This window comes from Strix uralensis, chromosome 4 (assembly GCF_047716275.1).
Source record: "Strix uralensis isolate ZFMK-TIS-50842 chromosome 4, bStrUra1, whole genome shotgun sequence".
Taxonomy (NCBI): Eukaryota; Metazoa; Chordata; class Aves; order Strigiformes; family Strigidae; genus Strix; species Strix uralensis.
This window is the reverse complement of record NC_133975.1, coordinates 11,110,451-11,239,267: the sequence shown is the minus strand read 5'-3', so window position 1 is coordinate 11,239,267 and position 128,817 is coordinate 11,110,451. Positions and strand designations below refer to the sequence as shown.

Below are 128,817 nucleotides of genomic sequence, written 5' to 3'. Positions count from 1 at the left end.
TATTAAACAGGTTGGAGGTGGAAATGAGAGGGAAATAAATACACAAGGCATTAAATATAACAAAAATAACCAAGTCTTTCTTAAAATAAACACTATGACCTACATGCTGGTAGAGGAGCTCAGATCACATCATTCTACCAAGACAAATGAGGGACAGCCACTACAGCAGACATATTGCTGTAACAATTTCCACCCTCCCCTCCAAGGGACTCTGATGCCTGATGAATCAGGCAATAGCCAGAGTTATCTAAGTGCACCAAGCAGAGATCATTTACAGTTTGTAAGCTGAGGTGCCACCTGACTCCAGCCCCATCTCCCTGTAGTGACCCAGTTCCTGCAGGTACAGCTCTCTGGGCTCATGAGCTGATGGAAGCAGGATCCTTGGCAGGGCTCTCCTCCGGCTCGCTGTGTGTCAGGCTCCCTCTGCAGTGCTCCCTGTAGCCAGGGTAACTGGGCTTTTGCACAGAAGGTGACAGGGAGCAAGAGACAGAAGCCAGCTTAGCTTCCAGGATGTGGCTGCCTCAACAGCTGATCTCAGCTGAGCATTTAGAAGGGCTTCAGAAGGGCTTCAAGCCCTGACAGGGAGCAGAAGGCAGCTCTGGCGCTCCCAGCTCAAGAACACGAAGCACACCTGTGTGTATGCTGCCTAGATCCCAGTGCACAGGGTCTGCAGCTCTGCTTAAGCAAGCATCTCGCCCCGCTGACCCTAAAGGGAGCTGGCAGGGGCCCTAACTCACCGTATTTTCAATTCTTCCATTATTCAGTATGTGAGTGAGTTTAGGTGAATTGCTGCAGTTACACTCCACAAACAAATGTAGGTCCCCAGGCAGGATCCAGCGTGCCACAGTGCCCAGAAAGCAGAGCATTGCACTGGGAGCCAGGCTGCTGAGAGCAAATCTGCAGGCCCTAACCCAGGATCAGCTGTCAAAACCCGAGTGCAGTGTTCAGCTCAGGACTAAACCCAGATGGAGGTAACACACAGTTCACATGCCTGGTTCACAATGTATATCCATCATCCACAGACCTTCCCAGCACTGCTTCAGAGAGGTATTTTGGTTTCAGGTTGGTTTGTTTGTTTAAAAAGGTGCCATTTCACATACAAAAATCTACCAGTAAGTAGTACACTGGCAGTTCTAAAATAATTTTTAAATATATTTTTTCTTTCCATAGCATTTAATGAGAACAGAAGAAATAAATTAAAAAGTCATGAAATAAAAATAAATAGACTGTTGCTTTCAATACAAACAGACTTATTCTTGTAACAGAGAACAGGGAGCTATGAAAGACAAAGACTGCATTTTCTGTATACATTATGTTATGTAACAAACAGCTTCTAAATGCCAGAATCAACATTTCCAAATACAACACACAGTTAACATGTATTTCAGGCCATTCACATAGCACCTATTGGGAAGCACATTGTTAATCTACAGGAAAAAAAGACTGCATGGATTTCTTTTACTAGTATCCACAGTCATAAAATGGAAGCGCTCATAAAATCTGGCCAGTTGAGCCAAAATAAATTTATAAACTTTCATCCACAGTAAGTATTTCAAGTTGAGCCATATTTGGTACAGCAACGATTGTAACCCAAATGCTTTTATCAATAGCCCTTAATGCACTTTCATATCTAAATCTTCATGTATATTATCCCACCACTTAACAAAAGAGCACTCTCCTAAATCAAAAACAGTACACAGATATTAATGCTTAACATGTGAACATAAAAACAATGGATACATTAATATAACATGTAGATATTTTCTTCTTTCACTGATGTGTTAACTTACCAGAAAGCTGCACACATCCATTTTAATAAAACTAATCATTTTCAGTCTCAAAGGTTGCCTGTCAATAACTGGTCTACTGTAACTTAAACCTGGTGATTTCTGTAGGGCAAAGTGAGTGTTGAATCACTTTGAAATAAGCCTCCTACTAAAATAAAATGCTATTTTAATGTTCTGCAGTTATAATTTTTTTTCAGGCAACTTACTTTAAAGAGGGAAGGGAGCTACACTATTTTGAGAAGAAACACACTGAGAGCTGGAATCCTGCATATGAAACCAAATAATTTGCAATGCTTGGCATTAGATCCAGGAGTCTAACCTCAAAATTAAAATCTCAGTTTCTAATTCCCAAAAACATCTGAAACAGAACCGTTAACTAAATGGTCCTTCAATGGGGAAGGAGTTCATTCTCCAACCTCATTTCAGATCCAAGTTCTGGGACTCCCATTTACAGTTCCAGATATGCCCAGTCCCAGCGCAGAGTCCTCATTCATACCAGTTCCTGGGCCACTGATGATCTGGTATTTGTTCCATTTTGAAGTTCAAGAAAACAAAAGGGGAGTTAGATATGTGCAAAAAGTGACATCTCCGAAAGAAGAGACTTCCATGGCAAGAGTTTAGGAATCCAGGATTACTGCTCATTTCAGTTCAACAGCAGACTGCTGACAGTGGGAAATGCAGTAAGTTTCTCCCGATTTTTGTTAGGAATTTTTCAGGTTACACCTTTTTCCTAATCTGTACCAAACTGATACATATTCTTACACAAAAAACACATTCCAACAGTCTGAACACCTTCCACACAAGTAAATGCAGCCTGGAACACTCGAGTTACCCTTCTCCAAGCCCTTCGTCAAGCAGCTAATAACCATGATCTATACAGGCTGCATATGTCTTAGACAATGTTTGCTTTAGCCTCAGTTCGCTGGTGTCACCTAACCTTTAGCACTGGTTGATTGTTTCAGGTCTTGTTCAAACAGACCTTCATTCCCCTGCAGATGAATGAGCTTTGCAGAACTTCAAAACAAAGTTTTCATCCATGAGTAGTTATTAATTCAGGAAAAGAACACGATTTTGCAGAGATGTTCTTAGGAATTGTTTTCCTTCTCATTTTATTGCCATCTGTGTAAACAGCTATGCTAGAATTTTTGAAAGAAAAAAACCAGCCAATGTAACCAAATAGGACAGTCAGAAGTCCAAATCAAGGTACTGCTGCAGTACCTATCTAGGATTACAAAAGAAAAAGGAGTGAGCATATTTAGCCACAAGCACTCAGTGACTAAACATGAATCCTCTTCAGCTCCTTCAAACCAAAGAACAGAGCAACTCATCCTATTCAGCTTTGACCACTCACAGCTTTCCAGTGACACAGCGGAGACTCAGAGCAGGGGTAGGTAGTTTGGCATTTTCATGTTGACAATCTTGCTGCTGGGCCACCAGGTTTTCTGTTATCTAGTTGCTTCAGGCTCTTCCTGCACTGCTCAGGGCAAGCACCATGCTGATAGACAGAGAGACAGGCCCGTCACAGGCCAAACTGAAGATGTAGCCAGCTGCAGGCTGTAATTTACACCTTGACAGTTCCCCAACCAGATGGACTGCAATGAGAGGCTCTAAACACGTTAAATGTTGTCAGTGTAAGGGAGGGCTTGGCCAGAGGTATACACACAGAAAACAGTATCTAGTGGCAGCCCGCATGGGACTTCAGTCACTGCAGGAAATGCATTCTCACAGCTATCACTGATGGTCACTAGTATCATGCATTCACCATAAAAAGAGCAAAAATTCATCTAAGACCAGTACCTGGGCTTTCAGTAGACCTGATCCATCTCTAGCAAATCTCCCAGTTATTGTAAATAAGACTAGTATGGCTGAAGGAAGGATTAGGTGCACCTTCATGTCCAGTTAGGGTGCTCTCTGTTTCGTGGCAGGGCCCAGCTCCCACCATCCCTCACCCCATGTACATACTAAGCTTTCATACACTTTCCCCAGAGGAGAAATACCAGACATGGAGGATAATTCTCCTTGAACCTTGAACCATTTGCATGACTTGATGCAAGGACAATGAGACAGACCTGTCACACGTGGAGCATGACAGTCTGCCTCTTTGGCACAGTTATCAGCATTTAACCATCCTACCGTTTCCACTCCATTCCTGCTGGAGACGGTGCCAGCACCTCTTCTGTTTCACCAAGGACACAACAGCAACCTCGGTCTGTTCCAGGAAACTCCACTTCCTTGCTACAATCACACTTTGTACAAGAAGCAACAATCCAGCCAGCAGTCTCCAGCACTGGCCCAAACTACATTTCACAGACTGATACACGCTTCTGCCACCCTGTTACTGCCCTTCTTCTGTCAGTACAATAGCTGGCAAAGGACAACTGTTGCTTTCCAGCTCTCTGCTGACACCTACCTACCTCTTCATCAAATTCCCAATATGAATTTTTCCTGTGCTTCCCAGTTTGTGTCCAGTACTGCTGCTGACTGTTGGTAGTAAAAGGACAAAGCATTACAGCACTGTGGGAAAATAATGGAAGATTGGCGAGGAGGATTGTAAACACGCTCAAGTGACTTGCAGCTGGGGTGTCAAAAACCACATATATCATACTAATCGTTGTTTAGCCTTGTGTGTTGGACAAATAGAACATCTGTGTTTAGATAACATAGGCCTGTGATAGACTTAGAGGCACCCTATCAAACATGCTTGAGATTCCTGCCCTGCTGTAGGAAAGATCAAAGCACAGTGGTAAACTACGCCTGCGTGAATCCTTGATAAACAGGAGAAAACAGCAGGTTCATTGATCCTCTAGCATGGACCAAGCTCTGTGGTGCCTGCCACCGCACTTGTGTGTCTCTGCCCGGGTGCTGCTTCAGGGATCCCCTGGTTGGTGAGGTAACAAGAATAAATTTACTCTTTGCATTTCATCCATGCTTTTGTGGTTCCTGCATCCCACCTGTGCTGGCTCACACAAGCAGCCAAAGGCAGGCCACGGGGTACATCTTCCAACTGTAGCAGAGACACGGATGTGTGATGAATCTGAGCAATTCATTACATAATAAAACTTTGGTATCCAAAGGCCAGATTCCTTTCCAAGCATGCAATCTGTTCTATTTTCTGTATATGAACTACCCATAAATTGCCAGCTCAGCCCACAGATGACTAAAATTTAACTTATACAATAGCAGATGCTAGGGCTTTTTTTTTATTTTTTTTTAGGGATTTCACAACAGTATAATGTAATGTAGAGACAAGTTACTGTCATGCTAAATCGGCTTTCTGATCCCCCCCCCACTGCACATTCCTCAAATAAGTTGACACTTATTATTTCAGTAAAATGGTGATGTTACATACGCCTCTGTGTACACAGTGGGATAATAAATTTGAATTATTTCTAGATGCTCTGATGCAGACAAATGTTTGAAAGCAAGTAAGTTTTAAAGTTAACTTTCACTCACCCTAAAGTTTTTACTGAACTCAAAGTTTACTTGGCAGCTGCACTTTCCTAAACCTGCCCACTGTCTTATAAAGCTATTTATTGTATCAGAATCCAGGATGTGGATTACATGTATTTTCCTGTCACTTAATGTTCCAGTCTTCCAAAGAAAAGTGCATAGGAGAGTTGTTTTTAATCTGTAACCAACTGATCGTCACTGTCCTAAATCTCAGAGTGAAGCTACCCTGAAGGCTCTTACCTTCTGAATAGAACAGAATAGACTATTTTAGTTGGAAGGGACAGACAATGATCATCTAGTCCAACTGCCCGACCACTTCAGAGCTGACCAAAAGTTAAAGCATGTTGTTAAGGGCATTGTCCGAATGCCTCTTAAACACTGACAGGCTTGGGGCAGCGACCACCTCTCCAGGAAGCCCAGGCCAGTGTTTGACCACCCTCTCGGTAAAGAAATGCTTCCTAATGTCCTGTCTAAACCTCCCCTGGTGCAGCTTTGATCCACTCCCACATGTCCTGTCACTGGATACCAGGGAGAAGAGCTTAGCATCTCACTTTCTACTTCTCCTCCTCGGGAAGCTGTGGAGAGCAATGAGGTCACCCCTCAGCCTCCTCCTCTCCAAACTAGGCAAACCCAGAGTCCTTAGCCACTCCTCACAGAACACACCTTCCAGTCCTTTCACCAGCTTTGTGGCCCTGCTCTGGATGCATTCGAGTACCTGAACATCCTTCTTAAGTTGTGGGGCCCAGAACTGCACGCATCACTCCAGGTGAGGCCGCGCCAGCACTGAACACAGCAGGACAATGGCCTCTTTTGCCCGGCTGGTTATGCTGTGTTTGACGCACCCCGGGATGCGGTTTGCCCTCTTGGCTGCCAGGGCACACTGCTGACTCGCGTTGAGCCTGCTGCTGACCAGCCCCCCTGATCCCTTTCTGCAGGGCTGCTCTGCAGTCGCTCCTCTCCCAGTTTATACTTGTGCCCAGCATTACTCCATCCTAGGTGCAGAATCCAGCATTTCGACTTGTTAAATTTCATCCCATTAATCTGCCCAGTGCTCCCTCTACATCCCTCCCAACTAGATCCCTCTGCAAGGCCTCGTGTCCCTCAAGAGAGTCAACAGCACCTCCCAGTTTGGTATCATCAGCAAACTTGCTAATGGTGCATTCAACTCCTACATCCAGATCACTGATAAATATATCGACCAGAACTGGCCCTAGAATTGAAGCCCGAGGAGCACTGCTGGTGACTGGCTGCCAGCCAGATGGAGCCCCATTCACTACAACACTTTGAGCCCTGCCCTTCAGCCAGTTCTTAGACCAACGCACTATGAACCTGCTCATCCCAGAGCTGGACAACTTGTCCAGAAGGATGCTGTGAGGGACAGTATCAAAAGTCTTACTAAAATCCAGAAAAACTACATTGACCGCCTTCCTTTCATCCACGAGGCAGGTGACCTTATTGTAGAAGGATATCAAATTATGTGAACCCCTGTTGACTGTGCCTGATGACTGCATTGTCCTTTAAATGCCTTTCAGTCATACTCAGTATGATCTTCTCCGTAATTTTTCCAGCAACTGAGGTTGGACTAACAGCTCTGTAGTTCCCTGGGTCTTCCATTACGCCCTTTCTGTAATTGGAATAACTTCAGCTGGCTTGCAGCCAGCCGGGACATCCCCAGACTCCCCAGACCTTTGGCAGATGATCGAGAGGGGTCCTGCCGTGGCATCCACCAGCTCCTTCAGTGCTCTGGGCTGAATCCCGTCAGACCCATAGACTGGTGAACATCCAGCTGATACAGCTGGTCAGGGAAAGCATAAAACTGAACTCATTAGAACCCATCCAAATTTTTAAAAAATGGCACTTTAACTTAATTCTACTCACCTACACTGAAAAGACACGTTTGCAGAGCTACTCCTTACAAATTTCCCTTTAATAATTTCTAATTCTTCTATCCTTACTCTGTTTTGTTTGTTCTTATTGCTGTATGATGTTAAATTAACATTTCCTTTCAACCTAGATTGCAAAATAATGTTTGTATGACTGGCCAAACGAGAGTTGAGGATCTTCCCATATAAAAGGTGACATAAAAATACAACACAGCACTATCGTCTGAAAAAAAGCATAATTTTAAAAGAAATGAGCAGTTGATAACCCATAAAATTCTGTGACCTCTTCCCATGATCACATTCAATTGAAAATAATATGTGTGTTATCCCAGACAAACTAGAGAAGGTATTTACTGAAGGGTGCATGGTTCAACACCTCAAAAAAAATTTAATCACTCATAATTCAAATTTACATCTTGTTCTCCAAGCTACATTAATTAAAACTATTTTGTTTACAGCAGAGAGAAAAACAAGGATTTTTTCCAAGCAATTTGCTAAAAACAACTCTTGGGGCAGATTTTTGCACACATTTAGATGCCCAAAGACACCTACTGGCATTTTCCACAATTAGGTGCCGGAGTGCTATTAAAACCCAGACAGCTATTTGCATTGTTAGGCAATTAAATGCCTCCAAACTCCAGCCCTCTATCCTGCAGGACATGTTAGCTTGGAGAAATTCCACCACCCAAATACTTGCATATAAAGATGTTCCATAACAGCTTATGAACAATGCCATAAAACCCACTGAAATAATAGCTACATTTGGCAGTAACCTACTGAGTAGGACTATCAGAAAGAAAGAGGCACGTACACAACACACTAACAGTTATGCCCAAACACTGCATTTCCTGACAGTGTTTTCTCATCACTGATAGCACTTCTGCCATGTTAAAGTACTTCAAGAACATCTTACAGAAATATCAGCCACATCACATTGTTTTGTTCTTCTGATAATTAATTCCTCATACTCCTGGCCAGGGCAGGAGGAGATCTGACTCTGATAGAATGCTAAATTAAAAATGATCAGAGAATTCATTTGTACCAGCAGATGTTACGAATCACATTTATCTCCAAAAGTGTGGGAGATCTTTTGGGTTTTTTGCAAAGAGCTCTGAATCTGGAATCATCACAAACTGTATTTTAGATCACTTACGCACAAGTTTTATGCAAGGTGTGTGAATAAACCCCTAACTACTCATACATTAACAGTGGTGCTAGAGTTAAGCCACAGAAGCTACATAATGAGCACAAGTCATCTTACAGGATTATGGTTTGACTTCCATTTTCCCAAGTTCGCCACTGGAAATTGAAGGTACATTATTTATTTAGGAAGAAGCCTTTCCATTTCTGTCAGCTCCTGTTGTCCAGACGAGAAAACTTTAGTTTCTTCAACAGAAATATCAAGCCTACAACTTGACAGGCAAGCCTGCAAGGTACTGCAAAAACAACAACTAACCAGTTTTTATCAGATGCAACAGCAAGGTTTGGTCTCCTGCTTCAGCCTCCTAAACATAATTCAGTGCATAAGAATATGAAGAGAATTTCAAAAATAAGTGAAAGTCATCTGTTCTATTTGCCTTATTCAAGCTAAGTACAAAAAGAGAAACAGAAATCTAGAAAGGTACTTACTTCATTTGTGGAAAGCCTTATGGGATAATTATATTATAACATTAACAAAGGCTATAAGCATAAATTTATATCCAGCCATCTCGCTAATCCTAGCTGAAGTTGCTACGACATACACAAATATGTGCATGTAGAGATTCACAGCCCCCTTCAACCTGAAAAACGTATTTTTAAAATTGTGACGACTCCTGTAAGGCCAGCAGCAATCTGATGTCCTTTATTATCATGTTAAAGCTTTACCCATGCTGCAAGTCCAGGATTCAATGCAAGAAATTTTGAGCAACGTACAGAAAGGCAGGCTTTGTAGAGAAACTCTGTAATGTATTTTCCCGGTAAATAGATTTTTATGATAGAAATATTGCAGCTTCATGAAAACACAGCATTTCAGTGCATCAGGCAACCAATGCTCATTTTAAATATTAAATATAAATAGGCACATAGCAAGAGATTTAACCCTGCAAGCCCTCCAAGTGGAGGATCCTTAGTTGAATAGCAGTTCAATTAGATAAATGTGGTCACAGGGAGCTACAGGTACAGGCTTTTCCAGTTGTACTGAGTATGTGTTTAGAAAGAGTTTGCCACTGCCCGTTTGCCAAATAAAAAAAACCTTTTAAATTGGGAAGCTCATAAGAAATATTTCTTTTCCCTTTAGAAATATGCTGGGCTGATAAACAGAAAAGTACATCTTAGCACAGGACAGATGACAGTGGCAACTGTCAACTCTCAAATAATTTTTTCTTATTTGAGAGATTTACATTACTATTGAGGCTACATTCAGACAAATTTATAGGCTAAATTCTGCCTCAAAAACAAACACCTATCTCTTCTTCTAATGACTTAGTGAAACCCTCACTAGAAGAAAACGTTCACTCACCAATATGAATTATAATGTATATCTGAAAAACAGAATAGGGCTGTGATATCGTATTTTAAGAGGACACAGTCAAAAAACCATAATACCCAAGATATCACTCCTGATAACTTCTGGAAGCCAAAGCTGATATGTTATTGCAGGCCAAAAGTTTGGTTTTTTTCTTAAGTACACTGCTTTGTTAGTGTAGTTTCACTGCCGTAACATTTTATTTAAATAACATTTTGTATCAGGACAAATACATAGGACACAAGAATTACATAGACAATGCAACACAAGAAACTAAGTCAAGTTTTGAATCACAATCTCACTGTACAAAAGCAAGATGTCAAATACTTGTGGATAAACCTATATTACATAACATCCTGTTGTGCCTCAATTCTGTAGCATCTCTGAAGACATCATTCTCTTACAGAGAACTGGTTTTATGTTATCTAGAGACAGCAGATAATTATTCAATAGAAGTTTTATCTTCAAAGTGGATGATCTGATTTTGATGCTGGTTTACATTTGGCATAGTTTTGGAGATATAAATAAAGGACTCAATTTTCAAAAGTTAATGTTTCTTTTGAGTACCCTGATTTTAAGATATTCTGAGAAATGTGAGACTTGATTTTCAAAGTGGTACGTATGTTCAGCTCCAGGAAAACTGCTAAGAATTACAGGTACTCAGCAACTATGAAATCAAAGCTTATGGTGTCTAGAACAGGGGTTTTAAGAACAGAAGCACCTAAAATGTCCCTTCACATTACTTTGGTTTACAGGCATAATTAAATAACTTGTTTGTGTGTGCTCTTGTCTGTATTCATACACTTATGCAACCCTGACACTGCAGCTTTTAAATCTGAGCAATTTTAGCCAAAGCTACAGAACTCTTGGTGAGGTATAAAACTGAATTACCCACATGTAAAGTTAAGCATATCCATAAATAAGCATATAAATTGAACAAAACTGTGCCTGCAAAAAATCAGGCACTGAATTTTCTTGCTTTTGTAAGAGTCCATTAACATATTAATAGAGGTTTTACGTATTTTGTACACTCAGATATATACATATATTTTATCAGTAATGTGTGCTTGGATACAAACATACATAAGCACACATGCAAACATATGTGTACACATACCACACACAGACCTCACGTTCCCTTATCTGCACACATACAAGTTCTTTATTTTGAGAGAAAATGCCACCATTTAATAAACACTGGAATTAGTTCCAGGTTCTTCCAGGACTTTAGAATTATAGAAAAAGGTAACTTACGTCTGTCATTGCATATGAAAAAAAAAATGTGGACTTTGCAACCAAATTAAAATAAAAAGAAAGACCACACACCCCCCTCGTGCTACCAGTTTTCCAATTAGGAATCAAGACATTGGAATGAATCTGGTATAAATGCAATAAGCAACGACAGCTTTTTGTATGAGTATCTTTTACAATAAATGTGAATCTTTTGAAAGATAAATTAGTACCAATTTATGGTGAGCAAAAAGTTCTTTCCTAGACAGGTCACTGCTGAGCCCCTTTCTTCTTCTGCTCTAGCTCCTGCAAGCGTTCCTCCCGGCACTGAGCATGCTGCGTTCCCACTTTGTGGGCTGTCTCGGTGGCTGCAATGTCAATCTGTGCATACCGGGATGATCCACTCCCTGAAATACCAAATGAAATCCTGTAAAAGACTATAGCCCTCATATATTCCTGGGTAAAACTGACCAAGGATTAAGCTACTGAGACAGTTCTTCCACAGATTTCCTAGATGATCTTGGTCTTGTCTTAACCAAGCTCTATAATGGGAGTAAGATAATAATGACAACTAAAAAATAACCCTCAAACGCTTTGTTATCTACATACTTTAGCTATCTGTTTTTCTTCAAATGAGCAAATGAACCACTTGTACTTCTGCCCCAGGTTTGAATCTCCACTACTACTCCTCCCAGTAGAAGACAAAATTGAACTCAGCTCTCCCACTTCTGGGAGGCTTCATCAGTAGGCTACTAGTAAGTAAATTAATAACATCTGTTATTTGAAAAGAAAACACCATTGGTAGGGCAGTTGGAAGGGATTCTTCTTGGTCTGAATCAGGCACTATGTGAACATTTACCTGATCAACCACTTCAGCCTCAGACAGAATGACAATTTAGTCCAATAATTGGCAGCAAGGGAGATAAAAGCTGCTCGGTCTGTTCAGGAGCAGAACAGTTCTTTATGGGTGGAGACATACATCTCCAGAGGCTGGGAAAACTTTAGTATGAAAAAATAAAATATTTATGGTCATTGAAGGCACCTTCAAAGTTATACAAGTTGAGCTTGGGAGGGTAATTGACATTTAGGAAAGTTTAACGTCAGTTTATGGAATTCAGCTTTTCATTCTTAATGACTTGGTTCACTGCCTTCAAAATGAAGATAAAACATCACTTCTACATCTCAACAGGGTGTTATATAGAGAACTACATTAAAGTATGGGAGAAGCTTAGAATTACTTAACTACAGCGATATAAACATTTTTTAAAAATGGGAAAAGTGCTACCATTTCAAAATTCATAAACTTGCTGAAATTGAAAGTATAAAAATTAAAATCTCAATAGCTGAAAACTATACATGGAAAATCCATTAATACCAAATGTGAAGTAAATGCCAGATCCTGATTAGGAGCTTTCTGTAAGGAGGAATGCATCTCTGAATGACAATACATGGTAGCTATAATGCATATTTATGTCCTAGTTAAGCATTAGAAGTAAAGTATCCAGATCCAAACAAAAGAATAAAATATTTTTAAAAAATCAAATACTTGGGCTGGCTTCCTCTCTGTAGCACTTTCACATATCCTCATGGAGAGCAGATAAAAGAACACTGTGTTCTATCCTTAGGCATTTGCTGCATGGCTCCAGAGTCAGTATCTTCAGGAGCAAGCCCTGTACACCTACACCCACAGCCCTGTTCCTGAAGCCAAGCAGGAAAAATTAAGCAAGTGTAGTCCTAATATGTGCAATGAAAATCTTGAGAACACGAAGCAAATTACTGTCTGTCAAACACCACAGACACAGAAATGTTCACTTTAGAAGGAGTACATATACAATGCACCTGTCAGAGGGATGCAACATTTTATAGAACTTCAATACTTAAAAATCTTTTCCAAAAGAGTTGACAATTACAAGAACTGCCTCACAAACGTACCAGGGTTCAATTCCTCTGTTAGCAAGAGCCTATGTGTAGATGAGAAACTAAGATTCTCAATACAGTCTGCATTAATGCTTCCTTTGCTGTTTAAATAGTAGACTTCCTTACCTCTTATGCTTGTGCTAGGTTCTTGAAGTTCCAGTTCCATGTAATGAAGTTGTTTTTTGGAAGTAGGGCTGACAGGAATATTAACATAGGTGGCTGTCTCACCATGGGGTCGATCTGATGCAGGGATATCAGCTGAATAACCTACTGCCCCTTCTAAAATAAGTAACATGTTATTATAGACACTGTTTGCAATGACCAATGATACATTTCATAAAAACGTAATGTTCTATCAAATGTTCTGAAAGCAAACATTCAGCAGCAATAACTCAGCTTGCCAAACAGTACATTCCTCAGTTGTAGATGGGACATGGAGAAGACTAAGGATTCTACAGAAAAGATCCTGAGAGACTGATCAAGTCAGGATCTATGCACACGCCACAGACCACAGGCAATGATCTCACTGTGTTGTGACAGAAAGCAAATACTACACAGAAATTTTCAAACAGAATCAATGTATGCAACACTACCTCAACAAGGCTTTCAGCTCTAACTCAGGTTAGTAAAGCCTTAGAGGAAGCAATCTGTTCTAGGAAGATGTGGGCTATTATATGATCCCCAAGAGAGCAACAAAAATCACTAGAAGTTCAGAAAGTATGTCCTGAAAACAGGGACTGAAGAACTGTTTCAAGCATGAGGAAGACAAGCTTGAAGAGACAATATCGACAGCTTCCCTGTACTGAGTTGAAAAAGACAGGAATGATGCCAAGTGGGGACAGACCAAGTAATAAAAGGCTTCAATTGCAGGAAAAAAGTAGAAGATTAGACAGTGGGAAAACCTTTCTTATAATAAAGATCACAAGAACACTAGAGGAAATTCCACAGAGGCTGAAGAATTTCTGCATCTATAATTTCTAAAAAAGAGATAGACTAACATCTACTAGGAAACAGTTTTCTATAAAGTGATTCTGACTTACAGACAACTTTTTTGTCTACTGGACAAATTCTCAAGACCTCTTCTAGCCCTACTTTCAATTATTCAAATCTTGTCAGAAGTGAAACTAAGAGAGAAGGTAGAAGGTTCCATTCACTTGCCAACCAGGCATTTCAGTCCTCAACCCCCTCCTGACATCAGGCACCTACATCTAGTTTTTCAATCCATGAATATCAAGGGAATTCCCAGAATTACCAGGGTTATAGGAGACTCAAATACAAACCTGTATTCTCTGTCTGTTTAGGCAAGGCTTTGAGTTACATTCTCTGTCTTACTCAGCAGGCTAGAAATCACCTGCCTGTCCAGCCCAGTTGAAGTTCTTACCCTTAAACACTTTCTGCTGTTAAGTCAATTCGGGACAAAGGAGTGCAGAGGAAACACGGTATCACTTTCAGGTTCTGCATTTTCCTGAAGTCCTTCCATTCAGCCCTTCCTTGTCCCCGCATAAACTCATATTGAAATTTTATTTGTCCAGATCACTGCTTTTCTTTTCTGCCCATTCAGACACTGTTGAGATGTGAAGGGAGAGGCAGTAGGTGATCAAGGTTTTTTACAGCAGGGGAGAGAATGACCTCTTATAACCAACCAACAGCAGCTGTGAATAACCATTAAGGGGAACTTTTTCTTCTTGGACTGTATTATGAGTACCAGAGATAGTTCATACAATGTCAGGCAACAGTAAGAGTTGTCAGAAGCTAATGGATAATGGAACCTCTCCAGGTTTAAGCTATTTAACTCATTCAAATTAAATCAAAATTTTAAAAGCCTGGAAAGTTGGCCAATTTTCTGACAGATTTTCATAAAGAAAACATAGGAACATCCATGAAGTAACCAAACGCTTTTCTGATGGTCAGACTTCAAGTTGTTGTTCCAAAGCCAGGTGTTAGAAACAAAACAAAAAGGAAAAAAAAAGAAATTAAACAGAGAAATTTCTATATCTTCATCAAACATCATTCTCAAAAATTATTCTCAATTATTCTGTCTAACGTATTTCAAAGATTTTTGCCTGATTGTGTCAAAAAGGATTCAGCAGAACCATAGCATTGAAAACCTGCATCCCAAATAGTTAAAGTTGTAAGCAAATGACAATATTAAGGACTGATACAGAGTCATGAGCAGTCAGGAAGGCAAAGATAATTTTTGAAGTCTTTCTATACGTTGTTAAAGTGACGTAGCAGGAGTTTAAGTGAGGTGTCCTCAAAGCTAGCTAGCATGAAAACTAGCAAACTGCTCTATAGAGCTAGTTGAAAGGTTTCAGGAAGCTGAATGTCATACCTGATGCAGACAAGGCAAGAGATTTTCCTAAAAACTGAAAAAACACACAAGGAGAATAACATATTAATTGGTAAGGCTTTGTCCAAGAAAATCAAAACACACAGAACAAAGAAACCCCTGGCAACAGTCAAATATTCTTCTCAAAGGAAAAAAACAATAACAAAGTTGGGCAAACTGGAATGGAAGGAAAGGAAAAGTCTTCTGTTGTTTAGTCAGTGCTGTTTTAATAGAAACTGTGTTTTCTTTCTAAACATAGAAATACTTGGCTTTTCATTTTTTCTTCAAATAAAAAAACTCAACTCATTAGACACTAAAAACTGGCTTATATTTGTTTGAAGAGAAATGTTTATTTGAAAAGCACAAGACAGTCAAAGCTCCTACTAAGAAAACAAGGCACACACAGAGAGCCTTGGACAAAGACAATGCTTTCAGCCGTCCATTCTGGGTGAACAGAGGTAAAAGATGCTTACAAGAGAGGTCAGAGGACCAGTATTTGAGATCATTATGGAAAGAGGATTTGAGAGTAAAACAGACCAAAATGCACAGTTACAAAATTCTGAAAGAATCATGATTGCTTGAAAAGAAAGGGGCAACAGGTAGGAAGAAAAAAATACAGTTAAGAAAATAAGAGGTGAGGAGTAAAAGAAAATGCAGTGGCACTGAAATGAGGTATAAAAGAAAGGAAAAGATAGCATAATTGAGGAGGGAAGAAAATTATATTTGAAACTTGTGTTCTAGCCTTTCTTTGTTAGTTATTCATATTTTCTACCCTATGTAGGCACCATTTTCATAAACGTGCAATAAATAATGCAGAAAGAAAACCAACACCATAAACAGAGCCCCAAGATAAGTGTGTGTGAGCATGTATGTAAAGTTGACATGTCAAAGGGCACCACCTCAAAAATAAACACATAGAAGAGATCACAAAAAAAAAAAAAAAGGAAATAGAAAAAGAAACAGAAGATGTTAGTGTCTTCTAATGCAACCGGCTCCCAAGATCTTTACTCACCAGGTTCCTCAGAGCTAGTAGGAGTTCCAGGTTCTGCAGGAAGTGCTAGCATCTCATAACCACCTTTAGGACCTAGAATACAGGAATACCGTCCATGGTTTTGGATTTAGAATTTGTACAATGAAAACAAAGCATATGATTTTCTGGTTTTGACTTGTAACCTTCTAACTGGAATAATCACACTGAATAATCTCAGAAAGTATAAACAGTGGTTAGTGTTGTCTTTTCTGTAGTGGTGATGCCAGCATTTTCTAATGAGTGTAACACTAAGGAAATAAACGTTAGGACATTTGTACAAGTATTCACACTGAAGGGCACTGAAGTCAACAGTATGTTTTGCTGTACATCAATGTGGGAGCAAAGCTGTGTTGAATGCATGAATCAGGGAGAACTGTGTGGGTGATCCTGGGAGCATCTGGAAGACTCTTGTTAAAATTCCACCTCCAGCATGATGGATAACTTCTTGATTTCTAACAAAGCTCTGAAGAAAATGCTTAAACTAGCCCTTCCAAAGATAACTTTGCTTTCCAAGTGCAAATCATCATCTTTGCAAGAAGCCACATTGCACAGCATCACCAGTGCTTCCAGAGCACTAAGCTGAAAAAAGACACCCAGGTTCTCTCACGATCTCAGTCTCCATCCTAGTTCAAACAAGGCAAGCTAAAAAGCTATGTCCATAGAATGAACATATTGGGATTAATTCTGAATGACAAACACTCATCATTTTATCTGATGGTGTTGGCTCTTTCTCTATTATCACGAAGAAGTATCTTTAAATGTGGTAGGTTTTTTTTCCCACCATGTCATTGCTAGGGTACAGGATTTCTCATGGCCCGAGGTGGGTTTTTTTGGTGGGTGCCCTTTGTTAAAGTGCTGGCAGCATATTACTGCTGTGAATAAGATTACTGCCTATGCTCTGACACTTATCTCATCTGTCACTGCCTCTTCTAAACTTATCCCATCTGTCAATGCCTTTCTAACTAAAACCCTGCAATGCAAAAAACCCAAAGAAATGCATAAGTCTTACAATAGAGAATCAAGTAATGTATTACCTTTAACATTTTACGACGTTTAAAACAATTTAAGCTTACATTAATTTAAATTTACATGCACACACACACCTCGGAACCACTTACACTTACCAGCTTGTAGACTGTGCCCTCTATATACTTTCAACGACCCAGAAGCTGCCATGACAGAAGCACCACCTGCTTTCAAAGACAGATATTCACATTAAATCTAAATACTTGTTGCTATGATTAGATATCTGCTGTGCATCAGCATTTTTAGTAGATGATTCTGAAACATCAAGAAAAATTTCAATAAGAATTACAAGTCATTCTTCATTTAAGCACTATTTCTTTTTCTGCTAAATTCTGTATCCTGAAATTGTGGCACTATAATCTAATTTTGTTGGTTTTTTTCTTCAGAAAGGATGCCTTCTATAAAACTTCAGGATACTGGCCTCCCTGTTTGGGGTGAATACTACCTTACTCACAGAGATAGTTGTCTTGAACTGAGAAGTCAAATGGCAATGAAAACTGAGAGGGGAGTTGCCTTTGCAATCCATAACGTAGCTTTGGCAACCACAGAGTTTAAAGTGTTCATTAAAATGTCATCAGGCTGGATCCAAAACCTATTAAAGTTAATGGGACAAACTGTACACTTCACACTTCAGTAGTCTACCACCCAGCTTTAGACATGCATGAACTGGGGGAAGGTGAAGGGCAGATGAAGGATCTAGCTTCCATGGGGTTTGAATCCAGGTCATAGCTGGTTCCTGTGAAATACCGTTCCAAGTGTTACAGCCAGGAAAGCTTTACCGAGGCCATGTCAGATGGCACAGTCAGTCTCCTTTCCCCAGCCCTATTCAGATCAGCAGGAAGCTGTCCCACGTACAGTATTAGATATGGAAGTTTGAGGAAACAAGAGCTGGCAACTTGGAAACCTACAGTGGTACGCATGTAGTGTGGTTTGTCTACATACACACATCCCTTCTTTATTTAACCAGCAGATTAATCAGCATTATACCTACCTGTTCGGTTAGCATTATCCCTATCCAGCCACGAATGTCTCGTCTCTACTGTTGTCACTGTGAGCACCTTAATCAAGATGAGTGGCATTTACTTCCTCACATGAATATTTTTGAGAGAGCTTCTTGTGCAAGTAAATGGTACTTAAAAGAAATAAGGTAGGAGGCTGTGCTTATGAGTAACCCTGTCACTGGTGACAGGGCAGCTGTGCCATGTGCTGCTGGGTGTTAGGGATCAGGTATAAAATTAACACTCTCTTCTAAACTGATGAATAGTCTCTGAACAGGTGAGACACTTCTCTGAAAGCTGTTTTTAACATAGCATCCAAAAATTACCATAATTCTTATGCAACATGAAGAAATTCTGTAAGATAAATAGCAATCTCAAATATCTAAGAAAACTGCATGACCTAGGAACCTAAAGAAAATGGCAATTTCTTAATTTTTTCCCCTGTATAAAGTATATATTTATACAATTTTTTTCCAAATCTAATAATTTCCAAGCTTATAAAATTATTCCTACACTTTTATAAAATAAATAAAAACCACAGATTATTTCCCTTAATGAGGACAATGGATTAAAAAAATAATAAACACCTATTTCAGAAGTGTGCAACTGAACCAGAACCTTTAGTTTTGTAGTCTTTGTGTACACAAAAGCATATGTAGGGTAATCCAAGGCTACCAAAACAATTTTCAAGCATACCATACTGAGAAACTAATCTTGTATTTTAACAAATGAGACCAGATTGTAGAACCTTTACATACTCTGGTGAGGACTTAACCACTAAAAACATTGTCTGAAATTTTGTTTTTAACAAGACTGATGATAAAAATAAATGCAAAAATAGGACAGCCCTGAACTAGCTGATTTACTTATATTTTCACTTTAACTGATTTTCCTTTTCCTCACCTCAGAGCATCCTGTCTCTGCATTATTAAACATATCAGAATGCACTTTATGCAGCTGAAAGCCTTACCTTACTTTGAAGAAAGACTACAGCTTTATGCTAATTGCAGCTTCATCCTAAAACTGGTGTGGGGTTGGTTTTTTTTCTCCCTCAAAAACTTAATGCAATTCAGCAGAAAGGAAACATGGATTTTTAAGCAACATTTTTAGGATTTGTGGAAAGCACACAGGACAGGAAAGGAGATTTAAAACAATAAGATATTCCAATCCATTTATGGCCAAGTTGAAGTTTTCCCATTGGAGTTCATTTAAAAGAACTATGTTAATGCTTCAGGATTTGACCTGTGGCATTTTCTTCACTTTCAAATCTGGCAACTAACAAATATTTACATAGTCAAATCTCTCATGGAATTTTATTGAAGCTTTGAACTGCGTCATATAAACACATGTCAACAGAGATCGACCTAGATATTTTCTTCCTTCTTCTTTACTGTTACCATATACACTGGTTTGTTTCTCATTTATGAATCCTAGGATAACACTTGTAGGAATGGAAAAAGCAAGTTAGCAAGATAAATTTCTGAACATATAAAGCATCCAGCAGGAGACAGATGTTCCCTTCCATCAGTCTTTTCATCTTACAAGGGATTGTTAAGAATAATTTTTTCAGTTTCCCCTGCCATCCAGCTCTGTGTGGCTGACTTGCTCAAGTCTTTGTTAAAAATGAGTAGCTCATCAAGAGTTATTTCTGTTCTACTTTCCTCAATGTGTAAGAGGAAGAAGATACTAAAATGTGACAAAAATAAAATAAGCTGCAGAATATTTTGCATTCTTACATATGATTAGACTCAAATGTCTGATGTAGCTCAATGAAGACAACCACTGTTTGAAACATTTTTCTAACTTCACAGTCATTTCTTTATGCCCACTCTTCAAAAATAAGCAGTTTACAGCACATGTGCTACAAAAAAGAGCCATGAAAAAAAAAGAACAAATGAGATGGAAGCTGGAATACATGCTATAAGCTGAACCCAGCCAGTTTACATTTTCAAATCCTGTCACCTATCATTACATGGCCAGTGAGCAGACACACGCAACACGGCACTGCATTTACCAAGTGATCACTTCTTACTGCCCAGCCTCTACTTTGCCTTCAGAGAGTAGGTCACAAACTCTGCATGTCTGGGCTATTAGATTTGCTGACAAAGAGTCAGGACAGAAGAAAACACTATGCTCTGCAGCGAATTCTTGCTTCTTGTTGAATTAAAGCTACCTTTACTATGAAGTACTTTGATCCACTCAGCCAAGCAATATTTCCATCTCCTCCTTTGAAAACAGATACCTTAGTTAAAAGAGCATCCAAAATCTAGAGCTACTGATTGACAGGAGAAATACTGCAAGTACACCAGGAGGTTTTTTCATGTAAATGTAATAGAAGACTTCCTGGTGCTGTATAATTGCCCTTTAAAACTTCCCTAAGTTTGTTACTCTTCAATTGTCAAAGTGACTTCATATATTTTCTGCTATACAAATGGTACTATCTGCAATACATAAAAGCTGACAGGGATGCTTAAAAATGCTTACTTGCTCTACAGATTTCACTGTATTTGGAAATGCCTCCTGTCTCTCTAACAGTCAATTTCAGAAGTAGTAGAATCACTCAAAATTAGAAATGCATTCAAGCACACTGACTTTTCAAATATTGCTCTACAGAGATGCCTGTTTAGCATGTCCAAAAGAATCACAGAGGATCTAACTACTTCTAGCTATTATTCATCTTTCCATGCTGTAGTGCCACTCCAGCCCAGCTTCCCATCCTTAAAAATGCAAAAAGTGTTAAGCTAGAATCATTACCATTTTCCTGTACCAGGAAACTCAGTGTCTGTTTTTTGAAAAATATAGCTTCAAAGATGCTTTACATACATTTACTCCAAAAATCTTGATGAACCTGAAGCTCAGGATCTATACTGGCCAAGAATGAAGGCCACATAATGTGTTTCCTTAATAGAAAAAAAGAAAAAAGCTGAAATAATCACTAAGTTTGCAAAAGAGGTTCCTCACCTTTGTGTTCTAGAAGGTCAGGATATGTAATTTCCCCAAATTTCAGTGTCAAAGAAGGTATGGGGAAGCAAATCAGGAATACAGAAAAGACAGTACTAGAGGGTCACAGTGGCATGGACTTATGACCTTCCATCACACCCAAGACAGGCAACAGGAACCTTCTGGATTTACTCAGCCCCGAGTATGAAGCAGCAGCATTTGGATCATTCACTAGCACATGTTTTCACCACAGGGAGGTTTGGTTTTTTTCCCTCCTGTCCAGCCCCTAGTAATTCAGATAGTCACTAAGGCCAAGGTTAGCTTGTAAATGCAATACATATTTTAATCAGCTTTTTCTGACCTATTTTTCTTCCCCTACAGAATTATTTTGAGTGCACTTATAAAACACAATCAATAAAGAGCATGCCATATTATGGCAGGGTTTTCTTAATCAGTTTCTTGTTATAATAATGCTCTTCTGTTACAGCATTTAGCCTTGTGAAGTATGAGAGATTTATGGTGGACACTGTTCAGCCCACGTCCTTTACTAGCTCAATAAAAGGATCATAGTATACCTAGTCTTCCTACTCTGAAGAGGTGACAACACATTTCCCGAAAAAAAAATTGTGAATTATAATTATTTTCAACCTAAGCAACAACCACCAACACAGTATGGCCCAGATTCTTCTTTCTCACTGCTCTCAATTAGTTCCTTGAAAGCTTACTCCTAAGCTTGGAATAGAAGTACTAGGCTGTATAGGTTCACAATAACAATTTTAAAAATGCATGAAAGAAAGTCTATTTTTCCATCATAAAAGCTAAGCTGTCAGACAACTGAGTTCATTTCAGCACCCATCAACTGTTATATACTTAATTTTACTCTTTCTTTTTATCTCCCTACCTTGACTCCATACCTACCTAAGAACAATTTAATAGAGCTACAATGTTCATAATCAGCATTCAGCTGACATTTCAGCTGAATTCCAATCCACAGCATTTTTTTAATGTTTATTCCTTAATTCATCCTCTCAGAACATTTCCCATCAAGCATTGCGTAGGTTTGGCATTACAAGCACAGAGGTTGTCAGATAGCAGGAGTGTCTTTTGCAATGGTGATAAATTTGCTCCTGTGGAATATGGAAAAAATGGAACCACACAGACAAAAAACCCCCGAGAAGATAATTTAAGAGTCACAAAACTTAACAATATTAAAGCACACTGCTTCCGTGGGAGGATATTTGTTAACCTATTTTCCCATTCAACTATTGATTTTTGTAATGCCAGACCCTGCAGCACAGAAATACAGGGAGATCAGACCTCTCAGTACAGAAATTTGAGTGTTGAAATGCCCAAAGTTGGGCCTGGCTCCTGGGAATGCCTAGGCAATCAGCTTCCCTGTAGCTAATGGGAAGGGACAAAAGTTTCTGAAATATGATGCATAAAGCCTGCATGAAATGCCTTCTGCAGGGATTGCCGAGGGTCCCTAAGCACTTCTGCAAACCCATTCCAGCTCTCAACTTAGCTTCTCTAAATAGCAGTCTTGGGATTCAGACCACTCAGTTCACTTGGAAGGGTTGGCAACTAAGAACAGAAATAGTGGTATTCCCTATCCCATTGTCCCCCAAAAATCAACCTCATGGTTTAACTATCATTCAGAAAACAGGACAGCTGTGACAGAGTTCTACTCAACTGAGAAAATCCAAATGTTTGAAGGAGAGCATGAAGACATTACAAGTAAGAGTTAGAAGTTTCTATCTAAGCTGTTACAATGAACTAGGAAGGAGCAACAGATTTAAATAACGGGCCTAAATCATAGTGAGAAAGACCACAACTGTTAGGAAACTGTTAGGAAATATGTTCTAAATGTAAGAATAGCAAAGGACTTCGAATGATTTAAAGTGGATTAAGGATTCTCATTGCAGAACATGCTAAACAAACACCTGTCAGACACACACACAGAAGTACATCCTAACCTCAAGGCAGAGGCTTCAGCTAGACAACCTCTTCAGCCCCGTTTTTCCTACAGTACTTTGTTTTACAGTACCAGAAAGACAATCAAGATAATGACCTGTGAAGGTATGTGCTGTCCTTTGGTTCCACCTCGCAACACTGAATGTGCATCTCATTTACGATCCTTTAACTCAAAGCACCTAAGCAGCTCCTGAGAAAAGGACCTACATACATAGCTCTGAAACTGCATCCACTAGATCATGCCACAGAATTTCTTAAGCATTCATGAGAAACTCTGTATAGGACCCATTAGAACTTCTTAGACCAAATGTACTAAACCTAGGTGCCTCCAGAATCTAGCAGTCTCAGAAATACGGAAATCTGAATCATATTTTTGAACCTCTATCCTGTTATGGTATTTCAAGGTCCATAATAACAATAAATGCAGTCTACTATACTTAAGACCATTAAGGCATTCCCACATCATACAACTCCAAAGAATCCCTTACCTTGATCTGTAGTACAAAGCTATGATAACAATGGAAACGCTTTCCTCCTACAAATGCAAGCAGTCTAATTCAGCCACGCTAATCAATCTTTATGAAGTTATTTATAACAAAGGCAAATTATTTAAACCAGAATTAAATGATTCACCCCAACATGGTTTTTTCCATGTAGTAATACACTTCAGAATTGTTGCCGCATTTATGAACACTTTTCAGCTTGCCATTAGAATTAGACACATTTCTCTGAAGTTGCTGAGTCGATTGCTCAGCATACATAGCTAACAGTAGAAAGAGAGTATCATCACCTACATTCACTACCAATAAACTAAAAAATATTTAAACAATTGATCCGGACTCTTTAACTCCATTTCTTGCTACGGAACTGAGGCATTCAAGAGGAAACATATTGTACAGAACATGTGGGCACCTGTAGCACTGGAAGAAGTGGGTTTGCATTCATACAGTATGTTTGAATTAAAATACAGTACAGTTCTTTCTGTGATAAAAAAGAAATGTCTTTATGACTAAGTGGACTGCTACACCAGCAAATATAACTGTGTATTGGGTCATTGTACAATCACTGATGCTAGTAGAGGTATCTTGCCATGTACATGCGCAAGACAGGTTTTGAAAGTACCCCAAATTACTGTGCCCTTATGTTATCATCAACAATGGATTAAAAGATCATAATAGAGAACCATAGAAAAGTTCTAATGCTGTTCCTTTAGTCAAACAGAACTGTTTGAATGAATTCGCAGCACCCAGGGACCTTCAGTTAATGGCTTGGATTAAAGATGGTGGAAGCAAAACATTCACAGGTTACAGTATTATTTTGAAAGCTTTGCAATGCCAAGTTCATTATACTTGAAATGTTCACATATATAAAAGACAATACTTTAAAATGCAATATTTGAGGATAATAAATATGTGACAAGACAGAGAAAGCATAGGTTTCCTTTGTATTCTGAAAAATAGTGTAGTATTGAAGAATAAAGGTATATAATGAGAGCATTTAAGAGATGAAATCCCACAAAGATAGCTAAAAACTTCAGTCACTGGCTTTAGATGCAGCATTTGTCTAAAATATTTATACTTATTCCAGCAAGTATTCAGCTTTTTTCTTAAACAATATTTTCCCAGTGTACCAGACATGAAAACCCACCCACTCAAATTTCTTCAGTCTTGTATTTTCCTTTTCTGTTGATTTAAAAATCTGTCCTGTATTCCTACATTTCCAATTTGCTTAATGATAGGTTTTATCAAAACAGCTGACTCCTTCATCTGCATGAATAGTCTGAGATTAAGTTTTTGTCAGATATTGTTTGCATCCACAATTAATTTGCCACGGAAATTTATTCAGAAATAATGCTGTGCCCACCACATGAAGCTATAGACCCAAGTTCCCCTGTATTTACACACACTTTAGTCATACGTGCTCTGGTTTCCTTGGGTCGATTAGAGGACTAGAAACCTGAGTACCAGAAGGAAAGATAAAATTAGAGTTAATGATCCAATTTGTGCTTCTACTTACACCTCTATAAATCAAGAGTAATTCCACTGACTCTAGTGGAATAACTAGGAGCAAGATCTGCTAAATGCTTCTAGATTTTCTCCTGCTAAGACAGACAACGGAATAGAGTTACTTCTAACCTTCTCCAGAGACACCTCCTGATTCTAGGTATCTTACTGGATTTGTTCACACAAGTATCAATCAGCTATATTTCTTTATGTATTTGCCAAGGTTTTTAAAAGTAATAAAGAAACTCAAGCACAAAGAGCTGTTCTACGTCTATCGGAAGCAGGCAACCTGAGAAATTTAATGGATCTGCTGAATTATCAGGTAAACAATTTAAGGAATATAAAAACATTTAAGATACTAAACAACTTATTTGCAGAGATCTCTCCAGGGACTAAGATGGAGACAGTACACAAAACCAAATGCTTACGAAATGTTATCTTTGAAGTAAAATGATGACACAAAAGGTGCCAGACCAGTTTGGCTACATTAGACAGAGAACTCCAGATGCCCAACGCATTCTACTCATGGGCAGATTTACAATGCAAAGAGAGTCAGTGTGTTACCTTTGCCTAAATAATCTTTCCAGGCCAGATACTCAGTCTCCTCCCTTTTCTGATTTTGTTGATCAATCAGTAATTCCTCTGACATGAGAGAAGCATTTCTATGTTGCCTCTGGTAAGGATCCATTCCTGTGGTTTTGTGTTATTTAAAAAACCGGGTATACACACGGAACATATAAATCAAGTTTCCCCTTGGTGTTAATATAGCCTAAAAGGAACACTTTCATGACGCTCAATTATGTAAGTAGAAAAAGCACTAAAAGTCTTCATATAGAAACTGACAACTTCAAACCTCTTTAGATTACAAAAGGGAAAATCAAATATATTAATCTTTGCAACCAAAGATACTACAGATTACAATGTATTTCCTAATTGTCAGTCATGAATTGCAGCAGCAAAACCAACCACAAACAGGATACTTCTCAATATAGTCTTTAGTTCTGCTTCCATAAATCTTCTGTTTCTCTCATCACAATTTGAGACTTAAACATTATTCTTTAACAAAGCAAATAACTAAATGGCTCCTACCTGGTATAGCTGGTAAGACTCCAGACTGTAATATTGCTGTTCCCTAAAGAAAACAGAAAATTTTAGAATGAAAAATCTTTACAAGGAACAGGAGCTTTACAAAATATAGGAAGAATGGCAGAGAAATCACCTCACCATCATAAAAGCTTAACAAGTGGTTTTAAAATCCAGAATAGACACAAAGGTGCTCAGACTTGAAGCATGTAAAAACTTAGTTGCAAAACCTTCGTGTACCTTAGTAAAAGCTAACTAACTTGGCTTTGGATGCTTTGCACAACTGTAGCAGGCACAGTGAAGCTTAGCACTATTGAATCAGTCCTGAATTAAACAGCAAAAATCAAGAAAATTCAATATTCAGAGGAAGATGATATCAAGTCAGAGTAACAGCATTAACAGATGTAAATTAAAGCCATGCCTATATTCGCTTAAAATGGTAGGTGCTGCGAGCAGGCTGAAGCCTGGTGTGCTTCTGACACAGCTCCATAAAACCAACACAGAGCTTCAATTGACTTCAGACTGCCTACAAACCCCACCTGTGACATCAGGGTCTTTCTAGAAAACCTTTTTGCCATCTCAGATGTTTCACATTGTTCGTACCATGGTGGTACAATGGCAGCTGGGGCACATCAAAGCAGTCAGGCACAGAGTACCAGTGCCCGTTCACACTTAAGGGTAAGCGTGTTCCAAAACACGCTTGCAGGCCAGGTTTCTCCCCAGCTATACTATCTATGTCAGTCAAAGCTGATCTGGATGGCACTCTAGCACTTCCATCTCCAGATAGAATCAAGGCTGCTCTTGCATGGCAACATCAAGGTAGGCTGTGAAGTCAGTCTGGTCTGTGCTGCTGACCACCACTCTGCCAGAGAGATCTCTTTTATTCCTGTGATCTTGGTGAGAAGGAGAATTCATCATCATGATCCATTCTTTTTGACAAATAAATGTATCTTCTGGACTTCGAAGTGGAAAAACATTATATACCTATTGGAGCTGAGCAATAACAACGCTCAATTCCAAAGCAATAGAATTCCATATTATATTGACACCTGACAGGAATTTTCTTCACCTAAATACACAGACTTGTGGCCTGTGATAGCTCTCTGTTTCCTATGCTTTCTTACAAAGTGGTGGCTTTTCAGATGCACTCAGGACTTTACATACACATTACATATATCTTCCCCCTACACAGGCACTGTGCTGACTTCCCAAAATTTCTCAATAGAATACGTAATAGTTTATTTACTTATTATCCATGTAGAAGTTCAAGTCATACTAATTCCTGCACAACATTTTCTTAAGGCAAACATATTAAGACTCAAAGCTCATTACATGTCACCATCACAAAAAACTGTCAGAGCCAGCAACTAGATCCAATTTCAGTTAAAGTAGAAAGGCTTTCTTTGGTTTTGATGCATCTTGCAACGAACCAGAAAAAGATTAGAAAAGATCACACTGATTCTGTTTCAGCCAGTAAAATATACATTAAAAGTGCTTACTTGGATCAACTGGGGAGAGGTAAGTTGTTTTTTTTAAACACAGTTTTGAAATCTGCAACACAGAACAACTTTCAACAGTGTAATAACACACAACATACAAGATGTTTCTGCCTGATCCTGTTGCAAACACGGAATATACAGCTTCAGTATTTACTTGAGCTTTTATGCTAGCTGTATAACTTAATATATGAGACACTGAATTTGAGCAACTGTTTAGAGCAGAAGTAGAAGGGAGGGGGAGGAAATCAGAAACATGGCCAAGATTTCATTTCTAAAAGAGAAAAAACATCCCACAGCATTTCAGAAAAAGAACATTTTATTAATTTAACCGTAGTGGATGTTTCTATATTCTATTCGTTTCTATAGTTACCATGTACCACCACAGAAGTTGCTGCTTTCATTTGGGGAATATGCAGAAGTATTTGCACAGATAAAGGACAGAGGACTTTCAAGTCCATTACAAGCAGAATTCTGTATATTTAGATAACTATTTTTCCATTACAATAGCATTTCTATTAATTGTTCCCACTATTATTTATAGCAGACTTGAAAAATAGTTTTTTCCTGCCCCCAGTAACTTATTAAGAGTTTGCTAATACAAAATACCAAAACATCATTTCCCTGAGTTTGGTTATGTCTGTGGATGTAAAGCCGATTATGTTGCCTCTGAAGCTAGCTTACTTAATGGAATAGAAAGTGGCAGACTGCAGTGTTGAAAAGCATAAAAATCAAATCTTGCTAGTAAGAAAAGATCTCATAATTTTCTGGTAACTTTTTGCTTTAAAAAAAAAAAAGCTTTGGGGGGGCGGACTAACTTGTGGGGTATGGAAGGGAACCATATGTTACTTAGTTCACAAAGTCAATCAAAAATTGTTTTGGGAGGTGAAAAAAAATTATCTTCCTCACCTTTGCCTCTAGATTCATTAATCTGCACAGCCTTGCTGTCATTCAGGTCATGGGCTTAATACATGAAACTAGATAGCAAGCTGGAAAAACATTTTTAACTCTCTTTCTATAATTCATTATACATCAGAATATTCTGCATTATGGCCAAAAAATGATAGAAATAAAGGATAGAAAGGAGAAAACCTGAACGGAGGTTGAAAGCTCTTTGAAGAAAGTACAGCATTTTGGTTCTTTGTTTATACATAATCTCCGAGAGGGAAATCCTCTTTCATCCTTACAGATATTACGAGCAACAGTAATGCAAAGATACAAAGAATAAACTGAATATTTTTATAATGATCGGTTTTCTTCTCACCTTATAGCAAAGTTGTTATTTACAAAATAGCACAGGTTCCTACTTGCTAAACAGCTTTGCTCTCTCTGTAAATTCAAGTTATAACTACTTGATTTACTTGCAAATTAAGTTTTGCTGTTTTTCCCTCCTCTCAGAGTTGCACAAGCTTAGCACTTCTGCAAGAATGAGGATTAAAAAGTCAGCAATGCCAAACTGTTAAAAAAATTTAAGTTGCAGAAACTTTTTTTTGTTGATGTGCTGCTTAATGAAAGTTAAAATCAATCAGCAGGGCTTTCTGACCTCTGAAGGTGAGTGGGAATTCAAACCATCATTGCCTTTTGTTCTGCACATCATATATGACATGGAAATAACTGAAAATTAAAGAGAGATCATTTTGTTAACATAAGTACAGTTTGTTCAACAATGGAGTCTTATTTCATGCCTGGTACTCCTAGGCACTCCTACAAAATAAATTCTAAAATTTTTTTCATAAAATTGTACAAATTAGGTAAGATGACAAAATTGATAAAGGCTAGACAGATAATATCAAATAAATATACTTTCAAAGTCATTATTAGAAGAATAGATTATACTTGACAAAGAAACGCAAAAAGGCAAACATAAGTTAGATGTGTGAAATTACATCAGACGTGGGACACTGATAAAATACCACTGAAATTATAGGGAATAGATGAAAGACAACAAATTACTAAAAGAATTAGATGTGATTAGATAAAAAATGAGTCTGAGATAATAACAAAACCAAAACTAGCCTTTTGTTATCAAGTGATTTTTCCAGTCTCTAAGATTGTTGTCTTCATTTTAATTTCAATATATCATATTCTATTCTTTCTGCAACTCTGAGGCCTCGTGCTGCAATCCTCTGTAAGGCAGAGCCTTCACTAACTTACAGTGGCTACCACTAAGGCAACTTAGCAGAAACAACAGTACCAGAGACTTAAAAGCTATCTTTTTAATTCTACAAAAGTCAGACAAAACATGCTTTTGTCTGTAGGAAAAACTTTCTAAATTATTAAAATGTAGAAATGTAAACGCATGGTTTTCAAAGTAAAGTATAATACATATGTCAACCTACCATATGATTACACTGAAGAAGAAAAGGGGTAAGGGACCTCACCCAAATAATACGCTTTTGTTATGCCTGCTATGATATTCAGACAATAACTAGCAAAGTGAATATCTAAATACCGCATATCTCATAATATTACTTGTAAACATAAGTTAAACATCTTTCTAATGCAGGTTATTTTATCTGTGACACAAGAGCCGAGTGCTGAAGTATGTGACGCATGGTTGTTAACTCAAACAACCTCACCACTACAACACCCACAGTTAACAGATATGTACCACTTGCATATCACACATCATGAGCTACATGTCCAGGGCTATTTTAACTCTGGTAGTGATCTGGCTCCTGTCAGATGACATTCATTTTTGATGTTCTGCTTCCAAATATGTTGGGTAGGGTTCAATGATAGATGTTAGGAGAACCCACTAGTTTGATATGCTGGATCATTATTCATAGATTAGCTCTGTTGCCCTAAACAGTCAAACAGAACCTAAGCCTTGGCATTTATTTCTGTGTGTGCAAGTAACCATCATAATACATAATCCTTTTTACAATTAAAATGGGATTTTTTTTTCCCCTCTATGTATATTTCTCTCCTTTTTTTTTTCTTTTAAAGTTTCATTTTATTTCATTCAAAGTTTCATTCACTTTAAATTTCATGAAATATATGATTTACCAGATCAGTTCTCATTTAAAAAAATTACCAGACATAAATACTGTCCCATATAAAGAGTAGTATGCCTACCTTTCTCTATATACTCAAATCACTTTTCATGGACTACATACCAAAGCTTGCTCTGATACTGCTACCAGGAGTTTTAGTCTTTGGACACAGGATCAGACCCAAAGTTCAGATCTTCCAGTACAAGCTCCACAGCAAAGAGCAAAAATACTGTACTGCACAATTTCCTATTTTTTGAAGAAGTTTTGCCAGATTCATAGTGACAAAAGGCATCACAACTGCTCTGTAAGATCATCTCCGTGGTGTAAAAAGGAGCCAGGAGCTTGCAGGTCACATGGACAGAACAGAAAAAAGGAAAATATTGTCTTAAGACTAATCCCTCCCATTACTGGCTCTAAGGGTAGGAACTGATAGATAGCTGTTCCATATAAACCATGTATTTTCAAGGAACTAAAACATTTCTGTTTCATATTTTTCCTCCTTAAAAGGAGGAAACTATACTTCCAAGAAAAAGCAGATCAGCTTCTCTAGATTGTAATGCTGAGCTCGGCTCCATCATCACTGCCAAGAGGAATGAAATGCCATTTGCCTGATAACTGTCAACATTTCAGACACACCTCCTCAGTCACAGCTTATGTAATTCCCTTTGTGTATCTTTAGAAAGAAAGCTTTTCTTTCAGCTCATCTAAGTTTGGCAGCTTTTTATAGCTCCATTATTCTGAACCTAGTAAGGGATAGAGTATGCAGTACAGGAAAGACATGGACCTGCTGGAGTGGGTCCAGAGGAGGCCACGAAAATGATCAGAGGGATGGAACACCTCTCCTATGAGGAAAGGCTGAGAGAGTTGGGGTTGTTCAGCCTGGTGAAGAAAAGGCTCCAGGGAGACCTTATTGTAGCCTTTCAATACTTAAAGGGGGCTTATAAGAAAGGTGGGGACACACTTTTTAGCAGGGCCTGTTGCAATAGGACAAGGGTGTTAAACTAAAAGAGGGTATATTCAGACCAGACATAAGGAAGAAATTTTTTACAATGAGGGTGGTGAAACGTTGGAACAGGTTGTCCAGAGAGGTGGTAGATGCCCCACTCCTGCAAACATTCAAAGCCAGGCTGGACAGGGCTCTGAGCAACCTGATCTAGTTGAAGATGTCCCTGCTCGTTGCAGGGGCATTGGAGTAGACAACCTTTAAAGGTCCCTTCAAACCCAAACTATTATGATTTTTAGGTGTCATTTGCTTTAGTCTAAACACATGTATGAAGTTTTGCTCCAATCTGGGTCCTCAGACTGGAAGAAGAAAATCTCAACATAGATGAGAGGCTCCCAGATTATTCTTGTTATGAAAGAGGAATTCATACCCAACAGTAATAGAAGCAATTATTTGCACTGTGAGATTTTTATTAGCACATACCAAAAATGCACTCATAAACAGAGAGGATGTGTTGCAACATTGGCCAGCTGCTTAATTTTCACAGATAATATGATCTAGATTTTTTTTCTCCTCTCCCTTCTTTTATATTAAAGCTGTTGTGCAGCATCAAGGCCATGCAAAACATCGTTTTTCAAGAGAAAACCATCAAAATCATGACTCAAAATCCAGATGATGGTCCCTGAAAAACAGAAATTGTGAAGCAGACTTCTCTAACAATGAACAAACACTCATGCCTGCTGTATATAGCTGGTGGCCCTTCATCACAATCCCTGACTGCTTCACATAGTTTGTATGTAGAGGGAGGCAGCAAATTACAGTTACATTAGTTTATTACAATAGTATCTTGAACTGCCAGCAACTTCATAAAGGAGCAAAGGACTCAGTGAGAAATCCTGAATGAAGATTTTGAAATCACCATCACAAACAATAGAAAAGTGTCAACTGCTTTTAGAAAATGGAAAAAAAAAAAAAAAAAAAAGTCTTGAACATGTCCGAAGTTCTGCAAAGCTCAGATATTTCTGCAAAAAGAAACCAGTCCCTAATGAAACTGACAGTTAAGGTACTTTCCTCATGAGGATTCAAGATTATGACTTATTCTTGGAGAAAATCACCAGAAAAGTTTAAAGATGGAATCGAAGCATTCATACCACACACAAAAAAAAAAAAAAAAAAGTTTCCAGGAAAGGTCAATAAATACAGACACATGGAGTAACCTTTAAAGGTCATCTGCTTTGATGGGCTGTTTCACAATGCCCAGCAGTTGATCAGGTTCTGAACAAAAGATACAAAATTATTACACTCTACTATCCTTTGTAACAACTCCAAATGAAACAGAAACTCCTGTCCATGGCATGCTTCAGGTGCAGGGCTCCAATTTCAGCCACAAACTTCTGATTACTCAGCTTCATCTGTCGCAAGCCAACTGTCGGCTTACAGAAAGATTGCTGAAGTCAGTTCAGAAACATCTCAGTTTGCTCAGCCAAGCCCAAACATCAGCTATTTTCTGAAGCATGAAGCCGGTGATTTCAGTGGCACTGGCAAGCTGTGCTCTGTGTCACATTAAAATACGCCTCCTGAAACCTGTGGGATAATCACAGCTCAACTCATCTACAAGTTACAGGTGTTGTTTAAACAACAAGATATGAGAAAAAATGAAAAGTATTGTTTAGTTCTAGTCCAGATTTGTGTACCCATCTTTTCTCTCTCAGGTTTTTACAGAAGAATTCTTCAGATGTGAGTTTGATATGCTTCTGTTGAGAGGAGCCTTCTGCTTCTTGCTGTGGGCTTCCCAGCCGCCTGCAGCCACGAGCCATTTGTCATTCAATCCAGAATATGACCACTGGCATCAGAATATAACCATTAACTCTGAAAATAATATGCATACTCTGTCCACTCAAGTGACAGAAAGAAAAGCTGGGCTGAGTTCTCTGCCACAGCTACCACAAAAGCCAGTACCTGGATCCAGCTGCCCAGCCTCCACCCTGAGATAAAAGCCATCTCCACCTGCCAGCTAGCAGCAACAGCCCTGAAATTCAGATGGTAGGAGCCTCGGCTGCAATGCCGAAGGGTCAAATTTCAAGCTCTGCTACTGATAATATATGGGCATGGGGAAGCTGACACAGCAACCAGGAACATGATTTGCTCTTGTCTTTTGCTTTTCAAAAGCAGACCTAGAATTACTACATACCAAAGAGTCACACTAGGAGTGTGCTGAACAACTGGACTGTAATGCAATTACATGGTCACATATAATTTGTTCCACAGGACATCTGCCTCATTCACTGCACAAAAGGGACACATGTGTGGGTAAAATCAAGATGGCATAAGCAACTGTAAATCTGTCAATTCCTTAACAGTGAGTGGCTTAACTTTTCAACCTAAATAACATCCTTTTAACATCACATACATATCTCATTATGTACAAAAGTATTCAGACAGAATTCTAGAGGAAACAGCTATGCTATACCATCCAATGCATATAAAATACCTGGTATAAACACATCAGTGATGTTTGTGTCTGTTTCCAGGCACTACTACAAGTCAAGCTTGCATACTTGCTAGACAAAAAACAAAGTCAAGAGCACATACAGCTGGCCCAAAGCAATAACACTCACTCAAGTAGATAGCAAAGTCTGAAGGCACACAACACCGAACCATCATAAACTGTCCTAACACCAATATCAGCTAGACAGCTTGTGGTTACGGAGAAATGCCCCAAACCACAACAACTTAAGAAACATAAATAAAACAAAGACACTCTGCCACCTCCCTCAAACACAGATTTTGGGTTTGTCTTACAATATTTTAAACTAATTTCATAAGGTTTGGGTTTCTCAAGATTCTTCAAAAAATTGGTATGACGGTTCCAGATCAAACAAGATTACTAAATACTTCTGTGAATTTGAGCGTCTGTCCTACTTAACCACAGGTAAAAATCAGAAGGACTGGTTTCAATACAAGTAGAAGCAGTTCATCATTTCATGGAGGTTTTGTAAGGACAGATATAGTGACAAGCTGCAGAGAGATACTGCAGTGGCAGTACTAGAACCCTCTAGGTAGATCTGTATAAGCAACTCAGATGAAAAGGTGGACATTAATGATTACAAATACTGCTGAACAGATGATCTCACCTAAGCTTTCTGACAGACCTCACAGCACAAAGCCACTGGAGCATGATCAGAACACATTTCACTCCCAGTTCATGATACAGAAGAACTTTCATAACAGGAACCAGGACTAGGCTGAGGAATTCAGTCAGCCAGAAGAAATGGCTGAGCCAGCCATAGCAAATTGCCTCTGAGACCAATTTTAATTCAATGTATTTGATAAACATGGCCAGAATTGGTGCAGGAGTTAGAAGGCAGGAACTAGAAACAATTCTTCATGAAAAATAAAAACACCATATGCAAATGTCATAGGATATATTCATCAAACTTGACAACTGGGGCACAGCATCTCCTGATTTCAAAGCACAGAACCCTGAACAAATACACCTGTGAATTGATGCTAGATACATAATAAAATGGATTAATATCGGCCTTCAACTGCCTCATCTTTCAGCAGCTGTATCTTATAACAACCATTCTGCTGTTCAGGACATGAAAGACTCCTTACAGAATTGCCATTAAAATAAACCACCAAATACACTCAGCTCAGAAGTGATAGTTTCTTTTTCTCCAACTGTGAGGTCTAAGATCCAAGGCAGATACCCCTAATATAATAAAAATTCAGCATATCATATATTCTTAGGGCCAAAATAAAGACAGCCAATTCCTCCAGGTAACAAGACTCAGCTACATTGTTCCCTCCAACTCCTCAGTTGAGCTGTCATGATTTACAGTAGCAGAAGATCTGTTCTGGAATTTTATGAAAAGGAACAATTTTTAATTTAAGCATAAGACACCCAGCAGATTTTTCTGATTCAAGATAGTGTTGTCAACTTTTTAGAGATGTTTTCATAGCAACATTACATTCCCTTTACCCCTTTTCAGAGCTTTGTTCAGCTAGACTCCTGTTAAACCACCTCTCCTAAGGTACATACAGAAACTCCAGTTGTAATGCTTAAGTAAAAGAGTTCAAGCACATTTGTCCTGACTTGAAGGTTCAGCAGGGCACCCACAGCATTGCTTTAACCACTCACATTTTCACAGGTGAACGCAAGCACTGTTATTCAGCATGCAGCTGAATAATAGTGTATACAGTAGGTTTAGCGATGCAAAAAGACAGGATGTGTTTCTCTTTTAGGCTGTGTATTTGTATTCTTATAGAAAGGCAGTAAAATTGCAGGCATCTGTGCCTACAGCTGTATTTTAACATGAAAAGATTATTTTAAACTGAATTCAGTTCTGATAACCGGGGAGAAAACATTTTTCCTATTTATGCAAAAAAAATCTCTTTCTTTTTCTTTTTCTTTCTCTTTTTTTCTTGAAATAGAGACTGGCACTTCTAAAGTCCTATCAAGTGCAATGGAAACAAAGTAATGTACACAAAGTCAAAGAGGCTTCAATTCCATGTATTCTGGTTTATATTCCATATATTCCAATTTCCAACAGGGGGTAGCATTACACTACTACAAGAACATTTGATATTTAAAATACACTCACTTTCCCCACATTTGCTAGTCTGAGCTTCCTTGTACAACAGATCTGTTAATTTCTACTCATTCTGCACTAAGTGAAAACCACTCAAGGCAGAGACTCTAGCAAAACTGCCACACCACTGAAAATAAGGCTCAGATGGGACCCAAACAGGTATGAATAACAGCAGACTTGACTCTACTGTGTAGATAATAAGCAGCATGGTTTTCTCATCTCATTTTTCTTGCTCAGCATGTAAAAGTAACAGGAGAGGCAAGGTGCATATAGACTGGATGCAACACCTCACAATGATCCATTTCTTTTGTATTGTAAAGTTCACAAGATTAACTGTGCCATCACCAAACATCTCAGTACTGCAGAAATACCTGTGAAATTAGGAGGGCTTGACAAATGAAAAGTGGTGTTCTACATTTTCTTAGGATAGCACATCCCAGTAGAAACAAGAGTTCTGCTGGACTTGGAGCATTAGCCCATTTCAAGGTTTTAAAAGTCAATACAAAAGTACTGTTTAGCAGGAAGCTTGGAGAGACTGAAAATAAATGAAAAGGACATTCATTAACACATATACATATGCACACGTACTCACAAAGGGATTCAGATAGCCTTGCTCTCTTGATTAGCAAAGGAGCATTTTATGGCAAATTTACACCAGAAGAGACATGTAAGACAAAAGGTCCAATAACCCACTCATTTCTTGACACTGAAACATTCCTTCTCTGATGAGAAAAGAGGATGAGCTTCAACCAACATGCATGAGACATTTTACACTTTCCAATGAAAAATAGCTTTTATGCTACTGTACTGAGAAGTATCCTAACTTATCACAACTGTTCTTGTCAATTCTGACTAACAGAAAATTAATTCCACCAATTATACAAAACTGCATAAAGTATCCCTTCTACTCAGGTTTTCTACTTGCAACAAGATTTAAAATCCAAGTCATCTATTCACGAAGAAAAGGGATTATTTTAAATAAAGAGTTTAACTACAACTCTACAGCTACAGTGACAAACAGTAAGTAGAGAAGAGCTCAAATGTGAAAATATTTCAAAAGCTGGCAAAGTGAAATCCCAGATGTTAGAGACAAATTAAACCTACCTCTATAGACTCTTAGAGATGGAGAAAGTTTATGTTAAGCTGTAATTACCATTTTGAAACATTCACCTAGGGACTGCCCTAAGAAAAGTCTTTTCCTTCTTCTAGTTCCCCCGAAGAGTGCTGTTCCACAGTGTGAGCTTAGTTTGTGCTTGCACTAAAAATACATTTGGGCCTGTTTTGTAGCTGATGGAGCTATGCCAATTTACATTAGACTAGTTATTTGATTCCTTCCTTCCAGCCCATTCCACATAAAGACACGCAGAAAAGAATCCTTGTTAGAACCTGTGCATTCTGCTCCACATAGAGAGAGAACTAGAGTGGGCTTAATTATGAGCCTATGAAGAATAAAAATGAAAGCCTTGCAATATGATCCTCTCATTAATTTTCCTTCTTTTTCAACATCACATTTACACCTAAGGTTAGTCAACTTCTCCCAGAAAAAAATTATGAACAAGATAATCAGTGATCACGATTAGGAAGAAATGGATGGAACTAGAAGGACAAATAAGGGAGCGAATTCTCAGAATAGTAAAATTAAGACAAGTGTTTTCCGTTATCCCCAGCCCACCACTGAAATTATGGTTTGTCAAAGGTAATGAAACAATTAATTAAGCTGCACAGCTTCAGAGGATACAGATACTTAACTATGCATGGGGGCTGCTCACAGGCTTCTCCTATATTGGAGAGCACTGCTATAAATTATTAGGTATAATTATTTCTGTTGTTTTCCAAAGCTTTCTATAGCAGTTATCTCCATAGCACATGTATTCTGCTTGACTTTGTGTCTCAAGGAATAAGATGAATTGGCAAACTTCATCTGCAAATGTTTTCCTAGTGCTACAGAGGATTCAAGTATACAGTCACTAGCCTTGATATAGCCCACTTAGCACATCTCTGTCCTTGTAATAAACCAGATCTGGAAAAGGTTTATATTTCCTTAATATTTTCCAGGCTCAAATTTCTTGTAATTCAAAATTGCTTCCAATCAGCATTGAATTAGCAGAGGATACCACAGAATCCAGACTACTGCAGAGGATGTGGCTAGAGGAGAGGGAACACAGCCAGAGTTCATGTCCCACTGATTCCCAGCTGTTGAAACAGTCATTTCAGTTGACTGACAGCTGGCTGCTGCAGTCTATACTGTGAACAGCCCAATATCCTCATGTGACAAGACTTAAGAGCACAAAGTCAACTTTAAAGCCCCTTTTCCATCTACCCGGTGGACTTGTGTGGTACTGAACTGCTTCAGAGAAAGTCTTGAGGACTGCTTTCTTTCATCTACCCTGCTTTAGGAAAGGAAACATGGAAATACATAAAAGATAATGCCAAGGAAGACATACAAGCAGAGCTGGTAATGCAGTAAAGACACTTTACTACAGCCTAGGATCTGTATGTAAGACTCTGGTATTCACTCACCCCATCCTGGCTGTCATTTATCACATGGATCACATTAACAGTCACTCGTTTTGATCTTAACATCCCCACCCTGTCCAAGGAAGCTCAGTCTAACTTTTACACACACACAAAAATTGTGTTGCTACAGACATACTGATGCACCAGACTTCACTGTAGCTGAAGCAGAGGGGATGGAAAAACAACAGTAGCTCCACCATAACATTTTTCCCCACGCTTCTATCCACCCATAGGTTGAATTACTCCCTGAAGCATGTTAGTTTTTCAGTGACTCTTCAAAAGTCAGGAAGTTATTACACTAGCAAGGATGGCCAGAATGCAAGTAAGACATTCCCTCCACAATGTCATTTAGGAATGGAACAGAAAAGATTGTGTTCAATTGGTAAAAAGTGGGATAAAGAGCATTTTTTACACTGTAACAAAGATTTGCTCAGTTGGTCAGGTGCAGCAACCCTAAGGTCAGCTTGGTTCTGACCCAGAGTTCCTACACTTTGAGTTGAGTTTAGCCAGCACCAAGGAAACTCAACAGTAGGTAACTACTTACTTAAGATGGGACAATTGACTAGCTGAAATACTTAACTGCAGATCCTCAGACAGCTTGAACTGCTCCAGAAGTCCCCTGTAGACATCTGCTCTCACACCTCTTACTGGAGAAGAGCTCAGAGTTTTATCTAATCCCTACTCAGGTAAAATGGCTTTTGACCTAAAAAAAATTAAAGAAAAAAATCATTGCATCAAAGAAATATGCAAAATTAGATTTGATGCAATATGCCTCTCCATAAGGATTTAAGAAAAGAATACATGAAAAAAACATAATGCAATTGTTTTTCTTTTCTTCTTCTGTTGTTACAACTTGGCTTGAATTTCAGTCATAGCCTCAAGTTCTTGATATCTTGCTCCTTTCTAAATGCTAAAATTTGCTCAACCCTGAGGCTAATCCCATGCTTAGAATGATTTTCAACTGCCATGTCCTCAGTTGTAGACTTCCTGAATCCACTGAGTGTAAAGTTTCCTGCATTAATAACGTCTTTCCAGTAACTCTGCAGTTCTTGAAAGACATTCTTCAAGCTCAATTTTACACAAAAAAGAAAAAAAAGAATCTGTTGAAATAATGTATTCAGTGCCACTGCTCTGTGATCTTTCATTAAATAGAAAATGGGTTTGAACCATTTGTTAAAGTTACAAAAATTAGTGATAGACTTCCCAGCATTTAAAAAAAAAATATTGTAGAGCATCTGCTCCATCCTGGCAGGGTCGTTTTCTTTTTTAGTAATTCTTATTAAGGAGTTCCTTTTCTGTTCACAGTTCACTTGAAAGGCAAACAACTTTCCATTTCTCTCACCACAGCCTGGAAAACATCACATTTAATATAATCTTTAGCACTTGGATAGAATTGTCCACATCCAAAGTACTCTAGAAACACCAATAGCCTTTGGAAGTAAACATTATCCAGATAGATATTACACAACTAGGTAGACAGGTAAGCTGGTCAGAGCCACAATAACAAAACTGTAACACAAAATTCCTAGATCAGACCAAATCTCAAGCTTCTTACCTCTCTTGCACACCCCAGGATTCTCCTCTTATTTAAAGTGAGACAGTGCCCAAAACACCATCATCTGCACTTTGCCATCACAAATTCCTGCCAGAAGTCTGCAGTAAACAACTAGCTTTATAGCACAGCATGCAGGTTTGTAAAATGCATCCAACACTTAGCCAGGCAGGGCAAGAACACCAAAGTTTAGTATGGATTCTTTCTGTATTTTCTGAGGTCCAGAGCAATGACCCCCACTCTTCTACTATGGGACAGGGATTGAAATCTGTCTCTCTTAGATATCAAAGTTTCATCTTATTTCTTTTAACTCACATGCATCCTGATTCTCTTACAAAGCAAGTGTTTTAATTACACTGATTTCAGTGGCCCTGCTTTTAAGACTGTCAGAGGAAAGCCTGCTGAAGTCTGCAGCAAGGCTTCTGCTGACCTCAGTGGGACATTTTCGTCAGGACTGTACAATTGCATGAGAGGTAAATTTAGCAGTCCCATCTACTATGTGAACTTTTAAAGAATTCCTTTGCTTTTCTTCTCTAGACAGTTCCTTAGCATTTCAGCAGAAGCATTCTTAACTATGCATAATAAAGCAATACATGAAATCGCAAAGCAACTTTAAAACAGTCCATCCTGAAAACTGTTTGGCAGGCATTTCTATACCAGAATGGCTTGCCCATATTTTCTAACTCTTCTATCTATAGGAAGTATTCATTCTGTTCTGAGCATACAAATACTCTTCAGTGATTCAATCCTCAAGTTGGTTTCAGTGTATTTTTTGTGGAGCAGGTAATAAACAATTTTCTATTCAGTGCATTTTTTGCCACACTTGCCATTTCCTTGCTAACAGATGCCAAAATCACATTACCCGTATAAAGATGTTGTTACCATATCATTAAACTTTACTAAGCCAATATTAGGAAAAAATATTTGTTCTTTATGAGCAAAGTAATAAAACTTGGTATAGGGTTGCACAGTTATATCAGAAACAGTATGACTTTGCCTAACTCACAACCTCTACAGGACTGATACCTTAAGGATCTAATCTGATTACAAGTCCATATGGGATATTACCAGCCAGACTCAAAGTGTTTCCATAGATATCTTGAAGTAATAAGTATATTTGGCATCTTGAATTACCAAAACTAATTCCATTCATATGTCTTGTCATGGGTTGTGGACAAGTTTAAGCACATTTTGTGTAATTTTGCTGGAACACATTTCATCCTAATTTGCATACTTCCAGTTTTAAGTGACTCTGTCAAACAGGGTTGGTAGGAAAGGTCGCACCCCTACTGAGCATCTATTTTCAATCCTCTCATCTACTCACAGGGAGCTGCTGTCAACCCTCCAGATATCCCATCCAAATGATTGCTATCCTACTGACACTCGCCAATTCCTTCTGAGCCACGCAATTACTTTGATATCAGTGACTGTTAATCAAAACAGAATATTTTTTGCATAGCCTTCTTTAATCCATGATTTAAAAAATACAAAGTTGGTAGATACTACAAACATTTTGCAGAAATGCAAGTCAAAAAATTGGGGGGTTTTTAAAGTAACTTTGTTTATGATCTTTCAGAAGGGGATGAACCAAACATAGGAATCTTGATCCAGGGCTGCCACTGGGGTTATTTGCTTCTCTCTGAGTTCAGCTCAATGTAGTCCATGCTTTCCCAACCTCTTTCTGTGGCTTCTTCCTCTGCAGGTGAATTCCACTTTGTCCCTTTTAGAAAATGAAGATAAAAAGTGGCTGCTAACACTTTATAGGATTCTGTAGAATTTTTCTAGAAAGAAATTGATTTCTACTTAGAAAAAAAGAAGACAGAAAGACAGAAAAAAAGCCTTCCCTTTTCCCATTTTGGCCATGTTCCAAGCAATCAGATGAGTCTCTTTATAACTGGATCAAAAACAAAAACCCCACAAAACCTACATTCCAAAGGGAGTAATTTTTTCCAGCTTTTTGGCAGATTCCTCCTCCTTCAAAACATTCTTTTCTCTCTGTTCAGAAAAGCTATTGCTCCCAACAGTCGAACAAGTAGCCATCAGGTGTAGTAATAATAAAACCTATTATCCAGCTTGATTGTATTTAGGGGAGGAAGTAGATTTTCCCATTTGTTCATTCTGATGGGTATAAAAGGTCAATACCGTGGTTTATCAATACCTTCACCGGCTCTCTGACAGAAAAGCAATCCAGCAACACTTCTATTTAGTACAGAATGAATTCTGCTGAGCTACTTTGTCTACATTCCCTCATGTAGGAAAGATGCTCTCTTCTCTGGACATTATTAATATCATTTCATTTACCAGTGCTTCTATGGCAGGCATTTTTTTTTCCCGTTACAGACCATAGCCTATCTGTTCCACTTAGTGTCTGATCCCAAGAAGTGCTGAGAGCTTAATTCTTATTATTCTGAATTCAGATTAAAACCTTTATTCTTCACATAAATGCTGTGGGGATTCTTTCATTATAGATGGAGACCATCTTCAGTATTATTTTTAAGATAAGAGGTAAGGCAGTCTCCTACAGGGCCAAAAGCAAGTCAGATCTGCACAGTTCTGGTAGGGTTGTCATGTCTTGTATTTTACTGTGATGTCTCAAATCCAAAGTCATACACAGTAAGTGGTCCTCCAGGCAAAGCCTTGGAAAAGCTCGGTCACTCGTATGAGCCTTTACCAGCAACAGCAAAGTAAAAGAAAGCTGGGTGTCTTCTTAGTTACTTGGGAATGAAGCCTATTGCCAAGAAGCATTATAATATTGTACAAAATAACAGAGGTAAACTGAGAAGAAAGAAAAAAATCTTCCTTCACCTGTGAAATGCTGATAAGCAACATCTCAACAGTGCATAAGCAGACCCAACATCACCTTAGTAAGAGGATGGAAGTTAACTCTGTGATATGTTTGGGGTCTTGGCCAAAACTACAAAAAGGAAAACAAAACAAATCAAGCTCTAAGCCTGACACTACACCCGTCTCTTTTATGCCCCTTACCTCTGCCAGTTTCAACTGGAGAACATACTTTTGCTCCAATCTTTGATTTGCACAGTGCTGTGTGCTTTTGTCAGCACAACCAGCTCCAGAAATGACTGCATTTCATTGTCAAGGACAGCAATGATCATGGATTTCTTCTATTTCAGAAAGATGTTGTGGGGAAATTGGTGTTTTTAAAGATGCCTTTGAATCTGTGAAAAGCCCAAAAAATAACACTGCTTTATTGTAAAAATGTCAGAGCTTTTTACAATAACTGTAATGTAAGTAAAATGCCAGATAGCCAAATCACCGTCCAGTGCAGTCACCTCATTTAGTAGTGATGTAGACTGAGTAAAACCGTATGTTCGGGTTAATGCCTAAGCTATAGTGACATTTTAATTTAGGATTGAAAGTACTGCACTGATCTTCCAAGGAGGACCACTAAATATTGGCTTTATTGTGTAAATCTGATATTTTGTATAAATGATGCAGACTTTGCTAATGACTACACCCTTGAAGAGGAGCTAAAAGACTAATAAGAGGGGAACATCCTGCCCCAGAAGGAGCCAAAGGCTGGATGATTGCCCAAGAAGCATGAAGTTAGCCAAAATCTGTGGTAACTGGGGGAAAGGCAAAGGCCAAAAAAACTTGTCCCCCCTGTGCCTGTAAGGAGCATGCATGCTAATTTACGCAGCAAGCAAGGCTAATTTAAATATAACTAACCAATAGCAGATGGAATGGTAATTATGGACAAACAAGTGTAAATTTAGATAGGTTTTTACTAATCATGTAACAAGATAAATAGACTGTAGGTCGTCTGTGTGGTGTGCTAGCTTTGTGGAATCACCACCTAGCACCCATCTCTGCGCAGACATGAAATAAGAGAAATACCTTGACCTTGTGTGTATTGGCTTGCATACCAGGTGAAAGAACCCTTCTTTTGGGATAACAGTGACACATGTTATGGAAGACGCACCTCACTGCAGGTTAATATATCACAGTCAGGACTTAGAGGAAAACAATTGGAAATAAATCTTAAAAAAGAGCACAAATGCAAGTTTTCTAAGTCATGCCAACAGCCAATAATACCCAGAATCAATGGTCATCAAAGCATACGAGAGCCTCACACACTGTCATTCAGGTCAATAATACTGACAGCTGAATTCCAGATTCCTCTGAGGTGCAAACTGTTCCTGTTATAGTTTTGACAGTGTGTGTGTTGCCTAACTGCCCAGAGCTCTGAGATTAGAGCAGAAATACAAGTAGAAACAATACTGTAGAAGATGACAAATATACCCTTCTCAGCTGAGAATTTAGGCAGCCTGTAGCTTTCCTGAAGGTGGGAAGAAGCATAAAATGTTACAGCACCACACATCAATACCATAAGAAAAAAAAAAAAAAAAAAAAAAACCACCTTTGAAAAGAGATGTAAGAGGTGTGTAATTACGTATAATCATGTTCCTATACTTTTAGAGAAATCAGGGAAATAAACACAGTACAAGATAAACACGTAAGGTGTTCAGTCTCATGGGGAAAGAGGTAATGGCTCCAACAGAAAAAAATCAGCTATATTAAAGGTGTAGATAAAAATATAATGTGATTTCTTTAGTATCTATTTTAACACTACATTAGAAAAGTACCTGATTATGAGCCAAAAAAAAGATAAAACATTCTCAGTTACATGGATGTGGCAATGTAGTCTGCAGCTGCTATTTCTCGAATCTCACTACACAAGTTTACACCTTAGAGGCCTTCTCTTTTACCACTTTCACAAGCAGCATCTACAATGAAAGGAGACACATCACCTAAATCCAAGGTTAAGGGGTTTGTACAGGATTTGGAAGACCAAGGTTATATTTCCAACCCAGTTACAGGCTTGGTTAAATCAGTCCAGGCAAGACCACAAAACAGACTTCAGTGCAAGATGTCCTTTAGAGTTCAAGCCCCTCCTCTGCCTGAAGACACATCAGCCGTGTGCTTCTCTCTAGGCTTAGTCGCCCCCCAGCCTACAAAGCACAATGGAAACATAGATATTCAGAGTAGCTCTAGATCTACTAGAGACTGCACTCACAAAAGGCTGTGTGTGATTAACAAGCCCTGCAGGGACATGGTGCTGCATGATTAAATATATGGAGAAAAGTGCCTGCTCAAGGATCACAGTACAGACGTGCAAGTGCCTTCCCTTGAAGTTGTAACACAAAACAAAGAATTTCTACAGAACAGACTAGAAGAGGTAAATTTCCTATCAGCTCATCAAAGCAGCTCCTCACTTAAACCGAGATCCACATGCCCCCAAGGCAGGTACCAGATCTCCCTATATGCTGTAGGGCAGGGCTCTTAGCCACTGTGGATCCTGCTACCTGACAGAACCCCTGAACTCCATCATGCATCATGACCACAGCATTCCCCTATTTCCACTTACTACAGATATGCTGGGAGATTCAAAGCTTGAGGCATACAGTTACTGTGGCAGCAGGAACTATACAAATTCCTCACAGAGGATTTGGGTAGACCAGCCCCTAATGTGGGGCCATTGTGTCCAAGGAGGCTTTGGGATTTTTAAGTGATCAGCTAAAGGAGGTGGCTGAATACCAGTACAGGATTGATGGTAACAGCCACGCACAAACTGACACTTTCTTTTCTCCTCTATCGTGGCAAGTTAACTACCAAAGCAGTAATCAAGACTATATTTCTACATACGTAAAAACTCCCACTGACATAAATATGAGTTTAGGGTGAGCTAGACATGCATAAAAGCCATTTCTACTAATAGACACATTTCGAGCTGTCAACAATGATCTGAGTATAACACTAAGTAGTGTGAAAAGACAGCCATAATCATTCCATATTAATTCAACTTACAAGAAGATGAAGGTCAGCCGCCAAAAAGCAAAGCACAACTAAAACCAGCACTTGTCAGATGGAAAAGGACAAAACCAGTTGGAAAATAATTTTATTTTTCAGACTTCTAAGAAAATTTACAAACAATGGTGGTGTAAAAAAAAAAAGACACCCTATAAAAAAGGTTGACAGAATTTCTCAAACTATAGCATCAAATGAAGTTACAAAGCAACAAGCATACAATGAAATTCTATTCATCAAATTAGTATTAGCTAAGTAATCGAAATGTAATAAATCTAATAATCTCTACATCTTACTCAGAAATCCCATAACAATCCAACATTCTGAGTTTAAAACATACTTACAATACACAATTAATCTCTCCAATCAGCTATAGCACTGAAATCACCTAGGCAAAAGTTACATAGCAAAGGCACACCTTGTGAAGTTTGTAAAGCACATCTTGAGCACACTACAATAACATACAACAGAAAGCAAAACACCCTGCATGCTTGCTTATTAATCCCCAACGTCTAATAGGAAATACAATATAGAAATAATAGAAGCAGTATTTAGTGACTTTCTCCATGCTGGTGCTATTCTTCATCCAGAGTGAAACAGAAAGGCTTCCTTGCCCTACTTTCTGTTTGAACCTTGGCATTTTCCCGGGGTATGTTCTCCCTATGTTCATCATCATCCTTGTCATTAGTGGAGCAGGTGGTTCTTAACCAAGTCAATCCCAATCACGAACGCCACCATGCCTTCCACATATGAATGTCTTCATCCTGCAACCTGCCTCCAACTCTTCACATGCTGAACTCACACACAGACAGACAACATGCGCAAAATCTAACCTCAATTTGCTAAAGTTTACATACAGGGCAGAAAACAAACCAGTGCTTATACCCTTTATTACTGTTGTAGACTTTCCTCTACTCAGGTCACTCACTCACTTTAAATAGTAGACATTTAAAACCATCAACACAATTTAAATAACAACTTAACTGAAATTGCAAAGGAGGTCCGAACACTGGCACACTAAATCCTTTTGAACATGAATTTGAAAAAACATGAAAACCTGGTGTCTTCATTAATCTATAAATCAAGTCCTCCCAGCCCTAACTGCATCTTAAACATATTCTGTTCAGAGCACAAGGAATAAGAATTATTTTTTAGTTACAGCATATGGATTGGTGCTTTCACTGTATTCATCCTGAGAAAAGCCAAAGACGGTGTCCATTAAATACTGCTGAAATAATTCATCTTGACAGCTCAGGACAATGTATCAAAAGGTTATTTTGTCTTTCAAAAGTAAAAACAAACCCATGAATCATTCCATTTAATAAGATTTCTTTCCCGACTGCTTACAAAAGGGTAGGAAAAAAAGATAAGAAACAGATGTGCATATCCCATGCTAAAACAAGAGTTAGTAAGAGGCTTCCACCAGCGTTTCTCTCACTAAATTTGTTTAAATATTGACAATTCCTGAAATTCTTGCCAAATGATATTATCAGGGCAACTAGAAACACTATGAAACCTGACTTTGTAATGAAAGATATGGGTGTGTATGTTGTTTGGGTCAACAGGCAGTTAAAGAAGTGGTGACATAATTTAGCCTTTAATGGCTTTGAAGATACACAATGGAATACTCACTTTCAGCTTCCTCTCTGCCACAGATATCCAGGGTAAACTTTGATAAATTAATGTCTAAACTGACAATTCAAATCACTCAGAAACATTTAGACCATGTGAGCTAACTGTACCTTAACAAATTCTTTCCTCGCTACCTATAACAAAGCCATCTTGGAGCTTTCTGATCGCAGAGCAGAGCCCTTCTAGGAATCAGTCTTACTCATTTTCCCCAAATTCTCTCTAACTACTGGCAGCAGACACAGGAAGCCAGCAGCAGATACACTGCTGTGCACCCTGCTGCCTGCACTGCAGAAAGAAGTGGGAGGCTGAATCCTGGGCCCTTGCATCCAGCTAAGCTTTCAGAATTAGGCTAGAGGGCTAGTGAGGGCCTTTGGTGGAGATGGCTGGCAAGGATGGTCTTGGAAGAACACTGATCCTAATGATCAGCATAAACACAACCTTATAAGGCCCGTCACACCAGTGTCTCCCTACCTCCCAAATGCTGCAGGTACATGACAAAGTAACGTCCAAGGTGGTGTTATGGAAGCTGTACAAGCACCTCAGGCAAACAGCATTTTCTAGTTTTCAGATATGTGAAGGCAGTCAATGATGCAAATGCACGAAACACCTCATGAGAACAAAATAACCCCTCAAGTCTATAACCTTTTAATTTTTCTTTCATAGTTTGCTATACACTCAAGCCCTTTTCTGGGTAGTGATTTATGTAATCCCACATGCTCAATTAAAATGTACACACTTCAATGGCAGTATTTAATTCCTCAGACAAAACTCCCTCTTGCTGAATCCTTACTTCACACATTCCCTAATTTGAGCACTCCACCTGACCTTTCCAGCGTTTCAACAGCTCACCACTACCAGCAGCTTTACCCTCTTATAGTTTAGGAAACATTCACAAAAAATGTCTTCTCCAGAATGGATAAAAACAGATACATTTTCTTAATGCAATGTACAATTAATGTATAAAGCTTACTGCAGTAAAAAGCCAAACATTTAGCAGGATTCAAAAGAATTTATGAGAATATCTAACTCATAGTAACAGATACCGGCAAATGGGTTTAGCAAGGCATATGAATCTCCATACTTTATGTTTTAAATCTTTATGTGACTGGTGATCAAAAATCATTTTTCCTGCAAATGCACTGTCCTGGTAGTAGACCACTAACAAGTTTTTGTATACCTCCTCTAAAGCATCTGTCATTGGCTAGTTATAATAGTGGATTAGTTGATCTGCTATGGATTGCCATGCTGACTTGACTATCCTCTCTTTCCCCCATAAGAAATTTTGCTAATCTGGCTTCTTGTGGAAAACATGATCAAATTACAGTTATAAAGAAAAGAAAAACATTAATAAAATAAAAATATGGTCACTGTTAAGAGCAGCACATACTATTTGACCTCTCTTCTTTTGAAATACCAGCAGCAAGACAGATCAATGACCTTCATGCTAGATTACTATTATATGACAAATTCAGCCTTCTCAATGGCTGTAAAGCTTCTATCTCTGTCACTGTAAGCCACTCACATACACCCAAAGCCAGAATTGGCCAATTTAAAAGTAATGATTGACGGCCTATATTGTTCAATGTTTTCTTCATCAGGCACAGATTTTGAGGAAATGGTGTGCTAAGCCTCTCAATTTGAGCATAAACAACAGAAAAGTTACTACCTGTTCAAATTATAAAGGAAACAATAGTACTTATGACCTGCAACTTAATTAATTTCAAATTAATCATGCTATATTAGGTAAGGCTTGTTAGCATCTGCTCAGTGTTAGGTATTTACCTTTAGTCCACCACAGATTGGACAAGCTGAAAAAAGAGCTCTTGTCATCCCAAGGTGGGGGCTACATGTGTCATAGGGGTCAGCTGAGGCACCACTAGGTGGTGACAACTCACTACTTTTGGAGTCTGACACCTGTCCTTGTGGTTTTGTGTCTGACCACCTCGAAACAAAATCCACATACGTCTCATCACTTGAGTCCTTGCTGCTTTCTGCGAGTAAGGATGAAGGCCTCCCTCTGTCCTGGCTGTGCTCAGGTACCCTCCGTGCTTCCAAGTGTTGTAGTAGCAGTTTTGGGTCACTAGCACCTTGAGGTGACAGGGCCTGGTCCTTGGGTAGCATGGAATCTGCACGCTTCGGTTGCACATCTTTAGAAGCTGCCTGTAACAAACTCCTGGGTATATCATAAATATGTCTGAGAGAGCTGGGAACCTGATACTCTGATCCTGCACCTCTCTGGGGCTCACTGTGAGGACAAGTACATAAATTCTGATCTGAAGGAAAGTTCAATGGCAAGCTCAGCAATGATCCAAACTCATCACCATGGCAAATGTCCAAGCTCCCAGCATAGGAAGAGAAGCTTCCAGAGTAAGAAGAGTGACTACCAGTAGCTATTCCACTGTCGGAAGAACTCTGACGACCTATTTCCTGCAGCTGTCTGGATCGGAGGGGCTTGGGAGGTGGTTTAGTGATGCCACGCGCCCCTTCTGGAAGGGTCTTTTCTTCCCCAAGATGAATGCCCTTTGCAGCTGCCAGTCCATGACTCTCTTGAGAAGTGCTGGCTGAAGACTGTTCAGGCCAAATAGTCAGTCTGCTCCCAACACTAACATCTGAGTGGCTGGTATCTGAAGATGAGCTTGAAAGACTTCTATCATCTCCTAGAAAAGAAGAAAACACATCAACCTATGTTTCAAACACAAACAACAGACTGAAGCATGGCAAGTATGTACAAACAGAAAGGACCCTGAGACTCCATCTGCTTTTTGTAAGGGGAACTTCTGTCAGAATGTCGGAATTCCTGCAATAATTCCTACCCCCAAGGGAAAAATAAAATACAAATAGTATGTCATTTTGCCATAACCCTACCACATTGTGGAACATAATGCATTCAGAGCTAAATTTTTAGAGTTTATGCACCAAGTTCCCCCCTTTTCAACCATATTTTGCTTCCATACAGTTAATTGGTTTTATTTAGATACTCCTATCTTATATTGCAGGGAACAGTCACAAAGTCCCATGCTCAGAATAGCTGAGGATGCTCTGAAGAAAACTTTGTTACTGTAACCCAAAGCCATATATTTCCATGCTTCTATTTGATCTGAATCAACCAATTACCTTATTTGTACTTTTTCTCTATTTAAGTCTTATCTGAATGACATCAGAGTGAATGTTAAAGACACTACAAAACTAAAATCAAACTTAAGACTGTTCTGTTCTCTCCTCTGACCTCTCCTACACTGTACTCCGTAATTGGAGTTGGGGCCAGTGCTGTTTAACATCTTTCTTGGTGACATGGACAGTGGGACTGAGTGCATCCTCGCCAAGTTTGCCACCAAGCTGTGTGGTGCAGTCGATGGGCTGGAGGGAAGGGATGCCATCCAAAAGGACCTGGACAGGCTGGAGAGGCCCATGAAAATCTCATTAAATTCAGCAAGGTCCTGCACATGGGTTGGGGCAATCCCACGCACAAATACAGGCTGGGCGATGAGTGGATTGAGAGTAGCTCTGCGGAGGAGGACTTGGGAGTATCAGTGGATGGAAAACTGACTATGACCCAGCAATGTGCTCTCACAGCCCAAAAAGCCAGCCATGTCCTGGGCTGCATCGAGAGAAGTGTGGCCAGCAGGGTGATGGAGGGGATTCTCCCCCTCTACTCCACTCTCGTGAGACCCCACCTGCAGTGCCATGTCCAGCTCTGGGGGCACCAACATCAGAAGGACATGGACCTGTAGGAACAGGTCCAGAGGAGGCCACAAGGATGATCAGGGGCTGGAGCACCTCCTCTACCAGGACAGGCTGAGACAGTTGGGGTTGTTCAGCCTGGAGAAGAGAAGGCTCTGGGTGAGACCTTAGAGCAGCCTTCCAGTACTTAAAGGGGCTACAGGAAAGATGGGGAAGGACTCTTGATCAGGGGGTGTAGGGATAGGATGAGGGGTAATGATTTTAAACTGAAAGAGGGTAAATTTAGACTAGATACAAGGAAGAAATTCTTTACTGTGAGGGTGGTGAGACACTGGAACAGGTTGCCCGGAGAAGCTGTGGCTGCCCCCTCCCTGGCAGTGTTCAAGGCCAGGTTGGACGGGGCTTTGAGCAACCTGGTCTAGTGGAAGGTGTCCCTGTCTATGGCAGGGGGGTTGGAACTAGATGATCTTTAAAGTCCCTTCCAACCCAAACCATTCTATGATTCTACAATAATATCCATACCAAAATGCAACCATACATCACTGCAACAAACAAAAATGAGACTATTATAAAAATGTTTACATATCTATATACAAAAAGATCTTCCACATTTCATTTCTGCACGTTGCAATAAATTTGTTTTCTCACTGACACTTGCAAGAAGGCCACTTTTACAAGTAACTACTGCTATCCAAGACAAAATATGGAAGAAAAAAGTTAAACATTGGCATGAAAGGTCATACAGACAAAACACAAACTTCACACAAACAGATACACAAAAACAAACAAAAAAACACTTTCTTGAGGCAACACACACAACCCACAATGTTATTTTCTTTCTTCTTAATAAAACTAATGTGAAAACAAAGGCTGACAGCAGGATTATTTTGTAGGTATTAATTTTAATTAATTTTATTAACTTTAAACCATGGGCAGTAAGTTGTCAGATAAAAGGGGAAGGGTCTGCAAATTGCGACCTGAGCTTCTGGTGTTACTAAGATATTTCTACTCCCATTTGTTGAGGGAAAAGTTTAGAACAATTCTCCTCCTCTTCATGGAGTAAATCTTGATATATACTATCACAAAATAACAATGTTTATCCCCTGAAATCTAATTCTTTTCTCCCAGTGCCCATTGCATGATACTGGCTTGTGACCCCTGCACAAGCATAACTCCTGAGATTAAATTATACAGCTGTCCAGACAGAAGGCACAAATTACAAAAATATTAGTGTAGTTCTCAGCAACATGCCCAGAAGAAGAAATATACTTGTTAAATAAAAGTTATTCTGCTTATAAAAACATCTGGTTTTATTTTAAAAATAAGATTGTTGAATTGAAATCAATTCTCTTAGTCAAGTATTTTAGGCACTTTAGAACTCTGGAAGGGAAGCCCTCCCACAGTCCTGAAGAAAATGCTCTACATAGAGCTACACATTCTCCAAGACAGTGGCAGAAACTAGATCTCCAGATTCAGGCAAATGTCCTCCCACCAAACTTGCAGGGACAGTCTTGTTGTTATAATATTTCCCATAAACACAAATATTTCATTTTCCTATGCAAAACTCAAGTAACAGAATATAAAATCTTACTCTAGGATTCCTCATTCTCTGAGGAATATAACATTCTTAGGAGAACAAGGTCATAAATTCAAGTAATCTCACACAAAGAACGTATACAAAGTTGGGCTACGGTTTCTAACCAGACTGACTGGATAGAAAAACCAGGCATGCTTCTCTATGAAATTTCATTTGTTTTACATCAATCTAGTCGAGTCTAGTAGTTATATGCTAAGAAAAACTTCAGGAAGTCTCAGTGAAATTTAGTCACAAACCACATTACTCAGCAGTGTCAAGACTAAAGTAGCCACGGACATGTACAGAAGTACATAATTAAGTTCCTGAGGATCTTCACAGGGCCATTTTTAGGCTCGTAGGCTTTAAAGTCAAGAGCAAAGCAGAGTTTTAAGGATCTAACTTCTGCTCTTAAACAATTCAAATAGTAGTTCAGGGCATAGGCCCTTTTACAAATCTAGTGCTATACACTAATTCTACTTTGATACATAAACAGCTCCAGAAGGAACATCCACAGATAGCACCACAAAGAGCAAGGATAGTAACACTGAGAACCAAAGCACAGGAGCCCTAGGTTTTACTACAAAAATCTGCTGTAAGCCTCATGTGAACTATACAAGTCAGTCCATCTCACAGGCTGGAGTGAGTCAGGTACTTAAGCAGATCTCAAACTTGATGCAGACAGTTCTTTTGAAGTTGCACACACACAGATTCAGTGGAATTCAGCATACTAAAGGATTTTCCTGTGTTAATAGTGTATGATCCAAAACTCTGCTCAGTTGAAAACTCCAATCTACATCAATGGACTTTAGACAATGCTGTTAAAAGAACAGCCCCACAACCAACTGCAGCCAAATCAAATATCTTGACCTTTTCTCTATTATTTTTCTTTAAAGCTTAGCATCTTGTATACTAGGAAGGATTTTTATTTAATTTTTATTTAATTGAAGATATTTCTTACCTCCACTGCCCTGGCGACTTGTATGGGACAGCAAGCTCAAGCGCTTTTCTAATTGCGAAGCTTCATGAGCCAATCTTTCTTCTGAATAAGCTGGATTTGTACTTGGGTCTTTAAAAAGAAACAGAAAATAAGTAAAAAAGAACACAGAAAATATATAAAAAGAAAGAAAGAAAAAAAGGACACATTCTTATATTAGATATTCTTATGTTCTTTCTTATGTTTGATCTACTACAGGAAAGGAAAATGCTGACTGGAAAATGTATGGGACAATCTGCCTTCAAGCACATCCTGGAGGTACGCTACATAATACGTTATAATTTTAAGTGTCAAAGACTTTCAGAGATTATACCCAACGTCTGTAAGAGTTACCACCAGAGACAGAACCCTCAAGAACATAGCACCAAAGGCAATAGCTACAGAGAAAATTAGCAACCAGAAGGTCTAGGAGTTGAAAACTAATATGTGACCCATAAAACATGTCCTGACTTCACTTAAACTCACTGGAAATTTTATCACCGAGAAAGAGCAAATTTTGCATCCTACAAACTTACAAACTACATCATAAACTCAGTCATAGTGCTTAAACTACCTGATAGCTTCCAGTCCAGATCACCTATTTACAAAGACATTGCTTTCAAGTTTGATGTTGAGAAGGTCATTAAGTTCAGAAGTCAGAGATTAAATAAGCAACCTGGTGGCTGTCTTCATGCTTAATACAAGTTAGAATGGTAAAAAACACTCCTAAAATGTACTATCAGGGATTCTCCCCATGCATTTTACTGTTTTCCATTCCAGCTGAAATTACTTCACTGAAGAAGGCTCATCCTATTCCAACAGAAAGACCAAAAGTTATACAGAATGTGGAAGAAGAACTCATCAGTAAAACAGGCCGGTTTCCTCTAAACCAACTTGTTTCCAGCCAGGCAAAACAATAAAACCAGATGTTAGAAGTAATCATAACCATTATCCCAAGAAAAATCTTACAGGTTTCTTCAAACACCACTGACAAGTGTGTCATGTTCAGCAGTTGCAAAGGATATGGTCTGCTAACTTGTTCATCATCAGAAGTTTCAGTAGCTCTTATTAATTACATAGGGGAAGTAATTAATGACAGATAAAGCAGTTTAGCTTCCTCACAACTGCTGCTCTTGTGTATCTGATCAACTTGGTAGTAGTAGCACACCACAAAAACATTTAATCATTGGATCATTTAATAAGAAGAAAAAAAGGATGAAAAGGGCTACACATTGCTGTGGTTGAGTTAGTAAGATAAACAGCTGAAATGATGAAAGAAAAGTTTCATTTTCATCCCAGGTCTTTCAGTTTTAAAAGACTTGGGTTTGATGTCAACACAGCAGTCAAAGCAAGCTCGCAATCAGGGGAAGGAGCACTGCCAGGTGAGCTGAAGCTCCGTGGGAGTCCCTACATTGTTAACTACCTGAGGAACAAGCTGCCACATCTCTCCTCCCTAACCGTATTCACTTTCTGCCCTGCATAGATCCAAGTGCGTCACAGGAAGCGACAATGCTGAACTAACTTTCCCATATAGAGGGGGTTTCCATCTTTAGCTGTCTGCAATCTGGATAAGATTAGCAGAACAACCCAGACACACACAAAATCCTGTAACAGCATATGTTGGAAATCAAAGATGTTCTAACAGGGACAAGGCAACAATGCCTGTGACCTCTGTGTCTCCCAGCTCAAACAGTGCTTGATGTCAGTGTCTGACACCTTCCAAAGTTGACTTTAAGAACAGAAAAGAGGACTGTTTGATATGGATTATTTTGTTAGGTCTCCGTTCCTATTTCCCCTGCCATACAACTCATATTAAGCATTGACTAGTTCAAACCTGTGTAACTGTTTACTCAAACGAAACCCCCAATGCTTCCATATGGACGTCTGCCAAAGGAAAAGACAAGATTTGGCCACCAGCACTTATGGTGCAACCCAGACAGGTCTATGCAAGGATCTGCTCAGTGGCATACAGCATTACAGGCTGCTGCTTGAATCTATTTTTGAATGTCCTCTGCTCCAGTTACTCTGCTGTATCTAGTTCAGTGCCCTTATGTCCAAAAAGGTTCAACAAAGATGTTCTATGAGTACTTTGAGTATAAAGTCAGCATAACAGATCAGCAAATTAGTCAAACCAAGATGCAACAGAAACTAACCATTTCCACAGCAAAGAACTGCCAGTAGAAAAAAAATCCTTCCGCTTTCCTCAGAATATGATTACTTGATAAATACAGACTTTCAGAATGTTACTAGAGCACATACACAACTATTAGTTTTTTAGTAACCGATATCCCTCTTACAGACAGCAAAAGATATAATTAAAAAAACCTGGTCAAACAACTGATCTTGCAAAAATGGCCAATAATAATATACAAAATGGGGAGGTAGAAGGGAAGTTTAAGCAAATCACTAAGTTTGCATTTCACATATTCAGTCACTTCTAGAAGCCAAATTCCCTATCAGCTACACAGCTACAGAACACAACAGGTTTAACCCAACAACATGAACTCTCTAGACATACTGTCTGTCCAATAGGACTGACAATTTTTTGGTTAAACGTCCCTTTAAGGATTACCTGTGTATAAAAGGTGTGTATAAAACTGGATTATAGCTACATGATGTGACCTCTCATTGCCCAGTTTTGTGGAAGACTGATGAGAAGAACCCTTTCTCAGCAAGTACTAGGAAATGTCTAGAGAAACATCTTCAAAATCTGCCAAACAGATATAGACTTTAAGTCTTAGGCAGATGTTAAAAACAATTGTCCATCAGTCTTACCGAAGTCTTTGTTTTGCCTTTAATCTTCTCTCCTAATAAGCAAGACTTCTATGGAAAGCACACACACAATACTATTCCTCAGAAGCAGCAGATTCTTACACCAGTATTTTTGGTTACAGACTACCAAGACTGATCAGGAGGATTTTCTACAAGATCAGACTAAGGACTGAAGTCACTGGCAGCCATGTTTTAGAGACCAGTCCCTACTGGAAGGCATAACCTATGACCCCCTGTCATATGAGTGTAGAAATATGGCCTAAAAAAATTATGAAAACAAGGGGTTTTTTCAACAGTAAAGTTGGGTTTCTTGGCATCAGCCTATACCTTGTGCATGCACAACACAAAGCCTCTAAATAACTGTGTAGTCATTTGGCATAACACTAACTCAGGAGGACAGCAGCAGCATGACCGGTACTGAGACAGCTGTCCAGGGAAGTTCATACAGCTTCTGCCCACACAACACCCTACAGTACTCCAACAACTCTAAGAGCAATTACTACCTTCATTTCCCAAACTCTTAACAATGTATCTCCCATGGAATCTAGGCAGTTAGATTCACCCAGGTCCTTCATTTAAGAGAGTGTTTTATAATTACCCAAACAAAAATGGATCCCCTGCTGTCAAAAAAAATCTTTTGTGTGAGGCAGTCATTGAAATCTTCTTAAATACTGCTTTGGGGCAAAGGGGAAGGATTACATCAAATTTGGCTAGACTAAAAATGCCTCTGATGGAGATTTTATTTTTATATTACGTTGGTGGATATTCATTAAAGCCACATCAGCTGCTCATCGTGGGAGATTTTGAATACTTTGGTAACATACAAATAAAGTGTCACAGTAATTCAAAGCTCTAGGGTTGTTCAGTAAGCACCTGTCAGGAAAAAAATCTATCGTATCAAGTTAAGTCAGCGGCTATCTAAGATATGCTTGATTATATGCATCTTTAAAATGCAACACTGGTTAATTACTTCATTAAACAAAGTTAGATAAATTAAGCTGAACATCTCTCCTTTCTTTCTTCCTTTGTAACTGTAGGCACATGTGCAAATTAGGCCTGGACCCTCACCTTCATGCTAACATCTCCACACCTTGTAAGATGTCTGGAGGAATGAAAAGATGTCCTAAAAGTTTGAGGAGAATCCACTTGGTACAGATACTGCAGAAGGCAGCCATAGAGCTGTCTTGCAATGGCCAAAGGTGTATGAAGCTTCAACAAAAAGAAAGAGCATCAGATAGATCCTCTGCAAGCAGCACTGCACACGCTCCAGTCAGTCACAAAGCAGCCTGAAAAAGCTTCCAAAATTAAAAGAGAGCATCAAAACTATCAACATTACACTTGGGGACTTTCCAGCCTGCAGAACTAGACTGTCCCGTAGCCTTAGCCAGATTTAGAGTACTGATCTGCCCAGTGATCAAAAATATCACTGATCGGCTATTGGGCCTTTGCTGTGTTCATGTCTGGCATTCAAGATGAATCTTGCTAATGAAAAGAAGGAATTCAACGCACACCTGATAAACAAACGGTTCTCAAATAATATGCATGCAAATTCAGTATAGATTACAAACCATGCAATCAGTGATTCATTACTATGTCAATACCTAGACTTTTGTCAAGACAAGAACAAAATTTTCTCTGGTCTGTTTTCTAAATATCTTCTCAAGAAAAAAAAAAAAGAGACTATGCAAGTAGCCAATTACAGCAATTATCTTCCAACTAGAAGCTGGGGAAAACAAGCCATCCAAAGACATCCTGTCACTCATTTGAGTCCTTTATTTAAAACACTACACTGTCTAAAAACATCTACACATACCTACACTACCTTTGCATTCCCACTCAATGTCATATGTCTTAAATTTGAGACCTGTTCATGCGCCTTTAACAAATCAAAACCTCCAATGTGCTAATGGAGCTACCATTTTGGTACAATTTTGCAAAATTAATAGACTCCCAAAAGAAGTACCACACAGTAGTAAACTGTAAAACATCTAATGTTCTTTCCTTTTTCCATTTTCTTTTGGATGTGCACATAATAGAATTATTTTAATCATGAGAATATTCATATTAATTTGATACCCATTTTCAAAAAAATCACAGAATAATTCAGGTTGGAGGGGATCTCAGGAATTCTGTAGTCTAACCTGCTGCTCAAAGCAGGTCAGCTATGAGACATTAGACCAGATTTTGATACCTTGCAATGGTCAGTCAAGTTTATGAGTTCCACTGCACAGCATTTTCATTACGTATTTTATAGGCAACATAATAAAATACATACAGTAATCATATACCTATAAGAACACCAAGCTCTCTTAAGAAAGTAAGGTGTATTTTTTAAAACTACAATCCTGAAAAGAAGATGTGAATATTGTACTTGAGCAAATATCCCTTGCACATGCAGTTTACCAACTCCTTTTGGATACTGGGCATTTTACATTTGTTTAAAGAATCACTATGGCAATTAAAAGTAAGGAAACTGGTCATTTTTCCAGTCCTCTTCAAACCAATCTCTGTTATTCCCTATTAATCTCATGCTAACACTTAAATATTTCAGCACTCCATTTAACCATATGGTTGAGCTGTTTGTACATGAAGCCATTGGCTTCATTCATTACCCTTTTTCCAAAGATAGACTAAGGAGATGTTGACTGCATAACATCTCTAGATTGTATTTGTGCTGTGGGCAGTGGTGTCCAAGAACACTGTCAATGTGACATTTTTTCACCACATTACATTCTTTTGTCTGTACAGCTGCCTTTTGAGTGTTTTCCTTTCTTGCAAATACCTAAGAGTTATTCAAGCATATTTCAAGTTTAAGCTGGAAAGGTACAGGCAACAGCAAGAAGCCAAATTCAAACAGCAAACTGGAGAGAAGGCTGCTTCCTATAAAAGCTTTTAAATTACACAAAAGCAGAGCATTGCATATATAAAGCACAGTTGAGGCTGTGTAGCATTCTGTGCTGCAGTAAATATGAATAACATTGACTAGATGTTTCTTGGTAGAATCCCCAGTCTGGAAGTTTTGATCTAGTTACCTGAGGTGTACAGATGATTAATCTATTTAATAAGTAACCCTTTCAAAAAGTTGGGTGAATTTCAGTATCTTGCACAGATACAGTATGCAGCTGGTAGAGACTTGATCTTTTCCAGCAATACAGAACAGCGTACTTGATTAGGAATATTAGTTTATGGATGGATCACTAGTATTGTACATTTGCATGTGCCTTTAATAGGTCTGTGCAAACTTTTGCATGGGATAATAAATAAAGGAGAACATAAAAAATAAAAATTTTCTATGACGGGACGTGTACATAGGGGGTGACAACAAACTGGAAGAGACAAGGGTAAAGATACAGGGAAATGTATGTTAGAGGGATCAAACTGGCTTGGAAAAGGGCTGCAGAGGAGTCTGCAAGAACGTGAGCACAGTTCCCTACAGAATACTGCTCCTGTCCAAGGAAACAAGGTGAAATCAAGTGGCTGAGTACATCTTCACCTCATTTTAGTGGCAAGTCCACTGAGCACAGAAGACAAATAAAAAAAACCTTAGGTCTTTTTACAGTAATGACTTGCAATAATCACCAAATGATCCCCAGGATATTCCACATCCACTTTATGCACTCCAGTGAGGTCAGAGCTCTTGAAGGAGGGAAGGGATGTAGTATGTGGCTATGTATAACAACCCACAAACACCAGAGTTGATAACTAAAATGTGAAAGCTGACTTACTTCTACATGTCTCTAAAAAAATATTTTTCAAAGAATGTGTCATCTAAAATTAAAATTTAAAAAATAATAATTTTTAAAAAGACAACAGAATACTTGCTTGTAGGCTAATTTTTCTGGACATAGATTTTTGTTAAATGAAAGATTTAGCAGTTGTATATGTGTAATACATGTTTAGATATGCAGAAAAATATGCATTCAGTAGCAAAGATTTAAGTATCGGCAGTTTTCTGGGTTTCTGTTGTTGGTTGTCTGCTGTTTGCTTTTTTTTAAACACTCAGCTGAACACAAACACAGATTATCATATAAGAAGAATGAGGTTTTACTGCCCACTATTCTGCTTCATTATTTTATTTACTTTGGTGTTACAGCTACGGGAAAGAAGATATGAACTGAGCCTTGTCTACTGCAGTTACCTGAACTTACTTTTCATAATATATTTTCACAAGTTTTGCATCCAGATCTAATCTTTTCCATCACATTTCCTTCCTGCAATTATCTTCTTATAACAGCAATAAAACCCTGTCAAATACCTATTAACTGCCTAAGACTTAAACAGAAACTCTATTTCCCACAAATCCCATCTTATCCTTCACCATTCTTGCACTATATCCCACTGTCAATTCACAGATATTTTTGTGCAATCTCATTTCCAAACTCTTGCCCTGTTTGACACAATCATTCCAACTCAATATTATATTTCTTCATCTGCTAAGGTCAAAAGGCAACAGGCCTTACTATAACGTGATCTAATTTCCTCTCTGAACATTACAGCGCATGCAGCATTTATCATGAAACAGGAAAAGGAAATTAATCCTTGCACATCAGAAAATAAGTTTAAGCTGCAAAACTGAAACGTGATGTGGAGGCCTCACAAAGTTTTCTAAGGTTGGCAAGACTTAGTTCTAAGTGTTTTGGATGAACTCAAAATGCCCCAGAAGTTAGTTTTCCATTAAACTATCAAAACAGTAATGCAGACATGGATCCAAGTTGAACTATGTAAATTTAAAATTAAAGGTTAGGGTTTCTTTCAATTTGAATTGCCATATTTTAGTACTGTTAAATAAGAGAAGGATAAAGTTATGAATGAGCCAGAGCAGCAGGGGGAAACTGGGTACATTCAACTGATAAATCTGTACTGTGACATTTCAGAATGAAAACCACTTTGCACTTTCTACACCCTTAGTGTCTGCAAGCTGTTCTTACAATCACAGCAGTAAGTGCTAGACATGGCAAGTTCCTACTTTGCTCAGTTACTCTATACTTCCTATATTAACCTGGTAGGACTGGACGCAAACCAAAAGGGCCTTTCGTCGGGGAGATGCCACGGACGATACAGTCGAACAGAAAGCTGATCTGCTCTCCTTCAGCACAAGAAAGGAAAAAAACACCAGCCCCTGTAAGAAAGCACAACATAAATATGTGGGTTTCACCTGGATACATTAGAAATATATTTAGCTGAAGCTATTTATAATATCGCAATCAAAAGAGTATTAAGTGCAAGCCACGAAAAGAAATCAACAAGACATGTTTTTCAGAGAAAAAAAATAAAAAGAAAAATTTCAGGTCAGCACACACACACTGTATCACAAACATACACATACATTCAACATCTACCGAATCATTTATGCTAGTTTTCTGAGATTCAGGCACTTAGAGCAATGCCAAAATACAAGCCATATTCTCAACAGCTGTCTGGGTCTTTTAGTCTTATTCACCCCTAGAATTTTGCAGATCAAATCTTAGCTATGCAAGTGTCAGTGACACTTAAAGTGTCTTCATCAAAATGAACCAAGTTAATTCTACTTTTACCCAATTTTAACCAAGAACAGCTTTATATATCCCAATGAATTAGGATTTGGTTATACTGCTGGATGATAGTATAGATTTTCCTAGTCAAAGTCCAATGTGTCTATTATTAACAGAATGTAACACAACTCCACAGGTTGTCATCAGATCTTTACCCTTTGCTCTATTCTGATATTTTGCTTTCCATTCATTAAGAATAGCCCCAAGCAAAATTAGAATGAGAATCACTAAATAAATAAACAAGTTCTGAGCTGCATGATATATGGCTACATGGACAACACACAAGACTAGAAGTGCTCCACAGAACATTTTATTTGAGAATTGTCAGTCCAAATATTACTGATATCAGGAAAAAAAAAATATGATCTTAAAACACTCCAATAACCAGTAACTTCAGGAAAAAAAATACAATAACCAGACACAAAAGGAAATCAAATTAGTATACAGGCCTTGAAGAAGTGCCACCAGTTCACCAGAGCCATGCACGCTAGAAAACCACAATACCAAATCTTAGACCTGCAGTAGGGTTTTGCATATTACTTTCCTAGGGACTTGGGTCCCTAATCTGGACATGTTTAACTTCTGCACGTCTCTAGCCAATTCTGAGTTGCATGCATATTTTTGCCAATTTTACTCAAAGCAGCAGAGCTCGTTTGACCAGAATGCCTGCATCCCCATCACTTTTCTCACATATGCCATCATATCCAACAGGATACTCGCATTTCACTTAGGCAATGGATACACTTTTGACTGAAAGAACTATGGGATTCAAGGGGGATAATAAAGAGTGGACCACAAACCAAATTAGATACAGCCAGCAAGCAGTAAACTGACCACTCTAGGAAAAGCATATTCTGGACCACACTCTTTTGTCATTCTCAATTTATGTCACATCTAAGTCTCTGCCTGTTCTGCTTAAATCTATTCAAGACAACATTGTTAGCAGCATCTTTGTAACTTGATTTGTCACATTTGTTCCTCTTCAGACCTTACTGATCAAAACTTCTTCAGCCAAAGAAACAGAAATCCTGTTTCTGGTAGTTTATTTCATTTGGCAAACTGCTATAAATTCAACTGGAATTAGAATTCACTGGCTGGTAGAAGTTTAAATTTATACTTAAGGGCTGGCTTGCCAATCATTTCTAGAGTACAAGGTCTCAAATATATTACTTGAGATTCAGGATAGACAAGTATTAAAACACTAAGCTATGTTTAAGCAACTGAAAAGATGAACACACACTAGCTCATTAAATGTAAACCAGAGTAAAGCCTACTTAACTCTGCAGTTCTGTGGTATTGTTTTCTATTATTGTTTTAAAAAACAAGTTTGTCCCACATTTCCTCATAGCACACATACACACCCTGGCTTCAGGATCAAACACCATCTAGGAGATTACAACACTAATCATGCAGTCTGACAGGTATGAAAGTCTCTGGTGGTGATTCACTCATAATCTTGTCCCATTTCCCCTCCTCAAGAGATGCCAAAGAGTCAGAGAACACTGTATTAGAAAAAGCTGGGTGCCAAGTATGTATTCAGGAATGATTTGAAATTCAGCTCTTTCTCTGAGCTGCCTTCTCCTCCCCTCACAGAACAGAGGGAGTCTAGGGAAATGAGTTTGCCTAATCTTAGATGGTATGACTCTTCCGCCATAAATCACACTGATGCCAGAAGCCACGCCTTTCTTGAGGAAGCAGGGCAGCACAAGGCTTTGCTAGACTCTGAACACATGACCTTCCCATTCCATGCACAATAAGCAAGCAGGACAGACAACATAAGAGAGGACATCCATATCTCAAGCACAGTGATATACTCTGCGACTTGGTAATTCAGCAGAATCCTACACACCCATGTTGCCATTCAGGAAAAGAAGATTCTTCAAGTATTTCTGTACATAAAGATTATATCTGGACCACTTTGTTCTTTTATCACTATTGTCAAGAGTCTTACTTAAACTCCTAAGAGGCTCTACAAGCTGTTGACTTTAATGGAAACAAAAAAGTAAATGCATGCGTGCAAGCTGGCTGCTTAACTCAAATGATGATTTCTGCAAAGAACTATCACACATTTGGAGATCCCAAAACCAAATATGACAGCCTTTATATAACTAGTGCAAACAGGGTATGCACATGTGCACGTGGATACAAATCCAATATACACATATGCGTTAAATATTTCTTTGTAGATTCTGTTATTCACATGATCACCGTAACCGCTGATCGACTCCCACAGGAAACATTTTCTTTCTTGTAGAAAAAACTGGACTGCAAGGGAAGGGAGTCTGGGGGTCCTTGCAAAAGACGTCAGGTGAGATGAATGAATAGGTAAAGTTTAACTAAGTTATGTTTTAAAAGCATACATAAAACCCAGCAATTACATTTCTTTTCTGATTTTTTGAGAAAGCTGAGAAATTCACTACTAGAAATTACACATCTCAGTCATGTGTTGGAACAGATCTGGTGCACAAGCATTTGGAAGCCAAGGAATATGTGGTATGCATCACTGTAATACCATGCAGCTGTTTACTAGACTGAAGAGCTCACTCACTCACTCTCCATGGGGTAAGAGACTTGGTGAAAAGCAGCCTGCAACCACCTGCACAAGGCTGAAACACTAAGCCAGTCCTCTGTGGCAGTTAGCAGTAGAGCACTGTACAGTCTCCCAAACATTCAAGAGAAGTTGCCAATTTTGTAAAACTTCTAAGTACTATTAAATCTTGCTAATGTTTGATTTTAATTCATCATATTAAAAAAGCAAACCCACGGGTAAACATACTCTCCAAATGCACAATAACCAAAAATTACTTAAATCTCTGTACTGTGCATGAAAGCAGGGAGGAAGAGTCAAACCCTTCCCACAAATTATTACTCCTAACAGGTGCCAGACAGTGCTAGAGCCTGAAGTCTTTTAGCTACAGGACAGGTACAAACCCTGGCAGTTCAGTTCATGGCAATCATCACGTTGTCCAGCCAGTATGACTGAATCCTGGCCTTGAGCAATCCCCTTTAGAAGGTATCTTAGGCTGCTCTTCTCTCTGGTGAAAATAACCACGGATGTTCCTATTATTGCCAACTAAGACATGGGCATGACTACTAAAAAGAAAGTAAGAATGTTTCTTGTTTGCAGTAGGGCTAAGTAGGAGAGAGCAACAGAACAATATCTGCACATAAATGGAAGTTTTAATCTACACAATTTAGAATCATTCAAGAAATTCCAGATATTGCCCCAGTTTAACCACCTCTACTGCTTCTATTTTTTAAATTTAATTCCCATTTGTTACAGCACTCCTCCTTTCCTCCTTTGGCCCTTCCAGATATGCTGGTAGCCACTTCCACTATTTCAGAATGATTTTTAAGAGCCACTTGCAGAAGTCTTAGAAAGAAAGAAACACCTAATTTCATCAAAATGATTACAGAAATACTCCTGCTTATCGTGCAACTAGCAGCAGCAGTATCATCTGTTCTTTCAAAGGGCACCAAGGGTCCTACAAGTTCCTCTCTTCTAGGAGACACTGTTAGAAAACAAGAGGCAGCCTCAATCTAGGCTCTGGAATCTAATCCTGAAGTACTTGAACACTGGAGAGCCTGAATTCTCACAGTGTTAACAAGCACCTTTTATTATCCTACTTGAATTTTTTCACACTGACCAAGTCAAGATTCTCCTGGCAACTGGTCATTTTAACCAGTGCATGCTAATTGAGCTAGCAACTTAGGAAAGTGCGAGGCTCTATTTTCCAGCCCGTTCCTCTAAGTAAACCTCTCAATTGACTCCTAGGCCCAGAAGCCTGCTTTTTGCAAACAGTATGTGTGATGGAGATTCAGCTGGGGCCACCAAATTTTGCCCCAGAGATATTTGCAGCTGTCAGAGCAGAAGAAAGGATTTTCTGATCTCTAGCATTATAACTGTGATGTTAAGAGCAAGAGAAGTTCAAAATGTAAATGCTCTTTTTCCTATTTAAGAATAAACTGGTGTTAACTGTCTTGAAAATGCACCTAGATTTAGTGTTTGAAATCTCAGATTATTTCCCTCTACCCGGATTGAGCACCAAAGCCTTCGGAGTTGAACAAAACCTGTACCGAGCAACTAATTCAAAAACATAATTAAGTATTTTATGTTTATGAAAAAATTTGTGAGGAAGCAAGGAACATAAAGCTAATACAGATTCATGTCCTTTTAGACCTCAGTTCTACTACAGAAATACCCCAAAATACTCTGCTTCTGTTTGGGGCTTCACATTTTTTTTTATGGAGAGGAAAGGCATTCTAACCACAAGATTATCGGTTCTTTTTAGTAACGTATTTATTACAGTGGTATTTAAAACTTAAATCCACTAATCCTCTGCACTCAGAGCTTCACAGGAAGAATGTGAGCAAAGCTTTGGTTTAACCTATAAGAAAGTAACATTGATAATAGAGTCTACATGATATTATATGATGTTTCTATGACAGGGTAATGGGAGAATGCTTTTGTTCAGGAATTAAAGCAACTTCTCTAATAACAGATTTCTTTTTCCTGAACACTACTTGTTTGTCCTATTCCTCAAAAATTTCAAAGGAATGAAGTAAAAGAGTAAAGATACCTGAAGAAAGTTGGTCTTCTCCTTTATCAACACTTTTCTGTTAAGAATAACCAAAGTTATATTTTTATTTAGGTCCCATTTCAAAAAGCATTTTATTCTAGTGGGAGTATTAAATCAAATATTTAGATTAAGCACATATTTAAATGTTGTTATGCTTGCAGATATGTCTAAGTGCTCAGTTTCAGTTAAGGGCATCAGCTCCTTTAACAAGATAAGCTTGAACTCAGTATGTAAGGAGTTTTCAACTGTGGCAGGCTATTTTGTACCAAAATGAATACACTGTTCTTCCCTTTGAACACACACATGGAGGGGAAGAAAAAAAAACACCCTTTCATGGCAACTGGAGGTTCTCAGCTATCAAGACAGACATTTCTTAAGAAAAAAAAAAACACATTAACATAATGCTCAACAACATAGTGGGACCCTTTCCAAACTTCTTTGTAATTCTCGTTGCTTGTAACCAAAAAAAATATTCATTCTTAGAAAACAGGTACACAGGACAGCTACTGATGACCTCCTGTATTTTACTAGGAAGATAAACAGCTGAGTTTCTTTAATGTAGCAAAAGTGAGACAGCATAAATGCTGTATAAATATTTAGGGAGGTAAGCATCATGGAGAGAGAGAGAACATTACACTAAAGGACCATGTTGGTATAACTATCTAGGATAAAAGAATACATAAATTTAGGTTGGAAATTTTAAAAAGATCATAGATAGAGAAGGCTCTACAAAACTCAAAGCTGCATTTTAAGCCTAACTCACACTTCAGTTGTTTTTAATGGATTATAGAGTTATGACAACACCAGCGTTCAAAACAGTGCTGGACCTTCAGAAACAGTTGACGGTCATTCAGAAGTCAGATTCTTTATTTGTGTACACCTCACCACAACTTCAAAGACCATTTAAATTAATGGTATATCAAGAAATGGAGAACATCTTCCTGGAACCAGAAAAATTCCCCTTGAAAGATAAGGGATCATATTGGTTCCTTTTTACACCTGTATCATTTTGCACTAAAAATCAGTGGGGGGGGGGGGGGGGGGGGAGGGGGGGAAGCATAAGGTAGGTAATTCAGGTGCTTTAAGCTCCTTCACCTGCAGTTTCTCATTTGTATTATCCATAGGCATTTCCTACTACATATTCCTTATGCATCTGGCACCCTGACCTATGGATTGAACCACTTAGATTTTCTGCAATGTGGAAATAAGACACAGCAACACTCAGTAAGCCCAAACCAGTTTAAATTCTTGGAGCACAGCAATTGTATCAAATCTAGAACAAGTTACAGAAGAAATGCCACAATTTAACTAAAGAACATAAATGAGGGGTTACTTACATAGCCCATTATTTCTGGGCTTTCTTATACAACTAAGATCTAAGTTTAGGAACTAAGCATTTAAGCTTAGGAGCAGTGTCCAACATCTAGGGTCTGTCCCTGAAGTTGTGCTCCCAGTCTCAAGGCTACAGACACATACTTCACTTTTCTCTTCTGATCCCAGTGACATTTATATGCCTGGTTACACAGTGAGGCAACTTCCAGGCCTTGTAGTGGGCTATTCTTTCTGTGGGTGCCAACCACTCCTCAGGAGGAAGACAAAGATCTGAAGCCCTGCAGGCTGAAGGAGGCCAGGAACCCAGGTCTCCCACTCTGTAGAAGTATGGCAACCAGAAAAAACACGCAGAGCAATACTACTACCACTTCATCTTTTCTAGTGATGTTTTAGAGTGTCCTCTCCAGTTAGGCAACACACTTAGAAAAAGATTCCAGTGGTTTTTTTAACTGCTTACCTAGGGACCCATATCATCTTCATTCCCACTTCCTAGTAGACTTTGGCCTGTTCAGGAATTTACTTGGAAGAATCCCATGGTGAGAAGGGGGATCCAGGAGAGCTGGCTGATTTTCAAGGATCACCTCCTGCAAGTTCAAGCCAAGCAAATGTGGCAGGAAAGCCTGCATGGATGAACATGGGACTCCATACAAAACTCAAACATAAAAAGAAAGCATACATAATGTAGAAGTAGGGTGACCAAGATGACATAGAAGGAATACAGACACACTGTACAAGCACACAGGAATGGGGTAAGAAAAGCCTAACTCTACCTGGAATTGAATCTGGGGAGGAATGTGAAAGGCAACAAGAAGGGCTTATGCAAGTATATCACAACAAAAGGAGAACTAGGGAAAACTTCAGCTTACTGCTGAATGAGATGGTGGACCTGTTGACAAAGGATATGAAAAAGGCTCAGGTACTCAAGGTCTTCTTCACTTTGGTCTTTACTGACAAGATTCAATTCCCTCATCAGGAATCCCAGGCCCTTGAGACTGGTGGAAAAATCTAGAAAAACAACAACTTTCCCTTGATGGAAGAGGACCAGGTTAAGGAACAGTTAAATAGAACATACTCAAGCCCATAGGGCCTTATGGGATGCATTCACAGGTGCTGAGGGAGCTGGTTAGCGTCACTGCAAGGACACTCTTTATTATCTTTGAAAGGTCATGGAGACTGGTGGGTGGAATGGTATGCCTGAGGTCTGGGGAAAAAAAAAAAACAACACAGACATCAGTTCTATCTTCAAGGAGGATTCAGGGAACCACAGACCAGGGAAGGTGATAATGCAAATAATTCTAGAAGCCACTTCCAAGGTGCTGACTGGGAGTAGTCAGTATGGATTTACAGAAGGGAAATAACGCCTAACCAATCTGACAGTCTTTGATAAAATGACTGGCTTGGTGGATGAAGCAGTAGGTATTGTTCGCTTTGACTTCAGCAGAGATTTCAGCACCATCTCCTATAATATATTAATTGACAGACTGATCAAGTACATACTAGATAAGTGAACAGTAAGGTGGACTGAAAACTGGCTGAGCTGCGAGGCTGAAAGGGTTATGATCAGCAGCACGAAGTCCAACTGGAGGCCAATCCCTGCTGGTGTATGCAAGGAGTCAACGTTAGGGCTAAAGCTGTTTAACACCTGGATGATGGGACAGAGTGCACCCTCAGCAAGTTTGCAGAAGATACAAAATTGTGAGGAATAGCTGATACACCAGAATATAGGAAGTTGATCACAGAGGTTGTGGAGTGCTTGCTCTTGGAGACATTCAAAACCTGACTGGATATGGTCCTGTGCAAACGGCTCTAGCTGACCCTGCTTCGAGGAGGGAAGTTGGAAAAGAAGTCCCTCCCAACTTCATTCATTCTGTGATATTTAGGCATTTGTGACATCCAAACTGGAAGTTTCTTTCTGATCTCATTCTAGAAAATTTAGCTTCTTACTATATTGCAGAAGCTTAATTAGCATTCTATAATGCTGCTGCATCACCAGATGAGCCGTGTCTCATTTGACGCTTCAATAACACAACTGCCACGGCAAATTCTCTATACTAAAGCACTGCTAATCTTTCAAAATAAATTACAGTATTCATTTGTACAACCAAGCAACTAAGCAAAAATTGACAGAAAGTTATTTCAGATTAATATTTTTGTTCATTTACTTGCTAGCTTTCAAAATTTGGGCATTAGTGTGAACTGGCGATATTCTACATATTAAAGCATAAAATTTTCTTTCAAATCAATTAACAGTAAACGAAAGTTCCTAGTATATTAGTAATGTTATAACATACATTAGCATTTACTACAAAGCCCAGTTAAGAATAAAAAGACTGAAACTGTTATTCCCTAAACACTGTAATGAAAGTGTGATGCACAAACTGACGTGGTCTATATTCACCATATGGGCTACTGAACATTTTTTAATATCACATATTACTTACTGGTCTGATTTTATTTGGGGAAATATACATCTTTAACATATCATGAGCAATACGTAGAACTGTAGGGTGATAAGACTAGTAATCTAATAAATTCCATTCCAATCAGATACAGATCATAACAGTACATAGTCCATAATCCAAATCCATTTCATTACAAAACCAAATGAAGCAGATAGGTTTTATTAAACAGAATAATTTAGGGCTGAGTATGTTAGCTAGATCCTACTGAAATATAAGCATAAAGAATGAAGTTACATCTTAAGTGCCTTGTTGCTGAATACTTGGAAGCTAGGTGACCTCAAGAGAGTGCCTGTGGAGATGCTATATACAGATTTCTGGACACAGGCACTCCTCTAACAGCAACTATTAAATGGATGAACACAAGATTCAGGCAAGCCATACAACTGAGGAACATACACTGCACACCTCCAAGCAAGGCTCTACAGTGCCTCCTAGGAAGCTGTGGTGGAGATGCCTTCAAGCAGACAAGAATCCAGCAGGAAGGAGACTGGCTCAGCCATCAAATTTCTTGCTATTTACCTACTGCAGATCCTCTTCTTTGATCATCTGCAGAGCTCATAAGGCCATGCAGATTCCTAGAGTAACATCGGTGGTCCCTACATTCTTGGGGTATCTTTCCAGGAAACAAAGTCTTGTACTAAACACCAGAGACACTTTATTCATCCATCATTCCTGACAGCACTGTGTTTGGAAATGAAGCCTCATCCTGCACACCTCCTTGCAGCCATGTTACACATTGAGGTGGTTTGCCTGTAACAGTAACCACCACAGGAGAAATTTACTGGCTAGCTGCAAGTTGTCTACAACTACCTGAAAGGAGGTTGTAACAAGGTGGGTGTTGGTCTCTTCCCTAGTAACAAGTGATAGGACAAGAGGAAACAGCCTCAAACTGTGCAAGGGGAGGTTTAAATTGGATATTAGGAAAAAATTCTTCACCGAAAGGGTTGTCAGGCACCGGAACAGGCTGCCCAGGGAAGTGGTTGAGTCACCATCCCTGGAGGTATTTAAAAGACTTGTAGATGTGGTGCTTGGGGACATGGTTTAGTGGTGAACTTGGCAGTGTTAGGTTAACGGTCGGAGTCAATGATCTTAAGGGTCTTTTCCAACCTAAATGATTCTGTGATGATAATCAGCACAAATAAGCAGGCAAAGTACCTTCAGTTCTAGTGGTGAACCAGGCATTTTCTAAATTCTTTGGTTCAGGCAGCCACTAAGGAAAGATCCTTTCACACAGAATAGATGATAAATAAGTCAGAATTTTGATCTGCAAATACCCCTTACTTTTGTATTTTCAAGAATGAAAACCAAAACTAAAGTCATATCCATTCATCAACATTATCATAAAAATCACATTTACTAAGGAGTCCTAAATACCTATTCTTTATCACAATGTCCCTCTCAAAACTGCAGTATATCTGAGAAATGAACCCTTCAGACAACGTGTGTTGCAAATGCTTTGTCAGTCAGTGCTGAAGAGCCCTTCTGGAAAAAGCATGGCAGAAAAAAAACAATCGGGGTTTTTGTTTGGGTTTGGGGTGGTTTGGTTTTTTGGGGTTTTTTTTTTAAAGGGGAACGTAAGTCCTGGAATCCATCATTATTTTCTGCTAGTCATTTCAACTTTTGGATAGCCCTCAGAATACTATTTTGTGTCCTTCCATATTCTAATGAAAGTCTGCATAAAACACATGGTTGGAATTCACAGGTACTCCATTTGCAATCAACTATATACTCCAAAAAAATCAAGCCATTATTTGAAGCCCTTATTAACAAGAAATCACCGTCTTCTTCTTTTCAGGCACCTGCATTAAGGTTCAAAGGAAAAACCAAATCCAACATATCACAGTGCTGCTGCATCTCTTACTCAAAAATTAGAGAGACTCTGCCTCCCTAGATAGCCTCAGGGATACCAATTACTCAAAGAGTTAAGTCTCATATTTTCTCATTTGAGGAATTACATTGATAATTTATATAAGCTGTGTATTCTATCTATCTAATCACTGCTAATCTTAAAGATTGCTTAGCATTCCTACTTCAGCTCCCTATATTTTTTTTAAATATAAATTTTCCATAGTTAAATTATTTCAGATTTCATTAGTTCACAAACCAGTAGTCCACACAGGCTTTCCAGAAAGATCATCAGCTTTTTAAAAGAGAAAAAACACATGTGGTTCAACTTTGGGAAATTTTCTCCCTGTAAGTATTCTGAAGTGTTTAGTTCAAAATTAAGTTTTCTATTTCCAGTTAATAATTCAAAAAGTGGACACAAATTATGTTAGCATTGCAGTGCAGACATTTATTAGAAGTCCAGCTTTTATTTAAAGTGGTACTTGCATAGAGAGACAGGAATGAGCAATTGCTTTATTCTGCGTGGAAAAAAAACTGTTCAAGCCAAAATTGCAAGTATTGGCAGACCTACACTAAGTTGCAGATTCAAGTTTAGTCTGGGTCAATTGCACTATCTACAAAAAAGGGAAAAATGTGACTGTTCTGTCTCCCCCTTACACTCTACAACCAATTATCTAGCTCACAGTCTAAAGCACACCACTAGGAAACAACACACTTGTGTTGCAGTTCCCATACCATTTTTTTAACTGAAACAGAATAACCCTGAAAGAGATTTGTTTCCTACAGGCTATACCTATAACCCATTCCTTCAGATGGTGGAAACCCTTCTTTAACTCCAACCTCTGAAATAGGCAGGGAAACATTTGAACCAGAATCTTCCACACTGAAAACAAGCATCTTAAATCAGGAATCAGGATATAACAGCTGAGTCCATACTTACCATGTTTGTAACTCAGCTCTGTACTTTTCAACTGACAAAATGAAAACCCCTCACTGGAGTAAACAGTTAAAATAATTTCTTTAGCCTTCCTCCCCAAATTTTGCTACAAGTCCCAGGGAAGAATATCTTTGGATGTGATCAGCTCTGAAACCTTCTATTTTTTCAGTCTGGGAATTGAAGAAATCCATTATTTTCACATTTCAATATGCAAGTCAGACAATTCACATCCCTACTGGTGATTTTCATACCCACTCGCCTCACAGAGCATCAGTTGAGCATGGCTTCAAACTCTGCTTCTGAAGTTAAAACCTTGTTTCCTAATGTATATGATATTCAGTGCATTAATTATCTTTTGTTTTCAGCTCTTGCATAGGAGCTTTGCATTTTATCGGAAGTTAGAATGTGAGAAGTCCTAAACTGGACATTGGAACAAGAGATTTCTCTCCATCTAAAGGTGTATCTTAGCTACTAGGCTACAGAAACTACCTTCAGCTTGGTTTCTTGCTTTTGTTTTGACCCCACGAATCTCATGGTCCCATAAAGCAACAAAGCTACTAACAGGGAAGGGAACAGACTGAAGTTCCTAACTTTTAGGAGCTAGAAGTCCTCTACAGAATTCAGACATTACCGTTTACACAATGAGAGCCTTGATGCTGCCTGTAACCTCAAAGCTCCGTATAATTTTCCCTCTACAAACAACAAAAATAATCATAATTTAATAATCTGAACATTAAACCATTTTGCCTTATCTCTTGCAAGACAAAAGCCATAAAATTCCATTACCTTATTTTTGCTCTGTGTCCAATAGCAACAGTTGACTAAACATCTTCTGGAGAGCCACAGGGCAATGTTCAGTCAGGACTCCACATAGTCACATTTTTACTGAACACCAGGATTGAAGCCTGCAGAAATCTACTTGGTAGAACAGACCCTCTGATATGAGGCTGCCTGTATGACAAAGCAGCACAGCTGGTTCTGCAATCTCCACTTTGAATGAGAATAACATTCACATTTCTACAAAAGGTTTTAAACAACTTTTAGAAGACAGGTTCCAATTGTACTTACAGAAGCCACACCTGGTACCCCCTTCAAAGATGAATCCATTTGGGACAGCTCCATACCGACGCAGATCTGAGAGCTTCCATTGCCCCATGACACTAGGAGGAAGGTCTTTTACAAGGACGAGAATGTCATTGCAGAAATGCAGGGTAGCAGGCCCGCTCTCTAGTTTAGTGCCAGGTGCTACAAAAACTTGAAATCTATGAACTATCAGATAAGGAAGAAAAAAAAATTACTATAGCAAATAAAAGTAAGGTACCATGACTTATATCACATAAGTCATTCTGTTCAGCTGTGTATGTGGACAGACCCCTGCCTGCACCACAAGGCTCTAGTATAAAGATTCTAAGTAGAGCCCAGACAGTCCCATGTCAGTAGCTATAAGCTCGTTACTCCTTATTATGCCAGTTTAGGATTGGAAAAAACATATATTGGTTTAATGCTACATTAATTTATCCTAAGTCTTCCAGGTTACTCTCTATCTCAAATTAGTCAGTTATCCAGCCCACACTTGAGTTATCTCTGCCACCCTTGCATCATTACATGGGTTTCTTTCTGTCTCTCCCTCTAAACAGCCTGTGCCTCTCTTTTCCTACATGTATGCACACACACATAACACAGTGCCCAAGGAGACCAAAAGCCAAGGCCCAAAGAAGTAGGCAAGTTCTAACCAGAGCTCTGTCACTGACTCATTTGCAACCTTTAATAAACTGCTTCGCTCCTTCCCTAGCAGTAAAATGGGGAAAACTACATTTTCCCACCTTTGTGAATCTTTTGGGAGTTGGTGATAGTAGATGCCCAGATATTTAAAATGACTAGGAGATTAAGTGATTCATAGGTAATAAACACACTTAGATGTCAGTTAAGTCTTCATTTATCAGAGTTTAAGCTTCAAAAGAGTGGAGAAAGAAAAAGGTAACACCTGTCTCATTCAAGTTTATAAAATTCAGGTTCAAATCCCAACTCCAGTACCCCTTATATAGCAAGGGTCCTTACCTAAAGTAGCAGCTGTTCTAGGCTGGTATCCCATCTTCTCCTCCAGAGCTGTTGCATTTTGAATAATAAGCTATTGGGAGCACTTCAAGGGCTCAAATCTCACAGTGTTTCAAAGGGAGCAATTTAAGTGAGCAAGCACCTAATTCTCAAACAAGTGTTTTAACCTCCACTACTCCTCTAGTTTCTTCCATCTTGTGATTAGACAAAAAAAAAGAAAAAACAAAATCTGTCTTGGCATAGAAAAGCATTAGGACTGTTATATTTCCAGTGAGAGGTTTTCAGTAGAGCATTTATCAAGCAGCCCATAGATTTAGCTTTTGGTTATCCATCAAAGATCATACAAACAGCTACCTGTCTATGAAATCTACAGGGTAACTTCCAGGTAGTCTCACTTCTTACAACCACTCTTCCCTGTTTCTTGCCTATGCTTCTTCAAACATCATGAATTTCAACTAGGTCTGAGTCTTGATTCTCATCTAAATACTTGCTATATTCTTAGTTACCATCTTAGCTGTAAGTCAACTCCTCATCTATGACGTGCATTTGGTAAGTTCCCTAAGGCTCCAGCAGAAATTAGCCACAAAGTCATTCAAGTGAAATGTGCAAGGAGACAGAGATAGATCTAACAAACCTCAGCTCTACTTACAGCTTTGCCAGTAGTACTGCTAGGGAGCAAATCAAAAGTCACACAATGTCCCCTTTTGGGCACACAGTTGTTACACAACCTGCTTAAACATAAACTGTGAAAAAGATACCAAAACCATCTCGATGAATAATGTTCAGTAAGTAATCTTTAATATCATTTGGACCCCTCTGCTCAGTTAACTCTGCCCAGTACTTTGCTGGCAATTAAACCATCAGAGCAAAAGCATCAGGGTTCTTTCTGCCTCATAAGTGAGGAATGGAGCACACTCTTCACACAATCAGTTGCAAGTTACAACGGCTGCCGAAAACAAAGAGCTGCAGCTCAGATTCTAGACCACTGTTAAAAAAACAGCATATCCATACGTGAAGAAAGCCAAAGTAGAGGGAAAAACAGATCTGGACATGAAGCTTTTGCTACAGGCTGCTTTCCTGGTTAATTTCATTTTTTTCAAAATTCTCCCCAGCCATCTACTACTCTGAAGAAAAAAATTAATAAGATACAGAGCTGAATATACCCATGAACACAAGGTACTATTTAAATTCCTCATGTCCTTTAGCTAATCTTTTCCTCTTCACAGCTATTCACTGACCTGCAGTATGCTAACTTCCTCAGAATGAGCTGTGGGCTCAAGCACTCTTCTCACACATGACCTATACCTCAACTCACTTAATTCCACTGTTTAATCCTGGTTCTTTTATTCCAGGAATCACATTCACCTCATCTGCTAAAAACAGAGAGAAAACACTGGGAACTCCAGTGCAAATGCCTCCATTCCGTGGTCCTCATTCAAGAACAGCATCAACTCCTTTCACTTTTTTTTTTTTTTTTGCTTCCCAGACTCTGAGGTCATCTGTCCAGTCTATTTTTATCATCCAGCCACCTTAATTCCAAAGCACACAAAGGCACCCCTACTACGCTTTAAGAAAAAACACTAGTCACCATCCCCTCTTCATCTAAGTTTCCACTCTTTTCTGAAGTGCATCTAGTTTGAGTAGACAGTTTGACTTCTTTCTCCTAACTGAACCTGCACTGAAAGATAAAATCCTAAAAAAAGGTTCTATGCTTTGGTCTATCCTACTTCCCCTAAGCTTTTTTGCAATTAACGTTCTACAAACTATTGGCAGTTCAACCAATTATACTTGTTTTCTTACCTCTTCATTCCTTCACCTCCACACACATTCTCTCCTGCTCCATCTTTACTCCATGGCTGCACGTATCATCATCCAATAGGCTCTACTCCTACCTTGCTCACAGCTTTCCTTTAAAAAAAAAATCTCTTCACTGCTTCTGCATTTCCTCCTATCACAACCATAAACCTCACACCCAGATTGAGATTAAATACTCTCTCCATTCCCACACTGCATCAGTGCAAGATCATCAAAACCAGACCTACCCTGTCAAATAACAAATTCTCCTTCAGGTTTTAAGACAAGTCTATACTGTATATAGATCCCAAATCTAGTAAAGAAATAGAACTGGAACACAATACAGCTACAAAGTATACCAACTACTCCAGCTATTCATGCCTGTATTGTTCAGAAATCCCCTCTAACCTTTCCCCTTATGCAAGGCTTCATATTTGACAGCTCCAAGGGGCATATCCATATATCTCTCTCCTGATACTTTTTATTCCTGTAAAATTCCAAGGCCATCTTTCTATGTATGTACTGCAAAGGAATGAGTCCACAAACGCAACAGATGGCAAAGCATATGTAACAAATGATTAAGAAGGCTAATGTGCGTCTCCCACACACCTACCCTCCTTCCCTAGTTATGACTAAACAAAACATAAGACAGATACTATGGATTACCAATAATATCACTCTTGTTCACCTCTATACATTTTAGAGCTGTTAACCAAGAAAATAAAATAAACGGATGCATAAGAACAAAGTCAGCTGGAACAACTGTGTCTGATGACCCTCCTTATTTCAAGATGTCCCTTCCTGAAAGGGGACACTAGGAACAATAAACATTATCTATGCAACACCTAAGTAAGCAGCTCAGAAAACTTGGACTGAACTAGCCAAGTTCTACTCAGGATTCCGCTTAATTCATGCTCCCTCTAAATAGTGTTGACAAAATCCCCAAGATAATTGCAGGACCAGAAGTAGAAGTTTGATCACTTTGCTTCAAAGCTACACACTTTCAGTGCCAAAAATCAGAAACTAAGTTAAGAGCTCTCATAGTTAGCCATCAGTACTGGGCATTACTGTAACCAAAACTTATCATAAGGGACACCTGCTTTAAGATGTAAGGGTCTCTTCACTCTCAAATCAGTGACAGTCTTTTCCTTAACTATACTTTGTTATTTGCATTTTAGCTATCCTTTTGCTTTTTCTCCCGGCGGGGGGGGGGGGCGGGTGCAGGAAGAAAAAAAAAAAAGGAGTGAGAAGACAAAGGTTACCTTCCCCCAAACTGTAGCGGATTCGTACATCCCACGCATACATTGTTTCCTTGTTCTCAAATCCCAGTATCACAACTTGAGAGAGACAGATGATTGCAAGCGTGTGATTCAAGCCCTCATAGGAGAGCCCAGGATCCAAGCCACAGATGTCTTCTAAGGTCATGCTGCTCCTCTCCTTATGCCCTTTTGCTCGTTCAGATTTATCCTTGTATACCAGCATGAGCAAACAGTCTAAAAGAAGCAAAACTGTCAGAGATGATGAGGCAGAACATAGAACATAACACATTTCTCAGTACTCTGCTTCAATACAAAGGTGCTTTACACAACTGCTGGGTTAGTCTGATCAAGTCAACGTAAGAACTCGGTTTTCTTTTCCTATCCCACCCCAGGTAGTTTGCAGTCCTTGTTTTCAGGGAGAAAACACTGAAGGCATGTTTCAAGGGTAATCTGCAGGCTCAGAAATAAGGAGGAAAGTAAAAGTTCTCCCTATTTTCTGTTGCAAAAATCCAGTGTTTTTTCAGATACTCTCCCAAGTCTGGAAGGGGCTGACTCATTAATTCTGAGCATTAGGAGTTACACTATGATAGCTGTTCACATTACAAACACTGAAGACCGAGAGGCTATTGTCATCTATATTTCCATTAGAACATACTGAACCACAAATGAAATTCTTACAGTAGTTCACAGATTACTCAACTACTAAATGGCGAGCAGACTCCACTGCCAGATTGTTAGTGTCAGCTCAGGTTTCCTAGCTAAATGTTACACAGTAGCCATTGCTAAATAATCATTATGTGCCACACCTTTTTTTTTTTTAATATCTACTTGTGTCACCATTTGTTTTTAACCCCTTCTTAGAGGTGTTTATTACACAATAACTATGCAACAGATAAAAGTAATTCAAGTACCATGGTCCCATGGGAAAAGCACATTTCACAAGCAAACCCAAAAGACAAGAAAAAGGCAGAGACCTCTCCCACCTTTTTCATTTATAACAAGACCACTCCTCTTCCCCTAGGTTCCCTTCCCATCATGTGGCACTCGGTTGTAAATGAAATTAATGGTCAATATCAAAGCTGCAACATCCACAGCTTAAGCTGACCTACATACCACAGAGGAGAAACCCCCCTATGCACCATTTTATGAATGTTGGGGTGTGGTGCTCTGAACCCTGGCGAGGTGCCCTGTGGCTCTCAGCTGGGCAAAGGACTGGCAAATCTCCAAAGAGGTGAAAAATGACTGAAAGACTGAACCGTCTGCTAACTAAAGTGGAGCTTTGCATGGACTCCCAATTGTTTTCACGCACCTGTTCGCAAAAACAGCTGCAACTACGATATTTAAGCATTCTGCAATACAGTTGTGTGTCTGAAGAAAGAACAACTATGGTTTACAGACCAATAAAAGCAAACAACTGGGGGCTTTTTCTGGTAAACCTGGCTAATTTCGCTAGAATAAAAATACTGTTTTTTGAGAAATAAACAACATTATCAGTCAGTATGTTTTCAACGCAAGGTCGCTCATCTTCCCCCTTCAAACTTGGCTTACTCATGTTGGAAATCCAGGCCCATATTCACATGTCTAGATACTAGCTCTCAGATCAACAGGTGCCCATTCAACGCAGAGAAGTTTAACAGATTCAGCTGAGATACAGGCATTTAAGACACTAACACATAACTGTAACAGCTCAAGCAACAAAGGGTTAGGTCTTAAGAGCTTCAATTACTAAGAAATCTTCAGTCTATCAGCAACAACCTTGAAAAGGTGTCATCATCCATTCCGCAGCAATGCAGATGGACGTTTTTCTAAGCGTAGGCAACATTTAGCCCTAGAAAGATATACTTTTGGGCCCAAATGTTTTCCCTGTTAGGAATAGATGGGGAAACCTGAAACCTACTTTTCCCTCTCCAGCAGTAAAACATCAACTCTGAATAACATTTTCAATTTCCCCGTCAGAAGCATGGAAGTGATTTTTTTTTTTTTTTAATTCAAAATGTCATTTTATTTTTAAATTGCAGTGATATTTTATGTCAAAACACTGATCAGAAATAACTACCGACCTTACAATGCCAGCTTTTCTTTACAGCCACCAATCACCCTTAAGAAATAACAATAATTTAAAAGTTTTTTCAAAATTTAAAATTGTGTTTTAAAGGGGAACCAAAACCAAACAGCCGTGCTTTAAAGCCACCTTTCCCACTGGTTTCAGTCAGGGCCTGATATTAAGCTACTTAAAACCTTCAGCTCCGAGGCCGGGCACCGCTGGCAGCCCGGGGGACAAACGCTACACCCGGGCACCGGCCGAAGGGCCTCGGCGTCGCAGCCCGGGCTGCCGCCACCCCCCGAGGCGGCGGCTGCGGGTCTGTAACCGCCCCCGCTGAGGGAAAAAGGGTCCCAAGCCGTTACCGGCCGCCAGCCCGAGGCCGCGAGGAGAGGCGAAGCCCCGCAGCTCCGCTCCGCGCTCTCCCCTCGCCACGGCGTTCATGGCACCTCGGGGGGCTCCGGCACTCGCCGCCCCCTATTTCTGGCCGCCTGGTCCGCTGCCAGATAATTTATTCCCCCCTCCCGCGATTAAAGAAATAAAAAAAAAAACCCAAAGAAATAAATAAAAGAGCAGCGACGGCTTGCGGAGAGCCCCGCCGAGGGTGATCTCCAGCCGCAGCTAACCTCGAGGGGAGCCCTGTAAACTCCCTGTCCCCGGGGCCCCAAACCCCGTCCCCCCACCGCCGAGCGGAGGAGGGAGGGACGCCCCGGCGCCTGCCCCCCCCTCAGGACGGGCCCCCCTCTTACCTGCCACCGGGGAGGGCTTGCGCAGCACCAGCCACCTACTCTTCCACTGCAAGGAGAGGCAAAAGGAGAGGGTTAGCCAGGGCCGGGGGAGGGAAGAGCGGGCTCTCTCCCCTCCGGGGGAGGGGGTGTCGGTCGGGGACCCCCGGCCCGCCGCGGGGCCGGGCCGAAGGGGCGCTGGGAACGGGGACCTTTTTTCCGTCTCTCAACTTGACGTGACCCTCCACCACCACGGAATCCGTCATCTTCAGTCATGATTCCGGACAGCTGCGCCCGGCTCGCTGCTCCCTCCCCGCGCTCTGGCCGAGGGGTCACTTTCAAAATAGCTTTATTAGGTCCCCGCACAGGCACACGGAGCGACGCGGGCGAGCGGCCAACGCGGCCCGGCCCTCCCCGGCGCCCCCTGCCCCATCGGGGCGGCTTCCGGCGGAGGGGAGAGGGGGTCCCGGGAAGATTTTCACTGGTCCTTTATTCGTGTATTTTACTGTGGCGTCGGGGGGGGGTGGTGTCTTTTTTTTTTTTTTTTTTTTACCGGGGTTTCGGTAGCGGGAGGCGCCAGCCGGGACACCCGGAGCGCGCCAGCCCCGGCCGCGCCTCCCAGGGTCTCCTCCGGCCGCGACCCCGGGGAGGCACCGAGCGCTGCCCCCCGCCCCGGTCCCGGTCTGGATCCCGCTCCGGGCTTTGCAGCTGACCGCCGAGGCGGCCCTGCGGCCGGGGGCGGCGGGAAAGCCCGGGCCGGACTCCCTTCGCCCTCAGTCTCCGCGGAGCGGGGCCTGGCGCCGGCGGGCCGAAACACCCCCTTCCCCGCGCCCCCGAACCAGCGGCTTCCTTACAACGCCCAAACTGCTCTTTTGGAAAGGCTAATTACAGCTCCCCTTAGCTCCCAGAAGACACGCAGCCAACTACCCCTGATAAAAATACTCTTTTTTTTTTTTTTTTTTTTCTTCTTTGCAATGCAACTGTCACGAGATAACAACCCACTTACACCAAACCCAGAGCAGCTACAATTACTAGAATAAGATGTGTTAATGATGTCCTCAGATTTATTTCGACGAGCAATGGACTAATTAGAGTCCATTATTCTAAAAATACTCCTACTGCATCTTATTTGATGGTAATTAGTTCTTCAGCTTTTTTTAAACAGCACCACAGCACATTTTTCTTTCAGTAGCATAATAGAAGGGGTTTTTAGATGTTTGCGTTTATTTCTTCCATTCGAATCGGTCAGTTTGCATGGAATAACATATAATTTAATGAAACCATCTTTAAGGGTGTTTCATAATGAATTAGGGACGTTGTTTGTTCAACTGGCTTTGCATTCTAACTCAATTTCGATATAAATGTTAGGGGAAAATATCAGGTAAAGTTTCACTAGTAAATTTAAGTTGGATTTTCATTTTAAGCTAAAGCACTTAAAGGGAGGAGAAAAATATGGAGGGTGAGTTTCCATGGGGTAATGCTCAACAGAAAGGCAGAAGGTGCTGGAGTGCCCTGTAGAAATGTGACTGATGCCAGGGGTGTGAGAGGTCAGGCAAGGACCTCTCAGTTAACCTGGACATTTCCTTGCCCTCCCTAGCCTGGGTTTGTGGATTTAATACAGTGCTAGTCAGCATAGAGCAGGTGCTCAAAGGATGGCATTTAGTTCCACCAAATCAATGCAGTAACAGTGGAGAAGCAGGCTGCTTCAAAAGCCAGAAATTAATTTTAGTGCCTTCAAAGTATGACAGTATCAGCTGAAGATTTGCCATTTAGACCTTAGAGGGCATAGACTGTTTCACTTGTGAACATCCAAAATATTTTTTAAAATGTTTTGTTGCTTGTTTTGGGGTTGCTATATACTGATACAAGCAGCATAGATTTTGAAAACAGGACAGCTGAAAAGCTGTACACGTATTGTCAGAAACACCAGTCTAACACCCTTCCTATCAAACAGCCACCTTCTTTACAGCAAGAGAAGACTGAGAGAATATATATAACACAAAACTACCAGATTGAAAGCATGCACAGTGTGGATGGATATTAATTTCAAAGTGAAACTGAAGTCACAGAACAGCTATGGACATTCAGAATGGCATAAGCTTTGTGTGGAAACCTGTTCCAAATGAATCCCATCCAAAGAAGAGTAAATAGTTCCTTCATGCTGATTTAGTACTTGTCTTTCAGCAGCAGGTACAGTTAGTCTTGTTACACAGTCGCATTCATTTCACAGAGTTAAGCAAGCCAGACTCGTACTGCAAATGGCCAGGAAGGCAAAGCCACACAACAAGAGTCTTCAGCTTGTTTTGGAATCAAGACCCCAGAGGTGCATCTTGGTTTTTCAGGCTAGTGTTTAGTGCTTCAGAAAAACAGACTAAAGACTTTGATCTTAGTATTCACAGTATTCACAGCTGAAAATCATCCGTCTACTGGAAATTTGTGTGACACTTGCATAAAACGGGGAGCACCACCAGCTGAAATTGGTCCTTATGCAGAGCTTTTCACAAGCCTTCCAGCACACAGAAGTGTTATTTCATTTTTCTACCAGCCCTCAACCTGTTGAACAACCTACAGAGGGATTCAAAGATTTAATTGTAACTGTATACACAACAGACTAAGTCCAAGAAACAGAAGGTAAATATTTTTATTAAACAGTTTACATCATTTATCTAGATTAGCACTGTTATATATTTGTACTTACACAAATTCAGGTTTTGGTTATTTTTCCTTACAAAGTTTCTTTTAACTGCAGAAATCATTCACCACAACTAAGAAACCCATGAAGACACTGCCAGTACTGTAAAACAAAACACTTATCTTAGTATCTAGGCACCGCTTCAAAATTCTGCATCTTAAAGCACAGCTTTGCTTGAAACACTTAAGAGAATTCAAAAATGTTCGCTATCAGAGAAGAAAATTTTACATCAACACTTCCAAATGTACACATCTGACACGGCTAAAGGTTCCCTGTATTTAAAAAAAAAAAAAAAAGTTGTAATTTCCCATTCTTCTTTATCAGATCAATTATTTTAATTAATTTTCTGCCTTTTTGGTTAACACAGCTGAGTCCACAGCCTCTAAACAGCTATATATTGTAATAATTTCTTTGATTGTTCCCATAACAATTCCACAGACCATGACAGCAAAGCCTATGGTTTATGATATCACCAAATCCCCAAGGAAAATGTCAAGCTGTTCCTCCAACCATTCAGTTTAAAAATCTCTTAAGAGAAACCTCCTTTCTAAACAGTTGAACAACTTGTTAGTAGAAAATCAAAGACATCTTCAAAACACTGTCAAATTTAAGAAACATTTAGGCATTTATCATCAAGGTGAAGTATTTCCACTGCTATCCTCAGGGTGAGGAGCAGCTCACAGTCTGCAAAAGGTCCTAACTGCATTGGCCTGAAGTCAGGTGCTCTGACTTCCAATCTTTTTTTAGCAAGAAACTTTGTGCTCTCAGGTGTTGCACTAACCTTGCTGGAAAATTGTACATCAGATTCTGCAGAGCTCTGAAGCATGTTGCTGATTTTGTGTCAGTGGAACATAAAAAAAATGCTTACATGTTTGGCTGAATCAAAATCTAAACCCTCTGTTTTTTTCCCCAGAACTGGTTTGTTGCAGTTAACTGAGGAGCAGCTTCACCTACATTGCTCTATTGGTGTCTCTCGATCTGAAACTCAAGAGATCACTTCTGAGGGGGAGGGTATTTAATTTTTGGTGCTCCTGTTGTTAATTTTTTTATCTCTTTTGAGAATACAAGGACAATGTTGTTATGGGTTGGTTTGGGGGATGACAGTTCCACCAGAAACTGCACAAACACATTCAGATCACTTTTTGTGTAAGCCACCAAGCAGACAAACAGTTGTATATTTTGGTGCACTGTCTCGATGTGTTTGTTTTATTAAGTCAAATAAAGACAGTCTTGTATATTGAGCAATCCACAGCCCTAAAATTCTAGATCAAGGATGCTGACATCAGATGGAGTAGGCCTTTTGGCCTGGTGGTCTGGTTTGGAATTGCTAAGAATTACCATGACAGTTTTCATTCTAGCTTATAATAAAATCTTTATGCCTCTTTAATGAAACCAAAAGACTCCTGAACCCTGCTTCAAATGTTAGCATATTTAACTGTTCAACTAGTTTTTCGGGGGGCTATTTTCTCATTAATCCAGTTTACGTAGTTCATCACTCGTGTATATACTCCAGGTCTGTTGACTCTGCCACAGCCATCTCCCCAGCTGATAACTCCATAGAGGTAAGAGATTTCATTTTTCTCACAGGCCAGAGGTCCACCAGAATCTCCCTGTGTTAAAAGTAAGCAAAGATTATCTAATTTGATAGAAAGCAGTCGGAAAAAAGATCAGTTTGGGGAAGTCCTAAATTAAGAATGTTTGCATGTGAGATTTAAACTAAAAAAAATAATATGGAAGCAGTGGTCTACTGAAGTTTGACTATAAAAAGTGGGTTTAGTCATGCTCACCTCTAATATAATGATGAGGGGTTTTAATTCCACATTGAACAGAAGTATCAAATTTTGTTTAAAAAACTGAAATTCTCTTAGATTTAGACACCTACTAAAGAGCACAGTTGATTTGGGTCACTTTCAATAGGAGTAAGCAAGTCTGAGGCATATGCTATGTTTTAATATGGGCACTGCATGGATGGATTACATAAGGCAGAGAATATTTGGAGAATTTCTCAATGCAGTTTATTGCAACTGTCAGAGATCATGAAAGTTTTCAAAGAAAGGTGTTGCATACATACACACTTTTCCATGTGACTGTGGGATGCTATAATTTTATGTGGCATGTGGTTTTTTTACATCTGTTGAATTTGATGCTACTGAGATTTACCTTGTCATTAAAACCACAAACCAAAAATAAGACCAAAATAATGTTTGGTGACACACTACAGCAAGGATGCATTGGAACCCTTCTACTTATTTAAAAGCTTGCAAGCATTCAGGAGAGGGGCTTTTTAAATTATTACTCTTAGATTTATTTTCTACAGAAATGAAAATGTTAGAAATTAAAAATGTGACTTAGTGAACAGTACTGGTGAAAGGAGCCACCACTCCAGTTATTTAAGACTAAGGAGAAATATATTTTTTCCTACCTAAAAAGAAAATCTCTCAAGAGCAAAGTAGGTAGGAAAATAGTGTTGCCTTTATACTGGGAGATTTCTGTGATAAATGAGGGACATGAAATGAAGTCTTGCATCTGAGGTCAGTTTACTTCTCAGAACCTTGCTTATTTCTCTACAACTCATCTCACTGATTGTAATTTTGGTATCAGTGCTCTGATTTAAAAAAAAAATCCAAGAAAATCTTTAAAAAATAATCAAGCAGAACACATTATCTGCTTGGCATTTCTTGGTCTTGGAATATTTTTATACATAACAGATGGTTTATATTTTAATTTCCTAAGCATACATTAAGAAAATTCAGAGGTCAGCTACATTTGTTGTGACATTAAGAGGTCTACATTATTTCTCCTTAGACCACACTACGAGTCTGCCAACAGGAAAAAAAATTAATTATTGGTTCACTAATAATGATTTCATGCCATGAACACTGTTCTTCAGCAACATCTGTGACTCTAAATCACAATTTCTCAGACTTTGCAACTCTCTCCAGACCTCTTGTCTTTGTGCAGCTCCTCTCTCCTTCCCCCTGCTTTCTTCTTTCTCCTTCTCATTCTGATCAACTCTGTTTTTCCTGGGCAGGGAGCAAGAACCAGCTATAATGCTGCGTCTTGTATTTGTACTTCCTGGGTAAGAGAAGGAAAACTGAGCAAGCAAGGTAGTTTCTAGTTCTCTGGCTAGAACAACGCTTGCAGCCAATAACTACAATCAGTTCTTAGCCCTGGCCTGGAAACCTTGAGCCACCTCTTGCTGCTGCCATCTCACTCTTGACACCTTTCTTTGGACACTTTTATGATCTCTGTAGGGGTTCCAGCACACAGTATACACAATATTCTTTTCTTTATTTTATCTCACTGCCAGCTATTAGCTATATGCTGCCTGCTCCCATATGTATGCTACTAGAGCATAACCTTCCCCCTTCAAAATGAACTGAAGACAAAATCTGAAGGTTTATGTAAGAAGTAATCTGATTCTTCATTTAAAAAATACTCTCATCTATCACTACAGCAATTCTGTATCCTTATTCAGAGCCAAGAAGCAACATAATTCAAAAAGACATGCAAAGTTGTATGAGCATGAGGTCATTCCATGAAGGACTGAAGTCATCAAACAGAGTTCCCAGTTGACTGATATTCTACACCATTAAATCCCATCCACTATAGTAACCTCAGCTCCTTCCTCCACCAAACCTCACCACTGTTCCCCACCTCCTACCCAGGTGTGCTTTTTCCATTCAGGCAAGAGACAGCAGCTCGGGGATTTGGCTCCACGCAGGTACATGCTAGTTGGCCTGCCAGCACATCTCTGCCAGCTGGCCAGCAAACCGTTGCCATCACACTGCAAGCTCAGCCAGGAACTAAAGCAACTCACCCTCCCGTGCATAGCCACTGCCTTTCATGAAGGTAGGAGGAATATAATATCCTGGAGGTTTTTTGCCCTTCTGTAGAACTTAATTGACATTGAACAGGTTAAAAAATGAAGGTGGAAGCAAACAGTGCAGTCACATAAGTTTCTTTTCTTTGGGAACGTTTCTTTTCTTTAGGAACACTGTTATGTCAAAAGTAAGTACTGTAACACTGCAACATTTCTGGCAGTAATATACATTTATATTCTCTGCCTAGAGATGACTCACAACATTACCTGACAAGCATCAGATTTGCTATCGAAGTAGCCAGCACAGAACATATTTTCAGTGATTTCTGTTCCATAAATTTCAGGGCTTCTGCACTTCTCTTCAGGAATAATTGGAATCAGTGTTTCTTGCAGGACAGCTGAATAACCAGATATATCTTTAAAAAATTCCCAGAGAGGAAAGGAAAGTAATTTTTATAGAGCGTGAAGAGCATAACATGGAAACACAATGCACAATATTGTATATAAACACTTAACACTTCTTAGTCATATTCATGTTGTGGATCTCTTTAAAAGATAATAATTTTTCTAGTGATCGGATCACATTCTGCTCCTCCAGTCAGACTCAACCCTTTAAAATAGAAGTATGCCATGTCCAGACATTAATCCACTTTGGGTTCTCTCATTTCCTAGAGACTCAGGAACAATCCCTCATCACTCCTGTCCTCTACTCTTTCCAGGTGTGATATTAAATCATCAATTTATCAAAGGCTCCATTACCTATTTTTGCCTTTAGACTACACATTTAAACCAGGACAACATTTGCTCATACTAAATCTCTTACCAAAATGAAGCAGCCAGCTCCCCCATCCCTCTCACCTATTTACATAGGTCTCTGCTATCTCCACATCAAAGCAGCATGGCCAAGCCTCATAATCCTGAAATTTCTCATCTGAAAGGATGGGATGGATATTTCCACCTTTCTCAAGCTGGATCTGAGCACTTCTTACCCCAAAGTCTATCTGGCCCTCTGCTGTAGATGTTTCCAAAGCTTCTTCCTGATGAAGGTAAAGATCTCCTCCATCACAGACTAGTAAATTGATAGTCTTTGGTTTGCATTCTTTGATATTTACCTTGAGAAACCAGGGGTAGGATTCACTCAACTAAGGTGTCAAGTTGTTGGCACCTATAACTTAACTACTTGCTCCACTCCCAGTCCACAGAGATCTAGCTAGCTCATCCCATCCTAAAATAGACACAAACATTTGGTCAAGGGAACCACACTCTGAATTCCAAGGACTATAAAGGAAGTTCAGGATGACTATTTTAGGTGTAAATGTTGTAAGCATCTAAAGGCAGGTAAAAAGAATCCCACCAGAAGTCCCCTGGAAAATATTTTACCAAACTATCAGTTGTATAACATATACTTGAACATCACGTTTTAATTACCATCAGTTTTTTCTACTGACACCCTCATTTTACTCACTCTCATGCCTGTGGCCCCATCCAGAAATCTGACATTTGAACTGATCAGGGAAAACGGTGTCACTTTCCGGCAAGCAGATAGGCTGAACAAACTGGGATTTGACAGCACAACGTTGGCCATTCTTCTTCAGCTTAATCAAAGCTGCAGAACAGAAAATATAGGAGGAATAAAGTGACTGTTCCCTTTCTTTAATGGGATTGGCAGCAATGGGTCTCAGATACAACTTTAATTATCCCCTAAGCCTCTCTTAATTAAGATATTTCAATCAAAGACAGACAGAGTCATCTCAACAGCACCTGACTTCAGAGCAAATTGAAGGCTGAAACATTCAGCTACTCCCCTTGTGGGAATATTTATATGCTGCACTCACTGAGCAGATTTTGCTTCGCTGCCTTTGTAGAGAAGGGGGAAGATAGAAAATACATATGTCTCCTCCCACCTTAAAGTTAAATAACATATCCACAACTTTCAGATGAAATAAGTGGGATGTGCAAGTGCTCACTGCTTCTGAAAGTCTGGCCACCTGCCTAATTCCAATTTGATTTAAAAAATTAATTACTGCAAGAGCTGGTGTATTTCATGCTCTGTTATCACTGAGTTCAACAGAATTCAAGATCTTGAAAATTAAGGAATAAAAAAATCAGGGTATTTCAAAACCAAGCTTCTGAAAGCTACAAAGAACTACATAACCTACACAACCTTTACTATATCCTCATGGGGCTGAAAACAGTGTAAATACAGAGCTGTGTAGCATTGTGAGCTTGATACTGAAAGAAGATGTCAAAAGTAGCAGAAATGTTGGTTCCTCTGTAGCAAATCCCCTGTGTTTGACTGTAGAGCAACAGAGGGGGCTTTGTGATTGGTGTAACAAGGGCAGGCAGCATGCTGGGTTTGGGTACACTACTCAAAGAGGACAGAGCTGAGGTAACATGGACACACCTATTAACACTTCACATCATGCCTTTTGGAAGCTCCAGGTTTTCTGAGCACAGTTGTGTGGAAAGCAAGAGATCCCACTGGATAGTCTTATTTCTCTGCTGACTACATTTTTTGGCCTTTGTGGAACATGTAAGGAGTATCTCACAGGCTGAGAAGCCCACACAAACCACGCTCTAACACAGCAGCTCAGCAGCTTGCTCTTCCTTGCCTTCCTCCTCTTCCCCACCAACTCTGCCTGTTTCTGAATCCCCCGAACTTCCCAACAAACACTCATGTGGTCGTTTGTTTCCTTTAAAAAAAGTGTTTTCAGCAGGAAATAATTCTTCTGCTGCATCAGTAGAAATCACTGACACGGCAGAATATGCCCCCACAGCTTTTACCCACTAGCTTCTGCCTGCTTGCTTGTTTTTGCAGTTGGGCTCATCTTAGGCACTCCATGTTCAGCTGACCCTAGATTTGGACACTGCACATTGGTGAGGCATGTCAAATCTCAGTGTAATTCCAAAAGTTGGATCTCAAAGTGCCAATGGTGGTTTACACCAGGATATTTCAGAGCAGAGTAATACCCCAAATCCAATTTGCCTCCTGGTACACTCTGACAGAGATTCCACCAACACAGAATCTGAAAGCTTTTTGCTACAGAGTGGAAGATATTCACCATCTGGGAGCAAAAAAGCCCATACATGTCTGACCTAAAGTATCCCCAATGCCAGGCTGTTAAATGGTCTCATAGACAAAGCACTCACACAGCTTGATACTCCAGGGTGACGTGCCAGCTTCCACAAGAACAGATCAGAAAATAAGAAGCGAGTTGCAGTTCCATTGTCATTCTGACTAATATTATAAGGTCAATCAGAAGGGCATTTAACTTTTGACTGATAAGACAGCTGATTTTTAAATCTATCTCAGTGTAAAAAATGATTCTTAGTAACACAGATTTTCAGAGCAGATGGGGCTATTATATTCATCTAGTCAGATCCTCTATACAATACAGACAATAGAATTTTACCAAGTAATTCCTGCATCAAGCCCACAGTTTCTGGTTCAGTTGAAAAAATGCCTAATTCCACAAAGACTTGAAGTGATGATGAATCTGCCATACATCTAGGTAAATTGCTCCAAAGGCTAATTATCATAATTATTTAAAATTTGCAATTTATTTCTCATCTGAATTTGTCTAGCTTTCAGATGCTGTTATAACTCTGGTAGAACTAAGAACCCTCTGCGCTTGAAAACCTCTCCTAATATCTATGATTTTTCCACTATGAAGGCAGTTTTTGACAGATCAACTAAACTTGAAACTAAATTGTGTAAACAGAAAATAAAACTGTAAGAACCAAAATACTCACCAATATCATGTTCAGTAGGGTTAAACACAGAATACTGAGGATGCAAGATGTATTTCTCTATTTCAAATGTTTGTGTTACATCAGTCGTTTTATTAAATATATGCTGACCCAGAACTACTGTAATAGTGGATTTTAGTGGACTGTAATACAAAACAGAGAAAAGCAATTCTGTGATTAGCAGGACAAATGAAACCTAATTTCCAATGGCTGTGCATCCAATGAACTGTTATAACCTCAGCCACCCACCCCCATCACGTCCATTATTTACCCTCTCATAATGCCTCAACCTGTTTCCCAGGCTTCCTACCTGCTGGGGGCTAGGAAAAAGATGACTAATGTTATGGTGAGCCTGACCCCAGGCTCTGTGGGACCTGATTAGCCTAATTAAAGGCTGCTGCTCCTTGACAGAAGGAAAGGGCAAGCACAGGCACTGCTGCCCTACTGCTGTCTGGCTAACAAGCAACTTGAGGGGCTGTAAGCACTTCTTGTTCTAGAAATTTAACTGAGTCAACTTTGACCAGGCTTTGCTAATGAGTACAAAAATTACTGAGGAAGAAATGAGGGACCAAAGGATGAGTCAGTGGTGGATATTTCATTTCTCTGGGAAACCAGACTCTTAGAAATATTACAGGTGTGGGTCAAGATTTTAAAGGTGCTGGCAAACTGACAACTCAGGAACATCTGGGCAGCTTCCACCTAAGAGTTATCACCATTTCTGCTTCGAGATTAGATTGCTCTATGTTAAATCTGTTGTCTAGAATCAAAAGCAACTTGGTGGAGGAAGGTCCCAGCAGCACACTGATCTAATGGGAAAAACCACACTTGGAGGAGAATAGTTTTTGTAATTTACACCATCTTTTTCAGCCATTGTATGTTTACTTTAAAAAGACCACAGGGCTCTCATACCTGGTGTCCTAGGACAGACAACTAATAAGAACCAGTATAACAGTTGGGAAGAAAGAGACATTTGGAAATAATCAGAAACGGCTTGAACAGTAAATTCTCTAGCTTTGAAAGCAATGGAATTCAAATTTCGCTCTTGCTTTAAAACCAATTCAATCTGTATGTGCATAAGTCTACAACAAATATAGTTAGAAAGTGTCTTCAACATCGGAGCACTCATATATTTTGTTATCCAGGGCAGGAGTAGAAAATATCTGCTGTCATGCATCATGAACAGATGAAGAGTGGTCAACATGACTGCAGTTTCTGTAGTTGCATTTCTGTGTATCACCAGTGCCCGTCAGACAGAAAAGCACAGTGGAGTCTCCTCCACTACTGAGCACGAAGCAATGATCAACAGTAATCTACTTAGAGGAAAGAGATTTTAATTGCAGCAAAAAGAGCCAGCAGCTACCCTACAACAGTTACTATGCTTATAATTAACAAAGGAAAGTGCAAAGTTTAATTTTTTGTGACTGGAAAACAAGACAATAAAATATTCTTTGTTCTATATGTAAGGCCAGGATTCTCTCAGTGTTATTGCAGTGATAAACCAATCCCCTTGAAAATCAGTTTTTAAATAGAGTGGAAAGTTTGCTTCTCAGAATAGTATTTAGAATAGATTTTAAAGGCACTGAATGGTCCTACTACGACTTAGAGGTGGCTCATTCAGGAAAAGAAAAAAAAATGTGAGGGGTTATGGAAAACAGAAAAAAAACTAAGTTAGCTGCACAGGTATCTATTGTCGCCTAGCGGAAAACAGTTGAAATTGTGTCTAACAGAGGTGCTAAACATACGGAAGAGTGCGAAGTACAATGCAGCAATTACGGAAAATCTGTATGTACCAAACCACCAGCTGGAAGTGGGTGGAAATGTCCTGAATAGCTGCCAAAGTTAGTAGCTATTTCACAACATTTGAAAAACAAATGCATTGTGGCTTGAGCTCCAAATGCTTCAGTACAGCATTCACAATGGTATTATTAGCTCTACAAGCTATCAGTGTATGTATTCTGGCATAAGGTTTTCTGTTTCTCTTGGCTTCTTTACTATGCAAAGGAACAATGGGTATGAAATGATGTAATATTTTTCCCATCAATGTGATCAAAGTGAAATCAGGGAAAGTGTTCAGCATTTGTAAAAAATGAAATATTTAGAATAAAGTAAGAGCATCCCATAATCAATATTTTCTCCAGTGTCCCACAGCTGGAGGACAAAACAAAAAAAAACCAAACCACCTCTCAAGGAAATCAGCCTCAAAAATTTAACTGTTCAGTTCTTCCCTTTGGCTTTTTGTAAAGCTCAGCTCACCCTAATTGTGTCAACCAGTGGTAATTTATTGTCTCTAATAAATCATTGCTTGGCTGTCTCAGTCTTTTTGAACAAAACACAGAAGTGATCATAGTCATCTCTGTTATATCTCAAAGCAGGCATAAACATTCAAAAAAGTAACTGAGAAGAAGAGAAATACTTATATCCCCCTGCAGATGCCTGCACATGCCAGCTCCCATTCTATGTCCTGCTCCGCTCTACCTTATTCCTTCAGTTGACTCATTTAGCTTCTTTGAGATTCCTTAAGGAACAATATAAGGGCTTGAGAAGATAGGACTCCCAGCTATTTGTTAGCTCATGAACTGCATTCAAATTGCCAGAAACTCATTTTGAAACATTGGTCTTTTATAATCTTATATTCTTTCTTACTTGTTTCAGTTCAGATTTGTTGTGAGTCACAGCTTACAGTGACTATGAGGAGAGGACCTACTGTCATACTAACAGGTGAGTTTACCTGTTAGCAAAGCAGTGTGCTGCTGACACAACCCAGCAGGTCTGAATAAGGCTTCCACCGCAGAAACTCTCTCCAATATATATAGCTGCTGTCCAGGGATGAGATCCAGGCAGAGACGAAGATCCCCCAACAATCCTAGGTCTCACAAAACTCCTTTTTTTGTGTCTTCTCCCACATGGTCTTCTGGTAACTGCAAAACTATCTACATTGTCTGGAACTGGTGGCCTCCTTTCCCTCCTTGCTGAGATATAAAGGGATATGGCATCAGACTATAAATCCTTGTGATTTCTAAAGACTGGAACTTTTATAGGAGTCTTTAAAAGAAAGGTTTGTTAAATTATCATTAAACATTCACATACAACTGCATCTCATTCAGTTCCTCAGCAGACTTGCAAGACTGAAAGCTATGCCTATTCCCAACACTTGCTTCACATGCACTAGTGTAAATTAAATGTACCTGTGAACATTCCCAGACACTGTTTCATTTACCAGTACAAATATAACCTTCACTACTGGAGGAGACACAACAGAATGCATGCTGTATCACATCTTCAGTTTTGGATTCTGGACTGAGCTTTGCTGTTGCAATAGCAAGGACCAGGACACTTGTGTTAATATCATCTATCAAATGCATTAGAACCATAAAAGGGAAATAAAAGGACCACTTTATAAACTGACTTTTCAGATTACATCTCTGTTCCAAAGGTCAGCTTCAACATTAACAACAGTTAAATATTAATTTAGGGGAAGGTTTTGCAATTCAATATAATGTCTCATACATCTTCAGGATCCCGTCCCCTTTCTGCTCACAGAGGCCCATTCACTTCTCTGGGCCTGTAATTCCCTGAGTGATGACAACTTGAACAAAAGCATCAATCATTTCTGACATCTTGCATGTTCTAGCAGAAAATTTGGTGATATTGGGATGATTGTGACTGAAAGCAGTAGTGTGACACCGCTGTTGTTATTTCAGGACGAAAATCACAGATTGTATCACAACTCCAAAAAATGCAAAAGGAGCCTGTTGTCATTTGATTTACTGCAAACAGTAAAATATTCAACACTCCTGGGAACAGTAGAACATTCAAAATTATACAGTGAAAGCTTGTTCTAGTATCAATAAATCTTTCTTCATTCATTCATAACATGAATTTTGAGAGCCTTTACATACCACAAGATGGAATGTCACAATACTCCCAAGACAAACTGTTGTCCTTCATGATGTAACACCATGGCTTCTCATCATCATCTGGATTTCTAATTAATTCAGGGGGAGAGTGAATTACAAGCATTAACCACAGTGTTGTTCCAAGCTTCCCAGAGGTTTTCTGCTTTTTTCACACAGAGGACTGACTGACAGGACTCTCAGGTTTCGAGTCATCTGACCAAGCACTGAAGCACCCGCTAACCCCTAAATGGGTGAGCAGCCTTTTGGTACAATTCTTCACGCTTAAAGCTAATCAAGTCTAGGGTTCTCTAGGACCTGAAATACAGACACATGACTAAACACCTGTAAAATTTGCCTAGAAGTATTTGGATGCATGAGCATGTTCACATGGTTTAAATACAGCCCACACTGAAGTGCTTTAACAGATAACAGTTCAGCTATATTCAGGACTAAGTCCCATGGGAGAGATTCCTATTTTAGATTATTTTTTTAAGCAAGGAAATTCCAACACAGGTAGATTCATAGAAAATTTGTAACAAGAATAGCTAGCAAAAGCAAATTTGAGAAGCTCAGGTTCACATTCCCTGGAGAGTCTGAGGAAATTAAAGACTACCTGAAGAAAATACTGTATTCCTCAAAAGGAGGGGTGTGGGGGATGGGGAGGAATACCAGAAAGTTTAGCCCTTTGTTACCTTGGTGTTAAACAGGTTTTTGTTTGATTCCATTCAGGTTTCTCCATGGTACAGCCTAAATGTCTTTATCAATGCCTTATAAGTAGCAAGAAATTTGCCTAGTTTACTCCTCCAAGAATATAGGGAAACTTTGAAGACCCAGAAAGATCTTCAGTAGGCCAAGAAAAATAGACAAGGTAATTCAGGGCTCCAGATAAACAGTCATTATAATTTCAGTTGGATTTATCAGAAGCACTATCTATTATTGTATGGTTCTTCGGTATTTTTTTCTTTTTAATCTGACTGCTCTTCAGAAAAAGATTAAAGCACTTTCAAATTCTCAGAACTGAAGAAGCAACACAGGTTGAGTCATCTTCCGCCAACAGTGTTTCTAAATTAGACTATTTGAAGAAGATATCTGCAGGATTATATGGTGTAGCAGAGATATCCCCAGAAATTGTAACAAGCTGACAAAAAAGTGAAATGCTTTTTTCTCAGCTCTACAGAACATGAACACATCAGCTCCTACACCATTTTGTTCTTTGCATTTCAAATCTGTAAGTGAATATTGTGCTTAAATGATGCGAACTGAAGGGATCAAGTTCTATCAAAGCATAGAACACATGCCCAATAAATTGCCATACTGTGCTGGGACACCATAAATCTCATACTTTAGTGCTTGAATCAGGACCAAGCCTTGGAATGCAGGCCAATCTGGGTTAAGGGATGGTATAGGAACTGCTTATTATTAGTTTGTGTTAGATAGAGAAGAAGAGCTATTTGAACATGCATGCATGCTTTTTATCATCAAACACATTAGGAAGTGCAGTACATTCTGATTTTCCTGAAATACTAGTGTAACTTCCAGGAAAAACAAACAAACAAACAAAAACCCAAAACCCAAAACCTAGACATCAACCAGTAATTTATGGAGAATCATCTGAAGTTTGCTGTTTCTAGCATTTTCTCATCTGCAGGATTCTCTCTAATTGGAAACATTTCCTTTATTTGTGGATACCCATTGAACTCATGAAGACTTCAGAGACAGAGGAAACATAAAGAGACTGGGGAGAAAGCACAAACCTATATACCAGAGGCTATTTTCATTATAGCTGAACAGAAAACTTCAGCATAAATGTAGTTTATTGGTATGTGGTTCAATCAAAATTGAAACACTGTGAAATCTTATTTGGCAATAGTTTTGTTTTGGAAGAAATACAGGAAAGAAATCTGACATCCCATTTCAACATTACTGAAATATAGTGCTTTGATTTTTCATTTTCAAGTAACTTTTCACTTTTGAAAGTATTTTCATTTATGTCACATATTTCACAATTTAAGAATTAGAAATAAAAAGTTAACCATTTCAATTTGGCTACTGCAATTCTTTCTCCTTTTGGATAGTCATTTATGAACAATTTCAAAAGTTTTGCACTATGGTCTCATTTGAAAAAAAAATCCCAGAAAAAAATGGACCTGGAATTCCCAACATTATTTAGTGCTTGAGCTTCTCTTAGCAGACCCAGCAATTGATTAGCCTATCTACAGGATCGTGTCTTCTGTACACTCATATCCTTCCCATCAGACTAAGTCAGTCTAGCTTTTCCGAGACAGGGATAACACCTGCTTTGAGATTGCTGGCTCTTCTCCCTTCCACAATACATCCATCTCTTGATTTACAAATACAGGGCAATTGAGACCTTTTCTCACCTGCAGTAAGAGAAGGGCCCCAAGCCAAGCTGTACTGCTTTCTCAATGCTGTCAACATGAAGCTCTTGGTAAAGCAAGTCAGAATCCCAAGGCAAGCAGCTGTGTCCAGAAATGGTCGTCTTTGCTGTACCTCTGTACTCTGTGCCATTGCCAACATAGCACCGATGGCTAGGAACTGTCAAAACGTAAGACACTGGTCAAGAATTGATGCTAATTACACGTCAAATACTTGCTTCACAGCTGAGGTCCCAAGTAAGAGCCAGCAGGCCCAATTCTGTATAGGGCTTTTCACCTTTCACAGGAATCAAATGAGGATTTATTTTTTTTTAATAAAAAAAGAACTTTTTTAATAAAAAGAACTTTTTATTAAAAAAAAAAAAGCAGTTAAAACTTTTGTTTAAAATTAGTAGTGAGTTAGCTTCATTTTACACATGCACAAATAACTATTCAACAGGCGGTACGGAAGAAAATTAGACCCAAAATTTGTACGGAGTATGGAATATTTTAGTCAGCAATCTGCAGCAAAGTCAGCAATATGGCTGGGATTCCTCCTGTCTAATTTTAGACACAGCTGAGCTCATCACTGGAGACTCCCTTTTTAGTCAATTAAGAGAAACAGGCATTTCTAGTGCCAAACTGATCTAGCCTGTTTGTGGTGACTTTTTTAAGATGAGATGAATCTTGCCATACACTTGACTACATTGACTGAGGCTCCATTGACAATAAAGGGAGCTTGAGTCAACCAGCTCAGATAGTGATATCTGTGTTGTAAAGTAGTGAAAACAATCCTGCCCTGTCAGCAAGTGCTTAAAAGGCCTGATTTTGGAAATTACTTCTTTTTATGGCCTCATACATAACCCATATATATACACACTATACCCATATATATTTTATATATATGTAGCTTCATATTGCAAATACATCACTTTTGCAAAAATTTAACTAACACATTGAGTTTTCTTATTCAAAACCCATTTCTTTGTCACCTGCATGTGGGTTATTTCTTCAGATAGGTCTGACACATACATATTCTATGACCTGTATACTCAGCTGCCAAGATCTATCAACAGGACATACCAGCATTATGGCTGAAAAACATATGGGATGCGTTTGTATACAAATAGCTACACTGAGCAGAAAGTCTACACCTCAAAACACAGCTCAGAGTATCCCAAAGGAAACACAAAACCATCTAATGTACAAAGAGGATTAATTGTGACCGAGCCTCAGAAGGTTTCTTATCCCAGCCATGTCAATGTGACTTACCCTTGACATCTGCAAGACTGGTGGAATCGTCTTCTGAACTTATAAACATACTTAAATATATATAACATCATGATATTGCCCAACTGTTGAAAAACACACTGTGAGGATGATCTATCACACCGCACAGTGTGGACAGCTATTGCCAAAGATCTGTTTATTTTGACAGAATAAGGTGACACATGAACTGGGGCATATACCCAGCACTGAAATAGTGAACCACAGCACTGAACTGCTGATGTCAATTATCCTTCCAAGTCATCAGTGTAGCAACAGACCTCAAAACCACAAGCAAGCATATGGCATAAATTTGGGAGCTGGAGGTCAAGAAGTTTGGTGCAAGAACTTCAGTGTAGGTTAGCATACAAATACTTCACAAAATTCACTTTCTAGCTTGGCCTGGCAGACACTTCTGAGATGATGAGACAACATTTTCTCCCACCCGCACCCTGAATCAAATTCCCTTTATTTCAATAACTATGAATATAACATTAAATCACACTCACTCATATTTTAACAATCTAAGAGCACACAGAAAATAATTTGTCTATCATTTGTATTGCTAGCAATAGTAACCATTTCTTGGCAACCCTGTCATTTATTTTCTGGGCAAGTTGCAAGTTATGCTGCTTTGTTTGCCTGAAACAGTGTCATGAAAATACCACCATCATGCTGTATGCTAAATTCTTTCATTTATCCAGGGAAGTGCCAGGTGCTATTTTTAGTTGTACTGTATTTATTACATTCAGAAATGATTTAGAGTTGACTAATTTTATGAGGATGAAACAAGAGATTCTGTTTCAGTGTGGAACCAGGGCCATATTCTGCAATACCAATGGTTTGAACATCTTGCAGATGGTGTTTACAAGTTGTGTTCATCCTTGTCAGGCTTAAAATCCAATGTATATCTGTTTCATCAGGTCTGTCAGTCATTGTTAAAGCTGCCAGAAGATTATAACTGGAAGAATCTGGCCCCTTTCGAAATCATCTCTCATGTTCTCCTCCTGTAACTAAAAAGTTTAGATTACATATTGTACTTGTTGAGAGGAACAGTAATATCTCTCAGAGAGTTTTTGCTTCTTTTTTGTTCTATAAGGACTATTTTGGGTACAGGAGTAAAGTGACAATCTCATACCTTGTGGAGGAGCATCTAGGTTAACACAGTTGTTTCATTAGTAGCTTTCCATCGGTCTATTCTCCACTCCAGCAAGCTTTATTTGGCTGGCTTGCACCACAGTACCCACAGCTCATTAAAGGCACTTCATTAAGGATCTAGGGCCATTAAGAAGTATATGCAAAACCTAATACATTTTATCACCTATAATTCAGAACAAACGGTTTTCAAAAAAAACTCTGCAACTATTGCAGTTGTATAGATTTTTTGCTTCTAATACTGTTTTTTGAATTGTTACAGCATTGAAAAAATCTTTTTCCCTCTTTGTCAGAAATGGTGTGTAGGTGGTCTGCTTTCAGCAGTTCTTAATGGATTGCTCTGACTGGGAATTGTTCGTTCTCAATTCTTTATAGCTTCTGCAACTTCTCATAAATCTGAAGTATATATATTTTCTTGTGTTGGAGAAAGTAATGGAGGACATAATATTTTTCTTGTTCATTCACTTCCCTGCAGTACTGTCAATCACTATGTTAAGAGTAGAAATGGCCTAAACTTTCACATGATGCAAATGCAGATTCAAGTTACTCTGTACGAGCCCTATGCCACTATCACCACTGTTCGCTTCTCTTCAGAAAAAGAAAATCATTAAAATTTAAAACTAGAAATCATTTCCTGTTATGTTTTGGTTTTAAAATCCAAAAGGTTTAAATAGCTCACATAAAACATTCTAGTTGTGTTAGGATGGAATATTTTATCAGCATGTCACACCAATTCTTTACCTTTTAATTTTTCAGTAAAAAGCAGTTGCAGGTCTTAAAATTAAAAGCAACCTGAAATAGGAGTTATCCAACCAGTTCTAACTGCTAGCTTCCTGGAAACATTTCACAAGACTTTTTGTCACCAGATCTTGTTTCAGGTTTGATATTTTTATGAGTTTCTTTTGGAAATCTTTCTGTAGAAAAACACTGTATCTTTTAGATTTTCTTCTCCCCAAACATCTCATCAGCAATTTTTCTAATGTTTTTGAGCTTTGACTGTATTTTCCTTCCAGATACGCATGAGCTGTTTCATTCTGTTAATAAAAACACACTTTTCCCCTGATGGTCCTGATCCTGGGATAGTAACCCTTTCATTCAGTAATGCTCTATTTTATCCCTGACCAACGTGTAATGCTTTTATTAAATACAATGTTAGATGAATTTCTTTTTTTGTATTGCTCTATATTAGCTGATGGCAGGAGGAGACGGGGGGGAAGAGGAGAAGGACATAATTTCCCTCTCTGCTTACAATTGCCTTTACAAGAGGTCTTCTGCAGTGTCTTAATTATCAATCATCCTGATGGAAGTGTTCTTTAGAAAATCATAAACTAAAGCAAAATTTTGATGGAATTAGGAGAATATCCTCCACCCAGATCTTTCCTGGAGCACATGTCCACTCCCATTGCAATGCCTCGGGAAGCTCCAGAGCCAAAGGTTTGAGTGGTTGCCCTATGTCCCTTGCACTGGTCAGAGAGAGCCCTTCAGCACTCACTACATAGCAGCTGGTTTGCAAGACAGGGCATTCATATCTCTCTGAAGCCTCTTTAATATGTCTATTAATGTGTATTTCCACCTGATCCTCTTTTTCTATTAACAAGGAAGATGAATAGCAATGAACAATGACATTTTATGCCTTTGCATAAGCTTATTGTTTACACTGCCTCAGCATTGCAGGATGTGTTGCTCTCCAAGGCACCCTTTACAAGGATATAAGTCAAGTTTCCTTCCTACATGAGCTCAGACTTATTGGATGCCTGCAGAAGGGTCTATCTGTTCTCTAATTCACCTAGAAGTTCCCTGATTTCCTTTCCTAGGAAACTGTGAGATCCCCTCAGAGATGAAAGGTGTGAAAGTTTTTGATTTCAGAGAGCTGCACTTCTCCCACTGCTAGTGCAGCTAACCACTAGTCTGAACTGGCAATAAATGTGTGACAGAAAGGAGTCTTCAGTATTTGTAGAGACTGCTCTTACAGACATCTCACTTCATCAGACAAAGCACTGAAAACCCCCCAGGTGTTTTGAAAGGAGTAAGGCAAATATTCCTGTGCAAAATGAAATAAAGACCATATGGAGAGCTTTGAAGGACATTCACATTAGCCTAGCACTGCTCCCAAATGAATATTTGATTTGTCTTTCAGTGGCTCCCTGTGCCTCTGAAAATCTCTGTAAATATCTAGGAAGGTGGTCAGGTGGGCACAGACTGCACTGAAGAAAGCAGTTGCCATCTTCTTCACTCTTTAATGATAAGAATGTGAAGTCTAATGAGTAGGGGCAGGAAATTGCATGGCAGCAGCCCCAGGACTGGACTGTTCCTGGCTTGAAGCAAATTGCTTCACATTTTCATGCACTAATACCTGTCTGTGAAAGTGAGAATAACAGCACCCACGGTAGCTCTCGGAGTTTGCAAATTAATGAACATAAACCACAGCTGAAGTATAAGGGAAGCTGTGTATCTATATAGATATATTTCTATGTAATTCAATCATACACTTGTAATATTTATCTAGATTTTAATTTTTCTGTTTGGGCTTATGACTTAATACAAGAGCAGATAATGTGTGTCACTAATTTATAACAAATAATTGACTCAGTTGTGCTGTTTTCTGTTGTGCTTCCTTGTTGAATAGCAATAAAAACTCTGGACTGACAGCACCTAACACTGAAATAAATCTTTGCTGAAACCGTAGCCTGATTATGAAACACACAAACAACCTGTCTGAGCCAAAAAATAGGCAGAAATGTGGCAGAACTGACATCCTTTTTTAACGAATTAAATCTAATAGAAACTTACCATGTAAAACAAGGATGGATTTAGGACTGGGAAAACAAAGGGATTTATATAGCACAAAAGATCTCTTTAGGTTGCATCTTAACATAAGGATGGCACACTCCATTCACTGAAGCTAGACTTATTTATATATCTTATATTTCTTCTTCAAAGTATCTTTGTACCTTTACATTTGCAAGTACTTAGATCAACTTAGCTAAAATTGAAGAGATTTATGTTTGTTATAAAAGCTAATGTACAACTTTACCTTCTGAGTAAGTTTAATTCTTTCATATAAAGGTTTAAAGCCAGAAATCTATAAACTATCGGTATTTTCTTATAGCTTAGAAAAGTAATATCCTAGATAACAGGAAGGACTGGCTCTTTTCCATGTCATTTTTTTATTGATAATCTTAAATTCTAGCACAACAGTTATGATTTACAGAGTCATAAATGCAATCAAATAGGTAGGTATATAGAGTTAAAATGAGCAACGTATTTAGGAAATAAATTGTCAATAGGTAGAGGAAAGACATTCCAGCAGCAATAAGCAAATCTCAGTGCGATATTACTTTGACAGGGAAACTACCTGTTGCATGGACTACCTTATGGGTAGTGTGCTAATTCATAGTCAAAGCTTTCATTTTTTTTTTTTTAGTAAGTCCTTATGTGTTAAGAGTATGACCCAAGATAAGGCTCTGGACAGAAAAAGAAACAGACTGGGTAGCAATTAATGATGGTCAGTGGATAAGCAGTTGCTCTTTATAGAGCCAGTAATGAGAGCGTGTCTCTGGAGCACCTGAAGCACCCTGAGTGGGCTGGTCGGAGGGACAAACAACACAGTGATTTCTGCAGTAATCCAAGGGGTGAGCTGAAAACCCATGAGCTGCTGTACCATGAGTCTACCACATCTTCCCTTCAACAACCTCCCTAACTGACAATTATAAAGCAAAACAAATTGCATGGATTAAGAGATGTCAGTCTCAAATAAATCAAAAATAGGATTAAAACACCTTTATGGCCTTGAATTAACCATCACCCAATAGCTAACACTGCTGTCAAGTCAGGCATCCTATCATAAGAATAAGGACTAAGCAGCTGCTTCATGTTACCAGCTGCTAACTAATACTAATTGTATTAGTTTATGCTAGGATTACAACAAAATTTGTCAGGTAGGAACACAGAAGGCACCACAGACACCTTAGTGCCCACCAACATCTGGAAAAAGCATTTCTTTGTAAAAACAAAGAAGTCTTCTATTGACCTCCAACCTACTCCTATCTCTGACTGGAGAAATTTTTGCCTATTCCTTGGTATTTGCCTCATCATCCAATCCTTAGAGTTAATCCTTGCTACATGCTATACTGCTGACAGTATAGCTCATTAGTTTTCTGCTCTCTAGCCCACATTTGCCAAGATGTCAAGTGGAAATGACTAATCCATAACCTCCATGGTGCTCCCTTCTTCATTTGTGTTTTTCTCTATATCAGCCAAAATTGTTAATATGATTCCTAACTCCATAAAGAAGCCTGGGAGATCAGAGTAGCTTCTCTATTATTGCTCACGTCTATCACCTCTGTAAATGACACTTTATAATTTTTGTTTTACAAAGCCACAGTTGTTGTTAGTCCACCATCCCCTATACTGGCACTCTCTTAGTGCAATGAATCAGAGGTGGGTTCTTAGTTGATAATGCTATGCTCATTCAGTTTTTCATCTTCAAATTCCTCCTACCATTTATTGTTGCAGGTGATAGTCTACTAGATCTAGTTTTTCTCCATGTAATTCCACCATTATTTGAATTATTCTGAAATAATGCAAAATCTGATAAAAATCCAACCTGCCTTTACTATTTCTGCAACAATGCCCTAGGCTTTCTCTTCATTAAACTTACCTTATTAAGACTTGCCCTGCCGTCATGCAACCTCCCAGGGGACCCATAAAACTTTACCCCTGCAAACCATATAGTCACCTCTCCAAGCCACATCAAACCATAATGATGCTTTTTTATTTGCTCTTCCATCCATTCTTCCACAACCATGGAGGAATACTAACCTTACTCTTTTCCATCCTAGTTTTATTCCTAATTCCAATGCTCCATACAGGCAATCAGCAAGCAGCATCCCAGCCCCACTTATGAATCCCCTCAAGTCTTAGTAGCGGACCTACTTATCCAAGCTCAGTGAGGGACTGAGTGGTTGAATGCTCGCTTACCATTGTCATCCAACTGACCTTGTTACTATACTTTACCCTATCTCTTGGGATCCTAGAAAATAAAAAGCTAAGCACTAATCCAAAAGCGTTCTAGTAGATTACAGAATAGCATTGGTAAACATAAATCAAAAATTTAAGACTCATTATCTTCTTCTCACTGTCTTCTTCAGAAGTAAAAGATTTAAAACTTTCACTCCAGCCTCCAGAACTGAATTTCCTTTACTGAAGTACCTTTTTTAGTAGAAAACTGCAAACACCCTATTTCAGTAAAACAACCGCTAAAAAGGTGGGTTTGCTGTCTTTTTTACTTCTTTTATTACCTCAGACTCCCCCACTTTAACCCCTAAAGATGCGTCCAAGAGGTTTTTTCCTGTACGTAATTATATATTCAGCTATTCTGTCATCTCCCTTTTCTAAAAATCTTCAACCTACTTCTGACATACAACAACACATCTCCTTATATAACCATAAACCCTCCACAATTAGCATTCCAACTCATACTTTCTTTAAAGTTATGGTACTCTCTAATTCCATTATCCATATCCTAATTAGGAAAAAAAAAAAAAAAAACCAAACATCACCAAACTACTAGAAAACATAAAGAGTTTCCAAAAATACCTTCAACAACTTCATACTTCATCATGACCAAAACCAAAAACATTATTGCTACCTAAACCTTAATCCAAAGAAAACTCAAAACATATAATCCTCTATGCAGTCCTCCCAATACTCTCAAACCTACCAGCTAATGTAACCCACAACCACAGTGACACAAATCCAAACAGGCTTTCCAAGTGCCACTTTCTACCTCTTCCTTAGTTTAATCATGAAAAGCACCAAAAACTGCCACAACTCGTTGATCCCACTGATTTACTTTATTACACAGCTACCTTATTCTCATAAATAGTTCCACAAGAACACACCCTGAGCTGTTGCTGAGTCCTAATACAAAAAGTGAGCCAGAAATAAACCCCAGCTAGCTGTCAAGAAAAATGTACCACCCAATGATTAAGGTGATACTAAATCCTAAATATCCAGTTGAAAGGTGACAAACATAGTGAAATACATAGTGCTAAACCCCACCTTGGTTACCCACATATGACTACCAACTATTCCTCTGAGCAACAGTAGCACAACAAAGCCACCTATATAGACTAAATGTTTCAGGAAAAGACTTCACAACTAATTAAACAGAATAAAGATACCCCACTAACATATCCTCCGATAAATTAAGAACAAACATATATATAGAAATGAGACCCTCAAATTAACTAGTAGACCACACCCCAAAACAGTACCAAAGCAAGAACTTCATAATAAGGAGAAGGAAGTGCTTTTACCCAGGAAATGGGGCAAAATGTGTATTAGTTTCCACTTGCACTTCAACTAAGAACTACAGTGTGATTACAATGGTGGGCTTTCAACCACAGAAACCTAAAGGCTCCAATCCCTTAAAAAAAATTCTGCACCTCCTTCCTCTACACTCCAACTCCCTTTAGCATCTGCATAAATGCTTATTACAATGAATTATCTGTCCTTTGGCCACATAGCTCTTCCTGTGTCTTTAACTGTGTGTCACTCTGTATTCAACCAACATCTCTAACATGGTTTCTACCTGTTCAAAGAAACATCAAATATCAAAGTAATTTTACAATTACATGTTTATAAGTTTGTCATGTTATCCCCTGCAATTAAGTTAAACATTTCTGAAGTTAAATATTTCCCAAAAAATCTTTACAATTCCCTCTCTACTCTCTATATCAACTTGGCCCAGACATAAAATATCACCCTCACATCCTGCTTAGGTTTCACTTCTTCCTCACATTTATCACTACCAAAGTGACTGGGTCTGGGCCCTTTTTGTAACTTTTTCTGCACAATAAGACAACTATTGCTACTCATGTTTGCACAATTAGTTCTGAATTTTCACCTAAAGCCTGGATTCAGAGCTCTCTTGGCAAAAACTCTGTCTCCAAAGTGAATGCAGTTACTCTCTTAATACAAAGTCCTTATTTCTAAAAATAACTGCATATTTAAGTGAAATTATTATGAATTAAACTTAACTTAAAATGCATCCTTGAATGATTGTAAACAGCATCTGTTTTGGGATGTATTTGTTCGTGATGTATCTAATTTCCTTTGGAATTAAACATCACTGAAATTTTATGCATAAACTGTGTTAGAACATCCTTTTTAAATGGTAGTTCTTCCTTTGGTACTGAAGGTTTCTTCTTTAAGGGCTAGAAAACAATGTATTACCATAAAGAATAGAAATCTATATTAGAACCTGTCTTTTGTATATCCATCTCCTTTGTTATAGATATCTCCTATGTTACATTTATCCCCTCCCATATCTTTTTTCTAAGTCAGCTCATAATTTGCCAGTAACTGCATGGCCATTACAATAATAGCTTGGCAATATGTATATATATACTTATATAAAATGATTGTCTGCAACAGAATGTTAAGAACAGTGAAAAGATGATTTCTGAGTCCTGACAGGGACACCATAATCCAAAAAAAGAAATAACTAATGGACAGATAAATAGATATGTGGAAAATCTGTAAAAAAAAGTTAAGATTATTCTCTGTTACTCAGTGTTGAAAAGGGGGAAATGAAATCATCAGGTGGTAGGTTTTAAGCTAACAATAGAGAATACTGTTTCTCATCACATCTGTTTAAATTCTGGAACTTCTTAACATGGCATGCTGTGAAAGGGAAAAGCATAAAGGAGTTCTAAAGAGAGTTTAGACAAATTCATGGAAAACAGGTAAAGGTCTATCAAATATGATGGTCCAGCCATCTGCTAAGAAAATCCCCAACCAGGGTAAGTATTTCTCAGTAATTTCCTGCTACTTACATCACTCCTCAGTCCTCTATTTTGCCAGTGCTCAAGTCACAGTAGTATTTAGATTTGTGATCTGACCCAGGATGGTGCTTCGTTTATTAAGATTTGTGAGTGTGACATCAAGATAAATTAGCTGGTTTTCCATTAGAAACATGTGAAGACTGGTTACTCTTTGTACAAATCAAGGGCAGAGGACATCAGAGAGACCTCAAACACATCACAGCCCAATAACATTTTGGAGTACTTGCTATTTATTAAATTGAGTGTTTTCTTTTTTTTAAAAAAGAAGACATTTTTGCATCACAACTTGGGCTTAAGGTTGCCTCTATAAATTAATAATTTAGAATAAAGTACATTTTGGAGACACTGTAACTTTCTCTAAATCAGCATTATAACCATAAATTATTCAGACTAAAAGGTAATCTCACAATTCAGTCCTGTTAGACAAGGGAAACTATACAGTAAAAAGGAAAAGAAAAAAGGCCAGCTGTGCTCACAGCATCAAATTGAAGGGTTGAAGAAAAAAATAATCCAACATATATTTAAAAATCAGTTCTATGTGCTCTGAGAGCACAAGCTCCCAGCGCTTTCACCAGAATGCCATTGCCTTTGTGTAATGATACTAACAGGTCTATAGACCCCAGCACTAACTCATTTGCATTAATTTAGAATGATTAAATCCTGGCAAAGATTTTTTTTTCATTTTTAAACTTATTTGCAAGGCCCTGACACATAAACACAATCCTTCAGCTCCCGTTTTGTGTGTGGGTGTTAGGCAGCTGAACGCAGATGGATTGTAAGCATCTAAAGCCATTTGTTTAGCAAACCAAATGTTTGCTTTATTATTTTCAAGTAATCAAAGAGCACCTGCTTATTTCTTGTTCTAAACTAGTCAGACAGAAACCAGTATTACAGATATAACACTGTCATCCTGTTATTTATAATCCAGGCCGTGCTGGGTGGATGTTTAGGCACAGCGTTGCCACTTTGGGCAGGGGAAGCTGATAATGAAATAGGAATTTGAAAAGCAGTTTCATGTGAAGAAGAGCAGCGTGCAGTCCTCCCCGGGACACCAGGTCGCACGCGTGCCGTGCACACAGAGCCCCTCACCCGGATCCATGCTGCAACATTTGGAAAGCCTGGGAGAAGTTCCCCTAGCGCGACTAAAAGAGAAAAGAACAGAGCTACAACATTGCTCCTTATGAAGGGCTTAAAAGAGTCACCAGCCCATTTCAAATGATTCATCGCGTGACTGGTTAGTGAAGGTTCAGGACCAGTTCATACACCATTCAATTTGCCAATTCACTCCTGCTATCTGTTATTCCAGCTGTACTGCTAGTCTCCCTAATTGATTTTTTTTTCCAGATTGAATAGATGGCTACACCATTTGTTAACCATCAGAATAACAAAAAAAAAAAAAATATACCAGATACCAATTCCAGTGTTCACTACCATTATTTTTTACCCCACCACCTATTCGGACCAAGCAGGTGTCCACCATAGCTACCAGGAGTCTTGTCTTCAATTTTGATGACAACCGGGATTTATGCACTCAGAAAGACATAGCCAGTGAGTTGCTGGGATCACAGGCTGGTATGACTGAAGGTCTATTATAATTTATGCCTAAATCCTGTTGTATTTGAAAAGTAGCCACTGATATAAATTAGGATTTAGCATGCAGGTAAACTTTACAAGTAGATTTAAGCCCTGCAGTGAGAAAGGTTAAGTCTTCTGGAGGAAAATTATATCAAAATCTGTGTAACGGCTAATAAGAAGCAATACAGAACTAACACATAGGCACCAAAAAGCAGATTTTTCTGTCTTGACCCATTGATGAAGTAAGGACTTTTTGGTAAGCTGCACTTGGCTAAACATGCTATTATTTAAAGGGTGTGCATTTTATCTTTGTCTACTTCTCACAATAATCTAGTGCTACCAAATACAGTCAGCTGCTAGATTTTGTCAGAGCATAAATCTCTACTTTATGAGGGGATGCATGGATCTGTGGGGAAGTGTTTGTACTAGAGTACAACTCTGAGACTGATCCTGTAAAATGGAAGCATGCATTCTTTTTATGGGCATGAGTAATTGGATTAAAATTTCTGTGCTTAATTTTCCATAGAGTTAAGGACATGAACAAATATTTTTAGAATCCGGGTCTTGGTGGTGAAGAGTATGTTATGTTTTACACTGGTGGAATACATTAAACACTTGTTCTGTGTGACTCTTCAGTTATTACAAGAAATCTCTGCAAAGACAGAATACAACAGAGAGGCAAAAAACACCAGCTACACACCCAGAAGAAAAGTCCAAAACCCCTGCCCACTGGTAGGTTGTTATACTTACCAATATTGCAGTACTTTCCTGCAAAATTTCCTTTGCAATCACATACTATTTTCCCACTGAAGGGAACCATTTTACATTCTCCACCGTTCATGCAAGGATCATGAACACAACCTACAAGCAGAAACAAAAGATCAAACCAAAGGTACAAACTATTCAAGAAAATCAGTCCATTTGAACTTACTTTAGTACACCTTCTCTGTGCATATGCATTTTGGGGAAGTTTTTAGTTTTTTACTCATTTCAGACCTACACTTGATATAAATTAAAGGAAACTCTGAGGTCTGTCTCCTTGCCACTTTTATTGGGTAATGTCAGCCTATCTATTGAAAAATATTATCAATGAACAATAGGTGAAATGGGGTGGTGATTATTATTATTAGTGGTGGTGGTGATGGTGATGGCATTAGCACTTCTTTCTGGACAGAGGGTTCTTCCAATTCCAAGTCTGACACTGAGCTGCATTAGGATTTATAATAATGTATCTAGCAGGGAGCTCAGTTAAATATTTAGGATCTGTGACTGAGAAGTATTAAGTCCTATCAAATTTCCCAACTCTTCCCTGGATTTCTAATATCCTAAAAAGTCACTCACTCTCTGTGCTTTAGTTTCCAGTTCTGTAAGGTGGGAATAAAAGCACCCACCTATTTCAAAGGGCTTTCATCAAGCTTACTCAGTACTGTAAGTTACTTGGGAGTCTGGTCAGGGAAAAAGTCAGCCAGACTGAAAACAGAATAGCCATACCAGGGCACACATATATAGGTGAGACATACAATTTGTTTCCCACCATCTCTCCTTCCAAAAGGGAGGTGCTGTGTTGACTTCAGCAGGTAAGTGACAACCCAAAGCGCATACCCTACAACTAGCTGGCCAGCTGTGTTGGGCACCTGGCAGCCCCAAAACAAGGAGGAGGCTTCATAACATAAGCATCACGCCGATGAGGAATGGGTATGTTGGGCCAAAAATCATGGGGACTCTGGGTTTGATGCAGGTCATATTGGGATCCTGGAGGCAAGTAGAGTTTACATGCTGGCAACTCAAGAGTGGGAGAGGCTTGGGAAGAGAACCCAGAGGTAGGACAGCAATATGAAGCAATTGTAGGTGTGCAGGGGAAGAGTAGAGGAGAGTGTGCCTCTCAGGCACGTTACAGTTTTGCAGGAGAAATTTTACCACCTCTACTATATAATCTGTTGCATATTGTTACATGCTGCAGATCAGGATTGCATCCCCCTCAAAGAAAACACAGAGGCATGGCCCTAAAATTCAGCTTAATGCATATAATTGCTTCCTCAAATAAGGATGGACACATTGAAATGATTTCCTGGGTCAGCATTACTGCTCACACATGAAAGCTAAAATGTTCTCTTTTGGGGAGGGTACATGAGCTGCAAGAGCAGCATTACGTGTATAACACCACTCAGGCTTTTATATACTCACTGTCCTCTATCCCCACTCCATGCAGGCCAATAGCTGTAACACAAAATAGTGCCTTACTTTTGTGTTCGACTCTCCTGCACTTGATCTGGCTGTTCGCACACTCGCATTGCTCCACAGCTCCTTGCTGGACTCTTGACCAGCTCATGTCCACACCAAAGAACTCATAGAGACTGTTGTCAAAACATTTCTCTGAAACATAGTTTAAAAAACAACACAAGCTTTCTGATGTTATTTCTTGCAAGGAATGACACCACAACCTTATCCCTTTTTTCCTGTTGAGCAGATACATGTTTGCTGACAGTGCTTCTCAAGCAAGCCAGCTTCCAGAGTGTAGAGGCACTAAGCCACTATAGCAGCAGCGCCAAGGACCTCGAGGCAGAGGTGGCTTTCTCCTAAAGCCCTGCAAGCATGACCGCATCACCATTACTTAAGCTCTTCCAAAAGGTCATTCATCAAACACAAAAAATCAAATCAATGGTATATACTTCTGTCTGTCCCACTTTACTGCATCATCCACAGATGATGGGCTGTGCTAGAGACAGTGGATGGAGCACCAGGAATGAAAAAGGAGAGAGAAGTCTAGAGCTGCAGGGAACATGGTTTAGTGGTGGTCTTGGTAGTGTTAGGTTAATGGTTGGACTCAATGATCTTAAGGGTCTTTTCCAACGTAAATGATTCTATGATTCTCTGACAAGCCTTCATTAAAGAACAGCAAGTACAGCTGAAAACCCTCAGTGTAAAAGGGGTTGCCTGACGTGCAGTAAATTGGGAGGGATACTACCATAAAACTGGAAAGATAACCCAAGCAAAGCCTTTTGGCCTGACTATCCTCCTTTGAAAGTGACTACCCTGAAGGTGGAGTAGCTGCCCAGGTGCAAAGCTAACATCACAGGAAAAGTCATAATAGACCCATGTGTACATTTACATAAGGGATAAGGCGTCACCTGAAATTTTGTTGCTTTTTCATGTCGCTCTGCCCTACCTACTAGATGGTATTATTAGTAATTTCCAAACATGTAAGGGATATTTAAATCTTAAAAACAGAAAAGGGAGGGGAAGAGGCTCTTTGTGTTTCTCATAGCTTAATACCTCACTGGCTCAGAGCATGCTTGGGTTTATAACTGTATAATCAAGCTATTTTCAGCTGTCCTGTCAGTAATGGATTGTCTGTCATAACCATTTGGAAATCCGCCTACACAAACATTCATGCTGCAGTGGTCTCTCCCATCACAACAGCACTACCTTTTCATTAAGGAAGCATTAATGAGCTCTACTTACTGCTCATATTTCGTGTTGTAACACTCATGGAAGAAGACACTTACTTATCTGACAGTCCTCGCCCGTGAATTCTTCAGGACAGGTACAGTGGTACATCCTATGGCCATGAGTGAGAGAACAGGTCCCTCCGTTCAGGCAAGGGTTGCTTGCACAGGGATCTAGACAGGCCACATAAGAAGTTGTTGTTAATAGGTGCCAGATAAACCATGCTTTGTTGTGTGAGGAGTCAGCTTGGGTACATGAACCATTTTGGTTCAGTGCACGGTGGTTCTAATACCATCTATTAACCTAAAACAAAGTTTATCCAACCAATTTATGTTGGTTTTGTTTCTAGCTGTATAGCAGCTATATTTATCCAGCTTTTAAAAACTGTATAGTAAATCACTGAGCTGAACTTTCTTCCCCAGATTAATTTGTCCAAATGTGGTAGGTCCAGGCACGCATGAAGTTGCCAGAGCAGCCACTGTGGTGAGGAAGAAGATGGGACAAATGCCCACAAGATGGAGCTGTGCCTTTACACTGGGGAGGGAAGGCTGCAGCTCTGCCTCTGCCCGGATTACTGCCCTGCATGCTTCGCATTTCAACATCAATGACCGGGATTATGTATCTCTCTTTCAAATTACACAAAGGACAACCCTCGACAGAAGAATTTGCTATGGATTTTTGGATTATGTCTAAAACTAATGGACAGCTGGAACAAAGGAAAAAATTTTAAAGCAAAACAAGGGCACATCCAAGTAAATCAGGCCAAGCATGATTGAACTGTACCAGTCCAGTATACCTCTGTTTTCTAAGGAATTTTCTAAATCATGAGAAAATATGGTGGGAGAGAAGGGGATGTGCCATGACAACCCTCTAACTCCTGCGATAGAAGCTTTACTCGGCAATGTGCAATGCAAAGGTTGTAAGAGTCTTGCTGGCCAGGCAATGTTCCTGATTTCAGGTAGTGTCAAGGGATGTATCTCCCCTGAAGTTAAACAACATCATGTTTTATACCTGCTGCAGAGCTGGCCCAACAGCTTATCTGCATTCGAATCTTCTTTTTTAATGCTAGCCAAAATCTGTGAGGGCAACTGTAGAGTTACTCAAACCAGGTGCTCCTTCAGCTAGAGACTGTGGTTCTAAGCATGGGATGCAACATATAGAAACACAGGCACACACACACACACACACACAGAGCTGACGCAAAGCATGAAAGGTACATCCTGAAGTTTGCTACAGCAGCATGAATGTGACGTTCCTCTGCACAGATCAAAATATTTACTTCAGAATAGAGTGATGTAATTGATATCAGATAGCAGGTCTGGGTGTATTCACTGGTAGTTTCACTCCAGGATAACATCAAGGGAAAGCAAGTAAAGACAGTGACGTTCCTGCTGTTTGATAGTTATGAAACTTTTTAGTGGTGGAATGTTTCCTCAAAGGAAAATGCTGTCTTTCCTATTCCTGTCACATCCAAACCATGACTTGATCTCCAAGCCATCTTCTGGTACAGCGGTGCTCAAGTAATTTTTTTGTACCCTCATCAAACCTGCAAAAAGCTCTTGCAGTCCTCCATTTCCTTCCCAGTCAGAGTCCCTCACTACATCCCACCCACCACTCCAGTCTGACCTCCCTGGGGTGTTCTGCATCCTTCCCCACCTTTCCTGGAGCCCAGTAACAACTTCTACTCATAAGCACATGGACACATCACAGTTCCCTGCAGGGAATCCTGGCCACCATTAACTATCCATTAACTGGGGAGTGCCAAGTCCTTGCCTGCTCACCCAATGTCTAAAGCCACACAGCAGTATCTCCCCACCCTCATGGGTAAAACACTCTGTGCTTGCTAGCAATCACCTTGACTTCAGCTTCACCTCTCTGAGGCTCTGCTGAACAAGCAGTAGCCTTGCCTCGCCTTTCTACCCATATCTTCCCACAAAAAATTTCTGTTTCTGCCACCCACCTTTCCCAGAATGTAACTGCTCTTCCCCAGACCCCTCCTGGGATGATGCCTCTTCCTCCTGCCTGTGCAGCCCACACTGCTTTACTTCTTCTTTCCATATCAGTCCAAACGTTCCTTAAAATACCTCACTGTCTGGCACTTTTCTGCCAAGTCTGGGCCTCCCTGGGGTTTTGGCCGTTTGACCAAGATTTCCATACATTCAGAGGAGTAGTCGTAGCAGACTGTTCAAGAGCTGGAAATCCCACACATAGGGGCATTGCACTTTTATGCATATATATGTACATATATACAAACCACACATTCACAACCCAGTTGGCCCATGTGTATGAAGGGGGGGGTCACACTGGGCAGATACTACACACGGTCTCCACAGAGATCTCCTGGGCAGGAGTGGAGGGTCCTCTGGAAACCTGAAGGCAGTGATAAAGCTTCCACTGATTCCAGCATGGGTTTGAACAAGGGCCTTGGGTGTTGTTATTGGCAAACTCTGGCTCTGTACAGTGCAGTACTAACATCTCCCTCCAGCAGAGCCTTCATACCTGAGCTTCACTTCATCCTGAAGCTAAACACTTTTTGGTAGTAGCTAGGGCAAGCCCTCACTGGTGCTAGGGTATATTGACAGCAATACCTCTCAGCAAGGGGCAGGCAGACAGGGTGACTTTCTTGTTACAAACCAGCATATCCAATGCTGTGGTGGATAACAGGCAAACATGAGCCAACAAGCTCAAAAAGGCTTGCGGACAGCCAGCTTACTGAAGCTATAGCTGAATGTGGGGCTGGCAGGGCAATGGCGATGGGCAGATTGAGGAAGAGAGGTGGCACAATGCACTCCCAGAAATGCAACACTAGGCTCGGAGAGCTCCTTCTTCAGCTACTGGAAAAGCCTCCTTGAGTCAGCCAGCCACCACTGTGACAGTCACTGGACGATTAAAGCAGTCGCAAGTTACAGCTTCCAACATTTTAAGCTCTGGGAGGGCACTCATGAATAAGTTAAGTGCAGCCCTCATAACCTGACTCTTGTAAGCATGAACTGTCTATAAGTCCACATTTGTGTCTGACATACTTACATTACAAAGGCACATTCATTGCTGCTTGTTTTGGGGTTAGGTCATTTGTCTCTGATCTACTGTTAATCTGTTTTAAAGCCAGGCTGGAAAATAATTTAAAGTTGTGAAGTTTAACATGAAGATGTTGTGCCCTGCTTAATTTTAGACTGACAGCATGATTCAGCTAATGCTGACTTTTCAAGCGTTCTGGTAGATTGCAATCAGTTTGGTTACAAGACTCCTGACACGGTGGAGAACTCCCTGCAAGGGGGATGGTGGAAAATGCCCTTTGTTTGAAAGTGGGAAGAGAACATCTAAGGGCATCTGGTCGTATCCTGCAGACTAAACAAGACAGGTCACATTTGAATGTAGTGAGATGGAGTAAAGAAGAACATGATCAGCATTTAGGCACAGATCTAAAAAAAACCTCAGGGGCATCAAGTCTGATCAGTGCAACACCTGATTTTTCAGTGCTGGCCTATCACTGTATAAATTGAGAATTAGATATATACATTCCTTATAAAATGAGATTCCCCAGCATCCAGTTCATGAAACATGGAACTGAGGAGACAGAGACAAGCAAGGGCCAGTCATTGAGATACTGCTGAGGACGAGGATGTATGTTCCCCATGAACTGCTTGGGACGTGGTGCTTCCACTCAGTGTGTCAATTAAAGTGACTTATATAGAAAGGAGAGTTTGCCACAGACCTTGGCTTCCTGTTTTAGACAGACTTTCGCAATGTGTTAATTGTAGCACTGCAGTGTGGTGACCACATGAAGCCATAGCACTGCTCAGCTAAGCTACCCTTTTGTTGTCCCTCAGTACTCCTGCAATGAATGCATCTGTCTTCATCTTCTCTGACACAGCCCAAAGGCCAAGAAAGTCTGGTTTTGAAGGTCTGCTCTTTACCCTGAGACCTCAAGGAAGGACAGCTGGAAGTGATGGCTGTGTGTTGTACAGGGTGTGAAATGTTTCTGTACCTTCTAAAAACTTAAGTGGTCAAACAGACAGAAAGTGTAGCTGATTAAATGAAGGGAACACTAAAAGGCACATCCAAGCTGTGAAGGAGGAGAAGATGAACGCCTCTGCACTCAGTTGCAGCAGGATTTCTGTGTTGACATTACCATATTTTCTCTCCATGACTTCAAGTTAGCCAACAGAGAGTGAATTAAAGACTGTGTGATATTCACAATCTAATGTTATGGTTATGCAGATTCACAAAGATATCCCAGAAACACTTAATGTGAAGTCTTGCTCTGTGTACACCAAATAAAAGTAGCACTGAAGGCACCAGCCATCCTTACTGTACATGGCAAAGTAGGAGCCAGGTATCTGGAGCAACTCAGCAATGGCTCACCTTACCTGAGTGGTCTTCGGGCAATGAAGCACAGTGTCCCCATCTCCTGTCCCGGTCATAGTTATGTGTTGTTGAACACCTGAAAAGAATTAAAGATGCATTTTAGTGCAGCTTTAAACAACCTGAATGTTTGCACTTAAACTATATGGCCTTCACACTTAGGCAACGTGGGCATTCATACTTCTTTTTCTAATTAGCATCTGTTTCATTCAAACTCTCTTAGCACCAGAGGAAAAATACATTTTCTTTTGTTAAAGATGCTCTGTCCCGTTTCTCTCAAATGAAATACAGATTAAAAATGAGATGGGGAAGCAGGATCAGAGATCTCCAATGAGTCCTCCAGAAAAACCCATCCTTCTTTCTATTTCTAAGTTTAGAAAATGAAAGACAGAAATAAAAAACAAAACCAAAGCAAATAATGTCTCCTTTATTCATTACAAAACAAGAAAAACAGGACCCAACCCAGTTTTCATGCCTATCAGTTACTTTAATAATCTGTGGGGGCAGGAGACTGTCCACAGAGGGACTTTTCCCTGGCTTTCAGTGACAAACGTATTTTACACTCAGTTCCGTTAAAATATCCCTATTTTTTAACTTGCCAGAGGAAATGAGGAAATAACTGACATGGTGGTGATTTCCAAACTTGCAGATAAAAACCTCTCCTTTTTGCAGAGCAACAGGCTGAATCCTGCACGCCACGCCGCCTGTGGGAATCCTACCAAGACAAACTTTGACAACTGTTTATCCGCACACTTTCCTTGCCCTCATCAGTCTGTTATCTCCAGAGCTCATAGCACTCCAAGGAGCATTAAGCTGCTATTCTCCCTGTGCAGAAGTAGACTTATAGGCTTCCCCGAGGCCACACAGGAATTGTGTGACTGAACTGAGGCTGAACCTTAGAGGTCCATGTCCTGTCTCAATGCACCCTCCACCAAAACATCCTCCCTAGCCAGTTCTAATGCTGCATAATAAATATCAGCTGCCACTACACAGGAAAATGGGTGGCTACATGGCATTGGAAGAAATGTGAGTTTGCTTTATTTAATGTGCCTGATAATTCATTTTTATTATGTGTGTTTTTATCATACCTTGAACAGCTGTGTTATCAAATATTTTTCTGCCCCAGGAAGTCACAAGCTAGATTGAAATTTTATTGTAGAGCATGTCTACCATTTAAACTGCCCTACTTTTCTTCTTAATTAGATGTTATGTGGTATTTAAAAAGCTTTAATTCCTATGGAACATTTGAATAGGCCACGCATATTAAGTTTGGTGACCTCAATTATATAAGGTGCACAAAAAGAAAGGTGCTTGGTAGTCTAGTGCAGATTAACTTGACACGTTCTTACAGAGGCTGTTTTCTCACAGGCATTAAGGCCCATGCGACTCTGCTGGGAGTTAATGGAAATTTTTCAGTGCTCCTTCAGTGGGAAGTGGATTGTGCTTTTTTAAAGGATGGTCTATTACACATGAGGATTAAAGTGAGGAGTAACTTAAAAGTGGTTCTTGGTGGTGCACTGCTTGTGTCATTGTTGGCAAAACCCTCTCTGACTGAACACTTCATCTGTGCCATACATGACAGGGAAGGAGAATCCAAACTTTTCTGACTGACTGAATTACTGACTTAGCAGAGCAACATTACACTCAGCAGCATGGGAGAGACAAATGGAAAAGGCCCCATATACATCTAAAGAATTCAAGCAAACTCTGCTCATTAGGGAGAAAAAAGCAATTTATATGCAAATTAATACTCTCTGGAGTGTCTCCAGTAGCAGCCAAGTTCTAAGCAAATGGAGAATTCAATTTTTCCCCTCTTAAATACTTTTTGTCATCAGAGACCCTGACAGAGGCTTCTTCCACCAGCTTTCCACAACCCACTGGTCCTCCCACCCAATGCTCTTCATAGCCAGTCCCCTCCTTCCCTATCACCTCACAGTGACGACAAAGAGGTTGGTCGTTCCCTGTGATGCCAGGCTGCCTCCTCAGTGCCAGGCTTCTTGCACATTCACATAATCCTTTTATATTTTCTGCCATGTATCTGTCACTGTCTGGGAGAAGCTAAGCACACCCTCAAAGCTACTTCACTAGTCTCCCTCCTTTTCTTTTTAAAATCTTTACTTTGCTGAGAGGCTTACCAAAAATGTGATGACATTTCAGTCTCACAGGATGCTACCTCCAGCAGCCAGACCAACAAAATGGGCTTATTATTTCTTTGTGCTACTTGTAAATGGGCCCAATCTCTAAATTCATGAGATAACAAATGTCTTTACATCAGCTTGTCACACAAAATTGTTAATAAAAAAGTGAAAACTTAAAGACACAGATACAGAATTAATTTGACCAGAAAAGTCCACTACTAGGGATTGATTTAAATAATATTTTAAACCCATGCATGGTAAACAATATGGAAATGGATGACCAAAATGGTGTATCACTTTACTGCATCCCCATTTTGTCTGTCCCAGCAGTTTTTGTCTTTCTGGAGGCACCAATGAACTTTAGCAATAGTTCCAGCTAATTTTTTCTTTTCAACACAAAAGGTGAATTTACACAGCATCTTTAGTACCTGGTAATTGGCCACTAAATAGAAATTTATCTGTGAAAACAGATTATAATGAAAGGGAAATGCAATACAGGATGCTGTTAAAGGAAGTTTGTTATTTGAATACTGCAATTATTTTGTCTTTTTTTCCTGTATTTTTAATAAATATTTATAAAGATACAACTTGTTCGTTGCTCTCGGAGAAGGTAAGGAGAGGTTTCTGTGATCAGGGCTCTGATTTATGTTGAAACATTTCATGTTACAAATGCACAAGGTCATGTCTGATTGCCTTCCACATTTAGCACTTTGAATCAACACAGCAGCCTACATAAATGAGATCTCCAGCTTTGTATTAAGATAGACACTGCTCTTAAATGATTTCTGCAAGAGGACTATCTTTTTATTGAACTTAATATGATGGGCTAGCACACAATATCTGTGTCATAGGTAGTATGAGAAAACATAGAATAAAATTAAAGCCAACTGGAGCAGGCTTTGGTTTACACTATAAAGTCCTGCCTATAGTCCTGCCTTAAAGTATGACTTGGGGACTAAAGACATGGACTCATTAAGTGCATAATCCAGCACTCTCCTGGTCTGGTCTCCTTGCATTTGCCCCCAAAGAGGCAGGTTGCATCCAGCCTCCCATCAGCTCTGTCCTTACTAGCTGCTCACAGGCAGGCAGGAGCAGGAAAGACACCAGCCTTGCCCTCACCTGCTGGCTGCCAGGTCCCCTGGGGTCAGTTATTCTGCATCAGTCCAGCATGGGCTAGTGCCAAGTCACACAAAAATGCATGCACAGGGCATGTTTCCTGACTGCTATTCAGGGCTCTTTTCCCAGCATCTCTGTGCCTGAAGTCACACGTTAGGTTGCTTTTAGCTTATGAAAGAAGAGTAAACACTGGCCAGAAGGTCAGCCATGGGGTGAAATGGCCTGTCAAAACCAAACAGCTCCAGCTGTCCTCCTCCTTGTCTCCCCACTTGTAAATGGCTTTTTAAAAATCGGAAGCATAAAAGCAAGTTGTCCAAGGTCAGCTCTAAAGTGTGCTCTAACCTTGGATCCCATCCATTCATGGGTTTTTGCATTTTTTTCTGTTTCTGTGGCCTAACTGGCTAAAAACAAATACACAGAATGTCATATATTAACAAGATTCATCTTAAACGTTGCATAAAATTAAGTGGGTCCAAAGGTCAAACTCTTTGTGGCTACAGTTCATCAAACACAGGGCTCAAACTGGAAAATTATTCCAGTTCCCTTCCTTTAGTTAAAATATTCATGAATTCTTGTTTCCTTGAGGCTTTTTCTATCTGGATTGTATCTATGGATGTTGGGGAAATTCAGAAGTGGTCTCCTAGTCTGAAGCTCTATGTCTATTTGTTTAAGAAGGTATGTGTTGTGTTGTTTACATTACACCAGCACTTACACTTAAAACAGATGTGCCATCAGAACGATAAATCATGAAAAGATTAGAATCACAGATCATGAAAAAATTAGACTGTCCAGTATAAAAAATGAGAGTTCTGCCCTGCATGGGCGAGTAGAATAAACTCTATAAAATACTATCTCCACCCTGAAAACATGCAGGTATGTGCCTTTCACGTAGCTCACCTGTGCATATATTTTCACATTACTGGTACCCATATATTCCCTGCTTTGCTGTCTTTGATTTCTGTTAATATATGCCCATTAGATAGGTTCATCTGCAAAGTTAGCCTTGTTTATTCAGTGCTTGCTGCAGTAGGGTTCCCACCTGACTGCCCCTACCCCAGAATGAATAATGAATACTTTTAACAACTTCTGCGTAAGTAAAAGAATAACCTTTGCTCAAAATAAGAGGACCTGGCCTTAAGCCTGGCCTAGTAGAATAAATCATTACCTAACAAGCAGGAGTAATACCTCACCTCATAGTATTGCACTGTCCAAAACGAGCCTGGTGCCAATTTGGTTAGAAATTTGAGATATGGGAGGAGAAAAAACAACTTTCCTCAAAAGTCAGATAGTCTCTGCTGCAGTACAAATATGGCCCACCCAAATCAAACAATTCCTTAACCAAGTGTCGTCTCTTACAGGTGTCTGTATCTCTCCTTTCTCCCTCAGCAGAGGGCTTCTATCAGGTGGTTTAACCGATCCTGCCCTTTCTGTACAAGCTCTTGCCACTCTTCTAAGTTGCAATTCCAATATGAAGGTCAAGGAGGAAACATTTCTGCAGTTCTTGAGCTTTCTGTGGCCCTGGAGACCCCATGCCTGGGCTCCCTCTCCTCTGAGCACTAGTCTTGACTTGAGGGCCATGACTATAAGCAGGAGAACGACATGGCTCTCCTTGGGCATGACATCGAGCTCAAGTTTATTCTGAAAACAAGATTAAAGCACTAAAAGGATGACATTTTCATTTGAACGCTGTTTTCATTTATGAGCAATGTTAACTTACCATTTCTTTTGGGAAAAGAGATTTGATACACATGAGTGATAAAACCTTCCACCATACCGGAAAGGAAATTTGCATAAATTTCCATCCTCCGTAAACACTGAAATACAAGAGCAAAAAACTCATCATGAAGCTGAACACCAACCCACAGGTATATATATTATATTTTATTATACGAAATTATGAAGATAGATATCTTCAAGTTTTTCAGCCGTACTTTGGACTCTGTGTCTCTGCAACTTCTATGCATAAGAAGAACCTTAAAATAATGACCAAATCAACAAAGATTAATGGGCTCTGCAGTAGAATAAAGATCTCGGATCATTTCAACTCAAAATATATTGCAATTTCTGGTACAGCAAATGCCAATTATATTCATTAATTGCAATTATCATTTCTAATTATGTAGTATTGTAATAGCATATTAAATTGATTTCCGAAGTAGTATCCTTTCAGGCTCCATATCACATTGTAACATCTGTTTAAAACAATTAAGGCACCAGACAGTACAAACTGAAATAGAAAGTCAGGAGAAAGAAGGTTTTAAAGGTTGGGGGAAGACAGATAATTTAGATCCTTCTACCACCTTCCTTTTGGGATAAGCAGATTCCTTACAAGCGGGGAGAACTTGATGGGATGAGTGTCTAAAAAGGTCAAGTTTTATGTACACTATGTCAGTGATGGCAGTCTAAGGAAGGGTGGTGGGAGTCTAAGGAAGGCTAGTGGGAGTCTAGCAGAAGAAATGCTTCAAGATGAGTTTTAGAATGAGAGAGACTGAAGATAAAAAAAGACGATGAAAAACTGTCAGAGCTTATTTAACTATTAAACTAAAAGCAATCACTTTTGAGAGCCAGGAGCATGAATGGGAAGCCAACCACTGCTGTAGGAGAGAAATGGGGCATACAACCAAGCTGGCAGCACAGCGCATTTCCATTTTTCAGTGACATGTACGACTGCTCCTTGTCCTGAGCTTACCCCTTCCGTGACTGCTGGGGCTCCTGCACACTCTTTCCATATCTGTTAACCCTCACAAGCCCAGATTCATGATCTCAAAGAGCTGCTGAGGCCAGTTGCATTATGGAAAAAATAACCTGTCCCTTTGGTCCAAAGCTTTTCTAACTGGTTGGTCTGGAGAAGAGGAAGCTGAGGGGAGACCTCATCACCCTCTACAACTACCTGAAAGGAGGGTGCAGAGAGCTGGGGATGAGTCTCTTTAACCAAGTAATAAGCGATAGGACAAGAGGTAATGGCCTCAAATTGCACCAGGGAAGGTTTAGACTGGATATTAGGAACAATTTCTTTACAGGACGGGTTGTTAGGTGTTGGAATGGGCTGCCCAGGGAGGTGGTGGAGTCCCGACCCCTGGAGGTGTTTAAGAGTAGAGTCGACTTAGCTCTGAAGGATATGGTGTAGTTGGGAACTGTCAGTGTGAGGTTAATGGTTGGACTAGATGATCTTCAAGGTCTTTTCCAACCTTGATGATTCTGTGATTCTGTATTATGGACATTCTATCTGTCCTAACTGTCCCCTTGGTTGTCAATACGAAATAGTTACTGTCAGCTCCTCTGCTACCCCTTTTTCAAGCCTGATTTTCATTGTCTGAATTAATTAAGCAAATGTTCAGATATTTACCTTCTCTGTCTGATATCTACCGTTATAAGCAGTTGGGGGAGTTGTGAAAATACATCCATTCAGAAGACATATTTCATCCCAAAGTCCATTAAAGACTGTTCTAAACTATAAAGGCACCACTAATGGCCTGAATCATGTAATCCTTAACAGCAAAAGCACAGGACAATGAAAGCTTTAAAAATGGAAGTCCGCAATGCCTGCACACAGCCAGGATGTCTCTTTCTCTAGGTGTCTTCAACACAAATGCAACCCAGAAAATTGCATGGGGTCAAAACATTTCTCCCACAGAGAGATCAAGGGCTGCAGCAGAAATTGAACCTATACATACAAAGAGCTTATACACTTTAAAGTTGCAGGGCAGACACAGCTCTGATTAAAATAAAGGGAGTTGCACATCTACAGCCACACCATGTTATGAGTGAATATAAGCCACGTCAGCTGAGACAAACTAAAATCCCATCAGCACCTTGCCATTAATCCACACCTGAAGGAAAATTACCTGAGATTCCTGAGCTAATCCCAAATTCCCCTCTACACAGAAATTAATACTGGCATAACCATTCCATAATCCTTATTCATGTTGAAACAAAGACAGGCTTACTACTGACTTGCACAGCAGGGATACAGACAGGCAGATCATTCTTACTGTCATGAAACCTATTGGATTTGACTTTGTACCTTGTGGGCGAGTGAACTCATGTTTTGAGCCTCTTGCTGCCCCAGATTTGTAGTGCTACAAAGAGAAAAAAAGAACGTGGATTGGAGACACAAATTCACTCTGGGAACCATCCTGTAGAGACAAACATGCTTTCCAGGGTGCCCTGAAATCAGGTTTCTCCCAGTGCTTCTGCAAAGATCTCATTATTTGCATGCGATTTTTGCTGGGGCACAGTCTGGTAAAAGAGGGTGGATAAACACTGGCTTGTGAAAGGTCTCTGTTAAACCAGGAAAACCCAGCACAGCACGAAAAAGGCCAAAGCTCTGCTCCATTATATCTTTCTATTGCCAAGGGACACATCACCTGTTTCTCTCAGCAGGAAGCATACACGCATTCTGGGGCCAGTTCACAGTTACAAATAATATCCCAGCATTTGACTTTTCCTGCTATTTAGCTGTATCCCCCAGGGCATTGGTTAAAAAAGCAAACTCTACTTTATTTGGGTTCGCCTATCAGCAAGCAAAGAGCAGTAGGCTGAGCTGATTTTAAGCCACAGGAAATAATAAAAAATGGTAATACACATAAAGTGCTGCTGCCACCAAAGGTGCTGACAGATGAACTATAGAAAAATAAAAAAAATCACAAAAACAGTCAAAGAAGCAGCACATCATGAACATAGAACTGGATAGGGGACATAACAGGTAAGACATAAGACAAAGCTGTTGCTAAGATATATACAGAGGGCTTGAATAGTTCTGAGGAAGAAACTGGTTTTGCACTCTACACTGAGTCTGCCAGCACTGAGCAGTCTCCAACAGCTTCAGCCAGGGCTGATCTTTTCCTAGGCAAAGTGAATATTCCTCTCTGCTCCCACCTGCAATATCTAAGGAAATACTTCTGCACTTCACTGGGATAGTTAGGATTAGAGCATCATTTAAGTACATCTGAACTAGTTTTGGCCTAGCTAATGAAATACAGCTAATCATAAAGCCACACAACTGAGGAGCCAGACTATTAGCTGCACTGTTCATCCATGGTGGATGCCAGACCATGGTGGGGTTTAAACAAACTAGGGAAGTCAAACCACCACAGTCACGCTCAGCAGTGCTGCAAGTGCCTTGCAGATGTATCCAAAAGAAAACACAAAGCACACAATGAAACCAATGAAGGGTATGGCATGAAAACAGGGAGAGGTTTGAAAAAGAGATGGTTACCTAAGATGGCATGTTCAGTTACCAGGTAGCAGTAAAGTCTGGTAGGGTAGCACTCTTCTTCCATACTACTGCAGGTCTCTGCTTGTGTCAACACATTTCTGAGATGCATTTTCAAGCTATTTCCATTTTTGTGGGCCTTCCTCCCCTCCCGTTCTTCCTCTCTAGCAGGACATGAATCTAAGCAGTTTCTTTAAATGCAGTTACATATGGGACCAGCTATCCTACAGGCCCCCTGCTTAGTCAGCACTGCTGTGAGCCTTCATCTAGCAAATCCCTTTTGTCTTTTATTTGAAGCGCTCTTCCTTTCAGTCTGGTCAGCAGCTTCACTCATCCAACCCCAAGGCAACATTGTCCTGCCAGCCAGCACGGAGGTGATCCACACTCCAAAACAGAAGAATCAGACTTACCATCCTTGCACAGTCACCGCTCAGAGTCAGAGCCAAGACAACAGTGAAAAGAGCACAGACTTTCATCTTTGCTCTCCTGTCACGAAGGTTTTGCCTGGCAGTGGGAAACTTCCAAGGCTGGGCTGAAGCAGGAGGGTGAATCAGCAATGAGCTTTCGCAAGAGACTGTGATTTACTTGACTTTGGGGTATTTTAGTTTTCTAAGCAAGCAGAGCTGTTGTTGTTGTTAATCATTAATGTATTTGTGGGTAGATGGGAATGACATGTAGCAAGATACTCTACCTAAACCACAGGGAGTGAAGAGTTTACAAGGAGCCTGACCCTCAGAGATGATCGCCAGTGTACTCAGCAAGCGTTTAACAGCACCTCCAGAGAAGCTGATCCAATGTTGCTTGTAATCAGAGACGACTTACCATCCAGATGTTTCCCATCTCTTTTTTTTCGGGAGCTGATTAAAAGCATGGTATAGCAATAACAAGCAGCTCCAAGCAAGCCCACTCAGGAGATGGCATTACATTGCAAAATATGGACCAGATCAATGCTGATATCAGACACAAGAATTACTCATTAACAGGTGGTTACTGCACAGCTGTGACTTACAACAGCAGCCTTTCAGCAGCAGACTGGGAACATTAAAAAGAAAGAAAATAGACATTACTCTGACAAAATGTTTTGTGTACAAAAAAGCTCCCTTCTGTAGCTGCTTGAGCAAAGCCATCTCTGTCTTTTAAGTGCTTGTCTGAGACAGCTGTACTGCAGAAGCATTTCTAATAGGGATGCAGAGGGTATTGCTAAAACTGAGATTTCACCAGTGGAGTCTGTTTCAGCCCCACCTTGCCCCGCAACCAAAATCCACAGGTTTGGCTGGTACAAGAGTGTCTATGCTTGAGGCTTTTGCCAGCCATGTCCTGTCAATCAGGGACCACACCCCTTCACACCCAAAATCTCCAGAGCCACAATAACAGAAAGAATACCATAGTCCTTCTTAAATAGTGCTCTACCCTTTGAAGTTTCAGGAGCACAGCTATGGAAGAGATGTGATTTTTTTTTTTTTTTTAACCCAACAAGACCATGGCAGTAGGGCCAAGTGGTGCAGTGGAGCTACCCCAGCACAATTTTGCCATGATGGTTGATAATGTTGGAGGGGATTTCCACTGGCTGTGCTATCACACTGCTGTGTCTGTCATCATAGTAATAGCTCTTGTTAGTACAATTATGCATATATAGGTTTATGGGCAAAACTTTCCTACTGTCAGCAATGCTCCAAACAGCAGGAACCAGGCAAATTTGGAATTTTCTTCCCAAAATCTATCAAAGAGCAAACAAGCAGAAAAAAATTACTTTGCCTCTATGTGCTTTTTGTGGTCTGAAGATTTGAAGTAAAGAAAGCTTCAGAATAGACTTGTGGAATAGATCTGTCATATTTTAACTCATTTCAAACATGGAAATAGGATATACAGACAGTCTGATCTGCCTGGGGACACCTGGCAAAGCTGGAACATAGATTTCCACTTCCTACCCTCATTCTTGACTTAGGTCATCAGGCTTCAAACTAGTAATGCCTATACAATGGCTTGTAGATAATCTGCTTACCATCCAGGCTACTGAAATTGTGCAAAGGAAGCAAAAAAAAGCCATGAGCTGCTACTCCATCCAGACTTCCCAAAAGCTCTGCTGAAAGAGCAGAGTGGGGGAGAGAGGACTGAACAGCAAGGGGAAGAGGAAGATACTTCTTTAAAGCTGTGAAAATACACTCTTTCATCCATTTCCAGAATGAAAAACATCTACTTCCAGGACCAGAAACGTCATATGTCTGTGGTGATCAAGGCAGGTTGTAGGAAAGCATTTTCCTATACCTAAAAGTGAGAAAGAAGAAAAGCAAGAATGCATTCTGTGTCTGTGTGTCTGCTCCTAGTTGCTGTAGTTCATAGACATTGAACTACAAGAAAGAGTGGCTGAGTGTCTTTCTAGGGAGGCCCAACTCTAAGTTTTAGCTCAGACCGATTCCTCAACATAAGAAAAAGGATGAAGCACCAACACCAGAAGCCAATTCAATTGATAAGACAGTGCTAACAAAAAGTAAAAGGAAAAGACATCAAAGCCAGGAGTTGCAACAGCTGCCAGAGAAACACCAACATATAATGGGAATTACCCCTGAGTAAGGTCTGAATAATGGCTGAACATTGATTTCAGGGTTCAGACAGATACGAATCATTAAAAAATCCTAACTACTACATGTACGCTGCCTGCATTGGTTCAGCAGAGAGGTGTCTGAACAGGCCTTATGGTCATAGAGAAAAGGCAGAATTTGAGGTGTGGGTTTTTTGTAAATTATGTTAAATGACCAGTGATTCTTTCAGCTGTTTATAATGAGAAAAGAGTCTGCCTGCCTCATCAGGCTTTTTGTAGAATCCGTAAAAATGAAGCATGCCACGTATTTTTTTTGAGAAACATTGTATCTCATTGGCAAGA

At 39.5% G+C, this 128,817-nt stretch overlaps 3 protein-coding genes across 4 annotated transcripts; 1 reads left to right on the top strand and 2 right to left on the bottom strand.

The window, feature by feature from the left end:
- Positions 1 to 9,794: 9,794 nt before the first annotated feature.
- Positions 9,795 to 81,622, bottom strand: DOK7 (docking protein 7). The gene is made up of 12 exons (XM_074865659.1): positions 81,486 to 81,622; positions 81,298 to 81,343; positions 78,511 to 78,756; positions 74,468 to 74,668; positions 61,712 to 61,831; positions 53,926 to 54,033; positions 49,493 to 50,367; positions 26,160 to 26,202; positions 17,257 to 17,322; positions 16,115 to 16,186; positions 12,900 to 13,052; positions 9,795 to 11,263 (listed from the first exon to the last, which is right to left on the bottom strand). The coding sequence occupies exons 1-12, from the start codon at positions 81,537 to 81,539 to the stop codon at positions 11,127 to 11,129; spliced, it is 2,121 nt and encodes a 706-aa protein (XP_074721760.1). The 5' UTR covers positions 81,540 to 81,622; the 3' UTR covers positions 9,795 to 11,126.
- Positions 81,623 to 83,889: 2,267 nt separating this feature from the next.
- On the bottom strand, positions 83,890 to 126,434 carry HGFAC (HGF activator). Of its 2 annotated transcripts, none has more exons than XM_074865025.1 (14): positions 126,347 to 126,434; positions 124,746 to 124,800; positions 122,439 to 122,535; positions 117,473 to 117,546; positions 113,162 to 113,275; positions 111,897 to 112,028; positions 110,406 to 110,516; positions 97,816 to 97,990; positions 95,438 to 95,523; positions 94,267 to 94,507; positions 91,542 to 91,681; positions 89,254 to 89,394; positions 88,056 to 88,204; positions 83,890 to 85,575 (listed from the first exon to the last, which is right to left on the bottom strand). In XM_074865025.1, exons 1-14 carry the CDS (start codon positions 126,410 to 126,412, stop codon positions 85,405 to 85,407), a joined length of 1,752 nt encoding a protein of 583 aa, XP_074721126.1. In that variant the 5' UTR covers positions 126,413 to 126,434; the 3' UTR covers positions 83,890 to 85,404. The 2 variants fall into 2 exon arrangements, with proteins under 2 accessions (XP_074721126.1, XP_074721127.1); XM_074865026.1 differs by lacking the exon at positions 83,890 to 85,575 and adding an exon at positions 86,911 to 87,040.
- On the top strand, positions 104,141 to 104,993 carry LOC141942211 (cytochrome b-like). Its single transcript, XM_074865159.1, is given in 3 exon segments — positions 104,141 to 104,371; positions 104,374 to 104,494; positions 104,671 to 104,993. Coding segments are annotated over 3 exon segments (675 nt in total).
- Positions 126,435 to 128,817: the final 2,383 nt, after the last annotated feature.

Bases quoted from the DNA above. Each gene is read 5' to 3' on its own strand.
- DOK7 (XM_074865659.1), bottom strand. From the start codon at position 81,539: ATGACGGATTCCGTGGTGGTGGAGGGTCACGTCAAGTTGAGAGACGGA. The intron at 50,368-53,925 runs GTAAGAAATATC...CTTCTTTTCTAG, and splicing joins AAGTCGCCAGGGCAGTGGAG to GAGATGATAGAAGTCTTTCA. The intron at 11,264-12,899 runs GTAAGGAAGTCT...TTGGTATTTCAG, and splicing joins ACCTAGCACAAGCATAAGAG to GGAGTGGATCATCCCGGTAT.
- HGFAC (XM_074865025.1), bottom strand. From the start codon at position 126,412: ATGAAAGTCTGTGCTCTTTTCACTGTTGTCTTGGCTCTGACTCTGAGC. The intron at 89,395-91,541 runs GTGAGTATTTTG...TCTGTTCTGCAG, and splicing joins CCCTACTGAACATGATATTG to CTTTGATTAAGCTGAAGAAG. The intron at 88,205-89,253 runs GTGAGTAAAATG...AATTTTTTAAAG, and splicing joins ATGGGGCCACAGGCATGAGA to ATATATCTGGTTATTCAGCT.